The sequence below is a fragment of the Carassius auratus genome, chromosome 47, assembly GCF_003368295.1.
Source record: "Carassius auratus strain Wakin chromosome 47, ASM336829v1, whole genome shotgun sequence".
Taxonomy (NCBI): Eukaryota; Metazoa; Chordata; class Actinopteri; order Cypriniformes; family Cyprinidae; genus Carassius; species Carassius auratus.
Genome location: NC_039289.1, coordinates 2,115,488 through 2,216,877, shown reverse-complemented (window position 1 = coordinate 2,216,877; position 101,390 = coordinate 2,115,488). Strand labels below are relative to the sequence as shown.

Below are 101,390 nucleotides of genomic sequence, written 5' to 3'. Positions count from 1 at the left end.
CGGCACTTCGGAGCCTGTTCGCGACTCGGTTGATTCAGATCGGCACTTCGGAACCTGTTCGACTCGGTTGATTCAGATCGGCACTTCGGAGCCTGTTCGCGACTCGGTAGATTCAGATCGGCACTTCGGAGCCTGTTCGCGACTCGGTTGATTCAGATCGGCACTTCGGAACCTGTTCGAGACTCGGTTGATTCAGATCGGCACTTCGGAGCCTGTTCGCGACTCGGTTGATTCAGTTCGGCACTTCGGAGCCTGTTCGCGACTCGGTTGATTCAGATCGGCACTTCGGAGCCTGTTCGCGACTCGGTTGATTCAGATCGGGACTTCGGAGCCTGTTCGCGACTCGGTTGATTCAGATCGGCACTTCGGAGCCTGTTCGCCACTCGGTTGATTCAGAACGGCACTTCGGAGCCTGTTCGCGACTCGGTAGATTCAGATCGGGACTTCGGAGCCTGTTCGCGACTCGGTTGATTCAGATCGGGACTTCGGATCATGTTCGCGACTCGGTAGATTCAGATCGGCACTTCGGAGCTTGTTCGCGACTCGGTTGATTCAGATCGGCACTTCGGAACCTGTTCGAGACTCGGTTGATTCAGATCGGCACTTCGGAGCCTGTTCGCGACTCGGTTGATTCAGTTCGGCACTTCGGAGCCTGTTCGCGACTCGGTTGATTCAGATCGGCACTTCGGAGCCTGTTCGCGACTCGGTTGATTCAGATCGGCACTTCGGAGCCTGTTCGCGACTCGGTTGATTCAGATCGGCACTTCGGAACCTGTTCGCGACTCGGTTGATTCAGATCGGCACTTCGGAGCCTGGTCGCGACTCGGTTGATTCAGATCGGCACTTCGGAGCCTGTTCGCGACTCGGTTGATTCAGATCGGGACATCGGAACCTGTTTGAGATTTTTTAAAATTCAGATCTGGACATCGAAGCAGGAAGTGTTTGTCAAACAGTTAATTGGTGATAAATTAATATTTGGACTTGAGGCTTTTTTTTACTTGTCGATTCAGCATGAATACATGGACCCACACACAAAGGTAGACACACTCTAGACTTAATCATCAGTAGAGCTCTAAACTTTTCATCCATTGTTATTAAGGACGTTATTCATAACCGTACTGAAAATAAGTAAATATTGTTAGCTGATGCTAACTGTCTAGCTAACAAGCTTGCTGGTGCTAACTTGAGGTCATTTTTATAAATAATGTCCAAATATTTTTATTCAACCACCTATATATATATATATATATATATATATATATATATATATATATATATATATAGATTACATCTGGGGAGAAAAGAAAGGATGTGATGTTCAGAACATGGTAACTACAGTAATTATCAAAGAGGGGAAGAGATGCACCCCGTTTGGCCAGTGGTGTTTTTACACCCCAGACAAGGTTTGAGAAGGAAAAAAATCATTATGAAAATATAATTATATTTTCCTTAAAATCTTCAGGCCTTATTATCATGTCATATATAACTGTGATGTTCTGTAAAACAACAAACTTTAAAACACTTTGTTCTTAGTGGTGAAAATCAGATGGTCATCTCTGTTTTCTCTCAGGTACATCACAGTGTAAGCTTCACAGTGAACATTACTCTCATCAGTGTAGTCCATATCAGCAACAAAAATATATCTTGACTCCATATAGTGGTTATTTTGGAAAAAATCCCAGGTATTTTGAGCAGTAGGATTATAAAAAAAAATAAAAAAAAAAGTGCTAATATAAAATTAAATGAGCCTATATAAAATTGCAAACATCTATCTTTCAGTACTTTTTTTACTTAAGTACATAAAAAATGTTGTACTTTTGTACTTTCACTTGAGTAAAATTGAAAAAGGAGTAGGCTACTTTTACTTTTACTGGAGTAATATTTTATTATACGTATCTGTACTTTTACTCAAGTACTTGATTTGTGTACTTCGTCCACCACTGTGAGTTTTACGGTTTTCCAGAGTCACTTGCTCGGCGCTCGAGCGAAACCCATCTCAGGTGACAACGTTCCAAAACGTCACTTCCTTCTTTAAGAACGCGGACACCTCCGAAAAGAGTCGCTCTGTAGGCGTTCCGCAGTACTTCGTTTGTTCGTAATGAACAGGTAGAGTTGCGTTGTGGATTAGGAGTGTTTGTGTGGTGTTTACGTGATAAAAACTCAGTGTAAGCGACGAACCCGAACCAGCAGGAGCGCTGAGTCTGACGAAACTAACCGGGAACAGGCGATTTGAAACTTTTATTCGCTTTCCTACTGTACTACTCTCTCTGTCTCTCAGATTTGGAATCATATCATTCCAAAAACACACGCGCCGTTGACTTTTGGTGACATTTTACGCGTTAACCGGAGGGACTTTGAATAACAGCGCGCCCGGGGATCTCACCGGGATGTTTTTTCGTGTGTTTGAACGTCCCTCTTCGGTTCCATCCGTGGTGTTGGGATTTCTGCTGGATCTTTAGCTGTGTGGGAAAGACATGAGCTCTGGATATGGGTCTGTGTCTGGGCTCAGAGGTGACAGAGGAGGGAAAGAAGGCGAAGATTCACAGCTCGCAGATAGACCGAGATCTGTACGAGTGCGCCAAGAGAGAGATGAACGTGGTGAAGATCCTCATGCTGGGTGAGCTGAGCTCTCATCCTGATGTTTGTTCATCTCCTTATTGCTTTTAGTTGTTGAAATAACATTGGTTTTGAACTCCAGATCTGGGTTGGTAACTTGAAGTTTATTAATTTAGCAAAAGATATGGGGCTGTAATTGAAAGTTATCAGTTTAAATAGCCAATCTCTACAAGAACGTAGGTTTAAATCCCAGTTTTTGGTTTGAAACCCAGATTTGGGCATGTTGTAGATTGAAACTTAACATTTTTAGATTTGTAGGAGGTACAAACCCAACAATTTTAAGTTAACTGCCCAGATGTGAAGTTTTAGCTCATACATAAAAGGTTCAAGTCCCAGTTATCAGTTAAAACTGAAAGGTTGGTGGGTTGAATCTTAGATCTGGTCAGTGAAATGGAAGGTTGTTGCTTTAAAATTCATGCAGTCAACTGAACATTTGGTATTGGCTTCATTTTCTAAAGATCTATGCTGGTTAGATTTTCGTATTTGTGCAGAAAACTGAACCATCCTGGGTTTAATTTTCATATTATTGTAGGAAACCGAACCATTGTGGGTTCAAATTTCATATTTGTACAGGAAACTCAATCATTCTGGGTATAAATTTCACATATGTGCAGGTAACTGAATGGTTCTAGGTTTGAAACTCTAGGGCTAATAATCATATGTGTGTAGGTAACTGTAAAGTAATGAGTTTCAAACCTCACATCTGGGCTGATAATTGAAAGATTGTGGGCTCAAATTTCATATTTGTGCAGATAACTGAAGGCTGGCAGGTTTAAACCTCATATATGGGGTGCTAACTGAAAGGTTGTGGGTTTGAACTTTCAGAAAGAGTTGATTCATGAACAGTGAAAGCTGTACCTTTAAAACTAGACCATTATCTTGTGTTAATATAGGAGACTGTACCATTCATAGATCATTTTTTAAAGTGTGAACTAAATGACTAATTAGTCATTTTGAATGACATATTTGGATGTAGGTGCTGCTGAAAGTGGGAAAAGTACACTGGTCAAACAGATGAAGATCATCCACAGTCATGGATTCACCAAACAAGAGTTAGACAGTTTTAAGGTAAGACGTTTTGTTGTTTCCACCATCTGTGTTTGGGGATTATTAAACGTTTAAGGGGTCATTAATTCAGCTGTAAAACAAGACCTCAGCTGAACGGAAGACTGGATCTTACCCGACAACGTTCTTTTTCTGTTTGGAAGAGAAATATTAAGGGGAATGGAAACCTGGAAACATGACATGTATTTTTTTTTATTTTTTTTTTATTTTATATAAATCTTCCTATAGTCAATCATCTCACTGCATTGGATTTTTTCCAATCCACGGGACCGGTCACTCACAAAAGTGTTACCATAGTTAAGATGCATACTGGCTCCTTTACACTAACCTGCATCGTACATATTGCCACGGGAACAGAAAGGAGATTGATTTGCTTATTCATAGTAAACCACAACCAGCTGTGTTCTCAAAACAATAATCGCCTCAGTCTAAAACTCATTTTTTTTATACTGTCAATTAACGTCATTTTTGAAAACAACAATAGTAGTGTTATTCAAGCCCATTCTTTAGGTAGCCAAAATACCCTAGGCTAGGGGTTGGCCATATATTAACTAAGCAATTTAATATCCTTTTATATATGATGAATTTTTCATAATTTGCTTGAAATTCAAAGAAAAAAATGTTAGTGCTAAGCTATAAAATGACATTATAGTTCAGATTGCAAAAATAAAGACTCATTTTTTTCTTATTAATCTACTTCAAACTGTGATGGGCTGAACACGGAGCCTTGAGGTATCCCAAACTGAAGATGTGACTTAAGTATGGCTAGTCTGCATTTGCTACAAAATTATGCTATTGTTTGACATCCTTTAGCTTGTGAGTAACAGGTTACAAGAAGTGTACCAGGAGTTTGTTGATGGTGCACTTTGGCTAGTAGCCTATGTTTCAGCTTGTCTTTGAAAGAATGCTACCTTACCTCACTTCCCTCAGTGTTTCATTCCCTCTCCCTGCATAAAAGCCACCTTGATCCTTTGGAATTCAGGAATTTGTTCATCCAATATATTTGTGCGGCACAATCTGCGCTGACATTTATCAAGCTAACGGATCGTCAACATACATGTTTCTAGTCAGATCTTTCTTAAGTTGTTTTAAAAAATTAGCTAATTTTGTCAAACGACAGATGATCCATCATATCTCCTGTGAAGTGCCTGATCAGCATGCGTGCTTGTTTGGGTTAAACATAGACTTTGTGTACCATTCATTAAACCGTCCTGTAGGGTCTGTTTTTGTTAGCTACGCTTTCCTGTGTGTCTGAATTAAATTGATGGACTGTGAATGTCAAAGTAGAGTTTTGAAGTGCCTCAGGGAATGCTTTAAAACCCCAATGACTGCTCCAGGCACATGCAAAGGGATTGCCAGGATGCTTAACTAGATAACTAGTCATCAAGTCACAACATTGACCATCACAATGAAAAACCATGAACAAACCCTTTAAATAAACACTCTCCAAAAATGCACACACCATTCTCGGGAAGGAATCACCATCTGTGCCATCTTTCACCAGCATTTCATGTCTTTAAACAAAACAAGAAGTGTTGGAATGTGGATGAGAATGACACAGTATTGTACAGTTTCATGCAACAGAACTGTCATCATCTAATTCATCAAAGATTCCAGCATAACAAGGCAAGCTTTGTCTGTACAGGAAACAACAGTTTTTACTAACATTTAGAAATGCTTTTTTCCCCCCAAACATTTATAAATGTGTAAATGGCAAGTTTGCTTCTGATTTGCTATGATGTTGATTTGTTCTGTTGGCACTGAACTGAATTACATAAAGTGTGAAGTATGTTCTCTCTAGATCTGATTAACGTTTCCCCATGTCACTGCATAGTTTGTGCCAGTCACTGTGGTGTAAAACTCTTCTGACTAGAGGCACAATGTTTGTATTTTGCACAACTCTAGTTAATAATTCAATCCAACAGCTGTTTTTATCTGTTTGTGGAACAGGAAGAACAAATCGATAAGGGCCCATAATAGGGCTAGGTTAACTTCTCAGATTGTTCTAGAGACAAAATAAACATTGACCTTAAGCCAAAGGATGACATACAATAGGCTAATTTTGTAGTAAATGCAGAAGAGCTGAGTTTGAGTCACGTCTTTAGTCCGGGATACCTCAAGGCTCTGTATTCGGTCCATCAAAGTTTGACGTAAATAAAATTAAAAGTTTACGATCTAAACTATAATTTTTATGATGTCCTCTATGCCTGTTTTCTCTTAAAATGTATGTGGCCGGTCACAAGGTTTATATGTTTCTAATGTTCAAAGTCTAGTTCCTGCTTCACCAGTTTTTGTTGGACAGATTCATAAAGGGTCATGCTTTCTCTCACACATGCATATGTTTGTAAAGACCCATAATTATGGCTAGTTTTATATTGTAGACAAGCTTGCAGACACAAGCACAGTCTGTAATCAGACTGGCCTTGGTTGACTTGGATGTAGTGTCGCACAAGGGCGGACCATCGACTGTCAGAGGGAGGCCAGGGCAGGGTGTGGTGACCCGTGGTGTGTGTGAATCAGAAATGCAAGGGAAAATGTGACGAGTTACAGATAAAAAGAGGGACTTGTCTTGACCTGACTGTCGCAGGAGTGTCCTTTTCTTAATCCTTTCTTTTTCTCGCCATTGCACTAAATTGTCACTGCAGTCTTGAACCACACTGCAGTCTCTCTAACCCGCAGGAAGTAAAGTTGTCTTTCCTGTTTGTTTGCTTTTTTGTTTCTTACATGACACCTTTATCTCCTTGTTCTCCTTGCCCAAAGCTACAGTACTACTTCACCTTAAAGTCAATTTAATTTTTTAATTTTCTTATTATTATCGATGTTGAAAATAATTGTGCTGTTTAAAATTTCTGTGAAAACCTAATACTTTTTTCAGGATTCTTTTATAAATAGACATTTAGCTTTCAGTATCTGGTCTGACCCGCTTTTGTAGCAAAAACTGCAGCTAAAGGTTTATAGCTAATCAGTTATTGTTAACTGCTGATCAGTCCTACACAAAAGCTTGCTGGAATTTTAGCCTTCCTCAGTACAGAACCGCTTCATCACTGTGATGTTTGTGGGTTTTCTCCAATGAACTGCTTGCTTCAGGTCCTTCCACAACATTTCAGTTGGATTAATGTCTTGACTCTTTAACCATTCTTTGGAAGAGTGACTTGTGTTTGGGGTCGTTGTCTTGCTGCATGACCAACTTTCTCTTGTTATTCAGTTCTCAGACAGATATTTATATTGATATTTTATATATACTGGCAGAAATGTTCTTTTTGGAGAGCAGTGGCTTTCTATAACTCTTTTATGCACATTGTGGATGTTCAGTGTTTTCCTGACGGTGGACTCATTAACATTAACAGTAGCCAATGTGACACTTTGCAACCTCACAGACTATTACACATCTTGCTTTTGTAGTGATCTTTTGTTGGTCAACCAATCCTGGGGAAGGCAACGATGGTCTTACATTTTCTCCATTTGTACACAGTCTATCTGACTGTGGAATTGTGGAGTCCAAACTTTCTTGAGAAATGGTTTTCTAACCTTTTCGAGCATGATGAGCAACAACAACTCTTTTTCGGAGGTCTTCAGTTATTTTCTTTTGTTAATGCTATGATTTACTTAGTTTGATAGATCCTTGTTCTTTAAATAAAACCTAACACCAGTTATCCCAATGACTGAAAAAACACCTCTGAAGAGATGGACTATCATTTCACCTTTTGAATTCACTCACGGATATGTAATATTGGAACATTTCCCTAAATAAATACATGACAAAGTGTATATCTTTTTGTCTTATTTGTTTGATTTCATTCTTTTTGTCTATTTTCAGGACTTCTGAGAATCTGATGATCTTTTGGCTCATATTAATGCAGAAATATTCTAAGGGTTCACAAACTTTCAAGCAGCACTGTGTGTGTGTGTGTGTGTGTGTGTGTGTGTGTGTGTGTGTGTGTGTGTGTGTGTGTTTACACACAAAACAATAAATACAGTGTTTTATCTAGTGTGTCCATCTGTAGGCTCTTTTTTTAATGCAAGACTTCACAAAACTCGCAGCTGGGTTTCGTTTTCATTTCCTCGACCTCCCTCTGAATCTGTTTCTTTGTAGTGGTAAGTTCTCTTGTTACAAACGTGACCTCAAGGAGCAATAGGAGACTTTGGAGTGCCTTTGGTGGTGGTGTAGAATTTGGGTTTGACCCAAACATAGTTTTGTAGAATGTACAGTGTTTTGGACCTGCCTGGAATGTCAGGATGTTGTCACTTCCTTCAGGATTTTTTATGACCAGAATTCTAGAATTTGTTGTTCTTTTGATGTCTGAAAGTTCTAGAACTCAAAGGTTGCATAGATCCTTGAAAATAAATGGTGGGTTCCTAGAATGGATTTCTTTTTATTATAAACCTTTTTTATAATAATTTACCCATGTATACTTTTTCTTAGTTTCAAGGAACACAAAAAAAGATTATGTAAGCTGCTATTGTGACAAGGGAATACAATAACACAATAACCCAAACTCCAAAATGGACAAAAAACCTTTAACCTGTAATAATATTTTATGACTTCTGCACTGTATTTCAATTCTTTCTAAAGCCATTTGATATGCCTTTACTCAAATTCAGTTATGAAATCTGTGACCTTGGAGCACAAAAGCAGTTTTAAGTCGCTGGGGTATGTTTTTAGCAACAGTCAAAAAAAAACATTGTATAGGTCCAAATTATAGATTTTTCTTTTATGCCAAAAATCATTAGGATATTCAGCAAAGATCATGTTCCATGTAGATATTTTGTAAATTTCCTACCGTAAATATCAAAACTTAATTTTTTATTGGTAATATGCATTTCCAAGAATTTATTAGGACAACTTTAAAGGTGATTTTCTCAATATTGAGATTTTTTGTGCACCCTCTGATTCCAGATTTTCAAATAGTTGTATCTCGGCCAAATATTGTCAGATCCTAATAAACCATAAGTCAATGAAAAGCTTATTTATTCAGCTTTCAGATGATGTATAAATCTCAATTTCGAGAATTTACACTTGGGTAACATGAGAACCAATATTTTCAGTTTCAGTTTAGTTTGTTTTACTCATTTTTATTATTTTGAAACCTTTTTTTATTTAGCTTTTTTTTTTAGTTTTCATAATTTTAGCACTTAAACCAAAATTTATTTTACTTGGTGGACAAGGCAACATTTCAAGTTTTGTAAGCGTGACATTCAGATTTCTTTTTAGCTATATTTTTAAATCTTTTTAGTAAATTTTGTAACTTTAAACCTATTTTAGTTCAGTTTGTTCTCAAAGCTACATCTCTAATTTTCCTTTAAGTTTTGTGTTACATGCAATATTTATTTTATTTCAGCTTTAATTTGAAATAGTTTTAGTATGTTTACAGTCAAAACATTTCTAATTGAAGTGTTATAATGTACGTTTTGTAAAAGTAAGTTTTACATTTAATAATTTTTAGTTTGTTTCAGAAAATGAAATAATAGTTGATCTATAACAACACCAGTGTGGATTGGACATTTTTGTCACTTTAAACAATTTCTTCTGACAATATTTAGGACTTTAAGCAGTGTTGAGAAGGAAATAAAAGACACTTACACACTCACTCACACACACACACACACACACGTTCCCTGCCATCTTTGCACTTATCGCTTTGCAAAAGAATAGTTTCATTGTTCTAAAGCATGTGATTCACTCCAGAACATATCCTCCTGTGTAGCTCTAGTGCACTTAGTTGTGTGTGTGTTTGCAACAACAGAAAATGGATGATAAGTGCATCATACATCCGAACCGCAGAACTCTGGGCTCACACAGAACACAGAAAGGCTTTTCGGGGTTCGCTCTTCCCTGGAATGTTCTGCGCCTCTGATCTACAGCCGTGCAAACAAAAGCTGTTCAATAAAGAGCAGGAATGTGTTTGCTTTGGCCAGAGAGTCAGGGGCGGTAAAAGGGGAAGCATGTGTGAGCGCAACACGAGCGGACGGGTGCTGAAAGTGTGAAAAGGGGAAGGTTTGGAGTGGAACACACTGATTTAAGTGTCAAACTTTTTTTCAGTCGAAATGAAATCAAAAATTACTTTATTATACATTTTGGTCTTACTGTACATTATTCATTTTAATAACAACATTTCAGGTAATAATTGAATACATTTCTGTATTCACTTATTTATTTATCATATATTTAACTCATTAAACATACTTTTTTTCACTTGTAAATATGTTGTAATGTGTGTGTAAATCAGTTCATTAATTTTGTGTATGTTAAGAAAATGTGGCAATCAAATTACTGTACAAATCATTCCCGTCTCTGTGAATTGTTCTGTCCAAAAAGAAATGATCAGCATTCCATAATTCATAACCGCACAGTTGTATTAAGTCGCAGCTGAGCGTTTGATCGTTGCACAGCGGTGTCCGTCGCAGTAATGGCGCCCGAGGAAGCCACTTCCTGTCACTTAGGTGGACATGACCAATCAGGTAGAAATTCATAACTGTGACAGGAAGTGGGTGTGTTTGGTTAGATGCACACACAAATGGCCTGTTTACGTTCTGTCACAGATCACGGCAAGGGTTCTTGCGTAATGCTTTTTTTTGTGTTTGAAGGAACAAAGACAACGAGTCCACACCTGCCAATCAGAGGAGAAAGAACTCTGAACTAATCAAATTAATATGCTGAGAATGTGAATATCATGCTTTGTGATTCTCACATTATGAGAGATTATGATCTATATACGTTTTGTTTTTCCAGCCTGCAGTGTTGGATAACCTCCTGACCTCTATGAAGTTTGTCCTCCATGGAATGGGTGTCCTACGCATCAACCTCGCTAACGGCAAGAACAAGGTCTGATCCCAACTCGTTCCTTTCTGCTGGCTACAGTAGATTTATTTATTACCCAGAGTTACCATTTCTATATTAAAATAAAAGTTTTTTAAATTTAGATTATTCCATATTTAATTTATTTGTAATATATAACAAATAAAGATGATGATTCTAAAATAACCAATATTAAATTTAGATTTTTATTATTTGTAATATAACAAATAAAAATTATTATTATATTTAATTAGGATGTCTTTATTATATACCCTTTAAGATTTTACATGCAATTCCTAAAACTTTTTTTTTTGTAATATATAAAAATGTAAACTTCTATTATAATTGTTGTTGTTGTTGTTTTTATTGATTTTGTGTACCCATTTGGATACAGATTTAAACTTGTATTACTAGATCTTGTTACCCAGGGTTAGGATTTCTGCAATAAATAACCTATTTTTAAATTTAGATTTAAATATTAGATATGTTATTTAAATTTAATTAAAAAGATAAAACATAATAAAAATATACTAATTGTATATTTTATATATATGTGTGTTTGTGTGTGTGTGTGTGTGTGTGTGTGTTTTTTTTTATGATATTGTCTTGCGGTTCTACTGTTTGTAGTACTTATCAGGTCCACTAGGTGGCATCATGTTTTCAGATCTAGGGATGTGAATGCAAACATTCAGTCAAAGCAAAATATCAGTCACAGAGTCGTGTTCTATTAGAATCCTCCCTCAGTTCCGGCGTGTTCCAGACTTCTGCCTCAAACAGTCATTATCTTCTTCCGCACCTAACGTCACAATTAGGATCATCTGATTTGATTATGAAATATACCCATGGTGTAGGGTGGCTTTGATCAGGTCATGTGATGAACACTGTACTATAATTACACAGATCAGGTCAATTATTGTTAAATAACCGTGCTAGTCATTGGGTCACACCAGCAGATCTTTGTTATAGTTGTCTAAATGTTATTGTTTTATGCTTATCTAGTCCCTAACCTTAATTTCTTAACTTCATTAATCAACCCCTAACTAGGTTTAGGTCACAATGGGTTGATTAGTCATCCAAAACACGGACTAATTATGAGATAAATGAGCAATCTAGTTTTTATATTTGTATCACTAGTACTTTATGTAGCATTTAGCGCAGTTTAAGTTATTCAAATTGAGAAACGTTCTTGAAAAACTCTTTGTTGAAAGTGAAAGTGGTGTATTTATCCGTTTCTGGTGTTTCTCCAGGTCCACGCTCACTCTGTTCTCTCGTGTGGACGCTGCTTTGACGAGGACCAGATGCTGTTCCCGTTCATAGGCCACGCCCTCTGCTGTTTGTGGGCGGATCAGGGGGTGCGGTCGGCAGCGGCGCGAGGATACGAGTATGAACTCAATGACTCGGCCCTATAGTGAGTAACACTTCTGTTTTTCCAGTTAGTCTCACTTTTTATTTGTATTTTATTTTTATGCATCATAGCCTTTTTTTTTTTGTCAGAGAGGCTACAATGTTTTCAGTTAGCGTACTGTGTTTGGTGGTTAAGAATAGCTCTTTTAACTAGCTTGAACAAGATAACACAGTAACGCATTACGTTTTGATCAGACCTTGAGCAAAGAGAATTCAGGCTAAACACCAGAATGTGTTTCGAAATGCTATGCATCTGATTTGAATGCATTTAACCGCGCTCAAATTGGCCAATCATGATCTGGAAAAAGGCCATGAATGTTTTAATCTGATCTAATTGGTGGTTTGACACGGGCGCTGACCTCCTGAATCCTTCTCATGTTTGGTAAAAATTTCACATGCAGCAAGGAAATTTACAGACGATTTTAAGAAAAACGATTTAATTTTATGTTATTCCAAATGTATTAAAGATCCTTAGTACAGATAACGTCATTCATTTTCAGTTATTGACTAGCATTTATCCTCTGGAAGATTTAATCCTGAAGGTTTTATCGTTATTCAATGATTTATCGATTTTCTAGCACTCTTTCTCAGGTTTTCCTGATGCCTGCTGATGCAGTTTCCGTAGCCTCCATGTAGGTTTAATGGAACCAATGTGCGTCTGCCGCTCTTGAGCCAAAATGGCCGCTGATCTGTGACTCCCACTGTGAATAATGGCTGATTAGTGGGATATTCAGCAGTGAATTGTGTTATTATGTGTATGTGATGGCAAACTAAAACACCAGGAGGCTGATTATTTAAATGAAGCAGAGAGGGTCACCCGTGTCGCAGGCGTGTGGTGTGTGCCACGACGAATGAACCTCAAACTCCGCAGGAGGTGTGTGTGTGATAACTCATAAACGGCACTTAGAAAACAGTCAAACCTCACAGCCTACAGCCTTTGCCAGTTGATATGTACCCTGCAGTGCATGCTGGGACGTCACGTAATGGAGGTTTGACATGTTAGCTTGTCTCTTTGATTAGCACGCAGGACACCTAGTGAAGGTTGGAAAGAATGAGGAAATGATGGAGGCGAGCGAGATGAGAGGTGCTGTGTGTGGTTAAAGTTGTCCATACCGAATGTGTTTGACATCAAAACCTACACACATGAAAAAAAATAGCCTCGATTCTGGTGAATTCCCACACGTTCACATATGTTTGTGCTTAGCTCTAGTTTTGAGAAAAAACACCCCTATTAAGTGAATTTAAAAATTATGCAATTTAATTCTAAATATTTGTATTAAAAACACTTAAAGGGATAGTTCACCCAGAAATGAAAATTGTCATTAATAACTCACCCTCATGAAGCATCGAAAATACATTTTGGTCCAAAAATAGCAAAAACTACGACTTTATCCAGCATTGTCTTCTCTTCTGGGTCTATTGTGAGAGAGAGTTCACTGCAGTGTAATGATATCTGGTTTGCGAACGAATCACTCGATGTAACCGGATCTTTTTGAACCAGTTCACCAAATCTAACTGAATCGTTTTAAACGGTTCGCGTCTCTAATACGCATTAATCCACAAATGACTTAAGCTGTTAACTATTTTTAATGTGGTTGACACTCCCTCTGAGTTAAAACAAACCAATATCCCGGAGTAATGCATGCACTCAAACAGTACACTGACTGAACTGATGTGAAGAGAGAACTGAAGATGAACACCGAGCCGAGCCAGATAACGAACGAAAGATTGATTCGTAAAAAAGTCAACAGCTCAAGTCATTTGTGGATTAATGCGTATTGGAGACGCGAACCGTTTTAAACGATTCAGTTCGATTTGGTGAACTGGTTCAAAAAGATCCGGTTACATCGAATGATTAGTTCGTGAACCGGATATCACAAACTGCTTTGTTTTGAACGGTCTCACAACAGATCTGTAAGAGAAGACAATGCTGAATTGCTATTTTTAGACCAAAATGTTTTTTTGATGCTTCAAAAAATTCTAACTGACCCTCTGATGTCACATGGACTACTTTGGACTAAATCTAAAATATCTTAAACTGTGTTCCAAAGATAAACGGAGGTCTTACAGGTTTGGAACTACATGAGGGTGAGTCATCTTTTTTGGTGAACTAACCCTTTAAGGCTATGGTTAAGTAATTGTGTTTGTGTGTGAATTTGATTGATGGGTACTCCTGACCCCCGTTGGCCCCTGGGGCCCATCTAGACACTTCAGTCGCTAATATGGAGTCAATAACATGCTTGTCATCAGGAGCGACTAAATTATCACAATGGCACTGATTTGAGTTTACACACAACACATAATGAAGAATTTGGATTGGAAAAGTACTAAAATGTCACTTTATTTTAAAATAAGCCTGATTTGCATAAAAGGAGGCTGAAAAGAATGACCATGACTTGATTAAATGTGGTGTAGAGCTTTGGACTAAAATGCATTGATTTCTCAGTGTCTGCATCATACTGTATCACTCCCTCTCCAGGTTTAAAATCCTCTCCTCCCAAGCTGTCATGTCATACCTGCAGGGCTCCGTCACCCATCCTTACACACATACACAAGAAACACACACACTTTCTCTTGTTAAAAGGTCAGATTTATCAGGGGGCATTCCCATCGTCTGCTGGACGGGTCACAGCTCCTCACCTGTTCATATCCTGCATGCATCTTGCAAATGAGAATGGATGAAAGGCAAAATGAAAAGAGATTTTGCCTCTAAATATTCTGCAAAAGCCACCGCCCTAAAACTCTGACCGGCGAAAATTCAATTGTGTGGAGTGAGGAGAAAAGATGCTCCAGAGAAAAGGATGTTTGGTGAGAGGCCAAAGAGGTGTCAATTCAATCCGAGAGTTAAAGTGTATCTACAAAACTCGAGAAGAGGTTTTCAAAGGCTGAAAATACTTAAAAATGTCACACTGATGGAGAAACCAGCAGCTTTGGAAAGGGATCATCTAAAAATTCTAAAAATGACCCTTAAGATGTTTTTCTTCTGTAGGATGCAAAAGAAGAGATTTAGAATGTTCATGCTGCTCTTTTCCATACAGCGTACAGTTAGATTATTGGTCTACCAAAATGATCTCCTAATAACTTTTAAGGAGCAGTTTACCTAAAAATGATAATTTGTTGAAAACGTAGATGAGTGTTTTTTTCATGGGAACAGATTTGGAGATGTAGCTTTACATCACTTGCCACTTGACCATCACTTCACCAATGGATCCACTACAGTGAATGGGTGCCATCAGATTGAAAGTCCAAAAAGCTGAAAAAAAAACATCACAATAATCCACAATTAATCCACACCACTCCAGTCTATCAATAATATAGATTACCGATATTAGGGATTACTTGTGGATTATTGTGTTTTTTTTATCAGATGCTTGGATTCTAATTCTGACGGCACCCATTCACTGCAGAGGATCCATTGGTGAGCAAGTGATGTAATGCTAAATATCTCCAAATCTGGTTAGTAGATGTTCAGCAAATATTCATTATTGTCTGAACTAGACCAGACTAGAGCCTAGACCAGTTAAAACAATCAGAACTGGTTTTAGCGGGGTATTTTTTTTAATATATTTTTTTTTTTGGAGTCTTCAGCTGGTAAAATTAGCCTTTGTCTTTCCCTAAGGAGTGTTAGTGGGTTAGACAGCTCCACAGCGACAGGGCTTTTGGGTCCTGCTGGGAATTGAAGGCCAGCAGCGAGTAAATGTTGCATCCTGATGCACGTAATGGCATGTCTGTCTTATACACCCAGACACGTTTAAGGAAACACTCCTCTCAGGCCTAAGGTGTCCGCAGATGTGCCACCCAGGGGGTTTACAAGATCAGACTTGGCTGGAATGCCAAGGAATCGCATTGGCACTGAGGATGGGATGTGATACTGTGTCTGTTTAGCTTTCACTAATACCAAAAACACTATGCAGAGTGAGTTCTTAGTTCCCTTTTGGCAGCTACAATCTAAGTACTTGACAGTGGTATTGTTTTTAACTAAAGCTAAAATTATTGTAACATTTTTATGTTAATTGAAATAAAGCTGAAATAATATATTGGATAAAAATCTAAACGAGAATTAAAAATGTTGCCACCTACTGTTATGGTGGAGCAATGGTCTAAAAATAATCCTGCTAAAGCATGTTTGTTAAAGGGATACTCCACCGTGTTTTCATATTAAACTGTTTTTCCCTTACCTAAGACGAGTCGATACATACCTCTCTCGTCTCAGTGCGTGCACTCAATCGCTTTGGCGCGCGGTGACACTTTGAAAGCACTTAGCTTAAACCATTCATTCAATATGGGCCAAGCAGAGAAGCTACCAAACACCTCCACGTTTTCCCTATTTAAATACAGTTACTCGCGTAGTGTAACTCGACCTAGGACGGTAACACAAAACAAAACGTTGCACTTTTTTAAGCGTGTAAAATGGATAACTATATTGTTGTAAGCACTTCGTCTTGGCGTAGTAATATCTTCACTAGAGGGAGCGGGGGCCGGTGAGAGGATTTTTCACGATTGAAGATATTACTGCGCCAAGACGAAGGTACAAAAAGTACCCAACTTAAGCTAAATTTAGTTGAAAACATGAACATATATATATAGAAAGGGCAACAGCAGCTAACTTCAACTTCCTTAACAAGAATCTCTTCAAACCAGTGCTTTAGCCATTATAGGTAAACTACATTAAAACTTTAGCCTGCCTAGCTGTAAGCTAATTGTCATTTACACTCTTTTCAGGAGGTAGTTAGCTACTCTACAAGCTACTAACAAAAAGTAGTTAACTTGAACTGAATTTAATTGACAACATGAACCTAGTCAATAGCTTGCTAAAGGACTACATTTTAGCTAACTTCAGCACAATTCTCTTCAAACCAGTGCTCTAGCATGGCATTAGTCATGTTGGGTACACTACTTTGAAACTTTAGCTTGCTAGCAAAAGCTACCTGTCAATTAAGCTAGTTCTCTTAGGAAAAAAAACTAGTTCGCCACTCTTGCTAGCCATAAGGAATTAGAATTTAGTTTAAAGTGCTTTTTTGTTTGTGGACTGCTAACAACACTGAAGCAGCAATGCTAAATATTAAAATGACATTGTCATTCATTGCCCTTAGATGAAAACAGTTTGTGCTAATGGTGCTATAGTGTCCCTTGCAGAAACAGTGCGAATGCAACACGTACATTTCATCACGCAACCGTGTGTACATCAAGCTGTGATGTGCTAGCATATAGTACAACATTGGTCTTCTGTTTGCATCAGCTGAATGATAAAATGGTCTTATCAGTGCAGGAAAAGATGCCTCATGAACTTTCTTAATCAAAAACTGTGACACAGTTGTCTGAGGTTATGGCTTCAAAACTGATTAAGTGTTCGTTTGTCTAATTCTCTCTTTAGGGTGATTACAAAAGGTTGTATCGCTACGTAGTGCGCGGTCCAGGATAACCCCTCTCTTTAGCACATCCGCGTACAGAAATCCCCCCACAGATTTGCTTATACTGTATCATTCTGTATTTACATTCATTCTGATAATTAGCATACAACGTGTGTTTCCCCCGGGCCAGTCTTACACAGACGCTAACTTCAGTCAGAGGAAACTTTTCCCACAGAGACCCGATTATAAGAGGTGAAGAGCCGCGTTTTATTTCTTTAATTTTTTTGACCAAAAGGTTGCAGGTATCAAACCAGGAATCGCAAAGGGGCGGGATAATAACTTGTTTTTTACTTTTGCATCCTCCTGAGTGCCTGGACCTGGATTCTTTTTCACTTTATATCGGTACCATACCGATTATCAACCGATATTATAGTGGGAGGGATTTATTGGCAGGTTGTGTATGTGTCCTGGAGATTTATTTCCCCTGTTTTTACATTTTGATAACATTTGTTGTCATCTAACACACTTAAAGTGAATCTTTTAAAAACTTTTTTTCTGTATATTTTAATACTGATGCCTAAATTCACTTGTAGGATTTACTTATTTAGTTTTTAGTCATTGATTTTTAATATAATGAGACCAGTGTTGTTTTTGTCAAGTGCTAAAGTAACTAAAAGTTAATTATATGAATTACTAATGAATACTAAAATATTTGTATTAACCATGTATATTGGTTATCGGCCAATACAGGACAATAATTATACACTTCTGAGATTTTTTACATAGAACGTCTGGCCAAGAACCAGGTCCATTTTGGTGGACTGTAAAATTTGTTTATCTGTCTATATGTCTCGCTCTGTTCCCAGTTTTTTCGAGAACATAGGCAGGATCATCGCTCCCAACTACATGCCAACAGAAACGGATATTTTAAGAGTCCGACTGAGAACCACGGGAGTGATCGAGACGCAGTTCAAAGTCAAACACCTGGTCTTCAGGTAAACCATCTCTTTATTGTCAGTTTGTCACAATTGCTGTTACAAGAAAAATATGCCTATGAATCATCAAACATCAAGCTTTTTTAGTTTCTCCATTCAAGCGTTTCCAGTTGATGTTGGTCTAAAAGTGGCTAAACATAGCAACTGAGTAAAAATTGAAGGATTTCCTTCTCATAACTTCACGATTTCATGATATTGACCATGTTAACATCCTCATCCTCCATCTCTCACTATCTTATGAAACGTCAGCTTGCATGGCGTTTTGAAGCATCGCTCCATTCGTCAATATCTTAGCTGGCATTATCAGCATTGAGCACAAGTTCAGCTTTGATTTGGATGCAAGACTTGTTTGAATTCATCTAATGATTTTTATTATTTATTTTTTATTTTTTTGCTCGCTATGATGTCTTGTCTCGAGTCTGAGCTTAAATATGTCGACAAACAACATTTGAAGGTATATGCTAATTGTTTGTTTATTCTGAACCAGTGTTATTTCAGTATCATTGATATAATTTCATAGATTTTTTTCTGTTTTCATTTTAATTTAATGTTTTAGTAATTTTGTTGCGTTTTTGTCATTTTTTTTAATTAGTTTTTTTTTTAAATGTCTATAGTTTTTATTTTTAAATTATTTTTTTGTTTATTTTCTATCTTGTTTTCTTACAGTAGTTTACATTTTTAGATTTAATTTGTTTATATTCAAAAAAAAAAAGCCATCTCTGGAATTTTTTATTTTATTTTCTCAGTTGATGTTTATTTTAAGTAATGCCATTTTTATTGTTTTAGTTAACGTTTGCTTAATGCATAGTTTAATCATAAATCCTAGCTGTTTGCTTCAATCATGATGACTTTTGATCCTCAAAATGTTAGAATGGAAAAAGTTACATGTGTGTTCATTGTCCTCTCAAGTTTAATTTTGTGCAAACATTGGGCTACCAATAAAACGATTTGGAGGTTTCATGGGAAATGTGAGTAATTTTCTGCCTGGCAGCTTTTACCAGCCATTAGAATGTCAATGGAGACATTTACAGCTATGAGATGCCGTCAACTGTTTGATATGGCATGGAAAGATGAGTGTTTTGGCATTTTGTGGAAAGCAACTGTCTTTGTCTATCCTTTTTCGTTTGCTTCTCTTGGGCTCTTTCTGCCCTGAGAGTTGGCTAATTTATTGGCTTCAGTTGAAGGCTTCTGCAATAATATTTATATTGCATTACTTAGCATAATGCTAAATCTAAATTTCCTTGGCTTTCAAGACGGTTTTTAATAAAAGCCTTTCTAAAAACATCATAAAATCAAAACAAGATTAAAATGTTTGTTGGGATATAGGGATGTTTGAAACACCCAGTTGGATGCCAATCTCACGGTTTGGTCTCCAAAAACATAAATTTTTCCGTCTGAAAAAAGTAATCTGTTGTTGTTGTTGTTTATCTTAAGTTGTCCTACAGAGTATAATCATGAGCACAGAATCCCATAAACACTGAACCCACTATGATTAAGACCTTTATGTTCGTTATAAGCAGTGAATATGAAAGCTGATGTTATGTGGAGTAATTGTTATATGAAATCAGTTTAGTTCCTCATGAGCTCTAGAGTGAATTAATTCGGTCTGGAATAATTTACTGTCAATCATCTGCATGCTCGACCGCTTGTCTTTATCGCAGCACTTCACGCACGTCCCACACCGAAACCTCATGATCTTTATCATATAGCTGGATTCACACCTAACTTCTGATATAAACACCCATGGCTGCTGCATTAGAGGATGTACCTTTGACTGCCACAATTATTCATTTTCTTTTAAATCAAACATTTATTTATGCATTTTTATTATGCATTTGTGGGTTTATTAATGGTTTTTATAAATTTGTATTTTGTGGCATTTTATGTACTATATTTATCTATAAAAAACAATAGACAGACAGTAAATGGCTGTTTTTAATAATTTGCATTTGTAATTTGCATTATTAACTGTTTTGCAATGTACTTGTTTTTTTATTTGTGCAAGTCAAATACCCCTGATTTTTACTAATTCCAAATAACTAACATTTGCATTTTACATTTATGCATTTCACAGACCCTCTTATCCAAAGCGACTTACAGTGATTTCAGGATATATATTCAGCATCAGCTATGATCATGATTCAATTCATTTGTCTGATTTTCATGGGAAACCCTCATGTATTAGTGTCCCATAAGGCACATATAGATTTATTTTTCCATCATGTTTGAAGTGTGTGTATTGATAGTTTTCATTTCGGACGTGTGGGGGAATCTTTCCCACAAATACAGTGAAGAGATGGCACAGGATGAAGTGGAAGGTGGAAAATAAAAGAGAGAGAGAATGAGAGCGACTTCGACTGTTCACGCGCTCTGAGAAGAAGCACTCGCCATTTTCCCGCTCTTTTTAGTTTCAGTAATAGACATGAACTCTTTTAGTGTTGGGATCTAAAACATCGTGAGGGGAATTTGGCAGAGATTGTTAATTTTAAAAAGCTTGTTTGATGACATTAAGAGCCCATTTGTTTGCTTTTCACATGTCGCTAGTTAGCAGCATACGTGAAGCTGTTGGTAAAAGTCTACATGAAATGTTCAAAATCCACTTGAAACTTGATGTAATACCTAAGCTAAATTGGTTTTGTGTTGACAGTATTGATATTGAGGTGCTTCTTTTCCATTTGAGGATGTTATTTTGTGTCTGTCTCCACAGATTGTATGACGTTGGAGGCCAGAGGACGGAGAGGAGGAAGTGGATCAGCTGTTTTGAGGATGTGAGGGCCGTGCTGTTCGTCGTGTCTCTGAGTGGATACGACATGACGCTAGTAGAAGATCCATCAATGGTGAAAAAACACTTGCTACATTTGTGTTCACCCACTTCAGTTAATGTTCCTAAACACAAACTAGTGAAGGCCTCAGGAATCAAGATCACCGAGGCGATTTGTGTTTTTGTAAAATTCAGTAACTTAAAAATACGTATTAATGCTCAAAAGAAGGTTTCATTCTAATATTTGACTGTATTTATGTAATGTCCTAATGTAATATTATACAATTAAAATGTAACAATGCATTACTTAATTTTAATCTAAGTGTTAATACAATAAAAAGATTATTCACATGCACTGACCTCAGGTTTTCAGACTCCTCTCTTGCATGACCGAGGGGAGCATCATGGGATCTCACGGGAATGACGGCTCTTGTTTTTCATTTTGTGCTCTTGTTTAGAATCGACTGCAGGAGAGCCTCAAGCTGTTCTCGTCAATCTGCAATAACGTCTTCTTCAGAAGCACTTCTATGGTAAGAAACGGTTCAATTAACTAAGAGAGCTCATCCGATCTCATCGTCCCATTAGCTCAAGAGGAGGTTAGTGTCGTCGATCAAGAGACGTGAAACATATGTGACCAAAGCATAATAAAAATTAAACAAGTAATCTTTTGTGATGATAATTTGCATCTGAAATTACTTTCCATTTCTGCTGACATCATCAAGTCCTCTAATCTTTAGCCCCTCCCCTCTATACTCTTATGAATAGGCTAGTCTCACTACAGTTTTGCTCTAAAATACACTTTACCAAAGTCGTTTTACATTGATATTAACTTTACATCACCGGTTTGACCAGTGTCAGTGACCTCCATCTCATTATAAACTCAGTTTTACGTCTCCTGGTTTTGCAGTCACCTGATGAAAGAGTCTGTCACTCGGTTAGACGGCACTCTTTGTGGTTTCACTCTTTGTTGCTTGCTTTGGTAATCTCGCCTCCAGACCTACCATCTTCCCTCGCAATCCCAGCCCATGTCGTCAGTTAGCCTAGACTTTGTTATAATTGCCCATGTTGTTTGGTAATTAATCTAGACTGCATAATTTAGGTTGTTCATGTGGGTGACGGTGGTCTGCTTGTTGTTTTTTCTATTTATTATACACCCTCTGTAAACCTCTTTCCGTGTAATGAGGTGTGCTATTGCCCTTGTTAAGATGCATTTTATAGCCATGTTGTTTTGAAACACTGGGCAAAATCATCACTGGACTGAGTTGTTAATTAAGCCATTATACTGAGCCAAACTCGCCATTTTTGTTCTCTGTTTCAGTCATCTTTTGACTGAAGAGTTGAAGAGTTTACCCAAAAATGAGCATTTGCTGAAAATGTACTCACCCTGAGGCCATCTTTTAGATGTAGTTGAGTTTTTCTTTATTCAGATTTGGAGAAATGTAGCATTCCATCACTTGCTCACCAGGGGATCCTCTGCAGTGAATGGGTGCCGTCAGAATGGGAGACCAAACAGCAAACATGCAGCTATTCACTTCACAAGACGATTGATGGACTGGAGTGGTGTGGATTATTGTGATGTTTTTATCAGCTCTTATTCTGACGGCACCCATTCACCACAGAGGATCCATTGGTGAGCAAGTAATGTAAAGTTACATTTCTCTAAATCTGAAAAAAGAAACAAACTGTTGGATGGCCTAAGGGCGAGTCCATTTTTGGCAAACTATTGCTTTTATAATCTCTTTTTCTCTAACCACACACACAACTTCTTGAAAACTTGCTATAGCTTTTCGTATTTGAAAAATCAATTCTAGTCCTTAATGATTAATTTTGTAGAGCGACTGATTGATGGGTTTTGCCGGTCTCAATCCAGCGTGGCATGTAAGTCTCTCTGTTGTTTTGCAGATATTATTCATGAACAAGATTGATCTTTTCCAAGAGAAGATTCTCCGCTCCGGGCGTCATCTGCGGCATTACCTTCCCCAGTTCAAAGGTGAGAGACAGATCTGTGATTACACATCAAGCATGTTATTATTTCCTTCAGCTGCTTGCAAAGTTTTATTTGTTTGTTCATGTCCTTTATTGAAGCACAGAACTGGAAAGCATTTCGATCTTCTACTGTTCCCAAATGCATTCTTTCTTGTCTTCTGATTTAGTTTTTCACTCATTTGTTAGTTCTGTTTCTTTTGTTTGCTCGTTTCCTTTTGTTCCTTTCTTTCATTCTAATTTTTTAAACATCACATTCATTTTTAGAATTTTTGGGGTTCATTAATCTGTTTTTCTTTTTTCTTTTCCCTTTTTCATTCAGTTGTTTGTTCTTGATTTCATTCCTTTGTTCTTGTTTTGCTCCTTCATTTATTCTCTTTTGTTCATATTCTTTGTTAGTTCATTCTATTTTTTCCACTTTATTCTTTCAGTATTTGTTTTTTCATTCTTTTTTCTTAGTTCAGTATTTCATTTATTCATTCTTTTGTTTGTTCTTGTTTATTCATTCTTTTGGTAACTTGTTTGTTTGTTAGTTCATTCTCTCTCTGTTTTTGTTTTTCATTCTCTTTTGTTAATTTTTCTTTCCCCAGTTAATTTTTTTATTCTTTTTCAGTTGTTTTTCTTTTAATCATTTATTCATTTTAGTTTTTATTTTATTTTAGTTTTTTCTTGTTTTTCGTTCATTAAATCCTTAAATTTTGCTCCTTTCTATTTTGTTTGTTCATTTTTGTTCTTTTTTGTTTGTTTGTATCGGACCGGTCATTTTATTTTTCCATTATTCCTTGATTTTGTCCTTTTATTTGTTTTTGTTCATTTGCTTTTTTCATTTTCTTTTCTCTTTTGTTTGTTTTTATTTCTTAATTTTAGTTGTTTGTATTGTTATCTCTGTTTGCTTTCATTTGTTTGTTTTCTTTCTCTCTTTCGTTCGTTCGTTCTTTCTTTCTTTCGTTCTTTTTCTTTCTTTCATCATTTAGTCCTGTAGCACTGTCCTTCCATTAAGACTGAATCCACCATGTCGTCTTGAGTTTGTAGTAGTGTCGTTTAATCAGCTGGAATGGATCCTGTAGTTTTTGCCTCTGGGAGAAAAGGTCAAGACGGATGAGGATGAGACCTTGTCTTCATCGCTCTCCCCTCCTCCCGCCCCCTCCCTGACACACATATCCCTCCTCAGATAGAAGATTGCAATAAAACCTTTTCACTACTACATTTCACCTGTTAATTCAGACAGACCCAGAAATACAGGCATCATGCAAATGTCAATTTACCTTTGAAGGTTTTGAGATTAATCTCCTTCATCAATCTTGCAGTTTGGAGCAGACCTCGTCACATATTCATAGACTCTAACTTAATTTTTTTTTTTTATGGAGAAAACGTCAGTTCCTTTCTTCTCTCGGATGCAGGGGTTCCTGTTAATGCACAATTCCTCATTGAGAAATTCACATGTTTTTTTGTAGCAGTCTCCGGTTTCTTTATTCACACCAGTGGTTATTAAACTGGATTCATGTTGATATCGGTTTTGAAACTACTGATTTATAGTTTATATATTCCTAAGAGAAAATACTTTTGCACTCATCCAAATAATCTATATATAATGCATTAATTGTAATGCATTCATAGTGTCTTATAATACAACTTATTAGTTTTTTTGTCATTTTAAATCAGTTGGATTTTTCATACATATGCATATTTTTACATAAACATTTTATATATGTTTCTTGAGCAGCAAGTCAGAATATTGGTTTCTAAAGGGTCATGTGACACTGAAGACTGGAGTAATGATGCTGAAAATACAGCGTTGCATCACAGGAATAGATAACATTTTAGAATAGATTTAAATAGTAAACCATTCATTTAAATTGTAATAACATTTAAATGTTTTTACTATATATTTTTATCAAATAAATGCAATTGGTGAGCACCAGACACTTGTTTTTTTTTTTTTTTTCACAAACATATCTCTATGACTTCGTTCGCAGGAGCTGACTGTGACGTGGATGCTGCCGCCCGGTTCATCGCCGCAATGTTTGTGTGTCTCAACACGACGCCCAGCAAACTCATCTACCACCACTTCACCACAGCAACAGACACCTCCAACGTTCAGGTAGTTTTCCAGGTGGTTATGGACACAATCATCAAGGAGAACCTGGAGGCCGTGTCTCTGCTCTGAGGACCATTCCTCCTTTAAGAACTCAATAAGGTTCACAGTGTTGATGGTATTTATTATACAAGATGCTCTGATATTAATCAGAATGGAGGGACTGCACATTTATTATGACGCAATAACCAAATAAATGCTGGTTTATATTCTCCTTACTTAAACACAAACTAATAAAATGACAAAATATTTAATAAAATGTTATTATCATCCCATGTGAATCATAGATTTTGCTGTGAAAGTGTATAAAATGGATTCAAAGAGTAAACCGTGCTCACTTGACGGTTGAGATGCTCATCCGAGCATCCCATAATTTTCCACCTGACATCCCCCACTTCCTGTTTGTGCATTACCATGGTTAATCATCACTTATAAAATCTTTCCCCTTGTGTAAATCTTTGTTCAACACGGTCCGTTCAGAGATTGAATACCCTGTCGGTTCATAAAAGGGGTGTTTTTGAGGGTTTTTTTGCATTATGAATCATGTTTTGCTTTTGACTTGTTTGTGATCCAGCACTTTTATAGTTTTGGTGATTCAATCTGAAATGGATTTGTTGTACCAAGGTGAGCCAAACACATTTAGACACTATGAAGTCTATATGAAGCCTAATCAAACCTGTAGCATTTTTTATTTCATTTTTTTTTTTTTTTGAAATAATGTAACTTTATCCATTTATTCATTGAGATTTGGTTTATATGAAATGTATTTTTGCTATTTAAATGCTGCTTTTTAAAAGCATTCAAGTTAAAAATCAATTACACTTTTGTAAAAGCAAAAAAGGCACTGTGAATAGAAACATTATGAAAAACGAACACGTTTTTGATATTTTGTTTTGTGTTGATTTCTCGCACAATGAATGTGTGTATAAAACATATCACATCTGTGCAAATTTACAACACAAGCATACACTGAATGAATGGTATATCTTTCAATTTGACTAAAATAAAGAAAACATCTTTGAAAGTTTTCGCTCATAACAGTGAGCTCTTTTTATGAACATTTAATACATCTGAAAGTAGGTACAGGACACAGGCGCGCATAGAAGAGAACTGAAAATACCACCATTTATAAATTTAAAGCTGCAAACTCCACATTGTGTGATCCAGGGTTGCTCAAAACGGCTCTCTGAGGTTTGTTTTCCTGCAAAATATAGCTGAAACTAATCGTGTTCACACTGGAAGTGACTTGAATCCGGTTTGACTTCACTTATCGCATTTCCAATATACTAAACTTTTACCAATCTTTTAACTGTATATTTTAATGTCACGATGCCCAATTTCTTTTGAGTTTTAGTATGTATCAAAACCATGTCCAACTTATTTATATCCTACCTAAGAGTGGGCGTGGCAATTTCCGGTTATTTTTGAACGCTACAACAAATCGTTATGTGCTGCTTGATATTGCAAACTTGCATTTCTTATATTTTTAATGCAATATATTGTAATTATAAACATTTGGACTTGTATCGCAAAACATTTTACCGTTTACAGCAATTTTTTGTTATTCTTCCCGTTCCTGGTATTTACCTTTACAGCGACTAATTAATAGAAAGTCTCGCACATTCACAGACGTTAATAAGTTGGATGGATTTACAATATCACTCATAATGAAAATGGTTATTATTGATACAGAACTAAACTTTGCAGAGAAGCATATCTTTAAGAGCAGCGCTGAACATCCCGGATGTAAATCTAGTAAACATTCACCGTCAGCAGCGCGCCTCGGCTGTGAATACTCCTGAAACTGAAGAGATGTTCGGGTCTGGAGAGAGACAGAGAGAGAGAGAGAGAGAGAGACGGTTTCAGCTCAGGAGGAGAAGCAGTCCAGCGAATCGAGCGACAGAAACACGTCTGCTTTGCACCGAAATGTGCTCGAACCGTCCTGAAGCAGCTCGCAGCTTTGTAGGTTTGGAGAAATGTCCTTTACGCAAATGTCCTGAGGAGGGAAACGGCACGGCCAACGTTAATGGAAGTCATGATTCTGATTCATGTCTGAATTGGAAAAAAAAAAAAAAAAAAAAAAAAAAAAAATATATATATATATATATATATATATATATATATATATATATATGTATATGTAATTTAATTATTATTATTATTATTATTTTTTTTTTCAAAATAAGGAAAAAAACATCTACATTTAATCTGACTCCAATAAAGTTTTAATGTAAAGTTCTTCAATATAATAAGATGAGATATAAAAAAATAGAACCTACGCGCACATGCACACACACACTCTTTTCATCTGTAAGATAATTTTTGAATTGTGGAAACATGAAGGAAACCCCATGTTTGTTTTTTATGCTTTTATAGGCCTGTTGTTAATGTGTATTCATGTGTATTCAAACGTATAAAGAACATTTGAATATACATTAATAATATTCATATTTTCAGAAATCTTCTGAATATATATATATATATATATATATATATATATATATATATATATATATATATATATATTAGAATACACATCAATGATGATTTGTATTGCATTGTAAATTGATCACGTTAATAATACGTTATGTAAAAAGTTAATGAAACTTTGATATTCTAAGTTCACACAAACACACACGTTTATATTCATATTTCAATGCAAAACATTTTGTTTTATTTAAATAGTTTTTATAAAAGTAAAATAATATATGCGTTTACAAAAGTTTCTTATATGTGTGTGTTTTCATCAAATAAAATCGAATTTACCATGTTTTTGAGGACAGGTGTTTGTCTGCTGCTGAAGTCGGGCGTCACGCTGTTGGATTCTCCGGGTGTCTCGCTGCTGTCCTGCGCTGATTCTGTCTCAGATCTGCGCATATACGGCGACCTCCGGATCCCGGACAGCAGACCCGAGGCTCTCCCGACGGAGTAGTAGCTCGGGCCGGTGGACTGCTTGTACCAGGCGTCTGTCGGATGGCTGGAGACGAGGATGGAAACAGCCACGAACACCAGCACGGATCTGACGGACCTCTCCATTGTTAACTTCACCTAAACGCGCGTGTTGTGATCTATGATGCCTCGTAGATTTTGGATTGATGTCCTCCACATCTGGACTTTATATAGACCCCTCGGAGTCGTGATCTCGTTCGTCATTCCCCACTAGATGATTCATATTTCCGGCCAATAGGATTGATTGGCGCGTCTTAGCGCGTTTGGAGACGGCTGGGGAGACTTTAACGTCAGGTAGATGTGATGTGTGACGGGTTAATACTGCTTCTCTGTCACCAAAACTGTCTGTATTAATCAATAAACGTCTTCCAGTCGTTACAGCGCAAATTAGGAAAAAGAAAATCCCGTGCGTAAAGACGCACATATCCATGAACCAGAGAATAACAGTGTAATTTTAATAATTGCTTTAGAATAGAAGATTAGGGAATCTAAGTGCGTAGTACCTGAAAATTAAGTCTCGTTAATAAGGGATTTAAAATATTGACTTCTCTATAATTATACCTTTGGGTGAACATGACGCGGTTTAACCACGTTGACGATAATTTAAATGAGAGAGCAATTTAAATATAGGACTTCAAACTGATTTAACAAACTTGTGAGTTAATCGGAAAAATAAAACAATTAAAAAGGAAAAATATTATTTTAAAATCTTGTTACTTAAGTATCTGATATGACATTTAAGAAATCAAATAGTAATGTACATAATAATAATTATTATTATTAGTAATAAATATTGTTAACATTTTAGGATAGTTATTTTATATATTATTATTATTATACAGTTTTATTTTCTATTATTATTATTAATACAAAAAAATTAATTTTGAAATGTTGTGCCCAAGATATCTAATGACAAGAAGACAAAATTGATATAATAATAATAACTATAATTATTATCTTACAATATTAGTATTATATGATGACAACATCATTATTATTAATTAAATCTAAAAATAAAATTTTTAAATGTTAACCAAAAAGTTATATATATATATATATATATAGTAGGTATTATTATTATTATCATTAAAATATTAGTGTTATGTGATGACATTATTATTATAAAAATTATATAAATAATAAAATGAATTTTTAAAATGTTAACAAAAAGTAATGCATATAATAATAATAATGATAATAATTTAAATTTAAAAAAAATTACATTTTGAAATGTTGTTCCTCAGAACATCAGATATCTGAAATGACATATATAAAAATATATTAAAATTGCTGTAATTATTATATGATGAAGTTATAAATACCAATGACAAATTAAAGTAGTAAAGCAGAGGACATGTATATGGAATCTATGGTAATGAAAAAACACCAGTCAAATCAAATATAATCAAATATTAAAAAAGAGATGTGGTAATGTTGACTTTTGTTTTTGTTAAAATGTTTATTAACATTTTCAATATAAAAACTACAAATAGAATCTTACAGTTAAACAGTGAACCTGAAGCATGAAAAGATTAAAGTTCATACAGTTTCCTCTGAAGTTTTAGGCACTCATAGTCCATTGTACAGAGGTCTGCACTGCGGTTCCAGCTTGGTCTCGAGGACCGCATCCGGCTCGCACACCCACGGATCCTCTGTGTGCCACTGCCACTTCAGCAGCTGATCCCTCAAGCTCTCCAAAACCTGGGCATACGCCGGATCACCAGCTAGATTCCGCCTCTCTGTAGGATCCGACTGGATGTCAAACAGCTCCCACCTCTCCCGGTAGTAATACTCTTTCAGAGTCTTGAACCAGCCTGTGGGCTGGCCCGACTGAGTCCGGTTTAACAGATCCTGGAAGGTAGGGGACACATAGAAGTCCTGGTCTATAGGGAAGGGCATGCGGTAGTGCATGTTGTGCAGGAGCCGGTAGCGGCCCTGGTGGATGGAGCGCATTGGGTAAAACATCGTGACCTCATGGAGACTCTGGCTGGCGTAGACGGTGACCCAGGACGGTTCTGAGATCAGGGCCGGGAGAAGAGACCGACCCGTCAACTCAACCGGACGGCCCCTTGAGAGACTGTATGACGGATACGGCAAAGAAAACCAGTCTAGTATGGTGGGAGTGATATCTGGGGAGAAAAGTGAGAGATGCTGTTTTACAGTGTCATACAATTAAAGAAAATTACACTGGCAGTAATCTGTGTGTGATTATAAAGGTATGACCTTACACACAAAATCAAGTGTTAAAAGGTGCAACAGTGAAGGACGCCATTTTTAATATTGTATGAACAACTTGTGATTCGTACAAATAGGAAAAAATTGTTATGACAATAATCTGTCGGTAAATAGAGAGATATGATCTTAAACAGAATCAAGGGCCAAAAATGTGCAATAATAAGAGACGCCATTTTTTTATATAGTACGAACAACTTGCGTTTCGTATGAATATTTTCGTATAAATATATAATCTTACATTGGCAATCGTTTGAGTTCATATAAAAATGTGAACTTAAACAGAATGTAGCATGAAAATATGCAACAACGAGGGATGCCATTTCATAATATCGTACGAACAACTTGCGATTTGTAAAATAAATCCTCATAAGCATGTTACATTGGTAACAATTTGTTGTACGGTAGAAATATATCTGCACTATTTTCTAGACTTGAAAACGAGTGCAAAAAGGCGTAATAGTGAGATGAAATTTTTCTACATTTGTACAATTTGTCATTCGCATACATTACGTTGGAAACAATGTCATTCAGTAGAAAGATAGCTATTTGACGATATGGACTCAAAAGACAAAAACAAGAGCAAAAAGATCTGCACGAAAAACATGCTGTTATTAGAAAAGGAAATTGTCGTACACATACACTACGTAGAAAACAATCTGTCATTGCGCAGAAAGATAGTTACAGTATACTATCTGAACTATTATCTAATCTCATAAACAGAAGCAAGCACAAAAAGGTACAGCAATAAAATGGTGCATTTCATTATCATACAAAAATTCAATATTGCACATTATTATCATGTTTTGTGTGTGTGTGTGTGTGTGTTTTTTTTACCGATATTCGTAGCTGAGGAGGTAGGAGTGAAATTTTTTGTTTTCCAAGTGATACAGATAAATGGCTATTTGTAAAAATGTTTAGTATAAATAACTTCAGATACAAATAATTATCATACAGATGTATTCTTAAACAAATCTGCCACTCTAACAGTTTTGTTGTATTCTGGCCTCTGTCACATAAACAAGTGCATGAGGGTGCAGTGTTTTCTTAAACATAGGTGTACAGCGCCATCTAGTGGTTAAATGATAGACTTTGTGCCGTACACATTTGTTTATTTACACGCTTCTGATGTCAATTAATCAAGCTGTTGATGGGCTCTTACCCAGCAGACTGACATAAGCCTGGCTAAGCTGTCCCCAGCGCTGCCGGTGTTCAGGTGAGGAGACCAGCATGGGTTCCTTCACACCTGAGGCGTACAGGTTAGTGCGACCGTTGGGAAACGGAATTCCGTTATCCGAGCTGTAGATCACCAGAGTTTCATTTTCAAATCCCGCGTCCCGTAGTTCTTGAAGAACCAGCCCGATGCCTTGGAAATCAAACAGAACATTTGTGAAGCTCTATGCTTGCAATTCTTTTAAATATTACTGTGAATGGTGTAAAATATAAAACCTTGGTCCAGCCGGCTGACCGTTGTGTATTGGGCCGCGATATCCGCCCTCGCTGCAGGTGTGTCTGGAATAAAGTATGGTACCTAGTCAGATATAAAGATACTGATGGTTAGGAACCTCAACTAATGACTTTTCAAATGTTTCCTTATTAGTAAGGCTCACCTTGACCTGGTCTGGAGAGTAATACTTTGGCTCCCAATCGGGAATTCTCCCCATTCCGCTCTCTCCATTCCCAAACTTTTCACAGAACATTCCATACTGAGGCTGGGAATGGCCACAGCGGTGAGGATCATGGAACGCCACGTAGAGAAAGAACGGCCGTTCCTCTTCCGTCTCACCCCTCTCTGCTTTCTGGCTCTGGAAGAATTTCCGGACAAGGAGCTTGATCTTGGTGATATTCCGACCCACCTGCAGAACAGAATTGGTCTCTTCCGTGTAGGCAAAATCGAACGGGTATACAGGGCCCGGACCAACGTGTTTTTTCCCAATTATACCTTTCCAAAGAAAAACAGTCATGACTTCTGTGAAAAATCTGAAATTTTCCAAAACTCACTAGTGTTTTGAGTGTTTAGTAAAAGAATTGTATAAATCAGTTTTCTCTCAATACAGGATTTTTGCATCAATAAGGCACAAAAACGTGTCTTTGTGACCTATGAGTTTAATAGGTCTTCATCATACCTGTGTGAATGTTGGCTTGTTTCAGGAGAAGAGGAAGACTGCGCACTCCATCAAATGAGTTAAAGTGATGAACTCCCTGATGAAGGCCGTACATCCCATTCTGGTGCTGTTTATCAGAGAAAAAAATAAAAGTTCAAGGAAAGTATATCCAATGGTCTGGGCTAAAATAGAGTTTCATCTTTTGGTTACCTGTGGTAGTCCAGTCAGGATGGTGGAACGACTTGGTGAGCAGCTGCTGACAGAGCTGAAAGCGTTCTTGAAGATCAAACTGCGCTCAGAAAGAGCCCGGAGATGAGGGGTCTGGACCACAGTGTTGTTGTAGACATCCGTTTCAAACCCACCATCATCAGCTGTGGTGTACAACAGAACATAGACACGACATTAATACAATGTAAGTACAACATAACACAAACAGCAAAACAACCTAAATACAACATAATAACATAAAAACAACCTAAATACAACATAATAACAATATAAAAATAAAAAATCTAAATACAACACAACACAAACATCAAAACAACCTAAATACAACATAACAACAATACAATCATAAAACAACCTAAATGCAACATAATGCAAGCATAAAACAACCTAAATAAAACATAACAACAATAGAAACATCAAAACAACCTAAATACAACATAACAACAATAGAAACATCAAAACAACCTAAATAAAACATAACAACAATAGAAACATCAAAACAACCTACATACAACATAATAACAATAGAAACATCAAAACAACCTAAATACAACATAATGTAAGCATAAAACAACCTAAATACAGCATAACAACAATAGAAACATCAAAACAATCTAAATACAACATAACACAAACATCCAAACAACCTAAATACAACATAATACAAGCATAAAACAACCTAAATACAACATAACACAAACATCAAAACAACCCAGATACAACATAACAAAAGCATTAACAACCTAAATACAACATAACATCAAAAGAACCTAAATACAACATTATAACAATAGAAACATCAAAATAACCTAAACACAGACATAACAGTATAGCCTTATTGTCAAATCAGTACGTTATTTATAAAAACACATGACTGTTTACACACCAATGATGAGCAGCACATTTCTTCTTCTGCACTCTGCTTCATCACAACAAACAAGAACCCCCAACAAGGTCCACGCGAACAGAAACGACATTTTAGTGTCATTTGCCTACAGAAATACTACTGAAGCAAAAAAGTTTACTTTGTTTACATTTAGCGAGACAAACTTCCGCAATGTGAATCCATCACATGACCGCGATCAGCTGACGCGATGCCTCAGCCAATCGCGTCGCGCGTCGCTGCTCACGTCACAAAAGGGCTGTTCAACAACGTCACTCTGATTGCACAAATGTTTCATTGTATCTTTATGTTTTGATGTAAATAAAAAGATTACTGAAGCGAAATGTCTGAACTCCGATGAAACACGAGGCCCAAAGGCCTCTCTGAGGTTTGATCTTGAACTTGATTTCATATTGTGCCTCTTATCATTGATCTCGACTTTCAGCTTGGTTTGTAAACACGGTAATTATTATTTATGTTATGAATGTTTTTTCAAAAGCTTTTTTTAGATTTACATTTCACTGTGTCCTCAGGTCACGAGACCCTTTTAAAATGTCATATGATTCATGTCAAAACTTTGACCTAATCAGATTTAAGGGAATTTTATGCATTTTGCGTTTGGTATCTAGTTATTACAATACATAATAATAATACATAAAACAAATAAAATGTACAGTTTTTATCTGAAAACATTTAACATTTTTTTTCTTTGCATTTTACATTTATTATCTTGTTACTGTATTGAATTTTTCTTTGTTTATTTATTATTTATTATAAGTTTCATGAATTTATACCACAATTAGTAATTTTATTTTAAGATCAATACAAGTATTTTTTTAATCATTTTTCATTTCTGTAATGCACAAATAAATAAAATATTTTAATTTTAATATATTTATACATGACATTAGATATTTTTGTGCTGCTGTTTAAATGCATACTAATTTAAATAATAATTAAAAAAAACAGAACTGAATGTTTCTCACTACTGTATAAACTTAATGACAGTGTAATAACAATCAAACTGGATGCATGGTTTATTAAAGTAATATCACTGAGGTAATGCATCATTTATACCAGACAAAATATCTTGAATTATTTTGGTGTGTTTCAGGGTGTGCCACTCAGATTCACATTTGAACAAGCGATTTCACAATCAGCAGTGTTTGAATCTCGTGATCATGTGGTCTTGAAGCACTACGGCTCTATCTGATGGTGTTTTGGTGGACCTGAAGGTCTTCTGATGGAGCGGGTGACGGGTATCCGCTGGTATGCCGCCCTGCGCTCTGGTTTTCCCATACTCACCTGGCTCCCCAGGTATAACCTGACCTGGCTGAAGATGGACCTGATCGCCGGTCTGACGGTGGGTTTGACAGCGGTTCCCCAGGCTCTGGCCTACGCAGAAGTGGCTGGTTTACCTGTGCAGGTGAGAACATTCACGCTCCTCCTCAGACCGAGACCGAGGAAGGTTTTCTTGACACGGTGGTCTTGTTTTGTTTGTTTTCCAGTACGGCTTGTATTCTGCGTTTATGGGTGGTTTCATCTACTGTGTGTTTGGCACATCTAAAGACATCACGCTGGGCCCGACGGCCATCATGTCTCTGCTGTGTGCGGAGTATATCGGTGGAGATCCTGTGTTTGCGGTGGTGCTCACACTGCTGTGCGGCATCATCCAGGCGGGAATGGCTCTACTGAGGCTGGGTATGATGGGAAATCGGGTTAATGTTAACATTTAAGGCCATGATTTGACTCTAGATTGGTCTTAAGTGTCAATTTTTCTAAATCGACTGAATAAATACACTTTGCAGTGATGCAAGCAAGAAGACAAAGCTGACTCAGCTGCCTTTAAATCAGTTTCGTCTTGAAAACAGGAAGTTTGCGGGTTTTCTCTCTCACATAACCATTCGATTCTATTACTTCCTGCTCAACTTCCTGCTCGCGCCTGTGAAGCCGCACACCGACATGTAGCAACAGGTTTTAGAAATGTGATTACTGTAATATTATTATCAGTAGAAGAGGTAATAGTAGCATGGTTTTTTTAGAACAACATTTAAAATGGTTGTTAAAAAAGTAATAAATTAACCCAAAAAGCTCAATTTGAGGTTTACTAAACGGAATGTTTTCACAAATATTAATATCAGTTATTATTTAATTATACAAATAATAATAATAATTACAGTTTGAGTACTTTTTAATTGTGTCGCAGCTTTATAATTGAATGAAGATGGAAACAAACGAAACAAACGAATGTTATGGGGTCGAAAACAGGGTTTAAAGTATCAAAAAACTTAAAGTGTATTTAAAAAATGTAATTTGTTGCAGAATCTAAAACGTTGACGTCTCGTCTTTGACCCTTTAAATTAATTAAATTATAAAATAATCAGTCAAAATATTTGAATATTTGTGTTTTCAGAAATAATAATATATTAAATATTATTGTTATAAATAATAAAAATATATTGATTATTATAAAAAATATTATTGTATATATATATATATATATATATATATATATATATATATATATATTGTATGTATATATATATGTATATTATTCTGAACTTGCAGGTGTTGTAGCTTTACTATTCAATTTTTATTTGTACTTTTTTGGAATAATTAATCCAATAAAATCTCAATAAAAATATTTTTTCAGCGTTTTTTTGTTTTGTTGTTTTACTGAATGCAGTCAGCTCATGTGATGCTGGTGTTTCTGTTGCCGTTTGTTCCTCAGGTTTCCTCTTGGACTTCATCTCACATCCAGTGATTAAAGGCTTCACGTGTGCGGCGGCCGTCACCATCGGCTTCGGCCAGCTCAAGGTCAGGGTCTCACAGTCACTAGCACAGCTCTGTCATCTCATTTCTACACTTCTCTGAAGAGTTGTCATCATTTGTTGTGCAGAATATTCTGGGTCTGAAGGAGATCCCGCAGCAGTTCTTCTTACAGGTTTACTACACCTTCCACAAGATCCCCGAGGCCCGGTGAGCACTCATTTGTTTGACCAATCAGCTTTCACCTACTGTGTTAAATCGTCTTGTGGAAGTGTGCATCTCAATCAGCTGTGTTCTCAGAGTTGGAGATGTGATTCTGGGTCTGTGCTGTCTGTTCTTCCTGGTCACGTTGACGCTGATGAAGAACTCTCTGGGTTCGTCTGAAGACGAGGCTCCTCTCCTCGTCCGATCTGCCCGGAGGCTGTTGTGGAGTTTAGCTACTAGTGAGTGCTTAAAGAACTCTTGTAAATGTGGAATGTAACCGACAGATGTTTAAACGTATTTCTTGTCTTGAGTCCGGAACGCTCTGGTCGTCGTCGTAGCGACGGGTGTTGCGTATTCCGCTGAGGTCACAGGTCACCATTGCTTCAGTCTCACTGGAAAAACCGCCCAAGGTCTGCCTCCGTTCAAAGCCCCGCCCATTTCAGAAACAGTAGCCAATGGCACGGTGATTACTTTCAGCGACATTGTAAAGGTGAGAGATAGCAGTGTAGTTTCTGAGACAAATCTTTTATAGTTTTTTATGTCAAATCCCCCACCAAAAAGAAAATCTAATTATGCATGATTATATTAAGAAATTAGAATAGAATACTAAAATAGGATTGTCAGTAGTCTGAGATTCTGAGATAAATAAATAATATATATTTTATATTTTATATATATATATATATATATATATTTATTTATTTTTTTTTTTTACTATTTTGTTTTTTTGGTAAAAATGTAAGAATGCACTGAAACACATTTAGCATCGTTTTATATGTAAAATATTACATATTTTAATATAAATTTATTCAAATAACGTATATATATATATATATATATATATATATATATATATATATATATAATAAAATTAAATTGTAAACAGATTAGAATAAGCATTATTATTCTGTTGTTTAAAGAAATAATACCCCAAAATTATTTTTCTATCCCCATTAAATGTGAAGTTAAGTGTAATACTATTACTGTGTATATAAACACTCATTCATATTTTTTAAGAAAAAAACGTAATAATTATTATTCTTATAATGCTATATATTCTTATAAAGATGAAAGGTTTTTCTATAAACAAAAATGTTTAGTTTTATGAAAATATTTTCTACATTCAATATTATATTATTAGACAAATTAAATTGTACCACTGTACTAAAGCCAAAAATAATAAAAATATATTTTCTAAATAAATTACTTTTCGATGCACTATTAATTTCAAAATAGAAAATACATTTGTGTTTATTGCTTAGTTAAAAACTAGCCCAATTATTCTATCAAAAGAATAATAATTTTTTATATATATCTATATAACACATAATATAAAACTTGTCCATATTTTAAAAGCACCCTCTAGCGCCCCCTCGTGGCCTCCTGAATGTCATTGGACCCCAGAAAAACTTGAGCTGTCATTTAATAGTATAAAACTAGTATATGTGTATACTTGACAACTTAGATATTTTAAGTAGCCCATCTAAAGTAATAGTGATCATAACGGACCAATCAGGTGTGTTTTCTCAGGACTTGGGCGGCGGTCTGGCTGTCATTCCTTTAATGGGCGTCTTAGAGAGCATCGCTATTGCAAAGGCTTTCAGTAAGAGCTTCAGACTGTCTTCATACTATTTCTATTCTGTATACACCAACACAGGTGCTGTTTGGACACATTTGACACTCTTTTCTCCACGCAGGCAGCAAGAATAACTACCGGATCGATGCCAACCAAGAGCTCTTTGCCATCGGTGAGAGCTTCTCCTCGCTTGTGAGGCTTTAACGGAGCGTGAGTCAGTGGTTTCTCATTCTGATGTTTTCCGCAGGTCTCACAAACATCATGGGCTCGTTCGTGTCGGCGTATCCCGTCACGGGAAGCTTCGGAAGGTGCGTCTGAAAGCAGCTCATGGCCAGGACTGAAGTGTCTGTCGGTTTATTTCTAAGTGTTTTTATGTGTTGTGTAATGACAGAACCGCTGTGAACTCTCAAACCGGAGTGTGTTCACCTGCTGGAGGGATCGTCACAGGTGACACACACACACACACACACACACATTCTCTGCCATCAGGCGAGCGTTTGAAAGTCTGTGTTTCTGGGCAGGTGTTATAGTGCTGCTGTCGCTGGCGTTCCTCATGCCGCTCTTCTTCTACATCCCTAAAGCGTCCCTGGCGGCCGTCATCATCTGCGCCGTCAGTCCCATGATAGACTTCAGAGTGCCAGTCCAGCTCTGGAGAGTCAAGAGTGAGATTTACAGCACACGTTCAAACCCAGGATCGACGCTATATGTCATATTTCTCTATATGCGATGTTGATTCGTGTTCAGATCTGGCTGTTTCCCTCAGGACTCGATCTGCTGCCGTTCTTGGTGACGTTTGGGGTCAGTTTCTGGGAGGTGCAGTATGGCATTGTGGGAGGTGTTGTTGTTTCTGGTTTCATGCTGCTGTACGTCGTGGCCAGACCCAAAGTGAAAGTGAGTTGCGAGTGCATTTTTTATGAAACAGCTGTAAATGATTAATGCAGACTGTGAGCTGTAAATGAAAGACTTTTATTTTAGAAATCCCCTTTCTGTTTGAGGCTTAGGATGTGTGCTAGCAGAAATCACCATAAAAAAAGTGTAGTCTCAAAAAAAAAAAAAAAGTGTGATTATATTGATAATATGTGATAATTGGACTGTTAGTACATTTACATTTTTTTAAATGTTTACAAAATATTATACAATACATTTATATTCAACTATACAGTGTATATATATATATATATATATATATATATATATATATATATATATATATATATATATATATATATATATATATATATATACCAGTGTATGTACAAACATATAAAATAAAATATATAAATTATTTGAAACACTTAGTGCTATGTTGTATATAATTTATTTAAAATCTAAAATGAATTAAATAATACAAATAATTTGAATATACATATCAATTAAGTAAAATATTCTGTCATAAAAATTAACTATATATCGATATCATATATTTGTTATAAATATTACAGAAGATACTATTCATTTTTTTGTATAGAAAAAAATTATTTAGTTGTTGCAAAGTATATTATAAAATATTTAAATATATATGTATGTTATAAATAGTATTTTTAAATATAATATAATATAATATAATATTTTTGTATATAATAAAGTAAATGCATTTTATTTACTGTTTGAAAAATGTGAAACACATTTAACATGATGCTGTATCCAGAAAATATTTAAATTCATTATTTTAAAAAATATATACTTTTGTATACACATTTTATAAAAATATAAAAATATCTTATTTAGTTCATAATAACATCATAAAATGTTTTGATATTTCTACATCCAGAAACGTTCAATGCACTTCAGTAGCTGTAAGTAGAACTGTAATAATGATTCCAGTGTGAGATGAAGTGTGATGCATGAAAATGGCTCTCAGGTTTGTGTCTGTGTCCAGGTGTCGGATCACGGCGTGCTGCTTCTGGAGCTGGACAGTGGGCTGAACTTCCCCGTGACGGAGCATCTGAGCAGACTCGTGTACAAACACGCGCTTCATGGTGAGACACACACACACACACACACACACACGCGCCGCTGATGTCCTCGAGTGCTCATGGTCTGGTGTCTGTGCTCTGTCAGTGTCTCCTCCGCGCTGTCTGCTTCTGGACTGTGCTCACGTCAGCTCTATAGACTTCACTGTCGTCCATGAACTGACTGAACTGCTCAAACAGTTTGAGCTGAGGGGTGTATCGATGATCTTCACTGGACTCAAGGTACTGAAGTTTAACATCAGCACACATGTGTAGGCATGCCACAGACATTCACTATTGCAGCTGCCAATGTTCACGTTATTGATGAAATTAGGATAACAATTAAGTAAACAATACTTGAAAATAAAATATTTAATTTAGATATTAGAATATTAATGTATTAATTCAATATTGTTTTAATTATATATCTATATAACTGGTAATGTTTCTTTTTTTACTCTGTAAAAAATAGTATAAGCATGATTCTTTAAAACAATTTTTACAGCTTTTAAAAATATATATAAATACTTATTTTTCCTTAATACAATATTATATATATATATATATATTTATATATATATATATATATATATATATATATATATATATATATATGTGCATACAAAAAATAAATAAAATAAAAAGTTAAAATTATCTAAATATATTTTAAGTGGATTAAAATAATCATAATTATTATTTAGCTTGAAAGAAAATGCATGTAAAGTAATTAAATATAAAATAAAAAAATTAAAAAGGCATAAAATTTTATATTTTAAAAAGGCATAAATATAAATATAATATTTTATAATTAAGATGTATTATTTGAGGCATTTAAAAACATTTTACATTATGCTGTGTATAGATTTTTTTTACTATTATTGTTATCAGTACAACATTTATGCTTTTGAATATATACAAAGTTAAAATTCAAATAACTAAACGGTTATAAATATAATGTAAATATACATAAATATAAATATTAAAATAAATAGATTAGAAGATGCAACTTATTCTTATATGGATACATATGAATATTGTTTTTTTTTTAATACAACATGAAAATGTTATATTTTATATTAATATATAAAATATTATACATTTATATTGAATAAGAATTATACATATGAATATAACCTATTTCAGTCATTTGAAATAAAGGTTAACATTATACTGTGTGTATAAGAAGATAAATGTCATTTTTTCTTTCTATAGTTATTTATAATCTCTCTCTCTCTCTCTCTCTCTCTCTCTCTGTGTGTGTGTGTGTCTCAGCCGTCAGTACTGAAGGTGTTGTTGTCGGCTGATCTTCCTGGTTTCAGACATACAGACAGAGTAGACCAGGCTCTGCAGCTTCTGACCAGTATTAATCACTAACAGCCAATCACAAACAAGAACAGATTGTGTGGCTTTCAGCCAATCAGCATCCGGAAACTTTTAAATCCTCTAATGATTGGTCACTTGAAAAGTTGTGCACACCTTCGACCAATTAGCACTCAGGAAGAGAGACTCTGATAAAAACTGATGGAGAGCAAAGTTACATGATGTATGTGTACATGACGACCAAATAATGCTTTTGACTGTGTTTTTTGTATTCTGTTTTAAACTCTGAATCTCAGGTGAGATGATGTCTTTTTATGAACATGCACTTCTTCTTGACACTAGAAAGAGTCAAATCTTTAGTTTTTTAGGGTTAAAAAGCACTACCAATCTGACAGGTCTCACAAAGCCTAAAATATATTGCATTACTCATCATAATTTCTCTGTAGTTTACAGTAGTACTTTTATATGTGTAGTGTGTTTACATTATTATTATTATCTTTTTTTTGATGAAACTAAATCTCCATTAAGACACAGATGTCTGCACTCTTTTGGACCGTCAAAGACGAAACTGAAATGTCTCTTTTGGTATTAAACTGATATGATTTACAATTGTTATGCTTGAAATTTTTTATTATATACATAAAATATTGAAATACTTTGGCACTTACAGTCGAATGGAGCAAACATCTGAAGAAATAATGTGGAGGGTTGCGAGGACCAAACGAAAGCTTCAGAAGTTCAAAGACAATTTTTTTTTTTAAGCATTTGCAATTAAGACCTGTGAGATGTAAACTTGGGATTGTGAGAAAGTACGTCAGAGTTTATACCTCGTAATTCAACACCGTTTATTCCCTGGCGGAAATAGGCCTTGTTCAAATTGGTCATGCACTACGGTCCCGAAAAAAAAAGGTGGGTTTGGGTGTTAATAGTGGCGTCACGCTGCCTCACGTCTTCACACTCGGGCTCGTGCACGCGGTGACAGCAGCTGTGTTGTGCTTGTGCTCGTCCCCGTCGGCCTGCTGTAATTACTGAGAGCTGAATCTCACTCCACCGGCTTCTCGATAGGTTGCAAATGTGGAGTGCCAAATATAGCACGACGTCGTGCTAAAACTGGAGCCGAACTGTGAACTTATTTCACAGTGGGCTGAAGGATCACACGAGGTTTCTATTGAGAAAGAGAGGAGGGGAAGTTGGCTTGGTAATAATAGTCTTGTTTAGCTTGTCTTTATTTTAAATAGCTTTAAACCTTTCTAATCTAAAACTTTTCAAGCACCATTGATTTGGATTTTATATGCCATGGTAAAATAAATATCTTAGGCCCCAAAAACACTAACATGTTTTATAATGTTTATAGTTTAAATGTTTACAGACTCTCTCTCTCTCTCTCTCTCTCTATATATATATATATGTGTGTGTGTGTGTGTGTGTGTGTGTGAAAGACGGAAATATAAATAAGTTAAAAAATTTTTTAGAATAAATATGAATTGTACTCTTAATACACACTTTTATTTTATTTTATTTTATTGACAGCAAGGATTTTACATCGAGTTTAATTAGTTTCCAATAAGCTTATACAATTAAATGTAGGTTATTTAAAAGTAATTTGTAAGCCAAGTCAAGCAAGGACAAAAAGAATAAAAAATAAAATAATAATTAAATTAAATATTAAATTATATCAAAAGCTAATTATATACAGTAAAAACATAAAAAAAAAAAAACACATTTGATTTACATCAAAAATGTTATTGCCAAAATTGTTATTTTAAATTGTTTGATATCTTATAACAATGTTGACAAAACAAAATAGGTTAACTTTCCATAAAAACAGTGAAGGGCAGATTCAATGACATTAAAATAAATGTTTTCATTTTTTCATTACAATTCATTGACGCAAAGGCACCTACATCACCTTTAGCGCAACTGTCGTCACTGTCATGTGACGTCCAGCAGAGGGCGTCGCGTCTCGAGGGCGGGGACTGAACGTCCTCTTCTCTTTCTTTGATTGGCCAGCAAGGAACCTGACGGAGCGGGGCGGGTCCTTCGCGGGGTATCTCGCCCTCTGATTGGACAGGCGGATCTAGAGTGACTGGAGCGCAGCGACGGAGAATCACAGCAGCACAAACCCACTGCGCTCATGGCACCAAGGAGAATGGAGACCAAACCAGTCATTACCTGCCTCAAAACACTCCTCATCGTCTATTCCTTCGTCTTCTGGGTGAGTGGCCCTCATTCATTTGCGTTTTTGAGCGTTTAATGTTTCTGCGGCATGTTGTGCAACATTTAAAGTGATTTATTATAATAATAAGGCGTTTTTTGCAATATTGCGCCACTGGAAAACAAGTGCATCTCCATCATGGCAGGGCTGGACCCCTCTGAGACCATTAGAAACACAAATATAATATCACTGATTCTGATCAAGAATATGATTGACAATGTGCATTTCAAGGTAAACGATAAAAAAAAAAAAAAAAAAAAAAAAAAAAAACGATGGTTTTTGATTATGTTGATTGTCATGATGATGTTGGCCATTATTCATAATTAATTAATATTAATGTTCAAATAAGGTCATTTGCAGAACATTTTTACTCATTGATTGAATATTATTGGACATATGCACAACATTCTAATTTTTTAATTGAATATAAAAAACTGCCATATTATGGACATTATTAATTATAATTAAAATATGAATGCCCAAATATGGAGTATGGACATAAGCAGAATATGATGGATCATAAATTGAATTTTAATGTCCAAACATGGACATTTATTGAATATAATTGGCCAAATCTGAACCCACAGACATTTAAATTGTAAATAAAGTATTAATGTCCAAAAATGGCCAGCTTCTAGACATTTAACAGGTTCATTAGGGTTGAAATGACCTTCATCATATCATTTGCATCCTCATTTTTTAGTAATGAACATGATGGTTTCTGTCTGTTGGAAGTCATTTGGATAGTAACAGTTAACTGTGACATGGCACCGGTCTGACTGACATGTGAAGCATCCAATCACAGTTTGTTTAGTTTTTCTTCTCAGTTAAATATGTGATGCAACAATTAAAGACCAGCAAGTTGAATCTTTTCAGCATTATGTAATGTTTGTTAATGGCGAATGCTTTATATTGTAAAGTAAATAATTGAGCACATGTTCGATTTGATGTGATTAGTAAGCGATTCCTTACTGTACGATCAACACGATTCATTAAAATCTTCTGCCATACCAATTTGTCCTCAGATGTCAATTTAAATCTCAGAATACAACCAAATATTTAAGAAATGTGAAAGTATTTGATGATTGTTTGAGGGAATTTTGCATTGACTGATTATATTGCTCCAAACTTTTGTTGATCGAGTCCTTTGCGAGATTTTCAGGTTCATAGAAGTGTGCCAAGATTGCATACATTTTTTTTAGGCTTCAAATGACTCATCGAATGACGACTCGTATATAGTCAAATTCAAGAACGTGGGTCAAAATTGGCATATTGCACTCTGTGTGTATCTGTTTGTACCTGATTTGAGCTGAAGCCGTGTTTCTTCACAAGAGTCTGGGCTTCAGATCTCATGTAGATCTCATCTCTAAACACTCGGGGTTTGTGTTAGGTAACCGTCTCCTTCACATTTCCTTCTGTGCTCTCTGGAGCATCAGTAATGCAGTGTGGCACATTCGCCACCAACCAGCGGCTGTTTAGCTCTCTGTCCATGTTTAATCTCATTCTGTACAGTGATTCAGTGCCTGACCATAATATAGGTCGTCTGGACCCCAACACCTCAGAGTAGATGCCATATTTATTTGAGAAAAACAATACGCTGAGTTCTGCCTCTCATAGCTTCGTTTTCATTCAGGTTAAATATGATCAAAAATGTATAACACTGTTTAATCAAGAATCAAACTCATAGGAGTTAATTTGCGAAACAATTTTAAAGTTACGCAAGTAGTATATCAGCGCAAACTATTTGTAATAATTACGATTATGACTCACAACTCAGGCTATTTCTGCGGTAAATGTCCTGAAATGGCATATTTTTAATGAAGTAAGTGTCATTTTACCTAAGTGTCAGTTACGTTGTATCTTAAGATCTTCCTCTTATAGCCGTGTTTCCATTTAAAATTAAATCCAAATGGTCTATTATGATTAAAGTTTGTACAGTCTGAACCTTTTAATCTAGAATCGAAGTCGTAGGAAAACAATTTAGCTCTTTTAAGTCAACTTTAGCATTTTAAACAGACATAAATTGAATTGTGAGTTTTTTGCATTCTGAGATTTTCTGACGACCTAAAATAGCATTTTTTTTTATTGTGCAATAATTTTTCACTACAAATACGCCTCATTGGTTTTTTTTATATAATTGTGCAATTTGCAGTTATTTTGGACATTTATGTACATTTACTCATTATAGCATCAAATGTCTAAAGTATGATCTCAAACGTCTATTATGACTAAAATTTTAACTGTTTAATCGAGGAGCGAATTCGATACAAATTCAGCACTTTCGCAAGTAGAATTTCTGCGCAAACCCTTGTCTCTTATTTACAAACGACTCTCAAATCAGTTTACCTCTGCATTAAACGCAGTAAAATAACACTTTTGTTAAGCGAATGTTTATTTTTTGCACGTAAATGCCTCATTTTCACACTATATAATTGCACGATTTGGCTGAGGCATTAATGTTTTTCTTTAAAAGAGACATTTAGACTATATACAGTTCCTAGTAATTCGTCAAATGATGGAGAAGAGTGTTCGCTCCCATATTTATTTGAAAAAGATGCAAATATTTCAGTGTACTTTGGCTTTTTAAAGAGACGAACCTGGTGCAACCAAAACAAATGATATGTAATTGCACAATTTGGCTAAATAAATCCCTTTTAACATTATTGTACATTTCCTAATACTTATGTCAGCAGTAATTCATTAAATGAGTTATCTGGAATATACTTTGAGTATCTAACCAAACGATACTGATTTGAATCAGTATCGTTTGGTTAGATGTTTTGGCTGGTTGTTTGATTCACTCCTGTTTGTTGTACTTTTATCCAAACAATCTTGTAGCTATAATTTAATGGGTACATTTCATAAGCATTTATGTTCATTCTTTGTAATAACATTAAAATGGAATAATTATGCAAAATAACATTTGAAAACATTTCAGGTGAGCAGTTTCTGCGTCATTAGCATCGCTAAACTGAATTGGACACTTGCTGAACACAAACGTTACAAATGAGCTTTGAAATTCATGTGGAAAGAGGGAGAGAGCGAAGGCGTAATTGAAGCGAGATGTGAACATGGAGAAAATTAGATCGAGAGCATGTGAGTGACAAATGAAAATGGAGTTGGTGTCATTTCTTGGTTCAACCATTAGCTGTTCTGGACCTGTTGGGCTCATTCTGTTCATCTGAACACAGACAGATGGAGGAGTGTGTGTCCTGCTGTTGACCCTCACACACACATTCACACTCTCTGTTCTCCCAGAGGCAGATGGGAACAGATCGACTGGCCTGAGAAAAGATATTGCTGATAGGCCTGTTGCTTTGAACGAAACAACTAGTGCATTTCACACATTGGGCCAGTTTAGATTGTGTTTCACTTGTTAACATGCTGCTATTTGTGGAAAGACGCAACACGTTTCCAGCGTCAGGCCATTTTTATGTCCTCACCGAAAGCGAAACTGCTTTAAAGTGGCACAGCTAATCATACCATGTTTGATGGTAATGATCTGCTCACGTCATGTTGGAATTAACGTAATTGCTAGTTTCCAACCATGTCAAAATCATTATTACAAGTTTGAAAGGCCTTTGGGGTTTAGCTTCACAAGTTAGAGGTAGTTATTGGCTAAATATGTTGTTTCATTATAGGCAACATAATATGTTGTGTTTTCTTGGTGTATTTATTATGTGAAGTTGGAATTTGGACCAAAGGGATTTTTATGTGTGCGAAGCTTGCAGTCAACAACAGAATCACAAATTGATGTCACTTGTTGCTGTAAACTGTATTTAGTGGTACACACTGATAAAAAACGTGAAAAGGTTAAGGTTCTTCATTGGCATTGATGGTCTAAAACCACTTTCATTGTCTTTATAATATGTGTTTATTTTTACCTTACTTGCTCAACGACTCCCAAAACGATTCGCTCAACGATTAGTTTTTCCAAACCCCTCATTTGCATGATGCTAATCTGCTGTGATTGGACGATTGGTCTAATTTTCATTTAATCTCGGAAACCGCTATTTTACTGCTCTAAAAACGGCACCTATTGGCAAAGAATGAATTTGCATTTTCATTCAGACCAACGTGAAAAGACCAACAAGTGGGCGGGCAATATACTAATGTTTTGTTGACGTCAACATGAAAAGGCTTGGGATTAGTTTTAAAAAAACGGGCCAATTTAACAAGGGATGTGTGCTACGACTAATTTCAAAGTTGTTTAAATGGAAATTTTGTAACTGTCTAGTCTGAAAGTAAGAAACCCATCAAACACATTGTGCCTATATGCAATCCATTTTAAATATTTAATCTATGAACCAGAAAGTCAAATAATTATTCATTAATTGAGTTTAAGCCTATCTAAAATTTACAACAAAAGCCTCGTTCAGACTGTCAGCCCAAATCCCATTTTTCTGCAAATCTGATTGAAATCCAATCATATTTATGTAGTCTAAACAGAAACACATTTTCATGACGTAAGACAACATCTGAATTGCAAACTGTATTGTTATTTTTAGCGTAGGCATCACAACGCAATGGCATTGCCATAGAATCCAATGCAGATATTCAGTCAAATTAAATAGCACTACACAACACATAAATCAGATTTGAACCATTGCAATTACACAGTGTGGACAGTCAGTAATCTAGATTGGATATGCACAAAAATCTGATTTGGGCTGACAGTCTGATCAAGGCTAAAGTGACGTGCTGGATGGAAATGCAAACGAAAATGTCAAAAGATCTATCTGAAGAAATTCCGTTCCCTTTCATTCATAATGCTTCCCTCTTTAAACTGGTAAATGCATTTCTGCTCATCTTCCAAGCGGATGTTTCTACTACAGTCTGTACAAAATTAATTCAAACCCTGGTTTAAACACTGATATTATCTAGAGATACAGAAAAAAACTCATGTGTTCCCATTGATAGAAATCTGGATCTCTAGATCTTAAATTAGCATCAGGATTGCAGTACGGTACATTCATTCAGTTCAGATTTCAATGCAGTAGACATTATGAAAGCTTAGGATGTAAGGTAACACCTCATGCCACCTTTTCTCTATGTACCTTTGATTGGAAAAGACCCTGTGATGGTAAGAATGCCTTGTTTTTCCCTGAAAACCTGGGAAATTCCCAAAGCATACTAATAATTGGTCATGAATATTCTTTAAAGATAGATCATTGGCAAGTTTGCTGCAATAAATGCTCTTTATTGAATCACGCAGAGCTGAATCTTGGGTAGCTTTTTATTGACAAGTCATGATTTGGGATTCATTTGATTAATTGAGCGTGTAATGTTGTTCCCGTAGGTTTCATCAGCTCGGGATGTGACAGTATGACTTTGCAGTGTCGGTGTAACTGATACATACCAATGGCATGTGTCTGTGTGTGATCCCAGAGTTCCCAGCATCTTAAAATAGCTAGCCTATAGGACACATCACAAGCGATGGGAGTCCTGTTCTTATTCTTACTAAGCTATCTCTGGCAGTTAAAGGAAAGCGGGGAATCTTTTTGCTCAATCAATCAAATTTCTAATGCCATGTTCACACCAAACGCGAATAGAGCGAAAATAGCTACGCATAGAAAGCAAATGTTTGAAGCTAAAATCCGCTTCTTGTGGGAGGGGCAAGTGCTAGGCGGTTGTCTGTTTGCAAGAGGGCTGATGTTGATCGAGGATTCGGGGCTTTTCCACTTTTTCCTGCACACATCCTCTGAATAAACACATTATCTTGTTAGCCAAAAGTAGCTGTTGCGCAAATTAGGGGGAAAATAGTTGTAAAAAACGGCGGGAAGGCTGCAGGTCGATTAACGTGTACGTGACTCAAACGTTAAATGTGTATTTCCAACACACTCTTCCAAGCGAGGTCCTTTTCATTCCTGAAATATGAACTTGTGTGTGATACTTGTGTCATGTAGCTCCGGTTGACTGCTCACTGACAACATCAGTCGTTCCTCCATGTTGAATGAGTGACTCCTGAGCAGGCTCCTGATTGGTTAACGCGGCGTGAATTGACACCAAAGTTCAAATTTTCAACTCGGGCGGCAGACGCGAATTTGCATCAAACGATAAATGCACAAAAAGCACCATTCACGCCAGATACTCAATTCGCGTCATTGGAGCAAACGAGGCGAATTCGCGTCTACCGCGCCACGCTAAACGCCTCATTCGTACCGCGAGACCTCCAGACATGCGTAAACGCGTCTTTACATTGACTTAATATTGAAATCATTCTATTCGCGTTTGGTGTAAACACAGCATAATGATGCAATATAGTGATGTTACGTTTAAGATATTAACTGTTGTTGTGTCATAAAATTACTGGTCTTATGGAATTGATTTTTGTCTAATTATTTATTTTTCTTATAAAAAAAAAGTCTAGGCCTATTTTTTGGGTAAATGAGGTGAAAATTATATACATTAAGACATATTAAGGTACTCTATACCTTCATAATGTTAGCATTAGCATCGTTTTTCTCTATCGAAATGAAAATTTAAAACAAATAAACGCAGTTTCCCAAGCATTTGCAGAGTGTAAAGTTTCTTTAGGTATTTCATGACAAAAACTGTTCTTATACTGTTGATATGATATGCAAGTAATTAAAGGGTGCTACTAGACCTATTTGGCCAACAAGTAATAACTGGTGTCACTTGGAGATTCTTGGGTCGACCTTCTCGAGTAATTTTGCTCTTAGCTAGTGTTAGTGTTATTAGCACTGCCAGTCTTGTTCATTACAAGCAGACAATTAAGGGCTCATCTGGTCCGGTTGACCCAGTAGCCTTTGGTGTTATTATGGAAATGAGTGTTGAGCACCACAGTGCCACTGATATATTCTGTCTTTTCATGTGCGGAGGCGTTGATGCTTAGCACCGATGCTCTGTTTGTTTCTCCTTAAGCTTGTTAATATTTCATCTTGTGTTTCCTTTTCTGCCTTATTGTTCCCTTTGGAGGGCAGAGGTGGCATGATCAAACAGAGATTTATTCAGATAGAACTTCACCATTAACACTGAAGGAACTGGGAATCATTTGATCTTTCATATTGTACACAAAATAAGTCATGGTTTAACCGTGTTTTATTGTACACCTCTTTAACCCAAACGTGAACCTAGACAAAAACATAGTTTTCTTTGAGTTTACATTTTACCTGTATTTTAAAGTGACCTTTTTTTGTCCAGTTTTATTGTTTTTTTTTTTGTGTGTGTGTTTTTTGCAGACATATAAAACAGCATAACATCAGTTACTGATGGAGTTTCTTTTTTCATCAGAACAGATTTGGAGAAATTCAGCATCACGTCACTTGCTCACCAATGGACAATCTGCAGTGAATGGGTGCCGTCAGAATTAGAGTCCGAACAGCTGATAAAAAACAACATAAGTAATCCACACCACTCCAGTCCATCAGTTAACATCTTGTGAAGAGAAAAGTTGCAGGTTTATAAGAAACAAATCCATTATTAAAGCATTTTAACTTTAAACCGTCACTTCCGGCCAGATGATTAGACCATAACCCATAATAACACTTCCTCCAGTAAAGAAGTCCATCTTCTATTGACCACTCCCATTTTTTTTATATGCCTTCTAAACTATGTTTGCAGTGCATCTTTCTCTCCTGAGTCAGACGAGTTGACTTTCACTGAGGAAACCAATATTTTAGACTCATATTTTAGCTATAAGCAATGTTTTGAAGTTTAAAAAAAAAGTGACTTACAAACACTTTTATTATTGTGGATTATTGTGATGTTTATGTCAACTGTTTGGACTCTAATTCTGATGGCACCCATTCAACTGCAGAGGATCCATTGGTGAACAAGTGATGTGAGTCTAAAACTTTCCAAATCTATTGCAATGAAAAAAGAAACGTATCCACCAATTGAATGGCCTGAGGGTGAATAAATCTTCAGCAATTTTTCAATTTTGGATGAGCTGTTCCTTTAAGAATCCTTTAGTGATAGGACTCATCCAGTGAAATCTTCACAGCTCTGTGTCCCTTCTCTAAGTGATATGTTGGTATTATCCAGCCCTGAATCCCATTAAAGGAAGCTTATGAAGACACTCATGACTCTCTCAGCTTACGAGGTGCTTAATCATGATACCTGCTTGACATGTGAGGAGCATTAGAGTTGTGTTTGTGTCAAATGCATAATCTAAATACACTATATTTCTCTAATATTAACAATGAAAAAAAGTCTCAAGCCCCTAAATGGTTCAGAAATCAGTGTATTCCCAGTGTATTTCTTACATGTAGAACAGAAACAATTTTTCCCACTGGGATTGCCTTTCCCTGGAAACACTGATTGTGGTTTGTGAATAGGAAGAGAACAGAAGCTGAAGGAGTGTCTGATGAATGCAGTTATCAGACCCATCAGAAAAGAAACTTCAACCTCTAATGGAAATTAAATTGAATTGAGATCTGATTGGTTCTGAGTGACTTTGTTGGGAAGGAAAATTGATTGAGGATTGCAAAGGCCAAACATCCCATTCTTGATTGGGAGATAATGTGAGCAATGCATTCAGATGTTGATTATGGAAGGTGAGAGTGTTTAACTGTAACGTCCTGTTTGTGTGCGTGTCATGGGTTTAATAGTGTGTTGAGGGTATTTAATGGTGGATGAGAGCTTTTTAAGGTTAATCTTTGTCTGGATGTTGAACTATACAGTGATTATGTGTGAAATTATAACTGTTAAATGTTGCTCCTGTCAACCTACCAGGAAAGCAAATGTGTCCTTCAGCAAGGAAGGATTCAATTGTCCAAAAGTTATAGTAAAAGAAATATGGTTGAATGTTACAAAAGGTGTTTCTTTTTAATAAAAGTTTCCCTTTTGAACTTTCTATTTATTAAGAAATCATATTAAGCAGCACAGCTGTTTTCAACATTGCTTATAATGAGAAATGTTTCTTGAGTAGCAAATCGGCATATTTGAATGATTTCTGAAGGATCATGCAACACTGAAGACTGAAGTAATGATGAGCTTTGGAATAAATTACATTTTAAATTATATGCAATAGAAAACAGCTATTTGGAAAGTCTCTCTGTCTGCATTCCTGGAATATTCCCAATTAGTTCCCGGCTGTGGAATTTAAAGGTGGCTGGAATTGCTGTCTTAAGGTCCTGGAATGAAACCATGAACAGTTTTACACAGGCCTGCTAATGAAAGAGGTGCTATTATTAGCCGCTAGCTTGAGTCATGGTGCTAGATGCTTGTGTTTGCTTTGTTTTGACATGGTGATTTTAGGTATGCTTTTTCATAAACTATCAGCACGTAGCACAGGTTTCTTTTGTTTTTGTGCAGAAATCATTTTTAACTTTAAAATTATTCATTTTATATTAGTTGTTATGTTGTGTAGCATGCTAGGAGCTACTGAGTTGTAGACTAGCTGTTAGCATGCGTTTTCTGACATGTTGAGCCTTTTGAGTCTATTTCCTCATCCTGGATTTAATCTGGATTTTTATGATTTCTGATTAATTGAACTGACTAATCCAGCTGTTCTTGTTTTAACCATAAATTGAACAAAAGTTTGTAAAGCTTTTGCTAATGAAGCTTTCTCTTGTGATTATTGAAGTGCCCTTTTACATACTTAAAAAAATACGCTTATTACGAAAATAATATACTTTATTAGAATATATCTAAGTGCAATTTTTTTTACATACTTAAATAGGACTTAAGTACATCTTTATTCATAATTACTTCTGTTGCTTTGAAATTTGTATATTTAAGTGTGTACTTAAGTGTGTTAATAAACAGTAATTATAGTATACTCTTTTTATTAAGTACACTTAAGTGGCTTTTTGTTTCAATAATATGATCTGTGAGAACAGTTTTTAAAAATTTTTTTTTATAAATTTATGCTACTTTTAAGATTTGAAGTACACTACAAATGCACAGTCAGTACAATTCAACGCTATTCTTTTTCACAATTTTTGTTGTTTTAATGGTTTTTTGATATTTGGTGTTGGGTGGTTGCTACGTGGTTGTTTACGGCCCAAAGCCAAAAAGAGACTCGCTCCCATTGTTGCTCCTGTTTCAAGTATCAGTCCCTCCAGAAAAACGTGAATTGTATTGGTGATTGTTGCGGACAAAAATCATTGACGTTTTCTTAAAAATGCGATGGAATATGCGGGATATTTTTGCAATTTTATGCGATGAAATTGCGTGAACTTGTAAAAACTGCGGTTTGATGAAGAAGGTGATTTCCCCCAACACCTTTTTCACACTAGGCTACTACCTTAATGCAAAGAGTAATTTTCTTATTACTTCCTATGATAAGCGAGCACAATCACAATCTAAATCACAGAATATTTAAGTTGCAATCTCTTACTGCAACGTAAATTATTTTACATACTACTAATATAATTACAACTGTAAGTTTTTGGTACTGTTCTGTAACAAAAAAGTGCAATCTTACAACTGTAAAGTTGCATCAACTTCTGAATGAAACTACAACAGTGTTAGTAGCCTAGTGAGAAGGGGGTGTTGGGGGAAATCACCTTTTTTCTCTTTTTCATCAAACCGCAGTTTTCGTAAGTTTTCGCAATATAATTTGGCTCCACTGTCATGTAACAAATCGGGAAACTGCTTCGCGCGTTCTTTTGCGCTTATTTTTGTTGGCAAATAATAATGATTTCCGGAGTTCAAGTTTCACCGCAGGGCTTGCAGATGATGTTCACGTCACGTAATTACGTCACTTCATAAGGTTCCCATGGCAATCGGGGGAAAATGGCGCTTTACTTGTGTGAAGTAAACGCAACATTTTTCAACTTTCTGCTAATATATATGTGAGTTTTTTGCAACGAAAATACAGGGATTATGAAATAATGCTAGCCACGCATATTTTGCTTTCTGAAATCGGCAATTTATGCGGCAAAAGAGCAGCATATTTGAAAAAATGCAACCCCGCATAAATATGCGGCCTTTGGCTGATTATGCATTAAATCAGGCGATCGCATAATTGCGTGTTTCTGGAGGGACTGAAGTATAAATGAGTTAGTGAGGCAATTTGCTAATGAAGATTTCCTTTGTGACAAAGAAGTATATTTCAGCATACAAAGTACTTATTGCAGAAATAAAATACTTTAAAATATATACTTGCAAACTGAATGTAATTGTTTCAGACACCTCAATACAATGAAGTGTTTTCAATACAATACCAATATTTTTCAAGGCAGTATCATTGATATCGATAGGATACTTGTGAATAGGGATGCTCATATTGACCGTTTAACCGTTAACCGAAAGTAAACATTTTGACCGATTAATACTATCAGTTAAACGGTTTAAAACGTTTTTTTAAGGTTCTTTTTTTTTTTTTTTTTTTTTTTGCTGCATGGTTTAAAAATAAAATAGCCTACTATATAGCTTATATTTATTAACTCACGGAGCGCGTCGGCACCCGAGCAAGGGAAGCAAAATGAAGCGAGCGAAAAGAAGCACTGTGTGGGATCATTTTAACAGAAAGGGCGACAATGTTACCTGTAAAGTATGCGGCGCTGTATTAAAATACAGCAGTAGCACAAGTACGATTTACGAAGCAAACACCCACGCGCTTCGAGTGATGAAGGGCAACAAACACTGCCCTCCATGTTATCAGGGAGAAGATGCGATGCACGGCGATCTGAGGAGATAACGCACTGATTATCCAGAAGCAGAGGTTGACATCTATATGAGAGATGATCCTCCTTCTCTGGATATTAATCCTCTTGACTGGTGGAAAGCAAATGAAAGGCGCTTCCCGAAGCTGGCCACTAGCGAGACGTTACCAGTGTATTCCCGGTACAACTGTCCCATCGGAGAGGGTGTTTTCTGCCGCGGGTCTAACTGTCAAAAGGCTGCGCTCCAGACTGACCCCACATCACATTGATATGTTGCTTTTTTAAATAAAAATTAGAACAGGAGTTGAGGTAGGGCTGCTATTTTTATTTAACGATAAATCTTAGTCTAACAAAAAAAATTCCCGGTTTTTGAAAGCTTCATTCAAACGGATTCAGTGTTTTCTTTTTGTCATCTTAATTTGTTAATTATTTAAGTTTAAAAAATATATTTAGTGTAGACATTTTAACTGAAACCGGTTCTGTATGCTGCTGCTGTTTGCACGTTAAAATAAACCCTTTTATATATAAAATTTTTTTTGTATTTTTTTAAAGGGTCACAGATACGCGTCAATTTTATTTGTATTTAATGCCAATTCAATATTATAATCTTATCAGTTAACGGTTAATAATCGATTAACGAGCGGCGGTTGTCGGTCAGGAAAATTAATCGAAATGAGCATCCCTACTTGTGAACTAAACGTTTTAAATTCTAAAGTAAATTAAAAAAATTTTTTTTTAATTCTCTTCAGTTTTTAAATTTAGGAAATTACTAAGTTACTAAAATGGCTAATGATAACCACTTAACTTTGTTTAAAACACATTTTATCATACAATACACCTTAATTCTAATTTATTAGGTTATATTTTTGTTTACACATGGTTCAAATATGTTTTTTATTTACACATGATTCGAATCTACAAATTCTACAGTTGAACTACGGTCACTTTAGTAAAACCATGATTATTTTTCATAAGGGACTGTTGAATGCATACTATGTAACCCTTATTTTGATAGTGTATGATTTACATTAACATTAGAGAATAGAACATGATCAGTATTATCTTTTAATGTTCAATTTCAATAAATGTAATTGCATAAACTATTTAGGTTAATTTAATGTTTTTTATTGTGAAATAACTCAAACATACGTTTTTTTTTTCTGTCCTCTGATAAGAATTGTTCAGGGCTGCCTTTCCCAAAAGTTTTATGCTATCCTACACAATTATTTACTAATATAGCTTATTAGTCCAATTCAACTCATTATTTTTTTGTTAAATAAACAAAATCAGTGGTAAATAAAAAAATAGTTTTGATATTTTTTGTTTGAGTATCGTTATGTTCGATACTCGCATCAGTATCGATATATCGATACTTCGGATCGATTCACTCAATCTTTCACAGATGCACTCTTTTAATAGCAGTTGAAGTCTTTTATTTAGAGAAGATTTATTTATCTCTGTCTGTTTTTGCTTTCATTTTCCACCATTTCTCCGTTTTATCTATCCATATATTCATCTGTCATTTCCCGCTAACCACCAAATACACAGTCAATTTAGTCTTGGACAGATCGCTCTGATTTAAGGCAGCGGCGGCCTCTATTTCCCCGTCAGCTGACTCACTGAATAATATGACGGACCTTTCAGCCCCGAGACGGTGTCATAGAAACACTGACTGTCGCTGGCCGTTTTCCTTCGAGTCTGATTTAACATTTCTCGGAAACGGAGTTGGAGACAATGAGGCTGAAAGGCCAGTGTTTCTGACAGCTGTAGATAGCCATTAAACATGCGACGGACGGTCTAACCCACCCTCTCAGAGCAAACAGCACTTATCGTCAAGCCGCAGTGGATCACGATGATGTACGGCACTCTAATGGCCGAGAGAGAGAGAAAGAAAGAGCAATGGAGTGGAAGACAAGGGAAAATTACCAGCTCAATCTGAGCTGCCACAATTTAAGACCACATATGACAACAGCCTTAGGAAGCTGGATAATAAGCCGGGATTTTAGTTTTCTTTATGCATTGTTCATCTTTTGGGGTTTGAAACTGAGCACTGCACTGGAAAGATGTGAAACTTCGATGGAAACTACTGTGCATTGTGCATGGAAGAGGATTTCATACTGGGGGCCGCAAAGGCCATATAGATATATTAAATTGTTTTTTTTTTGTTGTTATTTAATAAAAAATGTTTTCAAACAGGTTTGCTGTTCACAAAAATGTTTTAGTTTAATCTTATTTAATAAAAGATTTTTCAAAAGTGGGATTTACAAAAAGTACATTTTTTTAAGATTTTTTTTATTTATTAATGTATTCATTAATGAAAGGGGTTTACAAAAAATAGATAGGAACAACAGTTATTTTTATTATTTAATAACAAGTGATTTCGATTAGAGGTTCAAAAGGAAACCACTTTTAACAAATTGATTTTAATGAAACGGTTTTTTGAACTTGTGAGGACCCCATAGGATTCACAAAATTGTGTGTGTGTGTATATATATATATATATATATATATATATATATATATATATATATATATATATATATAATATTATTATTATTATTATTATTATTATTATTGTTATTTTATTTTATTTTTTTTTAAATAAAAGGGTGCCTGCACTTACAAATGAGCTAAACGAAAAAAAAAACGTTTTAAAGACGTAATCATCATAATCAATAGTAGTATAAATTATATTTTAGATTTAAACATTAAGAAAACAACATAATTTCAACACTTATAATAATTTATTTTAGTTTTGTTAATAAATGAAACATTTAGGTATATATTTTTATATGAAGAACGGAATAACAGTTAAGACACATCTGATGAAATGCTTCAATATGGCAAAGATGACAATCTTTGGATCTTTTCTCATAGATGGACGTCATGCAGGAAGTGTCAGACTGTGTGATTTGTTGTTCTGCGGTCTCTCTGTGTTTGTTTTCCTGGGGCCCCTGTGTGACCAGATGCTTTTCCCAGCTTGACCGTATGAGAGAAAGTGCCACAGCAGCAAACTGTGACGTGACACTCAGCTGTGTCCTGTGAGAACACAAAGAAAGTGTGTGCGTGTGTGTGTGTGTGAGAGAGAGTCACATAAAGGACTAGCATGAGTGTCCTGTGACCTGTTGTTGTGCGTGTGCGTGCCGTTCACGTGTCAAACTCTCACAGCCTGTTATAAAGTGGGGGGAAAAAGCATTATTTTTATGATCTCACTGATTTTATTTATTTATTTAGTTGGCTATGATGCCATTTATATATTTGTTTATTATTCTTTTTATTTTAGTTTATATTTATTTATGACCCCCTTTATTTTATTTTTTAGTTAGTCATTTATTATTCTATATATTTTTTATTTATATAAAATGTATGATCCCCTTGTTTTTAATTATTTATTTGAGTAATTGATGACCTCCTTAATATATTACTTAATGATCCATTTGATAGATTTATTGATTGATTTATGATTGATTGATTTTGTTTTAATATGCATTTATTTATGATCCTCTTGATTTTAATGTACCTTTTTGTACCTGTTTTTTTGTGAAACCCAGTTTGAAAACCCCTGAAATAAACTACTTATTTGATGAAACTGTAACTGAAATAAAATACTTGTCGAAACTGCAACTGAAATAAAATACCTATTTGTCAAAACTGTAACTGAAATAAAATACTTATTTGTAGAAACTGCAACTGAAATAAAATACTTATTTGTAGAAACTGTAACTGAAATAAAATACTTATTTGTAGAAACTGCAACTGAAATAAAATGCCTATTTGTCGAAACTGTAACTGAAATAAAATACTTGTCGAAACTGCAACTGAAATAAAATACCTATTTGTCGAAACTGTAACTGAAATAAAATGCCTATTTGTCGAAACTACAACTGAAATAAAATACCTATTTGTCGAAACTGCAACTGAAATAAAATACCTATTTGTCGAAACTGCAACTGAAATAAAATACCTATTTGTCGAAACTGCAACTGAAATAAAAATACCTATTTGTCGAAACTGCAACTGAAATAAAAATACCTATTTGTCGAAACTGCAACTGAAATAAAATACCTATTTGTCGAAACTACAACTGAAATAAAATACTTATTTGTCGAAACTGCAACTGAAATAAAATACCTATTTGTCGAAACTGTACCTGAAATAAAATACCTATTTGTCGAAACTACAACTGAAATAAAATACTTATTTGTTGAAACTACAACTGAAATAAAATACCTATTTGTCGAAACTGCAACTGAAATAAAATACCTATTTGTCGAAACTGTACCTGAAATAAAATACCTATTTGTCGAAACTACAACTGAAATAAAATACTTATTTGTCGAAACTGCAACTGAAATAAAATACCTATTTGTCGAAACTGCAACTGAAATAAAATAACTATTTGTCGAAACTGTACCTGAAATAAAATACCTATTTGTCGAAACTGTACCTGAAATAAAATACTTATTTGTCGAAACTGTAACTGAAATAAAATACTTATTTGTCGAAACTGCAACTGAAATAAAATACCTATTTGTCGAAACTACAACTGAAATAAAATACTTATTTGTCGAAACTGCAACTGAAATAAAATACCTATTTGTCGAAACTACAACTGAAATAAAATAACTATTTGTCGAAACTGTACCTGAAATAAAATACTTATTTGTCGAAACTGTAACTGAAATAAAATACTTATTTGTCGAAACTGCAACTGAAATAAAATACCTATTTGTCGAAACTGCAACTGAAATAAAATACCTATTTGTCGAAACTGCAACTGAAATAAAATACCTATTTGTCGAAACTACAACTGAAATAAAATACTTATTTGTCGAAACTGCAACTGAAATAAAATAACTATTTGTCGAAACTGCAACTGAAATAAAATACTTATTTGTCGAAACTGTAACTGAAATAAAATACCTATTTGTCGAAACTGTAACCGAAATAAAATACCTATTTGTCGAAACTACAACTGAAATAAAATACTTATTTGTCGAAACTGCAACTGAAATAAAATACCTATTTGTCGAAACTGTACCTGAAATAAAATACCTATTTGTCGAAACTACAACTGAAATAAAATACTTATTTGTTGAAACTACAACTGAAATAAAATACCTATTTGTCGAAACTGCAACTGAAATAAAATACCTATTTGTCGAAACTGTACCTGAAATAAAATACCTATTTGTCGAAACTACAACTGAAATAAAATACTTATTTGTCGAAACTGCAACTGAAATAAAATACCTATTTGTCGAAACTGCAACTGAAATAAAATAACTATTTGTCGAAACTGTACCTGAAATAAAATACCTATTTGTCGAAACTGTACCTGAAATAAAATACTTATTTGTCGAAACTGTAACTGAAATAAAATACTTATTTGTCGAAACTGCAACTGAAATAAAATACCTATTTGTCGAAACTACAACTGAAATAAAATACTTATTTGTCGAAACTGCAACTGAAATAAAATACCTATTTGTCGAAACTACAACTGAAATAAAATAACTATTTGTCGAAACTGTACCTGAAATAAAATACTTATTTGTCGAAACTGTAACTGAAATAAAATACTTATTTGTCGAAACTGCAACTGAAATAAAATACCTATTTGTCGAAACTGCAACTGAAATAAAATACCTATTTGTCGAAACTGCAACTGAAATAAAATACCTATTTGTCGAAACTACAACTGAAATAAAATACTTATTTGTCGAAACTGCAACTGAAATAAAATACCTATTTGTCGAAACTACAACTGAAATAAAATAACTATTTGTCGAAACTGTACCTGAAATAAAATACATATTTGTCGAAACTGCAACTGAAATAAAATACTTATTTGTCGAAACTGCAACTGAAATAAAATACCTATTTGTCGAAACTGCAACTGAAATAAAATACCTATTTGTCGAAACTGCAACTGAAATAAAATACCTATTTGTCGAAACTGCAACTGAAATAAAATACCTATTTGTCGAAACTGCAACTGAAATAAAATACTTATTTGTCGAAACTGTAACTGAAATAAAATACCTATTTGTCGAAACTGCAACTGAAATAAAATACCTATTTGTCGAAACTACAACTGAAATAAAATACTTATTTGTCGAAACTACAACTGAAATAAAATAACTATTTGTCGAAACTGTACCTGAAATAAAATAAAATACCTATTTGTCGAAACTGCAACTGAAATAAAATACCTATTTGTCGAAACTACAACTGAAATAAAATACTTATTTGTCGGAGATAAAATGCCTATTTGTCAAAACTGTAACTGAAATAATATACTTATTTGTCGAAACTATAAAAGACAAAAGATATTATTTGTGCACTACATAATTAATATTCTCAAGCTTAGTCTTCTTTCTCAGCCACTTTTTAAAAGTGAAGACATTAAATACAAAAGCATGAAACATGGATGTGAGAGACGAGGTATTGTTTAACTGATGATAGGCCTCACAGGAGCCGGACGTCTGTTTGTTTTGGCATTGATGGGTGCATTGAGATTATAGCGGGTTTTGGGATTCCTGTTGCCATGGATACAGATTTCCCCTTCAGCTGGATGACAGCGGAGATCATTTGTTGTGCTCAACTATCTCTGAGTAGAAATATAGTGAAATGAACCGCAATGAACCCTTCCTGCTGGCTTCAGTTGACTGTGGCTTAACGTCCTGCAGCGAAGGACAGATCTGATATTTTGATTACAGTGGAATTAATGTTCTGAAGTTTTGGTCTCAATAGTTAAAACAATTTGAGGGACGATGATTTAAACATTAATAGTGTGTATAAAAAAACAGTCATCTTAATAGAAAGAAAAAATACTATAATCAAAAATATTAAATTATTATATTTACTAATTATAATTAGTGTTCCCTTTTTAAAGTCTTTTTTTTTAATTACATTAATTTTTGAAACATTTTGTTTTTTTATACCACACTAAATATTTGCATTTATTTGGGGTTTGTGATTACAATAATTTGGGGTCAGTGAATTTAAAAGTCTCAAATTCTATTCTATTCTATTTTATTTTATTTTTCAACCATTTTTTACACTTTGTTTTGAACTCAGATTCCCATTTTTTTAATGCTATTGTTTCATTAAAAACTCTGATATTTATTTTGATATCATTACCTTTTTTACACTTTTTTTTATTTTATTTTACATTTTTTAAAGTATCAGTTGCACTCACATTATTAGACTTTAGGGGTGAGTGATTGAGCTGTGGCTTTATTTCATTTTATAAGTTAGAAATGATTTATTTTGCCTTTGTGATTTACTTATTTATGATTCCCCCATATCCCAATTTAAAAACCCCTCACTAATTTCATTTTAAATCCAATCACAAATGAGAAGGATGCAGAGCTTATAACTGTTCTGGTGTTAACTCTCTCTCTCTCTCTCTCTCTCTATCTATCTCTCTCTCTCACACACACACACACTTGTTCCCTTTGAGCAGATTCAAGGCCACAGAACAGCAGTTTTGATCAGGCGTTTGAAATGCAAAGAGCTGGATGGTTTTCTCCTGCACTCTGTTGTTTCCTCTCGCATCCCCTTTTCATCAAAATGTCTCTCTCTGTATCTCTCTCTCTCTCTCTCTCTTTCTCTTTGCAGAAACCTCTGTCTCTCTCTCTTAGCTTGATGGGGAAATTGTTTTGTATGCGTCCGGTGTAAAAATGGACGATTACTTAACAGTTTGATTAATAAGCAGATATTTAAACTGTTGAGTTACTTGTTGGGGGGGGGACGACGACTTACGTTTCAAGATATTCTTATTATTAAAATGTGTAACCTATTTCATCTTTTTAAATATTAGATGATATTGAATTTAAAAAAAATTATGTAGTTTTTCACAAAAAAGAACAACAGATGTGTTTCCATTTAAATAAATTAAGGAAAGTCTGAATATAATACTTTCTTTGTATGTTGTTTGTTTTGTTTTATATAAAACTTAATGCAACTCATATAACAATTTAGTATAATATTAAAGTTGTTTATATGAAGTTTATATATGTTTAATGAAAATAAAATACAAATATTATGTTTTTTGATGTTCATATTTAAATAAATAATCAATACAAAATAAGAGATAAAAACTGAATCTAATACAAATGTTTTTCATTGCATTTTTTTCTGTTGTTCATCATATAAAAAGAAATTAGAATATAATACTTTATTTTTGTAGTATATTGTTTGGTTTCTTTGTTCATATAAAATTATTTATAAAATATTTTTTAAAATTACATCAATACAACATAACTTTGTTGTTGTTGTATGTTTTGTTTTTGTTGTTCATATAAAAATGTATTTAAAAAATAGATTAAATAGAATACAATAATTTTTATTGTATGTAAATTAGTTTGTTTATATAAAGAATATAAAAATAAAATATAATACTTTATTATATTTTTTTATTTTTGTTGTATACAAAAATATATTACTCGGGAAGATAGGAAAAAATATATTTTCTGTACTTTATTGAGCATATAATAAAAAAATGTTGTTGTTTATTTTCTTTTTTCATGTTTATTTTCTGTAAGTTGTTGTAGTAGAAATGATGGGATGGCGTAAAATGAACTAAAACTGCTTGCTGAACTGCTTACGGTTACTTTACTGTAAACGTTGTTTAAAAAAAAAATACAAAAACAACAATGATAATTTAAAATTTGAAGTTGTAACCACCGTGTAAAGTGAATCCTCACTCCATTTGGTGATTTATGCAAGCCGTTGCTCCCCGAATCTTAATATTTACAGAAAATGCATATTTGATAACTCCACAGGAGAATTTACATGTCACTATGGGAAAGTTGCCATGGCACCCTCCTCTTCTGTTGTCATGGAGCGATTTCCTGGATGACGAGAGCTGTGATAGATTTGTTCTCTTTTTTTTAAGCTCTAAATTCTCTGTAACTCAAGAGTCCTCTCTGACATATCAAAGACGAACGCCGCCGAGCCGCATCAATTTGAGATTCATTTGAAGAAAGGAACGCTTCACATTGCTTTAGCAGACAAATGTGTGTGTCAGGGGACAGAAAGCGTCTCCTAACTGAGACGTTCAGAAACATCCGGTCATGGGTTTGATTCACAGGGAATACATGAACTGATAAAACCTCTGAAAGAAAGTCCATTAGTAGTTTTGAAAGTTTGGTGAAGTGATCTCAAAGGTTTTCTTGGGTAACAGGTTTTATGCGTCTTTATTTAACAGAGAGAGAGAGAGAGAAGGATGACAGACGTACTGATGAATAATTTATATTCTTCTGCTCGATAAAACCTTTTCTTCTGCCAGCCTTCAGAAGGAAAACACAAGTTCTGGTCCTCTGTGCAGTGTTGCGTCATGAAGTGTACAGTATATAGCGGATGGCTGGTCATTTCTTTCATTTTCTTTCTGTTGTTTTGCAGTGAACATCCAGCTCAAAAAATGGCTCATTTTTCTTCCTAAACATTCAGAAGAAAGCTAAGAAAAGTTATGTAATGAATTATATTTTATAAAGAAAATTAAACCTATTTTTAGGACAATTGTTTTTCTATTTATTTGCAATATGGTAATTAGAATTATATTTTTATTTGAAATTATGGTAATGATGGTATTTATTTGTTTGTGTTAAGTTATAATTATATCTTTTTTTTTGCATTATGGTAATGTTATTAATGTAATTATTTTCCTTGTGTAATTAGCATGATATTTTTGGTTGCATTATGGTAATGATGATATTTGTTTATTTGTGTTATGGTAATTAAAATTATGTTGTAAGTAATAGTTATTTGTTTATTTCCATTATGATAATTAGAATTATTTTTTTCTATTGTGATATTTATTTAGAAAGATTTGTTTATTTTTTCATTATGGTAATTATGATATTTATTTATTCACGTCATGATCATAAAATATATATATATATATATATTTTTTTTTTTACATAATGGTAATGGTGGTATTTATTAATTCGTTTATTATGATACTTAAAAATGTTTTGCATTGATAATATGGTATTTATTTACTTGTGTTATGAAAATTACAATGGAATTTTTATTTTTACATTGTGGTAATACAGCCATTTTGGTAATGGTAATGATTATTTGCGTTATGGTAATGAGAATGAGAATTATATTGAAAAGACTTACAAAAAAAAAGACATAAAAAGGCAGAAATATATAATTGCATTATATATATATATATATATATATATATATATATAAAATTATATATATTTATAAAATTGACCTGGAGGTCATTTTGCAAGAATCCCTCATCTACATCGTTAAAGGACAGTAGAGCTGTCTGTCAAAGAGAAACATAATGGCCCTTTCTATCTCCTCGTATAATCTTTTTCAAGGTATTTTAAAGTTCTTTACACTTTAGTTCCTGGAAGATAAGAGTGGTTTCTTCCTCTCTCTCGGATCATTGATGAGTCACACCATCTCTCTCTGGTCTCTCTGTGCCTCAGTGTGAGACGGAGACGGGACGTTGTGTCCTCTGTACGGTGCTGGACATGGCCTGAATCACAACATGCTGCTACCATTGAGCTCAGGATGGATAAAGCAGAGTAGTGCTTCGTTAGCTTAGCAATATGCAAATGACAAAACGTACTGTGGCGGTATAACTGCGCTGCCAAATTACAATTCAATTGTACGTTATATTGATATTTGGTTTTAGCATTTAGCACTTATGTTTTGAAAAAAGTATTGTAAAATGGTTTTAGTACAATGTCAAAAAAGCTCAATGCAGTTACAGATTATTTCAGTCAATACTAGTGTGCGGGTTTTTTGTCGCATTTCCATATTGCTTTTTGGTACTTTTGACAACACAGAGTTAGAATGCTGTCTAAATAGCTCACTAGGTTTGAGTTTAGCTTGCACTGCTACAGATCTTCACCCCATCATCACATCCGTAAGAGCGATGACTCCTTCAGAGATGCTGAGTGGGATGTGGGTTCACTTATTCATGGCCGTTTCTGTGGGAAGATTCATACTTCTTTTTTTATTTCATAAGAGGAGATAAACATTCGATGTCTCTGTGAGGCCAGTCATGTAACGTTAGATCCTCTATTTCGCGACGCGAGTCCAGTGATGAATAAATACACAGGCACCCTCTTCTGGTCGACACACTAAACTCACGTCTGAATGCTTGTTTGTGCTGCATCTGTGGGTGAACAAATAATAAATAAATCAAATGCTCTAAGTAAATAAAATCTGGAAAATATACTATTTTTAGTAGTGTTGTTATGAGTATTATCTGAAATTTGGAAATTATATGTGTTCATGTTCCAGATTTGCTTCTCATTGTGTTAAAAAAAGAAAAAAAAGCTTGTTCATTTAAACTGGAACACAACTTTTCTACTTATTTATACTTGCTTTTAGATACGGTCTCACCAAAATAAGTTTTATTTTCAATGAAATTTAATTTGTGTATATAAAACTAATAATTAGTACATAATAAAGATAATCTGAATGGTTTTGGCACAAAACATGTACACGTAATATGTAAATGATGCATGAAATACAAAACAAAAAAGGAATCTAAACAAAATTGAACATATTACAGCTTTTAGGGCATTGTAATATTATTATCAAATATTGGTTTGAATTTGAACTATTTCATTATTTGACTAGACACAAAACGAGACGTCAAATTAGCATAGCATATAGACAGTGTTATTTTTATATATTATTATAGTTGTTTATTCAAGTTTTGAATAGGCTTTTATTTTTATATTGGTAGTTTAAGTTTTAATCTTTATAATTTTTGTTATGCTTTTGTTAACTCTAGTAGTCTTTTAACAATATATATATATATATATATATATATATATATATTTTTTTTTTGTTTTTGTTTTTTTTTGTTTTTTTTTTAATTTGAAGTTTAAGTGTTTTCATCTGAAATTAATATTTTTATTTCATTTACATAATTTCTTTAAGTAGTTTTAATTTTAGTTAACAGGTAAAACAACGCTAATAAGAAATGAGTAATTGATTCATATTAGTATTGTCCATTAGATGTACAAGCACTTTCGAGAAGGGTTGAACTTCAAAAGTGGTGTTTTTGGTCTTTCTCTGTAGATCACGGGGGCGATCCTGCTGGCCGTGGGATTATGGGGGAAGTTCATTCTGGGTCCCTACATCTCTCTGATCGCTGAAAACTCCACCAATGCTCCCTACGTGCTCATCGGGACCGGGATCACCATCATTGTGTTCGGGCTGTTCGGATGCTTCGCCACGTGCCGCGGGAGTCCATGGATGCTCAAACTGGTGAGTTCAGCTTCAGGAAGAGCGTCTTATGACACCCAAAACAGAGTCTCTCTCACTATTTCTGTCTCTAGTATGCCATGTTCCTGTCTCTGGTGTTCCTGGCGGAGCTGGTCGCTGGCATCTCGGGCTTTGTTTTCCGTCATGAGGTGAGACGTGCACAATCGGGCTCTCCGGCGGTGACCCATAATGCTTCTCAGAGATCTCCATCTGTCTCACACTAGGAGGACTAGTTCTGGTGACATCTAACCTTCAGTGTGTGTGTGTGTGTGTGTGTGTGTGTTTGCTCAGATCAAAGGCACCTTTCTGAGGACGTACAACGAGGCCGTTGAGAACTACAATGCCCAAGACGAGAGGAGCATCGCGGTGGACAACGTCCAGAGAAGTGTACGTTCAAACGGTGGTTAACGCCAGTAATGAAACATAACAGAAGATGTGTCATAATTGGCATTAGATATCAGAAAACCTTGATGAAGGCAAACTTTTAAATGCTTTACGTTTATAGCTTGTATGTCAGTTAGATCGATTGTTAGCTCTTGCTGTGGTGCTCCAAGTAGTTGCTAGCACATTCTGGGTGATTTTGGGCAGTTGCAATGTTCAAAGTGTTCTGGGTAGTTACTAAGGAGTGGCTAAGATGTCCCGGGTAGGTGTTTGGCAGTTCTTGGGCATTGCTAAGGTATTGCGTGTAGTTTTTAGGGGTTTTGGTAAGTAGATTGATCATCAATGTGATTCTCTCTCTCGCTGTGTTCAGTTGCATTGTTGTGGTGTTCTGAACTACACCAGCTGGTTCTCCAGTGTTTATTATCCTGAGAATGGACTTCCTCCGAGCTGCTGCGCTAACATCTCCGACTGCACCGCCTCAGACCTGCGAAACGCCACCATAGCTCCCACCAAAATCCATCAGCAGGTAACACGCATACATGCACAGTCGCACAAACACTCACTGGTTGTGTTTTTCATGCGTTTATAATCGTTCTGTTGTGTGCAGGGCTGCTATGAGTTAGTGACGACTTTCATTGAGACTAACATGGGCATTATTGCTGGAGTAACGTTTGGAATTGCATTCTCGCAGGTAAGGATGCAGACTTGCTCCATCTTTTACTCAATAAAAAAAAATTTAAAAGTAAATTAATTTTTTTTAATTTTATTTAAAACATGTAAAAATAATATTATTTTATTTTTAAACGTCATTATTTTATTTGTATTTTAAACATTTTAAATATATTCTACACATTTGTTTTTTTTTTTACATTTGTTTACATTAAAATAAAAAACATTTGAATATATATTTGTGAGTTTTATTTTCAAATTAATTTATCTTTTCATTAAAAACAAATATTTAATCATAATAAATAAATGTTAATAATAATACATTTGTAAATTCTAATAAATATTATTAGAAAGTTAAACAATGTACATTTCATATTAAACACTTTTATTATTGTACACTTTTATTTTAAACAATTGAAGAGTCTTTCTAGACTTGTTTTTCAAACATTTAATACATTATATTTACACTCATTTTTAAAACATTTTGTTTTTATCTTTTGTTAATATCAATATTTTAAGACATGTAAATGATTGCTGCTAATGTATAAGGAAACGACCTCTTGATTGGTCAAACAAACAGAAAGTCCCGCCCCAATCTCACGCAATTGGTTGATTTTATTAACTGAAGAAATCACACACCGTCAATTTCATCTAATCTTAAACAGGAATGTTTTTCCTCTGCTTGAGACGTCATAATCACATCTGAGGCGATCATTTGCAAGCAAATATTTACTCCAATCTGTCTTCCGTTTACCGCTGAAGCGAGCTGAACAGCTGGCTGTTGTTGTCTCACACAGGTGGAGCGGTGCACGCTGTCGAAATGAGTCACTGTGTGCTGCTGCGTGCGCTCGCGTCTAAAAGCTCGAGCGAGAGCCACGCTTCCATGACAACCCCGGGCTGTCTGTGTTTTCCCAGCCCTCATTTAGTAAACACACATAGACACACGAGCGGGAGCTGAGCGTGTGGCGCAGCTGGGGTTTGCTAGCGAACATGCTGCTTCAAAAGTAATCAGGCCCTCTGTCACTCACACTTCCTCCTCGGGACCATTATGCAAATCTCTCTCCATCCGTACTAATGGGTCCAAAGGGCGCGCAGAAACACCTCGACCCCTCCGAGATGCTACTTGAACTGTAAATGTAATCTGTGAGCACACGGGCGGCCCGAATCAATGACAAATCTCTCAGAGACTAATCTTCCGCCCCACATGTGGAATTCTTTTGGCTCGGTTAAATGGGAATCAGTAAACATTCATTATGATTATAACTAGCATTTGGTTGGTGCAGAGAGAGCGAACGGTAAACCCCGAGAGAGCCACCGGCAGTTAACGTCTATAGCAATTTAATTTAATTAGCAATTACGTTGGAAGAGGAAGCAAAAAAGCCCTGGAAAACAGGTTTGCCTTGGTAACGGCCACTTGCGTGTGTGTTTTTCAGCTGATCGGGATGCTGTTGGCCTGCTGTCTGTCGCGATTCATCACTGCCAATCAGTACGAGATGGTGTAGCGGCGTGTGCACAGGTGAGACACGCGCTCACAGTCCATTATAAACCTTAGCTAATGACTGGCTTTAGCCGTCTCACTTGAAATGGATTGCTACTCATGATTCACAAATAGCTCACAGGAGAAACGACTCTCAGTTGGTTCTAATGGAGTTTGGGGTTAGCATGTCGTAAAGATGCTAATATTTGATAAAGTATTAAATCTATTTGTAAACCTATTAGTGAAATAGGTATTTTTTAGAAGGCAGCATAATTATGAACAGGCAAATATATATAGATTAAATATAGATTTTTTTACTATAGTATACATTTTTTTATTATTAACTCATTGGCGAGTTTTTACGGCTTTTTGTGTTTTCACTGTTATACACTCGGGGGCACTATTACACATTTTCTGAATGAGTACAAAACCTCCCGAACAAAAACACACATGCAGCATGATATGTATCATTTGAAAACTTTAAACCTCAAAATTTATCATGTGAAAACCATTTTGAAATCAGACATTGGGTTACCATAAAAATGGTACTTTGATATCTTTTGGCAGTCTCGTTCCCCTTAGTGGGTTGAGTCAGGTGTCATATTACAATCAAAACTTTTTATAATCTTGGCAAAATACATTTCGTCAGAAAGGTCTGAGTCTATTTTGTGAGACATTTGTGACAGAAAAATGCATTAAAAAAAATTCAGTGGCGTTTTGTTGGCACTCGGTGGATGTTTTGGGTATAACGCCCTAAATAAAAACACTCAGGGATCTAATTTTTTTTAGGATCAACTTCAAATTTGGAAGATACCTTATTTAGACATAGGGCTTTTATTTGATAGCAATATCGGATTAAAAAATATTTTGGAAAAAAAATTTTTTAGCTAAAATAAAATAAAAATGGTAGAGTGCATTTTCTTAATAGTAAATTTAAACTTTTTTAATTTTTTGATGCTTTAATATTTGTATATGATTCTGTTTAAAAAAAAAAAAAAAGTCCAAGCTTAGGCCTGTCTTCCCAAGCATCCATGAATTATGCACTTCAAATTTGAAACCTCTTTTTCCCGTTTCTACAGGCACAGAAGACGTACGACATCTTGGAAAAAGGGAAAGCAACCCAAAAATGCTAGCACAATCCATTCTTTCTCATCTCTTTTCTTATTCTTTCTCTCCTTTTATCTTTCATTCTGTCTTTCCTGTCTTCTTTTTTCTCCTTTCCGTCATTCCTTAATCATGCAGTTGTGCCATGACCAAAACCTCTCCTTTCAAAACGTCAGCGTTAGCGAGGAAAAGGAAATGGTTTTAAGACGCACTCCTGCGCACGCATACTCTGTACAAAAACCTTGCATGCGAAAACCATCTCACACACACACACACACACACACACACTAAAACTAAAGTTAACAGTGTTTTTGTAACACTGCGTCCTAACCAGTCACACAAAAGCCAATCGATATCTCAATCTCTCACTAGCTGCATATCAAATATGTTCAGGTTAGCTTTGGTTTTTAGACTTTTTCTATTTTTAGACAGAGAAATTACTTATTGCTTGGGACATGAATGCAACTTAAGTGTGATCTGTTAGATATTTATCCTTTTTTTGAGAAGAAAAAAGATTTAAAAGCAGTTTTTTCTTTGTTTCTATTTGCCACATTGCAGTTGGTATAGCTTCGCCCCCCGGTGAATTCTCATTGGTCCAGATAGATGTATATTACACATCAGACGTTCTGATTGGCTATTTCGGACATTGGCTTTTGGCTATTTAGGACACGGTGTTACTTAACCCCTAGAAAGTGAGATTTGTTAGTTAATTGCTTTTTCAAGAGGAAATCTATTAAAAATGAAAAAAAAAAAACCAATGCAGATGACAAGATGTTTTTGTTGTTGTTGTTGCTGTCGTAAAATCTTTGGCAAAGGGGTTTATCTCAGAAATTGCTTTTTTTTTTTGTCATATCATTTGGATTTCATTTTTTGCTCCACACATCAGCGCTGGTTTGAAAAAAGATTCAACATAATACACGTACAGAGTCAAAACCGTCAATTTGTCTTGTCGTGAAAGCCAAAAACAAGCAATTTTCTGCCACATATAGCCAGAACTCCCATTTAGCCTGAAGTCTTAACATGAGCATTTGAAACTAGTGGCTTTTACATTGTTGTAAGACAAGCAGATGTATTAGAGTACTAACTGAACACTGTTTAATGGGTAATTATGCATTTTATGAGTTGTAGTTACGGTTTAACACCATTTCTACCTAGAGACACTCTGTATTTTCTATTATTTAGAGGCTTTTTACTGTAGGAATGTAATCGCACCTCAGTGTTGAGGATGTTCATGCTTAACAATTGTTTTCAAGCAGATGATTATATGCATGAGATAAATGAAGGAGAAATATAATTTCGGTATGATTACAAATATTTATAAAAATGCTATATTGAGAAATTTTTTTATTTTTTTTTGAAAGGCTACCGTTTGTCAAAACACTTTGATCTATTTATGATATGATTATGCTACCCGCTCTTAAAAACAGTTGGATCGTTCAAATGCTGGGAAAAGATTGATTTACGACTTTATATGAATTGAAATAATGGCAGGTTTTCTGGAGGTCAGGAATTCTAGGATCACTTGTTCTTTGCATAATAAAACGCTTTATTGGTTCGCAGTTTTTGCTAAAAATCAACCAAGCTTTAGACGCCGCTGCTGTTTATTTATTGTTTATTTATTTGCATGTGTGGTAGAAATCACTGCAGTCTTTGGCTTTCTTTACTTTTTCTTTTGAATCGTGAAGTACTGTCAGCTGGATTCCATATTTACACGTCAATGTGCATTTCTCTTTTTACATTTCATTTTGTGTTGTTGTTTTGTATGTTTTTTTTTTCTCATTGATCATTAATTTTCATTTAAGACACATAGCTGTTATATTAAAATGTTAAAGCATCATTTCTGCAGCTGCCCCTAGTGTTGATGGGTCATTAAGTATTAGAGTCCAGAATTCATAGTCTGAACACACGTGATGAACTACACATCTCCAGATAGTCGAGCGGAGTAATAATATACTTTGTTTAATAAAAAGAAAACTTTTTAAAATGCATCACCAGCTAGCATGCCAATAAAATGTACGTTGATATTGTAAACAACCGTAATCTCTATGAATAAAATGGTTCTTCGTCGTTATCAGCTTCTGGTTTGTCTTCATTTGATGCTTATCCTTGATTGCACACGATAATCACAGAGACATCTACTGTATGTGACGTCTGCATTTAGTACATCTGCAAGACGTATTGTTTCGTGTTTGTTCATCTGCAATATCTCTGTTTATGATATTTAGGACATGTCCGGTGTAAAGAGGATACATGGTCAACCTAATGTGTGAAAATTGCCTCACCTGTCTTGAAGGCAGGATGCTGTTCACTTTCTGACCGCTAGATGGCACAACGATGTTGTTGAAAAACGTAACGAAAAGAGGTCTCTTCTGTTCATGGGGAAAGCCCATGCAAATAATCATGCAGACATGGATTTTAATACAGAAATCGTGTCATCTGAAAATGAGAAGCTCATAAAGCACACATATATCTCTATGTAATGACCCCCCCCCCCCCCCCTCCGAAATGTATGCCTAATTTCCTACTATCCAATGTCTTAAAAATGCGTCTACATGGACATGTTCCACTAACATTAGATAGTGAAGTGGCCGATACATTATCCTCATTTTATCATTTAAAACCCATATTTGCAAGTTTTTATAATTTGCATAATTCCACTGATCTGTGCAGGCTTGGCATACATTCTCTTTAGAAATAACCTTTTAATTTTTTTATGAAAGTATAACTATGTAAATTATATACTGTGTTATGTTTTAGTATGTTTTATTAGGGGGTTAGATTTCAGCTTTCATAAAATACCTTTCTGATGATGTGAAGAGCAATTTTTCTGTGTTTGGCACACCGAATAATATTTCTTCAGTTCTTAATTAGCCTCGAAAAACGTGTTTAGATCAGAAAGCACCATTTACAGATACAAAAATATAGTTTTTTTATATTATGTTTGGTATTCGACATCTAAGAATGGGAAGTGAAAATAAAATCGAAAGATTCCGTTCTGGCACTGTGAGTGTAGGCTACTATCATCAATCCGGTAGTTCCCCCGTCCTCTATTCTTCTAGTTCACTGTCGTCTCTTTGACCGTGAGCTGCAGCCTTGGCACGTTGCCGGTTTCCTTACTGACCTCTGATTGGCTGTCGAGAGGCGCCGTCCTCCTGGCGACTGGCTTCTGATTGGCCAAGAGCGGCTGAGCGGTTGTGGGCTGATGCTTCATCTCATGAATATTCATAAGCGCCATAGAGCTACACGCGGCCTCACTCTCCGTCGGTTGCTAGACGAGTCTGTTATCTTTCAGCGACTTTATCACCGGTTTCTTTGCACTTTGCCGGACGTTTTCGGATTTAAGGGAAGGCATATATCAGCAAAGGTGGGTATTTAGAAGCCTGTGTTATTTGTCAGTCTCGATAGATTGACGCTTAGTTTGCCGGCCGGCTTTTCCGTCATGAAATCAAGGAGTGTCGGGAAGCATATAATGCGCGTTTAGAATACAGTTTTTAATACGAATTTAAATTAGATCTGATTTAGTTTTACTTTAAATACTTAGTTTGTATATTTATGTATTTTAAGCCATGCTTGTACATATTCTGAAGAAGAAGAAAATAAGATTAGTAGCATATTCTTCTACTTCTTGCCTTCTCTACCTCATTTTATAAATTTCAAACTGATATTTATTTTGATTATATAATATTGTGTGCATCGCCATTAATCTTTCAAGGTTGTGTGTTATTTCAGGTCACATTATCCGGTTACGACCTGGTTACACGTTCCATTGACGTGTGAAAGCCACGCCCTTGCTTTAAATCCACCTGCGCTTTCACAAACTCAATTTAGTGAAGCGCTCAAAGAATAATAATTGATAAACTCTCCGTTATATCTATCTGGACCATCCAGCCCTACGACTATTGCTTCTCCTCGTTCTACATCAAGAACATCCAGGTCGATAGGACAGCAAAGATGATGCAAATCTGCGACTCGTACAACCAAAAAAACTCCCTATTCAATTCCATGAACCGGTTTATTGGTGCTGTGAACAACATGGACCAGACGATCATGGTGCCAAGTTTGTTGAGGGATGTCCCATTGGAACAGGAGGGGGAGAAAGAGGTGAACTCCTTCCAGGATGGAGACATGTATGGCTCTTATGTGCTCCTCAAATCAATTAAAACCGATATCGAATGGGGTGTGCTTCAAGCCGATGAGAGGCGCAAGGAAAAGCATGGCATGACGTCGGCCCTGGAGATGTCTCGCATCGAGCCGAACGATGAGGATTTGGAGAAGATGTTTCATTTTCACCTAAACGGACTGCACACGGTACTGGCGAAACTCACCCGAAAAGCGAACACTTTAACAAACCGGTACAAGCAAGAAATTGGTATCGGTGGCTGTGGGAACTGAAAAGAACTAGAATTTGCTCCATCCATCACTGGTGGACCGCAAAAAAAGTTCACAAGAGGGTGCAGCAGGGGTTGAAGCCAAATGGGCCCCTGGCGGCTTCTGCGCATCTTTAATTCGCCGGATTGGAAAAAAAAAGACTACTACTCGATGCCGGTTTACAAGCACCCTTAATTCCCCTGCTAATATCCCTTGATATTGTTTGCACAACCTTGATGCTGGCTTGGAAACAGGCTTTTGAAATTTAATCCAATTTTTTTAAGCAAACAAGCCAACATAAAAATAAAAAAGATATGCAAAAGACATATAATTGGCCGATATTGTAATTTTGGCGGTGCATTCATGTAGATTATAACAGGCTGGGCTGAGAACTAAAAACACGAATTATGTATAAAATGCACATTTCTACACTAAAACGCCGCTGGTACTTTATGACGTCACAATCGATGAGGGAATTGCATGACGGTTCTTACGGATGTTGACAGATTCCTGAAACTTACGTCACATTACTGTTGGTCATTGTCTAAATGAAAAGTTGTCGTGTATTTTTTCTATCACAAAGATGGTTCGGGAAAATAAACGTTTTGTAAATGCAACCCCCGCTGATGTGACTCTTTACTCACTGCTAGTGTTCAACTCTTGATGAACAAGGAATCATTTTCATTGGCTGTACTTAGTGTACTTGCCTTATCGTGCTCCGCAAACATTGGCCTGTGTTGGCGTGCACAGCTGCTGCTGAGGTCCACAAAGGGAGCAGGCGTATTATATTAAGACCTGGCAACATCTGAAAGAGCCAGGCACCTGCAGTGCATTTTTCCAGTTTGTACTGGTGAGTCGCTGCTTGGGCTGCACTTAATGATGGACATCTCTAATTTAAGCTTCAGACACTGGTTAATAACCCTGACGCTATACCGTTAGAAAACAAGCCTTAGAAACTGAAATATTGGTTTGTTGATTCCTGTCTCAGGCATTCTGTCAAAATAAAATTACTGAGATGGAATTGTAATGCTCTAGAGATTTTCAAGGTATAAAGATAAACCACTACGAGATCTTTTAAAATCTTTTACTTGGTTAAAAAAAATTAATCTAGCTTTATTTGTCTTAAAATTTGGAGTCAACCAAACTGAATGCATAGTATTTCATGCTAAAGTCTTGTAGAATCTATAGTTTGAAGTTTTTGTCTGGTGATGAAGTGCACTTAAATCAGGTTTTGCTTAAACTGTTAATGAAAAATGATAACCGACATGCACAATTGAAGGCAAAACAAATTTACACTGAAGATTTGATCAGGTTTTGAAGTTCAAAAAAATTATTTTGCTTGAATTATTAATTGTTATAATGATTCATGTAAAATAACACAAAAAAGTAAACATGCACAGAAGACAAAAATCATTAGATATTATTATAACTTTGAACTTTACACTTATAAAATGTGAATATAACATGGAAACAAAATGGAAAACATGCACACAAGACTAAATTACATGTCTGCATTTAACACCACAAAATACACAGACACTGTAATCAGGTTTTGATTCAAATATTTATGCTCTTAACTAAAAAAAAAGAATCAATTGTTTTCATGAAGTGTAATCAAAAGCATGTGATGAAATTACATTTACGTTTTTGTCTAGTTTTAACGCACCGAAACATCGATTAAACTGTTAAAGATCTTTACACGGATAAAATGGCATGCGTGAAGTATAAACAAAATGTAAACAGCCATGTGCACAAGATTGATTCTTTAATTTTTACATACATTTTTGTCTGGTTTTGACATCAAAACATGATACTGTACATCAAATCTTTTACATGACTTTCCATGTTGTCTGGTTATGAAGAATCATAAAAGTTAAACAAACATAATGTAGAAATGTCAACGCTAAGGAAGGTCACTTGCCTAGTTGTTATGTACTTAATAAATCAATGCATGATAAATATTGCTGACATACTAGTTCATTGCTATCTGAAGTTGTTCTTAATATAGTCATTACTGAGTCTAAACAAATTTAGAGGTAATGGATGCAGAGGTAAATGGACTTTGCATTACACAATTCATGATAGACCCAAAGTTCTTGCATTTCCTGACATGTTGTATTGTTTGTCTATTATCTAAAATCCAAACAATCTACAATTTGCTCTTTGAACGTCATGCATCGTGGTGCTGGTACGAATATTAGACAAACTGACCTTTAGTACTGATGGATCCATATTAGTTGTGCCACAATGAAACATTACACAGTATAAAAGCTGATTTGAGGTGAGTATCACGTTTGTCGACTTTCCTTTTTATTTCCTGTATTATTCATAGTCTAAACCCTCCTAGTTGACATTTTTCTCTCGTTTTCCTTTTCACACCTTAATTAGGGATGCTGGGAGAACTACACAGGAAAGAAGGCCGTCAGCTGGATTTGCTGATCTAGCATTCCTCCTACTCCGGCTGTTTGTCTGCTATCTAGCTGATGTAAGACCAGCCCGTGGTGTGACATACTGAAACTTCCAGCTAGTATGATGGAGTTTGGGAGGATCATAAGACCTCTGGTGTAGGATATGAGGTATGATGCAACATGTCCTCTGGGTGCACAAAGGAGATCTGGGATCAGGTGCAACTCAAAAGCGCACACAATTGTTTTCCTTTGCGGAGAATCAAGGCCAAAAAGCTTGTGGTGCAAAAACTCCAAGGACAGAAAACGATGGGAAATTGGGAGAGTTGATATTACTCAGAATTCGTTAATTTTAAGTTATTGTGTCTAGTCTCCGAGCGCAAGAAAATATCTGTCTTGTTACAGTCTCTTGCTTTTTCGAGTATTTGACGCTTGTCAAGTTCCTCAGCAGTCTCGCTTTTGGTCATCTGTTGCAGTCTGGAATTTCCCAGAATGCAACCCTTCAGAAATGTTGGGAAAGACATCCTATTCCTCTAGTGACAATAACAAGACAAGCTGTGTACAAGCGCAGCCAATGATGTGCAAGTGCAGTACAATGGTGGGTGTCAAAAATCTGTCGCGAAGTTGTTACTATGAAGACGAGATGACCAGATGCCTGCGTAATAAAATAAGACACTGCGTAATTCAGTTAGGGAATTGATTTACAGGACACGGACTTTAATAACGTGAACACAAAGGAAGGAGCCAAACATTTAAACACCCTCAAGAGGCTTTTGTTGAAAAGAAAAAAAAACTCTCCAGTGTTTAAATGATTTTTCTGTGTTGAAAATTTGTTTTAAAACACCTGAGCTAATGATTTACGGCACCACCTGTGTGCTAAAGTATTACAGTTACAGTAGATTATTTTAATTAAGCATGACAAATGCAACAGCGCTTCAAACATAATTAAAACGAATAAATGGCTCGGTTATATTGCAAATCATGTAGACATGGTAATTATTTTTGCAACCGCAGATTTAAGGATAACAGTGCGTATTAGACAGCTACTTTCACTTATAAGCCTTAACTCACACAAGGGATTGTATAGTATGTTATGAGGTGCTAATTTATGTCATAACCAGTCTGTACACATTATTAGTTGCAGATTCAGTTCACAAATTCTTAGTTTAGCAAAGCTGACTATTGCCATCCCAGAATGCACCACCATAGAAAATAATTTCAAGTTTGACAGGTTGTGAAAACAAACAAAATGTGTGTTTACACTAATGTACAACACTAAAGGGAAAGACATTCTCTAGAGTTTAAATATCATATGCAACAACAAAAAAGTTTTTGGAGTAATTCAAATTACTTACAATTATGTTGAGAAATAGTGTATATTTGTAATGCCATTTTTTTTCCCTCAAAATTGTGAGGTTATAATAAACAATTGTGAGTTAAAAAGTCAGAACTGTGTGATGTAAAGTCGCAATTGTGTTATGATGTCAAAATGGCAAAGTGTAAAGTTGCAGTTGTTAATATGGAAACTTGCAATTGCGAGGAAAAAAGTCTGAATTAGAATTTGTATTTAGTGGCAGAAATGGCTTCCATAGACTTCCATTGTAAGTGTATTACAATACAAGATTTTTGCTTGTTTTATGAACTGAGAGACAAGTCAATATTATTTTCTGTGGTGATCGACATTGTCACAGATACTGTCGACATAACCTAACTTATACTGAATCCAGCGCATTCATTTATAATGACGTTTTCAAAAAGATTTTGTTGTTTCATTGGTGGTTTTCTACTTATTTTTCTACAACAATGAATCAGGATCAGAGTTGCTAAAGATCATTGAAGAGGATATAGTTTCTCATAAGTGAAAACTTCAGATCAGTTTGTTTCTTGGCTCTTCAAAGCACAAGTACCTGTTTTCTAAAGCTCTAGAAAGTTCTTTGTGCCTGTAAAATCTATTTTGCTTCTATTTGAAACCTTTATTCTCAAAACCTTGCCTCAGATACCATCTCGCATTACCAGGGAAAGCAGAACATGATCAGCGAGAGATCAGGTTCCCCGTCATTGTGGATTTGGTTATTGAAATAAGCGGCTGCAAGGTGCCCTCTGGTGCTGATCTGAGATCAGGTTTTGCTAGATCTGCATGCAACAGTTAAATACAGGAAAGCCGACCTTGGATCAGGGCTCAAGGGCATCCTCTGTGCAGCACGTCGTCATTTAGTCGTCAAAGGATTCTGCGGCGTTTCATTTCGAAAGGCCGGCTATGACTACTTCCTTCCATTTTAAATGGCCCCTCTCTGCCTTCCTGCCATTTTTGCAAAGCATCCTCTCCACCTTTTTGAAATTTGCCCCAAAATGAATGTTTCCAATATATGTTCCATGCAAACCCGTTGCTGATTTGCCTGACTTACAGCGAAGAGAGAGAGAGAAAAGCAGAGAGTGGGAAAGTTTGTAATGAAGGAAGGAAAGAAAGAAGAAAAGAGGAATGCAAAGACTAGACGGCAGGGAAGGTGGGTGGCCACGGAGAACAGGGACTCGTAATTGCCTTTCTGCAGCGAGACTTCAAGATGAGGAGAGAGAGTGCGAGAAAGACAACGCTTTGAAATTTCATCTCAGTGCTCAGGGCCATCAAAGTCTGTAGGGTGCTGAGGCTGCCACGTTCGACAATTCCCTCTCCTTGTTTCTCTCTCTCTCTGTTCTGTCGGTGACAACGTGAGGCAGTTATTCTCCGGTGTCTTCATAGTCTGTCAGTGAAGCCGTTGATAAGAGCAGAGAGCCAGGTGTTAAGTGAGTTAGACGGCCAGGCAGGCAGCAGCCGATAAACGAGGGTTGAAGGTCAGGAGAAGCCATGTCACGCTCTTAAACTCTGCAGACAACCTGAGCCAGCAGGATGCTGTGACAAGACGGCGAGGCAGTGTAGACTGAATGTTAAATGCTTGTTTTAGTTTGATTTCAATAGGAAAACCCAGTACTTATTATTTTAACTGGATATCTTTATCTTATGCTGTGTTCACCACTGGAGCATTATCTCATAGTCTTATGCTTTTTGTAGCAGGGATAAACCAATTTTTTGTTGAAGAAGCTTGGTCCGTGCAAAGATGGAGCATATGCTTTGAGTAACGTTGTTGACACAGAGTCATCTGTTAAAGATCCTGTGGAAGGAAGTGATTGCTATCTTCTTTGAATTTAAAGGGGTCGTATGATGTGATGCGATTTCATGTTTTCCTTTGTCTTTGGAGTGTTAAAAGCTGTTCGTGCATACAGAAGATCCGTAAAGTCGCAAAGATTAAAGTCTCAAACTCAAAGAGATATTCTTTATCAAAGTTAACGCTTAGCCACGCCCCCCAAAACGCCTCGTTCAAACACGCCCCCTCATACACTGAAAAAAATAACTTGTAAGATTTACTTTAAAAAATCCTCGTAGCAAATTGTACGAACACATTTTGAATAAATTTAACTGCTCTATTGTCAAGTACAACTTAAGTACAACTATTTATTAAGTAAAATTTACTTACTAAACTTAACGTTCATGAAGAAATTAACGGGGACATATGACATTGTAAAAAAGAACATTATTTTGTGTATTTGGTGTAATGCAATGTGTTTATGTGGTTTAAGGTAAATAAAAAAAACACATTATTTGATACTGTGCATTATTGTTTCTCCTCTATGCCCCGCCCTCTGAAACATGTCGATCTTTACGAACTCATCGTTCTAAAAAATGAGGTGTGCTCTGATTGGCCAGCTATCGAGTGCGTCATAACTTTTATGTAGAATATCTCTCTGGGTTTGAGACTTTAGTCTTGCGTCTTTAGGGATCTTATCTATTCACGAACAGCTTGTAACACTCCAAAGACAAAGGATATAATTCTAAATCTAATTGCACCCTAATTAAGTATTTTTAAATTTTAAGTAAATATTACTTAATAAGGTGTCATTTAAAAGTTGTGTTTATTTAAATTAAGTAAAGTTTTTTTATTATTATATAGACGCGAACATTGCATTTATCAAAATATTAAGTAAATCCTACTATTTACTGAAGTAAATAACTATATTTTATTATTATATATGTTTTGTTTGAGATGTTTTATTGATTATGTAAACATTGCTAATTTCTTTTTGATTAATATAACCACATAAACTGTAATAATTTTGTCTAGACCAGGTGTTCTCAACTTTGACCCTAAAGGCTTAGCTTTCTGAGTTTACTGTAGCTCTAACCCTAATCAAACACACCTGAACAAGCTCATCAAGGTCTTCAGGATAACTAGAAAGTTACAGGTTGCTAAACTCTGCAGGGACATGGACCTCAAGCGCCAGAGTTGAGAACCTCTGGTCTATACCTTTATCACAAATCACACAACAATGATTCATTGACTATATTTTACAACACTGCAAAATTTTTTTTATGTATTTACGTCACTGTGTGGGAAGATGCGTTAAACCATCCAAATGTTCAAGCAAAGAAGGAAGACATAACTTATAAGTATTGTTGCTGCCTCCGCCATGTCATGTGTGTTTTTGTTTCAGAAACCAAACTACTTTGTTTGCACTTCTAGGACACAACAAGAAATCAGTGGTTAAGTTTTATTTACAACACCGTTCCAGAACAGTACAACCCAAATATCTGAGTGTGTGCAGCACATTTTAGGGGGAAATGTTTCCTGAACCTGGTAAGGGGCGTAATATTTTTGGTCACATGTTCAAGGTATTCGGCCAATCACAACGCTTTAGATAGCTGGCCAATCAGACCACACTGCGCTTTTCTGAACAATGAGCTTTGTAAAATTCAACGTGTTCAGAAAGGCGGGCATAGAGAAGAAACAATAATGTAGCTACAGTATCTGGAATTTATTTTACGTTTTTTTAAATCTTAAACTGTGTGAAAATTGCATTACGCCATATTTTTAAAAAATTTTTAGCAACGTCATATGACCTCTTTAATTTCCCGCTCTCTCTCGCTAACACGTAGCTGTCATCCACCAATCAGCGGTCGTTTGTGTGATCCTGGATCGTGGGATTTTGCCCTTAATTTTCTGCGTAATTAAATTTTGATTACCCCTTTAGCTCGACAAGCAGGGGAATACACAGCCCATTCTGATTGCCGCCACACGCAGACTCATTACCGCCACACGTCCGCATACACATGAGGAACGTGTGTACGACCGTCGGATCCCCGAGCTTTGCTCCCCTGAGTTTTTGCTTTACCTTGTTTATGAGTTTAGGGTTCTCTCATCAGCAGCATCTGCTTTTTGGAGCAGAGATGAATGGAAGCATCCATGCTTCCGGACACTCACAAAAAACACACCCCACCGCGCTCCAATGCTGCGTTACTAACCTTATAGATGTCCTTGTTGCGAGGGCGTGCACACAGAGAGTTCGTAGACTGCTTTATAAACGGATATTGAGTAGTTGAGAAACTTGCATTAGCCTTTTGTGTGTGAACATTCTTGTGAGTCTCCATTAGTGTGTTTGTGGTTTTTTGTGTCTTCTCACACAATACAAAAAGTACTACCACGTATTACCACCTATTTTAGACATTTATTATTTGAAATACTTTATAAGTGAATTCTATTGCAATACCTATGAAATGGCTAGTATGGTATCCTGTGGCAATCCTGTAAAAATGCTTTGGCAAACGTAAACTGAATCCACCACAGTACTTCTTATCTAATATAAGTATATAAACAGTACATGAATGTGGCCCCATGACAAGTGATTTTCCCTGCAGGGACCCTTAAAAAATATTGCTGTGGTACAGTAAACATCAGAGCATATTACTATGGTCTTTTAAAATATACTATAGTATTTTTTACGATTACCATATTAATATATTTTGGAATCAATTTAGTGCCAAAAATATTCTCAAATCTAAAAGGCAGCTTTATGGGCATCCTGGAAATGAAAACCAAATAATAAGAAAAAGATTAATATTAGTTTCTAAAAATGCCAAAATGTGTGTTTCAGTGCACTGGTAATTATATTTGGATTCATGTAAAAACAATAGAAGTCAATGGGTAGTCTTTAGGTAGTAACTGCACTCTGGGGTTAGTCGTTTTAGACAGCTAGATAAATGTGTGTGTTTGTGTTAGATTGGATTTCTGTGCTTCTGGCTGTGCTGAACTGCTGTGGGAAAAAAAACGTCTCTCCCTTTTCTTTTCTCGCCATGTTTTAACGCCTACGACAGCATTCTGCTTCCGCCTGCTGTACAAACTCTTAAACTGCTTTCTTTCTCTTCTCTGTCTCCTTTATAGCAGACTGGCCAATGCAAATGATTGGGTGAGCAGGGCTCCCCCCGGAACCCGGTGTGTGGTTATTGATTGGTTAATACAGGATGTCAATTTGAGAGCAACGGCCTTTCTCTCCCCGACCATTTATCAGCATGCTATCAGCTCTCCACGGAAGAGCTGCATGTCAGGACAAATGCTAATTGATTCAGAGAAGAGATGGAGGGGGGTATGAGACAAGAAGAGATAAGGGGGTATCTGTTCTAAGGTTCTTAACCCTTTACCCTGTCCTAATGCAACCTGTGTTCAGTGTTTCCCACAGACATCTGTATATAGTCTAAATGTTGGTGTTCATTCTCAAATGTTGATGTTTCTGATATCTGTTGGTGCTGTGGTACATTTATTCCTATGTCCCACTGTAAAAACAAATGCTATGAAACTCCAATTAAAGATTTGTTTATCATTTGACTGTAAGTCTCTAGTAAGAAATGTGGTCACTAAACAAACCTCGTCGCTTGAGTCTTAAAGATATTACCAATTAGATAAATGCACATAAACTATGGGAAATGCTAAAGGCGAATTTCTTTCTTTTGTAAATAGACTTAATATAATAACTCACCTTGTTGTGAATCTGTAAAGAAAACAGAAACTGTGTGTACGTGTGTATTATGGTTGAGTTGGTTGTAGGAGGCTGGTAGCATGCTAATCTGAGGGTATAGTGCATATAACATCATGTCCGTTAATCTGGCCTGTGTGTGTGGATCTAGGTCAGATTCCTTCTACATTATCCCTGGAATAACACCGATCAGAGAGCTAGAGAGAGACAGGCTGAGACAGTGAGACAGATAGCAAGACAGAAATAGGCAGAGAGAAAGAAAGCTGAGAGACATAGAGAAATAGAAAGAAATGGAGAAAGAGACAGACAGACAGATGTACAAGCTAAGAGACAGGTTGAGAAAGACAGGCACAAAAAGACAAGCTTAGAGAAAGGTTAATAGAAAGAGAAAAACAAAGAGACCAGAAAATAGACAGACAGTGAGAGACACAGGCCAAGAACCACAAAATGAGAGGAAGACCGGCAGAGAGGGAGAGAGTCTTTCTGTAAAAACATATGTGCACTACTTGTAAGCAGCCCAGCTGCAACTGCTTTGGCAATACAAATGTACAGTTTTTGTCATGCCAATAAAGCTCACCTAAATTGAAATTGAAATTGAGAGAGAGAGAGAAGAAGAAAACTGAGAGAAAGACAGATAGACAGACAGACAGAGAAATGAAAGGAAGAGAGAGAGACCGATATGAGCAAATTGACAAGGTGAGAGGGACACAAGCTGAAGAACAGAAAGAAGGGCAGGCAGAAAGACAAGCTCTTGAAGCTGAATTTGACAAGATGGAGGCAGGCAGACAGACAGACAATGAGAGAGACAGACAACAAGACCACAAAGTGAGAGACAGACAGGCAGAGAGAGATACAGAAAAAAATAGAGAGCGAGACAGGCATGGTCTGACGGATGGACAAGCTGAAAGTGACAGACAAAGGCCAGGGTCCACAAAGTAAGAAAGAGAAAGACAAAGGCAGAGAGACAGGCCAGGTTCCACAAAGTAAGAAAGAGAAAGACAAAGGCAGAGAGACAGGCCAGGGTCCACAAAGTAAGAAAGTGACAGACAGAGGCAGAGAGACAGGCCAGGGTCCACAAAGTAAGAAAGAGACAGACAGAGGCAAAGAGACAGGCCAGGGTCCACAAAGTAAGAAAAAGACAGACAGAGGCAGAGAGACAGGCCAGGGTCCACAAAGTAAGAAAGAGACAGACAGAGGCAGAGAGACAGGCCAGGGTCCACAAAGTAAGAAAGAGACAGACAGAGGCAGAGAGACAGGCCAGGGTCCACAAAGTAAGAAAGAGACAGACAGAGGCAGAGAGACAGGCCAGGGTCCACAAAGTAAGAAAAAGACAGACAGAGGCAGAGAGACAGGCCAGGGTCCACAAAGTAAGAAAGTGACAGACAGAGGCAGAGAGACAGGCCAGGGTCCACAAAGTAAGAAAGTGACAGACAGAGGCAGAGAGACAGGCCAGGGTCCACAAAGTAAGAAAGAGACAGACAGAGGCAGAGAGACAGGCCAGGGTCCACAAAGTAAGAAAAAGACAGACAAAGGCAGAGAGACAGGCCAGGGTCCACAAAGTAAGAAAGAGACAGACAGAGGCAGAGAGACAGGCCAGGGTCCACAAAGTAAGAAAGAGACAGACAGAGGCAGAGAGACAGGCCAGGGTCCACAAAGTAAGAAAGAGACAGACAGAGGCAGAGAGACAGGCCAGGGTCCACAAAGTAAGAAAGAGACAGACAGAGGCAGAGAGACAGGCCAGGGTCCACAAAGTAAGAAAAAGACAGACAGAGGCAGAGAGACAGGCCAGGGTCCACAAAGTAAGAAAGTGACAGACAGAGGCAGAGAGACAGGCCAGGGTCCACAAAGTAAGAAAGAGACAGACAGAGGCAGAGAGACAGGCCAGGGTCCACAAAGTAAGAAAGTGACAGACAGAGGCAGAGAGACAGGCCAGGGTCCACAAAGTAAGAAAAAGACAGACAGAGGCAGAGAGACAGGCCAGGGTCCACAAAGTAAGAAAGAGACAGACAGAGGCAGAGAGACAGGCCAGGGTCCACAAAGTAAGAAAGTGACAGACAGAGGCAGAGAGACAGGCCAGGGTCCACAAAGTAAGAAAAAGACAGACAAAGGCAGAGAGACAGGCCAGGGTCCACAAAGTAAGAAAGAGACAGACAGAGGCAGAGAGACAGGCCAGGGTCCACAAAGTAAGAAAGAGACAGACAGAGGCAGAGAGACAGGCCAGGGTCCACAAAGTAAGAAAAAGACAGACAAAGGCAGAGAGACAGGCCAGGGTCCACAAAGTAAGAAAGAGACAGACAGAGGCAGAGAGACAGGCCAGGGTCCACAAAGTAAGAAAGAGACAGACAGAGGCAGAGAGACAGGCCAGGGTCCACAAAGTAAGAAAGAGACAGACAGAGGCAGAGAGACAGGCCAGGGTCCACAAAGTAAGAAAGTGACAGACAGAGGCAGAGAGACAGGCCAGGGTCCACAAAGTAAGAAAGAGACAGACAGAGGCAGAGAGACAGGCCAGGGTCCACAAAGTAAGAAAAAGACAGACAGAGGCAGAGAGACAGGCCAGGGTCCACAAAGTAAGAAAGAGACAGACAGAGGCAGAGAGACAGGCCAGGGTCCACAAAGTAAGAAAGAGACAGACAGAGGCAGAGAGACAGGCCAGGGTCCACAAAGTAAGAAAGAGACAGACAGAGGCAGAGAGACAGGCCAGGGTCCACAAAGTAAGAAAGAGACAGACAGAGGCAGAGAGACAGGCCAGGGTCCACAAAGTAAGAAAAAGACAGACAAAGGCAGAGAGACAGGCCAGGGTCCACAAAGTAAGAAAGAGACAGACAGAGGCAGAGAGACAGGCCAGGGTCCACAAACTAAGAAAGAGACAGACAGAGGCAGAGAGACAGGCCAGGGTCCACAAAGTAAGAAAGAGACAGACAGAGGCAGAGAGACAGGCCAGGGTCCACAAAGTAAGAAAGAGACAGGCATGAGCGAGAGACAGGCATTTTGGAAGTTGCGACAGAGTTCTGTAAACACGACAGAAAAGCTTTTTCCCCCTCTGTGGCTCCTGGCAGTAGTTAATAGATCATGTTACGTCGATCTCTCCGGTCGCTGTGGTTACTGCACAATAGTTAATAACCCATCTGAGTGCACACACAGGCTGTTATCAGAGCTCTCTGCATGTGTGACGGATGGTGAGCGATGGTGAGTATATTTTCCTACATAATGTTTGCATGGTGCTTGTCTGTGTGAAAGACAAAGTATGCACGTGTGCACATCGCGTGAACTTATTTTCCAGTGTAATTATTTTTTCCACGGGTGTGTAAGTGCTGCGCTTTTGTTTTGTTTTCTCTCTCATTTGTTTTCATGAGCAGCACAAACATACGTGCATGGCCTTCACCATGACAGCACACATAAATGCACGACTCAACAATAGCGAGAGAACAAACAGAGCAACAGGACAAAATACACAAACTAGCTGATGAACAACGCCGTTGGGCTCCTGAGTAACAAAAGACAAAACAGCAGCAGTATAATATTACCACTGACTGATATTATACACTCCTTTTACACTACTTTTTATTGAAAATGAAGTCAATAAAATACTGTAATAGTAAAAAAATAGTGATAAAATAGTATGCATATATATATGTAAATAAGTAAATAATTTTTTTTTTTTTAATATTTATATATGTTATCATCTCAATTAACGCTCTGTTGTTTCTCGCTCTTTCTCTTTGCCCTCTTGTTTTCTCTGGAGATAACCGGTGGGCGTGTCACCATGGTGCCAAACACACCCACATCTTTGTGTCAGAACGTGGCACTGTTATTACTGTCAACTGAACACCAAGTTTCCTGGTAGTACATTCATTTGATGCGTGTTGACCTGCATTGTGCTGACATGGCATCACTTGTCAGATTACCCAATACATTTGTAATAGCAAAACTTCAAGTACATCTCCAATGTGTCTAATCAAAAAACTGTGAATTCACCGTGTTCATAATTTAAGCATTTAAAGAAGAGGAAAATGTGTTTATTTTACCAGTTAAAAGAGTTTTTGTTCCTTCAAGGGTCTTTGTACAGAGAAAACACACTATTGCATGTATAGACCTAGGTAAAAACAGCATACAAAAACAAGCTGTTAACTGGCAGTGCAAAACACGCGCGCACACACACTTAAGTTTTGAATAACAGCATTTGCTGCATACAGCTGATGCCATCACATGCTGTTGTTGCAGGTCCATGTTCAGCTCCAGAAGATCCCTTGTTTACATCATTACGGTGAATGTGTGTGATTTTAAGACATTGCAAGTATCCCAGTGTTTACGTATGCCTGTTTGTGCAGCTGAGACTTCTAGGAAACAACAGTATAATGCTAATGAAGTACTGAGCAGTTTAGAACTCTATAAAACTGATGCAATTAATAATTACATCTAGTGGTTAAATAAAAAAGTTTTGATAAAGACACCTGTATGTTAAAAATGCATATTTATATATTTATTAATAAAAAATTAATCATATTAAATGGTAATACAAGAATATTATCTTATGGCAATGCATATGTTATTCATAATTACCTGTTCAATTAAATAATTAATTAAAATTATTTTAATAATTTTCTAATATTATCTGATAATGTTTATATCTAGTAAAGTATATATTATAAAAATTATTATTATTATTATTACACTGACAGCTGACTGTACATTATGCCTAATTTATAAACGTTTGTGCAATAATACAATAATATTAACTAATATATTATTTATAACAAACTGTTACATTAAATAGTTTTAATTATAAGTAATATTATTTGAATAATGCAGTAATCTAATATTGTATATATAATTAAAATGTATTTTTTATATTGTTTTCTATTACTACAGGGACGGCTGACTGTACATTGTACCTAATTAATTTAAAATAAGTTGTTAAAATAATTTTTTAACTTAACTTAAACTAAATATCAATTCATGTTAATTTAATAATATAATAATATCTGTTAATAATGTAAATATTATTAACATTTATTATTATCAGGGCTGTCAATAGATTAGAAATTTTAATCAAATTAACCACACCCTTTTTTAATTTCGCACTTGATGAAATTAAGCACAGACAATTTATCTTGTTTCAAATGTTTATTTTGTATATGCAAAGTAAAACAAAAGATTAATGGGTGATTCTCAATAATCTATATTTTCTGCAAGAACATTTTTTTTCAAGATAAGTTTAGATGTCTCCCCAAAAAGGACCCTTAAGAACTCCAGAAGGACACCAATGATATAAAGAGCCCATATAAGCACATATGAAGGGGAGAAAAATATATCATAGTAACTGTACAGTGCAACATTAAATAGTTTTTTTTTTTTTTTCGTAAAGTCAAGTTGCGATACCAAAGCATTCGCCTCCAAGATCACTGAACCGAAAACTTTCCCGCAGTTTAGTGGCTTAAAATGATCTGATCGCAATCAAAAGCAAAATTGGATTAAAGGGTAAGAATAGAAATTGTACTTCAGTAATTCAGCTTTACTTGCGTTAAATTATTTTAACGTGAAGTATTTTTATGGATATTTTAGCATAACGGATTGTAAAATTACTTGCATGAATTAATGCGTTAACATTGACAGCCCCAAATTATTATTAATACTGATGCAGTGACAGATGACTTTACATTAGAAATGTTTTCTATATCTAAAAAAACCTATCTATCTGTCTTCTATTTCATGGATCTGCTGATTTCTGTTAACTATTTAGTTACTTTTTGCAGCTGAATTAATTTCATGAAGGCCTTGCTGCACTGATCGCCGAGAACAGGGTATTTACTGAAAGTATAAATCAGGTTTTACTGCCACCAGGTCAACGGCCTAATTACTGGAAACTGGGGAAGTTTATTTCACCCCTGCTTATTATCTCTGCAAAAACGGTAGCAATCGCTATCTCTCGTGCTTATTTTACGACCATGCATCAGTGAATGTGTGACTTGAATTGCGTGCAAAGGTTAATTTCACACGCACACACATTTATCTAAGATGTGCGGCCGCTGCCTGTTTCTTATCGAGCACATAAAGGTCAGCGTGACTGAGCCGTTTGCTCTTCAGCTGTTCGTGGGCTGTTTCGGATCAAAGTCCGTGATACGATTTCAGAAATCGACCAGCGGGGCTAAAAAGCAACGTTAAATCTATCTACCTGTCTGTGTCTATTGAAATAAGCTACAGTGTCGTTAATGAATGTGCGAGATTTCCGGTTCCAGTTTATAAGCTGATGAACACCGGAAGCCTCGCACATTCAAGTTACAAATGGCTGCGCCCGTTCTTACATTAAAAATAATAACACTATAGTATTGTAAGGGTGTGAGCTACACATTCGTCTCTCTAGCTCTTATATAACCGGCTGCGGTGGGTAAAACTCATATTTTATAACTCAATTAGAGCGAGCCCTGAGCCCTGGAGCTTTTCTCCCTCTGGGTTTGTGGTCTGGCTCATTCTCTCCACACTTCCTTTCTTCACTTGATCCATCACTCATCCCTCCCCAATCGTCCCTGAACGGACGAGCTGATGTCACACTCTGTTGAGAAGCTCAGCGGCTTTTCCACAGCCGTGCTGATGGAAAGATCTGAGACAGAGACGGGGTTTTTTCTGACTCGCTCTGAGTCTAGTGTATAAATAGATCTGACAGTGGTCCTGTACACGCCAGAGGGAGCACGGCTTGTGTTTACAGGAACGAGCTGAAAACAAGAAGCTTGACTTCGGTTGGTCAGTCGTAAACTGTAGCCTGTTCAAGCTACTGTTGGTATTTACAGGACAGTTCGTGAGGTATTGAATGTAACTTAGTGGCTTTGTTTGGTTTGAAGGCTGTTTCCGGGATGAGGTCCCACACCCGATTTATTTGAAAACATGAAGCATAGGCCTATATGCAATTTGTCTTGTACAAATTTTACAAACTTGCAAATCAAGTCAGATGAGCTCTGCAGGTGCAAGAAGATTTTTTTTTTTTACATTTGTGTATTCCACAAAAAAAAAAAAAAAAACAAGTATGAAATAGTATAGAAAAAGTATTGAAAAATAATACACGCTAACACAATACTATCACAGGTAATTAAAGTAATTAATCTAACAAAATAATAAACAATTATATATTACATATATAAACAAGATATATTCAAAATATAAAAAGTTTTATAAATACTTTTCTTAAATTATTATTTTTTTAAAGATTTTTTAAAATAATATTAAATAAATATGTATTAAAACAGTTTATAATCTATAGTATAATATACAATAATAACTATTTAAATACATATTTAATAAATAATGTATTAATAAATTAATTATTTGTTTTAATTTATTAAAAATACATATATTTAAAATGTTAAAACTTTAATTTTAAAAGAATATTATCATTTATTTTCACGAAAATAAAATATTTATTTGAACTCACTAAAAAAAAAGAGTAAAAAGGAATAATTATAAATCTTAACAAATAATTATAAAAAAAATATTAAAAACTACTTTTAATTATAAATATATATAAATGATTAATTAATAAACAAAATGAAAAGTTTATCCATCCAAGTGTGTAATTTAATATTATTTCATTTATTATTATTATTCATACTTATTTGTATTTATTTTTTTTAGTTACGGCCAAGTTTAGCTTATCTTTGACTTCTGGACTCCCACTTCCCTTAAAGAGGCTCTTCACTGTAAATAGTGTTATATGACAGTTTAGCATCTTATACAGGGGTCTGCATGTGTGTCTGCACCCAAACACTGGATCAAAGACCAACATCAAGATCTAGGCAAGTTTGAAAACATCGTGTGGACCATGTGCATCTATGTGGATGTCCTCTTTGTGCTTGTTGTTATATTTTTGCAAGCTTCGGCTATTGTTAGCTGCCGACTGCGCTGGCCTGTGATTTATCAGTTAGGATGCGGTGTTGAAGTGTTATGATGTGTGTAGGTTTAAGTAGCTACACCTTGGGGAAAAGATAGCTCCCAGAAGTGAACCAAATCTGACTTCATTGTAGGGACATGTTGAAAAAGTATTAATAAATAAAACCAAATATACATTACCAGTAAATAATTTGTGTGTCATTCATCAGCAACTCATTGCTTTTAGTTCACTCAAGCAGAACTTTGTGGCTGAGATTTATGAGTGTGTGGGTGTTTATTTGTTATATGATAACTGTTCTCACTTGGGTTTAGTGTGTTTGTTTGTCAGACTCAGAGGTCTTTACAGCTTCAGTACAAGAAACAATAGGTCTACTGCAAATTACAACAATTATTGGTTTTCTGTCATTCAGATATGTCTTCAAGCAAACAACTGACAATAACCAGTGAAAGTTGCATGCTACACTAAAATAAACGTATAAAATGGTTTTATTTGTAAGATTTACTTCCAATTCGTTCAAGGTTGTGATTTGATTTCCCTCCTTTGAGGGAAACACACTGAGTGTCTTTGAATTAGACTTGAATGATGTCGTTTGTTCTGTAAAATGTATTTGTTCTTTGATTGTTTTTTTTGTTTTTTTTGCTTGGCATTCAGTCTGTTTTAAAATGTTGTAGTTTTTCTTTAACAACCTCTTCTTTTATATGTTATGTGTCCTTTAAATGCAGTTTTCACTGTCCAGTTCTTCTTCATTTTAGTCCAGGTAAGACACCTCAGACGTTGTCTGTGGTTCAGCAAATTCCTCGACACGTCTGTGTGTGGTGCTCTTGATGCCTTGACCCCAGCCTCAGTCCATTCCTTGTGAAGTTCACTCAAATTCTTGAATTGAGTTTGCTTGACAATCCTCATAAGACTGCGGTTCTCTCGGTTGGTTGTGCATCATTTTCTTCCACAGTTTTTCCTTCCTCTGAACTTTCTGTTAACATGCTTGGATACAGCACTCTGTGAACAGCCAGCTTCTTTGGCAATGAATGTTTATGGCTTACCCTCCTTGTGAAGGGTGTCAGTGATTGTCTTATGGACGAAATTTTTTCCACGACATTCTAATTTCTTGAGATGCAGATGTTGATCTCAATTTAAAATTTGTTCTTTGTACTTAAGAAACAGTTATTAATATTGTTGTTCATTAGCTCAGTGAGGGGGAAAAACATGCACATGTGTGATATTAAATGTGTGTTAGAGCAAGACATTTTTGAACGTGTGGTGCAGCGATTAGCTTGTGCACACCTCTGTGACACTGTCTCCCTAGGGATCTCTAAAAATGAGCAACGTCCCACAGACGCCAAGTAACAAAACAGGTGGTTATAAAAAAAAACAAAAGGCTGCCAAGACTGTAAAGGGTAGGCTATGAGCTGGCCAGTCCAGTGCGTTTTTTTGGCTAAGCTTGTTTATTAGCTTGCACATGTTGCCATATTTTAGTGCTGTCATGTCCCCGCTTCGTTTATGATTCTAAATATAGAAGTGCGATGACGGAGCATGAGTACACATGCACATCGAGTGATCATCTGGACTGGAGGGGACATTAACATCGGCATTATCAGCTGTACAGAAACACCACTAAGGTGACACTCTGAGCCTACATGTGGTTAGCATCTGTGTTAGCGCTATACCTTTTAGTGATGGCCGATTCGTGAACGAATCGTTCAATTTAACCGGTTCTTTTTAGTGAACCGGTTGAACCAGTTCACCAAATCGAACTGAAGTCTCCAGTAAGCATTAATCCACAAATTACTTAAGCCGTTAACTTTTTTAACGTGACTGACACTCCCTGTGAGTCAGAATAAACCAATATCCCGGAGTAATTCATTTACTCAAACAGTACACTGACTGCTGTGAAGACCGAACTGAAGATGAACACCGAGCCGAGCCAGATAATGAACGAACACACCCACTGCTGGAGCAGTTCTCGTTCTCGAGTCAAGAACCGGTTGCTTCGGTTTTCGGATCACCAGTACACTCAGTACACTTTTTTTTTTTAGATGAATGTTTCCAATCTGTATATTGTATATAATGTATAGGCCAAATGGGTTTTCAGGGAAGTTGGACAATAATTAAGACTCTAAAGACTCTTATGTTTAAAAGGAATAAGGGATGATTTATGAGATATCTGTACTGTATTTATAGTTAATGATGACACATTCACAAATTGAGTTTGTAGTAAACAGAACATGAACACGAGTAGAGCAGCTGATGACACTGAACTGCAGCACGTGCCGGTTAGAGCGATTCTCGTTCTCGAGTCAAGAACCGGTTGCATCGGTTTTCGGATCATCAGTACACTCAACCGAGAATCGTTTCTGTCGGACGCGTCCGAATTGAGAACCGATGAACTGATGATACTGCGCATGCGCGATTCAGCGTGAAGCCAACTGACTCACAGCATGTCTGAACCGAAGTGATTCTTTTGGTGATTGATTCTGATTCTGTACTAGTAATGTTATGAGCGCGGGTATTTCGAGGGCTTGAATGAAGGGCAATCTGGCGAAACGTAAGTTCATTTAATAACAAATACATCGCAATGGATTATGTTTAGTAAGTGGATCATGGTTTCTGCGCTGATGACACCTAATTTATTTACTTTATATCTTCAAGACTTAAATCCTCATATGCACATTATTGCTGTTACTGTATTTAGGTGTTGTTGCAAAATACAAATGTAAACTTTTCATGATTATGAGGTTTTTAACTGACTAAAGTTATGATTACTGACTTTATATATTTTAATGTTTGATAGACGTGACACCATTACGTCATCGCCAATGACGTCATTACGTCGAGCGTAAAAGAACCGCTGAACCGTTTTTTTCAACCGGTTTATTGAATCGAACCGTCCGAAAGAACCGGTTCGCAGAAAAGATTGGAACTTCCCATCACTAATACCTTTTCAAAGAACCATTGCTCAAATGTTCATGACAACTTGTAACTAATAAACATGGTTTGTGTGTGTGTTTTTTCCTTTTATTTTTAGTTTTAACAACATCTAGTGTAGGCTCCTCATCTTAACCCTCACGAATATTAACTGAAACCAAAAAAAACAAAAACAAAAACATAGTTATACCATGTTAACCACAAATGAAGCATGGTTTTGCGACACTAACCATAGTTTAACAATGGTATATGCAGTAAAACAGTGGTTATAGGCTACAAATGGTAATCAATACACCAAAAAAAAAAGCATGGTTACTACACACCATTTTGTAAGCGTACACCTAATGTACAAGCTAATAGGTTCACTTCTTTTCATTTAGCCAAAGTGATGATTAGGCTACTGTGTATGTGATATATTGTTGAAGTACAATAAAATGTTTCAGTAGCCTCTACAATTTCGATTCCATTTATGAAATCTGACTGTTTTAGCTACATGTAAATTATTTGTTGCAAAAAATGCTATAGTTTATACGATAAGTATAAACAGTCTGCTGTATTGCCTGGTGGAAGAGATGTTTATTGCAGCCGTATAAATCTGGTAAAATCCTAACTTGTGGCTTATTGCTGTAGTAATGTTTATAGCTATATTGGACTATTTCGTGAGGAAGAAACATACGATTTGTTAATGATTTTCCGATCATGACTGACTAGTGTATGGAGATTGTTATTTTAAACACTTTTAAAGTTTTACTCAGCGTTTAACCTGAGGATAATCCCTTTTTAAATCGGGAATATATAGGCTTCCTCGACAAAATTGTTGACGAATTGGATGATGAACTTGTGGATTTCCAGCGTTTCAAGAGCAGTTTGAAGTTTTGACACTGTTTCACATCAAAACATGTTTTATTCTCCTTGTAAAAATGCAAGTGGTGTTGGTGTAATATGTTAAAATATGGTAAATAAAGATAAATGAAATAGAGATTGAGAGACTATAGGCCTATGTGAGAGTGTGGGCCAATTTTACTCAAGGTGGGTTTATTTGTTAAACTATTAAACTCTCCACTGTTATTGCTCTGTAAATAGTCGATTGAACGTTTACGGTTTTGTTACAGTGAATGTTGTCACAAGATATGGGGTTAGTTGCTGCAATGGAACTCGCATTAAAAACCTATTAATGCCATTTCATCAAATGTCCCCCAAAGCAAGTAATTATGGGTACTTTTTCAGCCTTGCATGTGAGTGTTGCGTTAAAAGCTAAATTTGAACACTTCTTAGTCCCTGAATTAGGGTTATTGTTCACAGGCATGACTGTAACCTTTAACCTTTGGCCTCAGGCAGTGATTGAACTGATCTGACGTCAGCATAAACAATAATGAATATTGATGCAGCTCTGAAGAACTCGTAACTGGGAGTACATCAAATTTAATATATTTGTTTATATTATAATTTTTTTTTATGTTTTATTCATTTACTTATTTTGATGGTAGAGAAACCCCTGTCTGCAGCTAGAGCACTTTTAGCATGCGTCTGCATGTAATGACCATAGACTGTATAAAAACATGGATGTAGTGTCCGTGACGTCACCCGTAGTTTTCTGAAGAATGTTTTGAAGCTGAAAGTGGGCGGAGCCAGCCATCACCATCTTGGCAGCTCGTCACCCCACATCGCTCCCGGAAAATCGAAAATGGGCAAAAAGGCGGGAGCTAGTTGCTGAAGCCACGCCCATCTAGATCGACGGCAGTGTCAGCAGGGGCAATCCACCTGTCACTCAAGTGGCCACGCCCCTAATTATGCAGAATTTTAAGGCTTTAATATAATTTAAACGGACGAGTTCTAAAAAAAATTCACCCGCCTCACAGCTTTCATGAAGGGCAAGATTAGCCATCTTTTTTTGCACCAGGCTATAAACATGTTTTTTTCTGCTGTAAAGCATTTTAACATGGGGAGTCTATGGGACTGACTTCCTTTTGCAGCCAGCCTCCAGCGGCCAGTTGAAAAATTACAGTTTAAGTCACTTCCGTGTTGGCTTCACGAGAGAGAGCGGAAGGTTGCCACATGGTTATGACACCATTAATGTGTGTAGTCGAATCGGATCAAAGGGTCACACTGACGGAGAGCTGGCGCTCGCTCTCAAGAGTGTATAATAACACAATTATACAGCTGTCATTGCTGTCTATAATACATTGTGGTGTGTTTCCCTGCTTCACTCATTGCCCATAATCACACATCAGTCAGGCTCCCGTTCTCTTCCTGAACACACGCTCCTGCCCGGCCTGCTTCCCGAGATAATAACGCTCCCGGAAAAACATCTATCAACACGGTAAGCGAGCAGTGCAGCTCTTATTCTCCAATATTCATAATTTATACCTCTAATGACTTCTGTGTTTTATGTGATGCAGACTAAACCTCGTCTGGTGCTTTTATCTGCTTGTACATGTTTGTTTATCGACTTATTGTATTTATTTGAGTGTCTTTTGGTTGTGAAACCAACACATAAGTGACTAAAACTGAAATTCATTGACTGGCCACTAGAGACTGGTTTCAAAAGGGAGTCAGTCCCAGAGACTCCCCATCCCTACTTTACAGCAGAAAAAAAAGCCTGGTGCAAAAAGTGGGTTTGGTCTAAATAGCTAATTTAACCCTTCATGACAACGGTGAGGGGGATGACGCGCTGCTAAGATGGCGACGGCTGGCTCCGCCCACTCTGACCTTCAAAAACTATTTCTTTAAAGTGTTATGTCTACACAATCACACTGTAACCAGAGTTTTCAAAAATGTTCGGATTCAGTGATCTGGTGTTAGATGAACGGCCAAACCGCACAGAAAAAGCATCTGTACATTGGAATAATATCATCCACCTTGCATATATTTCATAACATTTTATCATATGGAATTAAAAAGCATAACGCTGTAAAATATTATGGAGTGTTCATATATTTTTCCCATCTTATGAACAGAACCTGCGAGAGCTCAGCGGAGATGGATGATGTAACCCGTCCTCATGATAATGGAATCTCCCTCTGCAGACACTGATGGATCTGTTACTGTGGCAGCCATTGCCGCCCGCTGACATTCCGGCCTGCCCCCGTCTGACGGGTAGTGCCAAGCACTCTGCCTGCTGTCACAGAGTGGTGTGTGTGTGTGTGTGTGTGTGTGTGTGGTCTGGGACTCCAGCCAGAGCGCTGGCTGACAGGCCCCCCTCACGCAGCTCCACTGAGAGGACCATGCAGTTCTCAAGAAAACAGAAGAAGCCCTGTGAGCGAGCTGCATGCTAGGGCAGCGGGTTCATTGTCTCCACACAACGTTTCCTAACCAGGCATGGGACGACAAGTTTATAATGTCAAGTAAAATTTACAAAAAGTGACATTTGTACATGATTAATGTGTTTTATGCTTAAGAATTTCAAGTTGCTGTTTTGTTGGTTGCTAGCCTAGTTAGCATAGCATTGTACAGTATCCTACCTGACTGGAGTATCTAAATGGAGGCGGATATCATGTGGACATCACTTTCTTACAACCGAAATAGTTTGTTAGTAGTACTTACAATGTTCTTGTACTTACAATGTTCTCTACAATGAGACAGAAACACAGAACTGAGAGGAGTAAACTTGCAGGTCTTATAAAAGTCAGAATTGAATTTCCAATTATCCGATCTCACAATTCAGATTTTTTTTCTTGCAGTTCTGTTTTGTTGATTCAGCCATGAAATGTAAAGGTAATTTTGACTTTATTTTTTAATTCTCACTTTTTTCTCACAATTTTGAGTTTATATCTGACAATTCTGAGTTTATATCTCACAATTCTCACTTTTATTTTAATTGCGAGGGAAAAGTAAAAAAATAAAATAAACCTTAAAATTGAGCGAAAAAAAAATACCTTTCTTTTAATACTGTGGGAGGAAAAACTTCCATAATATACTGTATAGTGTGCCAGTACGCTATTCCAAATGCAGCTAATATATAAAAGTATTTAGCTCACTACTAGCATACTACATACTATAAAACATGTTTAGTTTAAATCAAATAAAACCAAAAAACATTTCGCAATTATCAATACTTGACAATCAAAGCCCAAGCAAGATCAATAACTATATTAGCTCACACAACAACAGATTATATCATTTTAAGCGTGATCTGCAGTTTTGTCGTCTCTAAATCTAAACAAAAATTCAGGTGGATTCTGGTTGGTTGTCAGCATTTTTTTATCATTCATCAGCTTCCTCTTTGTTATTAACATAGTTGTAGCGTGAACTTAAAAATGTTGCTTTGTTGCAAATTTGTCCATATTTTTTAGATTTGTGAGTGATGCATCAAAAGAAATCCAATGGATATAAAGACACAAAAAGTGATAGTAAACACGCACCGGCCGCTATCATTCAGCGCTGTAATCAGCAGCACATGTGGCTCATTCCTCAGGAAACTTCCGAGTCATGAAGTCTGAAACATAAAATAGACAAAAAGCACACACACACAGAAAAAAAGCCACATTGTGCATTTTTTCCCAATCAACCACTGAACAGCACAGTCTCTCTGACTTTCTGTCTATGTTGTGTGTGTTTGGATGCTATAATCACTGCACTCATGTTCTATTTAATTCCTGCACACTGTGTGTGTGTGTTTGCATGGATTCAGATGGGACTCTGTGCTGGAATGCACATAAGTGCCCCTCTCTTTCTGTCTGGTGCTGCTCTCTAGTTGACATTTAAAGGCTAACAGCAGGCACTTAGACTCTAAAACACTATTGGAGAGTTGGCCTGTCAGTCAAATTTGGCCATCCAATGGAACTGATCTCCTTATGCCACACACAAAAACATGCTGCATGGGCACTACTTTCTGTTCAGTATATACTGTATACTACACTTTTTTTAAATAAAGGTAATTTTTTTTACATTAACGGTTCCATGAAGAATTTTGAAAATCCATAAAGCTTTTCCATTCCACTAAATGTTCTTTATTGTGAAAAATGTCTGTTAGATTTTCTTCACATTATGGTCCTCTTAAGAACTGTTCACTGAAGAGTTCAAAAATGGCTTTTTGAAAAAAGATACCTTTTTGAAATCTTTAAATTTAAAAAGTGTGCATACTTCTTTTTTTCTCTTTTCTTTTTTTTTTAATAGTATTTGAAAGTGTATGCATTAAGTAACTTCGAACATTTCAAGCAGAAGTATGCTATAATGTTGTCACATGACCTACGCTCATTTGAAAAAAGCATACTAACAAACTGCTATGCACAGTATGCAAATTTCCTGAATGCATAGAAATGCCAAAACGTTCATTACACAACAAAGCACAACAGTGATCATTAACGTGCTGTTTGACCTGATCGGGCAGACTTTTCTATGCTGGACACTACATGCTGAAATAAATGTGTAATGTAGTATACAGCATACTACAGTTTAAAATCAAAGAATAATGCATAGAATGATGCATCTTTCACATATTAATTAATACCATTATATTTAAATAGTGTACACTGCACACTTAGTACTAAAATGTAGTATGCCATTCTAAATTCAGGGTTACATGCAGGGTCAACTTGATATTCAATAACTCCTTAGACTGTGCACGTTGTACTGCAAAAATAGTAGAAGTAATATGCTAGCATGCTATTCCACGTAGTGAACGGTCACGATGAGTTATATCTCTCCTGTATACCTGAAGAGTGTACCACTGTGTGTTTGAGATTAGCCTTGTAATTTTAGCAAGAGATGGACATTAAAGAAGAAACAAAAGTGCCTGACAGGTCCAGTTAAACTCTCTCTCTCTCAGTCTGTGAGTGTGTGAATCAGTTGAACTCTAGACCAGTACTGCATGAAATTTGGTATAACACTTGCCAGTGTGGTTTACCGCGGCATGTGTGTGTGTGTGTGTGTTCTCGTCGGCAGTAGTTGACACACGCAAGCCTGGTGTTTCCCTTGGGGAAGTTTTTCACTGCTTGTAAGTCTGATGTCTTTGATTTCGTGCGCTATAGAGGCAGAGGAAAGGAAGCAGCCAAACACCGTCTTGATGTCTGTCAACTC

General features: G+C 36.1%; 6 protein-coding genes across 9 annotated transcripts; 4 read left to right on the top strand and 2 right to left on the bottom strand.

Moving 5' to 3' along the window:
* The first annotated feature begins 1,988 nt into the window (after positions 1 to 1,988).
* LOC113064756 (guanine nucleotide-binding protein G(o) subunit alpha-like) lies at positions 1,989 to 26,092 on the top strand. Its single transcript, XM_026235666.1, has 9 exons — positions 1,989 to 2,617; positions 3,593 to 3,684; positions 10,412 to 10,504; positions 11,725 to 11,885; positions 18,099 to 18,227; positions 20,935 to 21,064; positions 21,447 to 21,518; positions 22,891 to 22,978; positions 24,948 to 26,092. The coding sequence occupies exons 1-9, from the start codon at positions 2,488 to 2,490 to the stop codon at positions 25,136 to 25,138; spliced, it is 1,086 nt and encodes a 361-aa protein (XP_026091451.1). The 5' UTR covers positions 1,989 to 2,487; the 3' UTR covers positions 25,139 to 26,092.
* On the bottom strand, positions 25,699 to 28,500 carry LOC113064757 (neuropeptide B-like). The gene is made up of 2 exons (XM_026235667.1): positions 27,833 to 28,500; positions 25,699 to 27,062 (listed from the first exon to the last, which is right to left on the bottom strand). The coding sequence occupies exons 1-2, from the start codon at positions 28,100 to 28,102 to the stop codon at positions 26,934 to 26,936; spliced, it is 399 nt and encodes a 132-aa protein (XP_026091452.1). The 5' UTR covers positions 28,103 to 28,500; the 3' UTR covers positions 25,699 to 26,933.
* Positions 28,501 to 29,449: 949 nt separating this feature from the next.
* On the bottom strand, positions 29,450 to 33,661 carry sgsh (N-sulfoglucosamine sulfohydrolase (sulfamidase)). The gene is made up of 7 exons (XM_026235665.1): positions 33,467 to 33,661; positions 32,563 to 32,723; positions 32,374 to 32,479; positions 31,858 to 32,189; positions 31,697 to 31,778; positions 31,410 to 31,613; positions 29,450 to 30,144 (listed from the first exon to the last, which is right to left on the bottom strand). The coding sequence occupies exons 1-7, from the start codon at positions 33,555 to 33,557 to the stop codon at positions 29,585 to 29,587; spliced, it is 1,536 nt and encodes a 511-aa protein (XP_026091450.1). The 5' UTR covers positions 33,558 to 33,661; the 3' UTR covers positions 29,450 to 29,584.
* Positions 33,662 to 33,725: 64 nt separating this feature from the next.
* LOC113064754 (sodium-independent sulfate anion transporter-like) lies at positions 33,726 to 41,893 on the top strand. 4 transcript variants are annotated; one of them, XM_026235664.1, is made up of 16 exons: positions 33,726 to 33,925; positions 34,578 to 34,889; positions 34,972 to 35,164; positions 36,195 to 36,280; positions 36,363 to 36,442; positions 36,533 to 36,675; positions 36,748 to 36,926; positions 37,967 to 38,039; positions 38,134 to 38,184; positions 38,260 to 38,320; positions 38,404 to 38,459; positions 38,534 to 38,674; positions 38,776 to 38,903; positions 39,892 to 39,991; positions 40,074 to 40,207; positions 41,237 to 41,893. In XM_026235664.1, the coding sequence occupies exons 2-16, from the start codon at positions 34,707 to 34,709 to the stop codon at positions 41,336 to 41,338; spliced, it is 1,710 nt and encodes a 569-aa protein (XP_026091449.1). In that variant the 5' UTR covers positions 33,726 to 33,925; positions 34,578 to 34,706; the 3' UTR covers positions 41,339 to 41,893. The 4 variants fall into 4 exon arrangements, with proteins under 4 accessions (XP_026091449.1, XP_026091447.1, XP_026091448.1 ...); XM_026235662.1 differs by having other exon boundaries at positions 39,874 to 39,991; XM_026235663.1 differs by having other exon boundaries at positions 36,521 to 36,675.
* A 1,463-nt stretch (positions 41,894 to 43,356) lies between these two features.
* Positions 43,357 to 73,032, top strand: LOC113064753 (tetraspanin-7-like). The gene is made up of 8 exons (XM_026235659.1): positions 43,357 to 43,499; positions 67,145 to 67,333; positions 67,405 to 67,479; positions 67,622 to 67,717; positions 68,082 to 68,237; positions 68,319 to 68,402; positions 69,814 to 69,896; positions 70,937 to 73,032. The coding sequence occupies exons 1-7, from the start codon at positions 43,419 to 43,421 to the stop codon at positions 69,880 to 69,882; spliced, it is 750 nt and encodes a 249-aa protein (XP_026091444.1). The 5' UTR covers positions 43,357 to 43,418; the 3' UTR covers positions 69,883 to 69,896; positions 70,937 to 73,032.
* A 1,139-nt stretch (positions 73,033 to 74,171) lies between these two features.
* Positions 74,172 to 75,946, top strand: LOC113064752 (mid1-interacting protein 1-B-like). The gene is made up of 2 exons (XM_026235658.1): positions 74,172 to 74,325; positions 74,691 to 75,946. The coding sequence occupies exon 2, from the start codon at positions 74,913 to 74,915 to the stop codon at positions 75,351 to 75,353; it is 441 nt and encodes a 146-aa protein (XP_026091443.1). The 5' UTR covers positions 74,172 to 74,325; positions 74,691 to 74,912; the 3' UTR covers positions 75,354 to 75,946.
* The last annotated feature ends 25,444 nt before the right edge of the window (positions 75,947 to 101,390 follow it).

Excerpts from the sequence above, each read along its gene's own strand:
- LOC113064756 (XM_026235666.1), top strand. The coding sequence starts at position 2,488 with ATGGGTCTGTGTCTGGGCTCAGAGGTGACAGAGGAGGGAAAGAAGGCG. Across the intron at positions 11,886-18,098 it reads CTCAATGACTCGGCCCTATA|TTTTTTCGAGAACATAGGCA; the intron begins GTGAGTAACACT and ends CTCTGTTCCCAG. Across the intron at positions 21,519-22,890 it reads TCTTCAGAAGCACTTCTATG|ATATTATTCATGAACAAGAT; the intron begins GTAAGAAACGGT and ends GTTGTTTTGCAG.
- LOC113064757 (XM_026235667.1), bottom strand. The coding sequence starts at position 28,102 with ATGGAGAGGTCCGTCAGATCCGTGCTGGTGTTCGTGGCTGTTTCCATC. Across the intron at positions 27,063-27,832 it reads CACCTGTCCTCAAAAACATG|GACATTTGCGTAAAGGACAT; the intron begins GTAAATTCGATT and ends TTCCCTCCTCAG.
- sgsh (XM_026235665.1), bottom strand. The coding sequence starts at position 33,557 with ATGTCGTTTCTGTTCGCGTGGACCTTGTTGGGGGTTCTTGTTTGTTGT. Across the intron at positions 32,724-33,466 it reads AAATGTGCTGCTCATCATTG|CTGATGATGGTGGGTTTGAA; the intron begins GTGTGTAAACAG and ends TGTACACCACAG. Across the intron at positions 32,190-32,373 it reads ACAAGCCAACATTCACACAG|GTATAATTGGGAAAAAACAC; the intron begins GTATGATGAAGA and ends TTCTTTGGAAAG.
- LOC113064754 (XM_026235661.1), top strand. The coding sequence starts at position 34,707 with ATGGAGCGGGTGACGGGTATCCGCTGGTATGCCGCCCTGCGCTCTGGT. Across the intron at positions 36,443-36,520 it reads CACAAGATCCCCGAGGCCCG|CTGTGTTCTCAGAGTTGGAG; the intron begins GTGAGCACTCAT and ends CATCTCAATCAG. Across the intron at positions 38,904-39,873 it reads TGGCCAGACCCAAAGTGAAA|GTTTGTGTCTGTGTCCAGGT; the intron begins GTGAGTTGCGAG and ends AATGGCTCTCAG.
- LOC113064753 (XM_026235659.1), top strand. The coding sequence starts at position 43,419 with ATGGCACCAAGGAGAATGGAGACCAAACCAGTCATTACCTGCCTCAAA. Across the intron at positions 43,500-67,144 it reads TCTATTCCTTCGTCTTCTGG|ATCACGGGGGCGATCCTGCT; the intron begins GTGAGTGGCCCT and ends CTTTCTCTGTAG. Across the intron at positions 67,718-68,081 it reads TGGACAACGTCCAGAGAAGT|TTGCATTGTTGTGGTGTTCT; the intron begins GTACGTTCAAAC and ends CGCTGTGTTCAG.
- LOC113064752 (XM_026235658.1), top strand. The coding sequence starts at position 74,913 with ATGATGCAAATCTGCGACTCGTACAACCAAAAAAACTCCCTATTCAAT.